Source organism: Hyla sarda, chromosome 4, assembly GCF_029499605.1.
Source record: "Hyla sarda isolate aHylSar1 chromosome 4, aHylSar1.hap1, whole genome shotgun sequence".
In the NCBI taxonomy this organism is placed as follows: Eukaryota; Metazoa; Chordata; class Amphibia; order Anura; family Hylidae; genus Hyla; species Hyla sarda.
In genome coordinates this window covers 323310075-323454253 of record NC_079192.1, presented here as the reverse complement: position 1 = coordinate 323454253, position 144179 = coordinate 323310075, and the positions used below count along the sequence as shown (strand labels likewise).

The 144179-nt window shown below is 44.6% G+C and overlaps 1 protein-coding gene across 8 annotated transcripts; it reads left to right on the top strand.

The window, feature by feature from the left end:
• The first annotated feature begins 69098 nt into the window (after positions 1–69098).
• Positions 69099–111299, top strand: LOC130367054 (uncharacterized). 8 transcript variants are annotated; one of them, XM_056569430.1, is made up of 11 exons: positions 81808–81846; positions 85504–85671; positions 96262–96326; positions 96703–96768; positions 97366–97428; positions 99795–99848; positions 101705–101761; positions 103871–103945; positions 108057–108122; positions 108534–109240; positions 111128–111299. In XM_056569430.1, exons 2-10 carry the CDS (start codon positions 85599–85601, stop codon positions 109215–109217), a joined length of 1203 nt encoding a protein of 400 aa, XP_056425405.1. In that variant the 5' UTR covers positions 81808–81846; positions 85504–85598; the 3' UTR covers positions 109218–109240; positions 111128–111299. The 8 variants fall into 8 exon arrangements, with proteins under 8 accessions (XP_056425407.1, XP_056425405.1, XP_056425408.1 ...); XM_056569429.1 differs by lacking the exon at positions 81808–81846 and adding an exon at positions 85098–85204; XM_056569432.1 differs by lacking the exons at positions 81808–81846; positions 85504–85671 and adding an exon at positions 69099–69159.
• Positions 111300–144179: the final 32880 nt, after the last annotated feature.

Genomic DNA, 144179 nt, shown 5'->3' with positions numbered 1-144179 from the left:
TTCTATCCTGCCGCAATGCACGAAACTTCTTCCTAAGGAAACTCATTCTGAACAACAGCAGATGGCAGGACAATCACACGTGTTTGCAGTAAGCCTTATTACTAGTATATATTGTACCACTAACACATACAAACAGGCTACACTGGGGTATCTCGCACAAGCGTGTATGCCCTCTCACACAAGTGAATATAGTGGAGAGTTATAGCACACACAACTAAAGTACAATCACAATCTTGTAACATGTACAACAGGAGACTTTCTTTATGCTTTACAATCTGTGTCTAAATAACTATCCTGTATGCAATACAACCAACCATTACCTAGGAAGCAATGCTATTAATTACCAGTGACAATCACTAAATAACTATCATGTATGCAATTCAAGTTACCTTTAAAACAAGGAAAAAGAAAGCAACAGTCTATTAGAATCCTGTATAACTAGTCCAGTGCTACACGAGATAACCACAAACAGATTAACCTATTGTATAAGAGTACAACAAAACATGCCCCTCCCCCGACCGTGTGCTTTCTTTGTCCCCAAAATGGACACCAGACTATATAACAAAACGGAAGCAGGAAGTACAGACCAACATACAAATCACCCTTTTAGTTAAGAAGCCCCTTGAAGACTACAAAGTTAATCATCAGAAAAATATTCCTTAATATAGAAGTTTCATAAATAAATTATAATTGCTAGGAAAATTTTGTTAATTTGGTCGATTGGATACTAATATTCATAACTCCTGCAAAATCCCATCCTCGTCGCCATTTGTTGTGGTTCGTGGCTTAGGGCTGAATTGGATTTGGCTCCAACGGTTTTACGATCAGTTAAAATCTGCAGACCATGCATCTGAGATACAAAATGGCTGAGACCATGCGGGCTAGTGAATATAATATATTCACACAGACCTCAGATATTTAACTAGCTTTATCCCCAGAGACCAAATGCATTCATAAACACCCCACAGACCAACCTATTTAGAAATTTTGGAAGAGTTATATCCTAACATCCAATGCACAAATTAACACTACACACCCAAATACTGGCAGAAATAAAGATGTTTTAATATACAGCTAACTAAAACACACTCTAACTAAAAGAGAGAAAAGAGAAAAATATTTTACAAATAGCTAGAAACTTAAATCTGCACTGTAAGTAGACACATACACAACGATTATAGTAGAAAACACTATCCGTTGGATATTTAGGTGGATTTTCCTTAAAAGATACAACTATACTAAATGAAACACACAGAGAATATAATACTGAAATACTTAGCTTCGGGGACCCTTAACAGCAAGTATGAGCAACAAAGACAGGCATGGGAGTAGGCTGAAGTCCTTTGTTTCAGGATTCAGGCCCAAACAGGAAGTTGAATGGCCAGGTATGTTGGTATACAGCCCCGCAAGAGAAAGAGAGCTTGGTCCCCTTTGAATGGCCTTTTTATTAGATGTTCTCCGCCCCTAGCCAGCCCATAGTGGTCTGTCTAATGTTACAAGAGCCCAACTATTGGCCCCTTTTAACATGACTAGTAGACCCCAGGTAAGAGACTCCATTTTGCCATTGTTCAAACTCCATGCGGCTTTCTGGCTTTAGGAACACAAAATATAGCAAATAAAATGTATGTCATTTTCATGTCCATAACAATATACCATATATGTTTATTTTAATTTCATATTTCATATTTTTTAAATGGGAAATGGGAAAAGGGGGTGCTAGGCGAAAAAAAAAAACACCTTAAATGCCAGGTTATAGTAACCACTTAGCTGAGACTGGTCTGAACTTGAATTGGACAGACTGACTTGCAGATTTGACTTGACTTGGTGAACTTGACTAGACTTTAGACTTGATTGAAGAAAGCTTAGAAGTTACAGACTTAGAAACAAAAGAGACTCTGCCATTGGCCTAGACTTTCTAAACACGGGGTTTCCAGGATAAGGGCTTTCTCCCATGTTATCCTTTAGAACTTGACTTGCCTGAACTTAACTTGGACAGTGCAACCTACAAAATACACGTAACTTGGCCTTAGATGGCTATTTCGCATTCAGTCTCAGCGCTCTTAATGCATATTTATGTTAAAGCCAGATACAAATACTCTTTGTTGGATTTAACCTAGAAACTACACTTAAAGGGTTACTCCGGTGGTTAAGATTTTTGGCTATATTGCATCTTCTTTTAATGTTCATGTTTTTTGCAATTGACATGTATTATATGTTTTTTGTAGCATGCGTCTTTTTTTTCTTACCTGTTTGTGGGCCAGGAAGTTCTGTAGTTCTGTGTTGGATCTCTTACTGTTGTCCACAGCGTCGGCCATGTTAGGATTAGGCTGTGGACAACACGTCAGTGCTTTTTTTTCTCTGTTCTTTCAGAACTGCATGAGAGAAAGAAGCCATGCCCCCTCATCTCCCCCTTCTGGAGGACGGAGGTCTGCATGAGAGAAAGAAACCAGAGCAGGGGGAGAGAGAGGACACACAGAGCTCCTCATCTCCCCTCCCCCTGCTCTGTTTTCTGAGGATGCAGGTCTGCACTGAAAGAAGACAGAGAAGATAAGAGTGTTATCTGAAGGGGAGGATAACAAAGTGCATGGGCTGAGGATGTATAGACTGCAGGGGGATAAATTTCGGACTGGGGATGATTTCTTTGACACATGCTGGGAGTTTTAGTCCCCGTTATGTGTGTGTATTCTAGTGCTTACAAACCAGTGTGCCTCCAGCTGTTGCAAAAGTACAACTCCCAGCATGCCCTGACAGACTTTGGGCATGCTGGGAGTTGTAGATTTGCAACAGCTGGAGGCACACTGGTTGGGAATCACTGTTCTAGCCTATTCAGCATACACATCATGTTACACCAGTGTTTCCAAATCAGTGTGCCTCCAGCTGTTTTAAAACTACAACTCCCAGCATGCCCTGACAGCCTTCTAACCAATTCAGTATATTACAAACAAAGTGCATTGTTTCCTAACCAGGGTGTCTTCAGCTGTATCAAAACTACAACTCCCAGCATGCCCGGACAGATTTTGGCTGTCCGTGCATGCTGGTAGTAGTAGTTTTGCAACACCTGGAGGCACCCTGGCTGGGAAACACTGGTGTATGCCCTATAGGGTTGTGGTGTACTACAACCCCCAGGAGCCTACAGAGGCAGCATGCTGGTGTTATACCACAGACTGAAGATTCCTGAATGACACCTGCTGGGAGTTGTAGTCCCTTTTGTGTGTGTATGCCAGTTTATCCCAACCAGGGCTGATTATATTAGTGTGCTGTGTATAAGGGGGCTGACCCAGGAAAATAGTAGGGTAAGTAAAGGGTGGAACAAAAAAAAAAAAAAAAATAAGGAGCTGCCCCAAACCAGCAAGGCTTGTGGCATGCTGAGATTTGTAGTTTTCAGCACAGCAAGAAACAGGAAATAGAAGCAAAAATAGGAAAACAAAGTGGGGGATAAAAAGACAACAAAGAATGGAAATAGAGTCGCCTAAACAACAAGAATAGAAATGAAATAAAACAAATAGGGTAAGTCAAAAATGGAAAAACACGTTGACCACCGGAGTACCCCTTTAACTTGGCCTTAGCTATTCTGTGTTCACACTCAACACTTTTGTATTTTTGTTAAACACAGGCAGAAATACTTTTTGATTTATCACAGAAAATAAAGGTAACTTGGCCTAAACTGTGTATTCCACATCGACTCTCAATGCTTTCTACCCGCATTTCTGTTTACCCCAATAGAAATGCTATATGTTTGATTAAACTAAAAAATATACAAGTACGGTAACAGCCTAAAATGTGTACTTATGTTCATATATAGGTAAGCCAGGGGCGGATCCAAAGTGGAGTCTCGGGAGGGGCACTATTAGAGTATTTTGTGTTGGCGGACAGAAAATAAGATGTTGCTTACAGAACTTACAATATTATTAAATGTATCATACAGTCCTAACCTTGTTCAAGACTCTTAGGCCATGTTCACATGTCAGAATAATAATCAAATATACCAATTGCCACAGAATGGGAAAGTGCTAAAGAAGTTTTTACCATTTAAAACTACAGCTTCCAGTATGACCTAAGTAGTGGTGAGGGGATGCTGGGAGTTGTTGTTTCACCCATCATTAATGCAGAACTTACAAGTGACTCCAGCTCTGATGGGACACACACAGGAGGATACTGAATGATATCAGTGACTACAGGTGACGTCTTCTCTATAGTCTTTCCTTATCTAATTCAAATGTACATACCACCGGGGCTTGTTCAAGCTAAATCTTCTCTCTGCAGAACTTGACGCCCAGATAGCTCCTCACTATGTCAGCGGATTCTGATCCTCTATATGAAAACAATAATTATTATAAACCTGCCAGACACTGTATTCTTCGAATATAATACTGGCACATACCTTCTGAATATAATTCTGACACACTGTATCCACTGAATAAACAACACACTGTACCCTCAGAATATAATACCGCGACACACCGTACCCTCTGAATATAATACTATCATACACTGCACCCTCTGAATATAATACTACCACACACTGTGCCCTCTGAATATTATACTACCACACTGTGCCCTCTAAATGTAATACTACCAAACACTGCACTCTCTGAATATAATACTACCACACACTGCACTCTCTGAATATAATACTACCACACACTGTGCCCTCTGAATATAATACTACCACACTGTGCCCTCTAAATTTAATACTTCCAAACACTGTACTCTCTGAACATAATACTACCACACACTGCACTCTCTGAATATAACTTGCTGTGCAGTGCACCCTCTGAATAAAATACCCAAATGTATTGTTGCCCATAAAAAAACGTACCACCCCAGAAATTCCTCATAATCTACAATATACTTCTGAAATGCAGAACACTCTGTGCCTTCACATATATATGCCCCACACATATAATGCCCCCTGTGCTGTGCCCTTCACATATAATGCCCCCATTCTTTGCCCCTCACATATAATGCCCTGATCATGCGCCCCTCATATATAATGCCCCCATCATGCACCCCTCACATATAATGCCCCCATCATGAACCCCTCACATATAATGCCCCGTGCTGTGCCCTTCACATATAATGCCCCGTGCTGTGCCCTTCACATATAATGCCCCCATTCTTTTCCCCTGACATATAATGCCCCATCATGTGCCCCTCACATATAATGCCCCCTGTCTTGTCCCCTCAGGGGGCATTATATGTGAGGGGCACAGCACAGGGGGCATTATATGTTTGGGGCACATGACAGGAGCATTATATGTGAGGGGCCCAGCACAGGGGGCATTATATGTGAGGGGCACAGCACAGGGGGCATTATATGTTAGGGGCGCATGATGGCACATTATATATGAGGGACACAGGATGGGGGCATTATATATGAGGAGTGCATGATGGGGGCATTATATGTGTGGGGCACAGCACAGGGGGAATTATATCATATAATGCCCCCTGTGCTGTGCCCCATACATATAATGCCCCCTGTGCTGTGCCCCTCACATATAATGCCCCCTGTGCTGTGCCCCTCACATATAATGCCCCCTGTGCTGTGACCCACACATATAATACCCCCTGTGCTGTGCCCCCCACACATATAATTTATATGTGTGGGCACAGCACAGGGGGCATTATATGTGAGGGGCACAGCACAGGGGGCCCCCCTTTCATGTGCTCTTCACATATAGTGCCCCCAGTGCTTTGCCCTGCAGCCCCTTACATTAAAAATTCCCCTTTCTCTTTCCCCCCCCCCTAAGTTTTTTAATCCCCCTCCCCCTCCTCATGTACGATATAGTGCCCTTAACAGTGGCACATATTCTGTTCCCCAAATCCCTTGGGCCCTGAGCATACTCTTAGTACTTACTGTATGCTGGCCGCGGGGACGGGATTTCCGGGCGCCGGCGCGATGATGTGACGTCATCGCGCCGGCCTGCAGTGGATCGCGACCCCGCAGCTCACACGCTGTGTACTCACAGCGTGTGACTGCCAAGGTTAGTGAATGGTGGAGCGGAAACTTACAGCTTCGGCTCCACCATTCTAGGGGGCGGGGGGGGCAGCAATCTCGGGGGGGGGGGGGGGGCAATTGCCCCCTTGCCCCCCCCCCCCCCCTGGATCCGCCACTGAGGTAAGCTCACTGATTTGATTAGTTTGCTAGGTATTGTAATGTGATAGATTTTAAGGGCTTGTTCTGCAGTCAGATTGTTGGGATTTGTAGTGCACCCACTGGACAACGTAATTCAGGTGATAGGTCACTGTCTGAGATTAGCCCACTACACATTTTTTTTTTTTATCTGCTTGTAATAGGTTAGCTTTGATGGGCTTGTTAACTGCTGGATGGGATTTGTAGTGCACAAACTGGAGACGGTAATGCAGGGAACAGGATGTGACCATCTGAGGTCAACCCATTGCTCAGTACTATGCTCAGCTTGTAATGTGATAGCTTTAATGGTCTCGTTCTGCAGTGACACTGCTGGCCTGGGTGGAATTTATAGTGCACCCAATGGACACAGTAATGCAGGTGACACAGACCACTGTCCAAGGTCAGCCCACAATCAGGTGCCAAAACTCCATGGGGGAGATTCATCAAAACCTGTCCATAGGAAAAGTTGCTGAGTTCCCCTTGGCAACCAATCAGATCGCTTCTTTCATTTAAAAAAAAAAAAAAAAAAAGGCCTCTTAAAAATGAAAGAAGCAATATGATTGGTTACTATGGGCAACTCAGCAATTTTTTCTCTGGAAAGGTTTTGATAAATCTCCCCCATGTGTTCCATATGCCTTCCACTATTTTACCGCTGTAGCCAGGCTCGTACGAGCTGAACTTGGCAACGATTAAAAGTTTTGCAATCCGATGTCACCCCAAAGTTTTAAGCAAGACTAGGTTCACCGGACTTGACTCCCTCATCTGTAGTATGACATTTTATGGGCTTTTCTAAATTAGTTTGGTCAGTGGTCAGTGCTTAGAAATCCCAAAACTCTATGGCCATGTTCAGAGAGTAAGAAGTCAGTGACTCAAAAGCAGCCCCAGACAACCTGAAAAATATTAACATTACAGCTCTGCCTCTTCCCATGGTGGTCGTCACATCCACATAGTACTTCCAGCACTGCAGCTCTGTCTCTTTCCTATACTAGTGATCACATCCACATAGTGCTTCCAGCACTGCAGCTCTGTCTCTTTCCTATATCAGTCACCACATCCACATAGTGCCCCCAGCACTGCATCTCTGCCTCTTTCCTATACTAGTCACCACATTCACACAGTACTTCCAGCACTGCTGCTCTGCCTCTTTCTTATGCTAGTCATCACATCCACATAGTGCCCCCAGCATTGCATCTACCTCTTTCCTATGCTAGTTGTATTTCACATAAAAAGTAATAATTCACAAATTTATGTTACTTTTTTGCAAACATTTTAGTTTCAAGGCAGCATCCAGCACTGATTTATGACTTAATATTTTACATGCCAATAATATGTTCAAAGATAGAAAGTTTATTTGAGGATGGCATATTAATGGATGATAATCTCTTAGGAAAATATCACTAAATAATTTACTCCACTTCAGCCAACTGCCTGTACTGAAATTGTAACTTGGCTTTTGTCAAATGTTTGTTTTGTTACTTTGGAAAATTTAGACATCCCCCTCTTATGTATGTTCTGCCAATTTAAATAATTGTCTTCTTAATTTTTTTTATGAGAACATTAAAAATGAACACAAGGGAAAGTCACCAGATCTCAAGCGCCATTCAAATGTACTAAACCCAATACACTAGGTTATAGTGCAGGTGAACCTGAGTAAAATGATGTATTGTTTCTGAGTTACAGGCTCTGTTGCTAGCATGGAAATATGTCCCTGTGAGCAATGTAGGTGGGAGCTGGCTTTCTGAGCTTCTCGGCCTCCTTCCTCTGTGCTCTCATATGCACCCTCCATCTTGTGCATATGCATACATTTTCACTTTCTCGTCCTAAAGACTAGAATAGCAGAGCGCTAAAGAGGGCATAGGCTCCACATCACTAGAACATAAGGAGCCATGAGGAGGAAGCTGCGTCATCGCTCTGCTATTCTAGTCATAGAGCATATAAGAGCACAGAGAAAGGAAGCAGGGAAGCTTGGACAGCCAACTGATACCTTGAAATCTTAGGGAGAATGAGTTACACTGTTCACTATGCAGTATAACTGACATGTTTATTCTGAGGGTAAGTACAGTTACAGTGATATCTACTTGATATCTTTTTTCTGTTAACTTCTTTTAACCCCTTCCCGACCCATGACATACATGTACGTCATGACCGGGAAGGTTTTCCCGACCTATGACGTATATGTACATCATGCAGATACTGGCCACAACTGGCAGCATCCCGCCGCACCCGGTAAGATGGTGGCTATCACTGATAGCCAGTCATCTTGCCTCGGGACCTAGGGGTGTTTGCCCCCCCCTCGCAGCGATCACTCCTATCAGCTAGTCAAATCAGACTAGCTGATGGCAGCGTTTCGCACAGAAATATTCTGAGCAGCGCAGTGTGTGTGTCCCCATCACAGGGATCGGGACACGCACACTACTGTGCTAGGAGACCCCAGTGTCCCTTATCTGTCCCCCTTCCCCGGTGTCCCTTACCCATCCCGAGCTGCTGAAGCTGTGCCCGCCGGCATGCTTTAGTTTCACTTTCACTTTTTTCTGTAAATTTGCTGTTTAGTTGTACTAATAAAACAAATATATATATATATATATATATATATATATATATATATATATACACACATATATTAAAAATTTTATTCCCCCCCCCCCCCAAAAAATGTGATTTTGAACTTTTGTCGAAAATTAGAAAAAATGCTCATAATAATATAAGCCTTCTAATGTCGTAAAAAAGTTAAAGAATGTTTATCAAATGATGCCAGCATAAAGTAAATGTTGTGGATGTGAATTAATAACTAAATTAATTTACCATTACTATTTATCTTACAAGTAGAGAGTTTCAAACATAGAGGAAGGAAATTTTTCCAATTTTTCAATATATTTTAGAGTTTTTCACAAAAATCGCTTTATGTATCAACAAAAATTTACCACTTATATAAAGTGCAATATGTCTCGAAAAAACTCTCTCTGAATCACTTTGCCAGGTAAAAGCCTTTATTACCACTTAGAGAGACACATGTCAAATTTTAAAAAAAGGACTGGGTCATGATGGCCAAAACTAGCTGGGTCATGAAGGGGTTAAAAAGCCAAAGAAAAAAGATATAAGAGAAAGTACGAAAAGAGAAATTACTAAATCTGACATAGACTACAAACTAAAGAAAAAAGTGAAAAATACTACCAAAAAGTGCATTAGTGAATTTCAATTCAGACATCTCTGCAAGCGATGATACCAAATATGTTCATCTATTTTTTTTTTTTTTTTAAGTAAAGAAGGGTTGTTTTGAATTTCTATTTTGGGATTACTGGATTGACCGGTTTGTAACTAACCACTTAGATGCCATTTTCACCATTGACCTTGACATCTAGGGGGTTAAATGACTGGGATTGAAGCTAGCTCAAATACCGGTGAGTGATTGTGGCTGTCATCTGCTGTTAGCAACTGGCAGCTTTCAGTTATTGAGTTGCCTCAGCTCCTAAGCCCAAATTGGTAGTCATATTGAGTTTATATTCAATGGAAAATTCAGATTCAGATTTACGATCGCCAATTCGGAGTTCCCACCCCAGCAAGTGTACTTTTTAGTGTAAGTGGCAATGCATAGAGCATTACCACTTACCCTTGGGCTGGTGTACAGGAGCAGGGACTCCTGTCAAAGACAAGACTCCCTACTACTGTATGTACAGAGCAACAAGGCGTACATTGAATGCCTTTACTGTGTAGCCGCGCATACACATTAGCACCACACAAAGTAAAGCTGGACAAAAATTGTTAAATTCCCCCAATAACTTTGCATTGTGTAGGTTAATGAAGATTGTCTCGTATACACTTCCCCAGCACATGATATGGGCATGTCTGCAAGGGCTAAATCTATCTCCACTGACTATGTCTTGTACTCATCTTTCACTTAGGTTTCAAACTAAATATTAGTTACACCCAACACAGTCCACACACTCTAGATACTTGATGCCACCACTTATCAAACAAGGTCTATAAAGGTGGCCATACATCTTCAATAGCCAGTGGCCAATTAAACAGCTATCTCTCCCGAACCAAAATTATCTCCTGAACCAGCTTTCTCTCCCGAACTTCAGATCCTTCAGAAGATACTTATAACAGTAATAATAACAATAATTATATTCTCTTCTGTGCCCTTTAACCCCTTAAGGACTGAGCCCATTTGGGCCTTAAGGACTCAGACAATTTTATTTTTACGTTTTTGTTTTTTCCTCCTCGCCTTCAAAAAATCATAACTCTTTTATATTTTCATCCACAGACTAATATGAGGGCTTGTTTTTTGCATGACCAGTTGTCCGATGTAATGCCATCACTCACTTTACCATAAAATATAAGACGCAACCAAAAAAATACTATTTGTGTCTACCAAAAATTTACCAAAACCCCAAATCTCCTATTTGAAATTAAAAAGAAAACTGCAATTTTGCAAATTTTGGAAGGTTTCCTTTTCACGCCATACGGTAAAAATGACGTGTTCTTTATTCTTTGGGTCAATGCGATTCAAATGATAGCCATAATTACATACTTTTCTATTACTGTTGCGCTTAAAAAAAATCACAAACTTTTAAACCAAATTAGTGCGTTTAAAATCCCCCTATTTTGAAGACCTATAACTTTTTTCATTTTTCCGTGTAAGCGGCAGTATGTGGACTAATTTTTTGCGAAGTGATCTGTAATTTTTATTGATACCATATTTGCTTATATACAACTTTTATAAATTTTTTATAAATTTTTTTTAATAAAAATAAAAAAGCAGCTATTTTGGACTTGTTTTTAGCAATCATTATATTTATAGCTATCATTCAATTGCTAATACTGTTCAGTGCTATGCATAGGACATAGCACTGATCAGTATTATTGGTCATCTTCTGCTCTGGTCTGCTCGATCGCAGACCAAAGCAGAAGACCCATGGAAGGCAGCGGAGGCAGGTGAGAGGACCTCCGTCTGCCGTTCTGGATGATCGGATCGGCGCGGCAGTGCTGTGGGCGATCCAATCATCCATTTTAGTGACGGCAATGCTGCAGATGCCGTGATCTGTATTGATCACGACATCTGAGGGGTTAAGGTGGACATCCGCACGATCGTGGATGTCCACCATTGCCGATGGGTCCCTGTCTGTTATCAGCAGCCGGGACCTGCCGCGCATGACCCGAGCATCGCTCTGATGCTCGCAGTTATGTATAGGACATAAATGTATGTCCTGGTGCATTATGTACCAGCTCACCAGGACGTACATTTACGTTAAGGGGTTAAGGTGGGGGAACAGTGGGTGCCCAGAAATCTGATCCGGCCTCCTCCATGTCAATGACCAAATCATGGTCTAAAACTATTTTTAGATTTCCATTTTCTGACTCTTCATTGTGTTATAATTGTCCTCATTTTAGGTGGTGAGGATCTTAAGTTTACTTTTCACCAAGAGGTAACTCTCTCTCTTCCCTTTTACCTCAGATATACCAACCTACAATAAATGTTCTTTTATAGTTCTAAGGATTGTATTTTCATTACAAAGTTATCTGTGAGGATGCCACATATATATACAGGCATATTACCTTTTTCAGTAGAAAAACGTGTAACAAAAATGTGATGGCTGTGCTACTATACTTAGTACGCTTTCAAGATTTTTTTTTTTTTTTTTTAATCTGCAGGTAATGTCTGGGTTCAGCCAAGGGTGTTCTAAAGGCATCTGTTGCTGCCATGTTAGCTCTACTAGTGCAGCTCGCCACTACTACTTGTAGACCACAGATTAAACAATACACTGCAGTATGATAGCATTACAGTGTACTTGTACAAGTGATCATTTGTTTGATCCTCCCTAGGAATCCCCCCTCATAAAAAAAATAGCATCACCCACTATCCTTTTCCTATTTTTTTAAGTGAATAACTCTTAAAGAAGATGTCGAGCGAAACAAGAGGAGGCGGAGCTTGACGTCACATGGGTGCGGAGCCGTGACGTCAAAATACTCCGGCCCCGTGATTGACAGTCATCAGACCCGGAGCAAACGTGCTCCGGGGGCTGATAGTAACAGGGTGCTGCGTAAAAGATCATGGGGGTCCCCAGCGGTGGGACCCCCATGATCAAGCATCTTATCCCCTTTAAGGACAAACATTAAAGCCAATTACTGCAACAATGAGGATCGCCATTAGAGATGAGCGAACTTTTCAAAAATTTGATTCAGCCGATTCGCCGAATTTTCCCGAAAAGTTTGTTTCGATCCGAATTTGTTCGCGGCGAATCGATATTAAAAAAGGCTATTTCTAGCATACATACAACCTCTATAGGGGTATAGAACACTTTGCTGTGTCATTAAACGCATATGGAGTGTGCTGGGGTAGTGAAATAATACTGTTATTCAGAATAGCATGCAGATTACCGGCATTGCTCTTAGAATCACAGCCGCACAGCAGCACAATGACAGAGCCTGGTGGTGGCATAAGTGTCAGGAGACCATATAGTGACTGAATGACATAGCGTGGAGGTGTTGGCAGCATGAGGACACCATATAGTGGTTGAATGGCACAGCGTGGAGGGGTTGGCAGCATGAGGACACCATATAGTGGCTGAATGGCACAGCGTGGAGGTGTTGGCAGCATGAGGACACCATATAGTGGCTGAATGACACAGCGTGGAGTTGGCTCATGCACTAGTATACTACACACCAGGGCTTCAAAATCCCCCCCAAAAAAACAACACAATATATGACATTTTTGACAAAGATTTCTCATAGGTAGCACCCGCTATCCAAAAATTAGAAATTTTCAGACCCAGGCCCCACCTCTTCGGCATCAGGAATCCATATATTGCCTGAAGGACACAGCCTGGAGTTGGCTGATGCACCAGTACACACCCCCCTTCACAATCCCCTCCAAAAAACAACAACATTTTAGAAATGTATTAAAGAAATACCTTTGTGTAAGAACAAGCGCATATCCAACAGTTTACAAGATAATGCAGGATGGTGGACCACCCAAAGACATTCTTCTCAAAAATAATAAACCACACAATGTTTGAAATTTTTTTACAAAAACTAATTCAATATGTGTGTAAGCACATCTGTCTCCAAAAGATCAGATCACCAAAGGACTTTTTTCGCCCCAAATCATGAAGCAGAGTTAATTCCTGTCCGTATATTTTTTTTTTCATCAAAAAATCACACGCAACAAGTGTTCCGTTGTGTAACGATTAGCATTCTGGAAAATTAAATTTTATTACCGAGAAAATTATCAGTAAATTAGAGCAGTCAGGAGTAGGCCTCAGCAGTACCCAAGAGGCTTTAATAACCCCCTACCTTTGCACGATCAATTGCGAGATCGAGCAATACCAGGTGTGTTATGCACTCAAATTTCCGGGGCCGCAGGCGCGCTCCACTGAACGGATTAGCGTGTCTCTATCTTTCATCGACCGGTGCTGGTAACTCCCGGAAAGGTAAGCTGCCGCGAAGCAGGTGGTCTCCGCCGGGCACGTTTGGCTCCAGAATTTCCACTACTGCCACACCACGCTGACTGCCAACCGTGCTACCGCCTTGCTGACTCAAGGGCAACCTGCAACTCTCTTCTCCCGATGATGAACCCCCCTTCTCCTGAGATCGAGCAATAACAGGTGTGTTATGCCCTCAGATGTCCGGGGCCGCAGGCGCGCTCCATTGAACGGATTAGGGTGTGTCCATCTTTTTTGGTAGCACCCGCAATCCAAAAATGTTAAATTCCCAGACCCAGACCCCACCTCTGCGGCATCAGGAACCCATGGATTGCCTGAAAGACACAGCCTGGAGTTGGCTGATGCACGAGTACAAACCCGGGCTTCACAATCCACCCCAAAAAAACACAACATTTTATTGAAATTGTCTGACAAAATACCTGTTTTTTTAAAAACAAGTGCATATACAGCAGTTCAGAAGACTCTATAATGCAGGACGGTGGACCACCAAAAGACATTCTTCTCAAAAATAATAAACCACACAATGTTTGAAATTTGGTTAAAAAAATTATTACGTGTGTAAGCGCATCTGTCTCCAAAAGATCAGATCACAAAGGATTCTAATCGCCAAAAATGATTAAGCAGAGTTAATCCCTCTCCATAGATATATATATTTTTTTTTCATTAAAAAATCACACGCAACAAGCGTTCCGTTGTGTAACGGTTAGCATTCTGCAAAATTCTATACTGATAAAATGATCAGTAAATTTAACAATAACACTACCCAAGAGTGTTTAATTACCCCATACATTGCACCAGGAGCAGTCAGGTGTAGGCCACAGCAGTACTCAAGAGGCTTTAATAACCCCTTACCTTGCCCGATCAATTGCGAGATCGAGCAATAAGAGGTGCGTTATATCCTCAGATGTCCTGGGCCGCACTAGCGCTCCACTGAACGGATTAGCGTGTCTCTATCTTTCAAGGACAGGTGCGTGTTGCATGCTGAAACCAGTTCGTGATAGGGATCTGGGATTGCAATTATTTAACCTTAAAACGAGGAATTACCAGTAAGTGAGGGTCATAAGCTGGCATTGATTAAGTCCCTGCCCTTTGTGCACACCGCCCGTCGCTATAAGCGATTGGATTAGTTAGTGAGTTGGTTAGTGAGATCCTCGGATCGGCCTGGGGGGGTAGAAGAAGGCCCTGGCAGAGCGCCGAGACTTTAACGATCATTGTTGAAATTTGCATTAAGCATGTATTTAGCTACTGCTAAACATCCAAAAATGTAAGGCCCAAGGCCAGAGGCACCAGGGAGGCAAGTAGTTCCTGAAAGACACAGAATGAGTCTGGAGCATGCATTTGCAGTACCCAAGAGGTTTTCATAACCCCTTAAATTTAAAGATCAATGTTTCCATTTGCATTAAAGGAGTAGTCCAGTGGTGACTCAGTGGTGAGCAACTTATCCCCTATCCTAAGGATAGGGGATAAGTTGCAGATCGCGGGGGGTCCGACCGCTGGGGCCCCCTGCGATCTCCTGTACGGAGTCCCGACAGCCCGCGGGAAGGGGGCATGTCTACCTCCGCACGAGGCGGCGGCCGACACGCCCCCTCAATACAACTCTATGGCAGAGCCGAAGCGCTGCCTTCGGCAATCTCCGGCTCTGCCATAGAGATGTATTGAGGGGGCGTGCGGGGGTCGACACCCGCTATCTGGGCCGAGAGCCGGGGCCCCGAACAGAGAGATCGCAGGGGGCCCCAGCGGTCGGACCCCCCACTATCTCAAACTTATCCCCTATCCTTAGGATAGGGGATAAGTTTTTCACTACTGGACTACCCCTTTAAGCATGTATTTAGCTACTGCTAAACTTCAAAAAATTATAGGCCCAAGGCTTGAGGCACAAGGGAGGCAAGTAGTTTGTGAAAGACACAGAATGAGTCTGGAGCAGTCATAGATAGATGTCCCCAAGATTAGGAGCATAGTTGTCCCCCAGATTAGGCAGCATAGATTTCACCCAGATTAGGCAGCATAGATGTCCCCCAGATTAGGCAGCATAGATGTCCCCCAGATTAGGCAGCATAGATGTCCCCCAGATTAGGCAGCATAGATGTCCCCCAGATTAGGAGCATAGTTGTCCCCGAGATTAGGCAGCATAGATGTCACAAAGATTAGGCAGCATAGATGTCCCCCAGATTAGGAGCATACTTGTCCCCCAGATTAGGCAGCATAGATGTCCCCCAGATTAGGAGCATAGTTGTCCCCCAGATTAGGCAGCATAGATGTCACCCAGATTATAAGCATACTTGTCCCCCAGAGTAGGCAGCATAGATATCCCCCAGATTAGGAGCATACTTGTTCCCCAGATTAGGCAGCATAGATGTCCCCCGGATTAGGCAGCATAGATGTCACCCAGATTAGGCAGCATAAATGTCCCCCAGATTAGGCAGCATAGATGTCCCCCAGATTAGGAGCATAGTTGTCCCCCAGATTAGGCAGCATAGATGTCCCCCAGATTAGGCAGCATAGATGTCCCCCAGATTAGGAGCATACTTGTCCCCCAGATTAGGCAGCATAGATGTCCCCCAGATTAGGAGCATAGTTGTCCCCCAGATTAGGCAGCATAGATGTCACCCAGATTATAAGCATACTTGTCCCCCAGAGTAGGCAGCATAGATGTCCCCCAGATTAGGAGCATAGTTGTCCCCCAGATTAGGCAGCATAGATGTCACCCAGATTATAAGCATACTTGTCCCCCAGATTAGGCAGCATAGATGTCCCCCGGATTAGGCAGCATAGATGTCACCCAGATTAGGCAGCATAGATGTCCCCCAGATTAGGCAGCATAGATGTCCCCCAGATTAGGAGCATAGTTGTCCCCCAGATTAGGCAGCATAGATGTCACCCAGATTAGGCAGCATAGATGTCCCCCAGATTAGGAGCATACTTGTCCCCAGATTAGGCAGCATAGATGTCCTCCAGATTAGGAGCATAGTTGTCCCCCAGATTAGGCAGCATAGATGTCACCCAGATTAGGCAACATAGATGTCCCCCAGATTAGGAGCATACTTGTCTCCCAGAGTAGGCAGCATAGATGTCCCCCAGATTAGGAGCATACTTGTTCCCGAGAGTAGGCAGCATAGATGTCCCCCGGATTAGGAGCATACTTGTCCCCCAGATTAGGCAGCATAGATGTCCCCCAGATTATGCAGCATAGAAGTCACCCAGATTAGGCAGCATAGATGTCCCCCAGATCAGGCAGCATAGATGTCCCCCAGATTAGGAGCATAGTTGTCCCCCAGAGTAGGCAGCATAGATGTCCCCCGGATTAGGAGCATACTTGTCCCCCAGATTAGGCAGCATAGATGTCCCCCAGTTTAGGAGCATACTTGTCACCCAGAGTAGGCAGCATAGATGTCCCCCGGATTAGGAGCATACTTGTCCCCCAGATTAGGCTGCATAGATGTCCCCCAGATCAGGCAGCATAGATGTCACCCAGATTAGGCAGCATAGATGTCCCCTAGATTAGGCAGAATAGATGTCCCCCAGATTAGGAGCATAGTTGTCCCCCAGATTAGGCTGCATAGATATCCCCCAGATTAGGAAGCATAGATGTAACCCAGATTAGGCAGCATAGATGTCACCCAGATTAGGAGCATAATTGTCCCCCAGAGTAGGCAGCATAGATGTCCCCCAGATTAGGAGCATACTTGTCCCCCAGAGTAGGCAGCATAGATGTCCCCCGCATTAGGAGCATACTTGTCCCCCGAATTAGGAGCATACTTGTCCCCCAGATTAGGCAGCATAGATGTCCCCCAGATTAGGCCGCATAGATGTCACCCAGAATAGGCAGTATAGATGTCCCCCAGATTAGGCAGCATAGATGTCCCCCAGATTAGGAGCATAGTTGTCCCCCAGATTAGGCAGCATAGATGTCACACAGATTAGGCAGCATAGATGTCCCCCAGATTAGGAGCATACTTGTCCCCCAGAGTAGGCAGCATAGATGTCCCCCGGATTAGGAACATACTTGTCCCCCGGATTTGGAGCATACTTGTCCCCCAGAGTAGGCAGCATAGATGTCCCCTGGATTAGGAGCATACTTGTCCCCCAGAGTAGGCAGCATAGATGTCCCCCGGATTAGGAGCATACTTGTCCCCCAGAGTAGGCAGCATAGATGTCCCCCGGATTAGGAACATACTTGTCCCCCAGATTAGGCAGCATAGATGTCCCCCAGTTTAGGAGCATACTTGTCACCCAGAGTAGGCAGCATAGATGTCCCCCGGATTAGGAGCATACTTGTCCCCCAGATTAGGCTGCATAGATGTCCCCCAGATCAGGCAGCATAGATGTCACCCAGATTAGGCAGCATAGATGTCCCCTAGATCAGGCAGCATAGATGTCCCCCAGATTAGGAGCATAGTTGTCCCCATGATTAGGCTGCATAGATATCCCCCAGATTAGGAAGCATAGATGTAACCCAGATTAGGCAGCATAGATGTCACCCAGATTAGGAGCATAATTGTCCCCCAGAGTAGGCAGCATAGATGTCCCCCAGATTAGGAGCATACTTGTCCCCCAGAGTAGGCAGCATAGATGTCCCCCGGATTAGGAGCATACTTGTCCCCCGAATTAGGAGCATACTTGTCCCCCAGATTAGGCAGCATAGATGTCCCCCAGATTAGGCAGCATATATGTCACCCAGAATAGGCAGTATAGATGTCCCCCAGATTAGGCAGCATAGATATCCCCCAGATTAGGAGCATAGTTGTCCCCCAGATTAGGCAGCATAGATGTCACACAGATTAGGCAGCATAGATGTCCCCCAGATTAGGAACATACTTGTCTCCCAGAGTAGGCAGCATAGATGTCCCCCAGATTAGGAGCATACTTGTCCCCCAGATTAGGCAGCATAGATGTCCACCAGATTAGGAGTTTAGTTGTCCCCCAGATTAGGAGCATAGTTGTCCCCCAGATAAGGAGCATAGTTGTCCCCCAGATTAGGCAGCATAGATGTCCCCCAGATTAGGCAGCATAGATGTCACCCAGATTAGGAGCATACTTGTCCCCCAGAGTAGGCAGCATAGATGTCCACCAGATTAGGCGCATACTTTTCCCCCAGATTAGGCAGCATAGATGTCCCCCAGATTAGGAGCTTAGTTGTCCCTCAGATTAGGAGCATAGTTGTCCCCCAGATAAGGAGCATAGTTGTCCCCCACAGTAGGCAGCATAGATGTCCCCAAGATTAGGAGCATACTTGTCCCCCAGAGTAGGCAGCATAGATGTGCCCCGGATTAGGAGCATACTTGTCCCCGAAATTAGGCAGCATAGATGTCCCCCAGATTAGGCAACATAGATGTCACCCAGATTAGGCAGCATAGATGTTCCCCAGATTAGGAGCATACTTGTCCCCCAGATTAGGCAGCATAGATGTCCACCAGATTATGAGTTTAGTTGTCCCCCAGATTAGGAGCATAGTTGTCCCCCAGATAAGGAGCATAGTTGTCCCCCAGATTAGGCAGCATAGATGTCACCCAGATTAGGCAGCATAGATGTCCCCCAGATTAGGCATCATAGATGTCCCCCAGATTAGGAGCATAGTTGTCCCCCGGATTAGGCAGCATAGTTGTCCCCCAATCAGCGCGGGCCGGTCAGAGCCAATCAAACAGCCGTATGTGGCAAGCGGGCGTACAATGCCCATGTCTAACCACAATAGAGAAAATGTTGTTGTAGGAGCATGGTCAATCTACTCAGACCCATCTGTCATTGGTGGCTGGAAATCCTGACTGATCCATCACTGATTCATCTTGACAAACGTCAGTTTCTCCATATTTTTAGTGGACAGACAAGTTCGCCTTGGGGTAAGTATGGCCCCGGCCGCACTAAACACCCGCTCTGATGGCACACTACTGGCCGGGCAGGACAGCTTTTCCAGGGCAAACTCCGCTAGGTGCGGCCATAAATCGAGTTTGGCTGCCCAGAAGTCCAGCGGATCTTCAACGGTTGTTGGCAGGGTCATGTCGAGGTAAGCCACCACCTGCTGGTTCAGGTCCTGCTCCATGTCCACCTGCTGCTGATGAGTAGCTTCACTATGCGGCTGAAGGAAGCTACTCATCAGCGACTGTAGACTAAGGCTGCTGCTGATTAAACCGGTACTGCTCCTGCCAACCCTCCCCTCCCCAGCAGCCGTGGCAGTGGAAGATGAGCGCAGAGGGCCCCCCGTGTCAGACCTGTGAGTGGATGGACAATGTGGCCGATAGGCATCGGCCAAACGACTACGTAGAAGCTCCCTGAAGTAGGTCAGTTTGTCTTCCCTCTCAGTGGGTGTAAAAAAGGCCCCCTATTCTGGGCCGGTAGCGAGGGTTTAATAAGGTGGAGATCCAGAAGTCATCGCGCTGACAAATTTTGACAATTCGGGGGTCACTACGCAAGCAACTCAGCATGCATCGTGCCATTTGTGACAGTGACTCGCTGGGACTACCTGCCTCCATCTCCACTGCATGCTGCCACGGTGTGTCTGGGTCCTCTGTCTCGCCTCCCTCGTAATAACCCTCCAGCTCCTCTGGCCGTTCCTGCTCCTCCTCTCCTGTCCAATGACCAGAAACACCGGCCATCTCATCCACCGTAAACTGTGCTCCGCTCTGCCCCTCATCATCCTCCTCCAGTTAATCCCCCACAGGACTCATGTAGCCTTCTGATGTAGGCGCAACGTCTCCATTGCCGTGACCAGCCATGTTTTCAATCATTTTTTGGAGTAAATGTAGGAGTGGAATTACGTCGCTCATGGCGTAATTCGAGCGACTAACAAAAAATGTGGCTTCCTCAAAGGGTCTCAGCAAATGGCAGGTGTCACGTATGAGCTGCCACTCGTTCACAATGAAGTTAAACAGGGGAGTACTCCTTTCTGCTTGTATCATCAAAAAATCCGTGATGGCTTTTCTTTGTTCGTATAGTCTGTCCAACATATGGAGGGTGGAATTCCAACGTGTGGCAACGTCACAAATGAGACTATGTTTAGGGATACCGTTCTGACGCTGCAGCTCAAGCAAAGTGTGCTTGGCGGTTTACGAGTGTCTGAAGTGCATGCACAGTTTCCTTGCCATTGCCAGGACATCTTGCAAATGGGGTGAAGACTTGATGAACTTTTTGACAACCAGATTCAACACGTGTTCCATGCAGGGTGAATGGTTCACACTTCCTTGTGGCAGCACGGCCACAATCTTCTTCCCATTGTCGGTCACCATGGTTCCCATTTCCAGATTTCGTGGAAAAAGCCATACTCGGATTTCTTCCCTAGTGAACTTCAGCAGTTCCTCCCATGTGTGACTCCGTTCGCCAAGGCAAACCATGTGAAGGACGGCTTGACACCGCTATGCCCTACACACGTGGTACGATGAAGGGCCACCGAGATTTGGACGTGCAATGGAGGCCGAGGACACGGGGGGAGGAGGAGGAGGAGGCGCACACTGTATAAGGACCAACTGCCTGGGAGCGAGAGCATGGAGGAGGAAGCGGTGTGACCTGTCCAAGTTGCTGTTGTGGCTGTGCAGGAACAACATTTACCCAGTGAGCCATAAAAGACATGTATTGTCCCTGCCCATAGTTACAGCTCCACACGTTGGTGCTGCTATGCAATTTTGAACATACCGACAGGCTCAAGGACCGGCCCATCTTCTCTTTTACAAACTTATTCAGGGCTGGTACTGCCTCCTTCGCAAAGAAATGATGGCTTGGGACTCTCCACCTCGGCTCGGCACAAGCCATCAATTCCCTGAAAGCTGCAGAGTCCACCAGTTGGAAAGGGAGGGACTGCAACACCAGCAACTTGGACAGTAGCACATTCAACTTCTGCACCTTTGGATGAGTGGGCGCATACTGTTGTCTCTTGGACATAGCTTCGCCGATTGATTGTTGGCGGAATTGCTGACAAAAAGCGGAAGAAGCAGAAGCGCCAGAAGGAGGGTTTGACACAATGCTTCCTTCGGCTGAGGTGGTGGAGCCTTGGCTGGATGACGGAGGGAGCCAATGGCCACTGGTTGATGCGGCAGGCTCGACCACTACATCGGAGCCACGGTTATCCCAGACCACTTTATGGTGGCGAATCATGTGTTGACGCATGGCCGTGGTGACGACATTGGGACCCTGGCCACGCTTCACTTTCTGCCGACAGATTTTGCATGTGACTACACTAAGGTCCTCCGGATTCTTTGTGAAGAACAACCACACCGCAGAGTAGCTTATTTTCCCACCCGCAGTCCTCACTATTTCACTGCTATTGGCGCCGTCTCCAGGAACCCCTGTTCCACTTCCTCCCTGAATGGTAGCTTGCCGCGAAGCAGGTGGTCTGCCCCTGGCATGTTTGGCTACTGAATTTCCACTACTGCCACCACCACGCTGATTGCCAACCATGCTACCGCCTTGCTGCCTCATAAACAAAGAGCAAATCTCTTCTCCTGATGATGATGAAGCCCCGGCTTCTGCTGCCGGCTCCCCATTGCGATCGGCTTCATCATCATCAAAAGATGTGTGCACGTCACTGATGTCCTCCTCGTGTTCCACAACAGTGTCTGCCTCATGACCCTGAACAATTGAAACACCACCTCCCACGTCACTCTCCGCATCACTACTTGGCCGACCTTGCGGAGCAAGCGAAGCATGTCTCCTCACATTCTTGGCAGCCCATTAGCTGCTGACTTTCCTCTACTACATCGTCCTCACTAAATAGTGGAGCTGAACCCAAAGCATGAGATACTTCTTTGGGAGAGGGAACAGCATAGAACAAAGGCAATGGGATTACGGGGACTGCTCCCGGGCCATGCCAACTGAGGGTTATGTCTGAGGAACCCACCGACTCTTGACTGGGGTTGTGAGATGTCGCTTGTGATGATGGGGATGAGTGTGCAAACCAATTGACGAGGAGAGATGGGTCGACGACACGACCGCTGGGTGTTAATGGGAGCTCAGGCCTATTGCTGCGACTCCTGCTGCCACTCGCCCCAAGTCTGCTGCCAACTCTGCCTGACGTATGTAGGCCTCTGCCCCTTCTCTGTGCACGTCCTGGCACTTTCCTGCCTGACATACTTAGTGATTTTATGAGGGTATAGAACAGCAGCGGGCTATTACTTACGGCTGTCCTTTCAAAGTATATAGGCCCTAGACAGAATAACAGTTACTAAATAGTACACTCCTTTGTTGTATGTATGCCCTTTGCAATGATGAGCGCACTGTTAAGCATATTTATACACAGAAAAAAAACTCTTTTTTTGTTGTATACACCAGCCGGTGTATACTAATGTGTGGAATAGCACTGAATTTAGCACAGAGACAGAAATAAAGGTACTAAATAATACACTACTTGGTTGTATGTATGCCCTTTGCAATGATGAGCGCACTGTTAAGCGTATTTGTTTTTTTCTTTAATACACCGGCAGGTGTATAACGTGTGGTATGACACTGAATTTGGCACAGAGACAGAAAAAAAGGTAGTATATGGCACGCTATTTGCTTGCATGTAGGCCCTTTGCAATGATAAGGCCACTGAAAAAGCGTATTTGTACGCAGGAAAAACTTTTTTTTTTCTTTCATACACCGGCAGGTGTATAACGTGTGGTATAACACTGAATTTAGCACAGAGACAGAGTAAAAGGTGAAAAATGGTAAAAAGGCACTAAAGTCCACACTAATATGACTTATTTCTGAACAGCAGCAGGACCCAACTGGGCTGCACCACCGAAATTTTTTTTTTACAGGGATTAAACCCTAAATTGTGAGAATCAGATTTCTGGAGCAACAGAAAAGACTCAATTGGGCTGAAAAAAGAGGAGATTAGATGCTCCATACAGGTAAAACAGCTGTTAGATCTATGACGCAGGTGACTGCTATGCAGCACCTCTTTGCCTGCTATATTGAGTAAGGAGAATATGAGGTTTTGCTAGAATTGTTCTCGGTCAGAACTGCAGCAACACTGTGCCCTGTGTCTTTCCCTAATGCTGATGTCACCGCTACATATTTGCTGTATAAGGCCGTTGTATGAGATCAGCACACAGACGTGCAGTCACTTCCTTTCCCTATCTCGTGCATAGGAGAAATGACCAGAGGGAAGATGGCCGCCAAATATATAGGGCTGTTACATCACAGGGGTCAGTGAACACTGATAGGCTGCATCTCACATGTGATTCAGGGTCAGCCCGCCTACCTTCATTCCCGCCGCTGTTTCCCGCCCTCCCATAATCCCCTGCCCCATGTACTCACATGTGGATCCACCATCTTAGGTCTCCAATAGCCTGGAACCCTGTAAAATGGAGTTTAATGAAGCGATTCGTGCGATAGAATCGCGGCGATATTCATATTCGTTGCGAATCGAATTTTCCATGAAATTTGTAACGAATTTCGGGTTCGTCAACTTCGATTCACTCATCTCTAATCGCCATCTTCTTGCTTGTGGATTTTAGCAGCTGCTTTTGTAAGATACCTTCCCTATTTTACAATCGTATATATGACTATAGATGAGCGAATCAAATCGGACGAATCCGAATTCGTTACGAATTTTCTGGAAAATTTGATTTGCAACGAATCCGAATAATAAATGGAACTCTGGAATGTGGCTAGGAGGGATCACCCTAAATCACATGGTGGCATGCACCCTATCAGCAGTCAGCCAGCCCTGTGATGTCACAGCCCTATATATTCGGCAGCCATTGCTGAACACAGGCATTTCTGGGACTTGTAGCTCAGAGAGCAGACTGTGGCCCTCATTTACTATTGCAAACCCAACATGTTTTGTCGGGTTGTGCGCCAGATTCTGTCGCATTGCGCCAGAAATTCTGTCTACGCCAGAATTTGCACCAGAATTTGCGCCAGAATTGAAAAAACCCTGACTACCTCTCCATTTTGTTAAGAAAACTCGAAAAAGGGGTGTGGTCACATGTGGAAGGGGGCGTGGTTTCAGAGAAGGGGTGTGTTCCCGACATTTTCACCCAAAAAAATATTTACTAAGGTTTCCACATAAAATGGGGTGGATTTGAGCTGAGGAAAACCCTACAGATGAGAGCATGTGTAAAAAAAAAAAGCAAAGTGTAGAGAAAGTGGAAAATGTAGGGAAACCTTAGTAAATACCGTGGAAAATAAATTGGAGGGAATTAAAACCCACAAAGAAACCTTCACTCCATTCTTAGTAAATAAGTGCCTGTGTGTTACTGACAATCACAATACAGATCTTATTCTTCACAGCAGCGAATCCATTCACCTCAAGCCTGCATCACTGCAGACAGGGAGGGACAGTGCAGAGTGTGAGAGAGTACACTGATTGCTGGTGCAACCTTTTTGGGGCATATTATCCACAAATAAGTGAAATTTATACGCACTCAGCTGTTTCAAATGTATTCTGGTTAAAGGTCATAGTTTGCAGTTAGCGTAAAAGCACTAAATGGCAGGAGGAAATACATTCTTTGTACGAAACGGAGCTTTGTCGCCCTGATTCCCCCCCACTGTTTGTCTCCCTTCCTTTTTATGTGAGTATTAAGCATGCAATAAAGCCAGAAGACTCGAAGTACCGGTGAGTGCTGTTTTTCCTTTTGCCTTCTATCAACTGTCGTAAAAGCACTAAAACCCGCACTAAATAGTTACGCTTATTTCTGGTGCAACCTTTTTGGGGTATATTATCCGCAAATAAGTGAAACATATACCCACTCAGCAGTGCTACAAGTATGTCAGGAGCACAGAGGAGTGGCAGAGGCCTTAATTCATCAAGCGCAGGCAGAGGTTGCAGCAGATTAGGGGCATGTGCCAGCTCCTGGTATCAGCTAGTGGTCATGTCTCAACCAGCAACCCATCTGTCGTCATTGATTGGTTAACTCGGTCATCCACTTCATCACAAGTGACTTCTGACACCCCCAGTCAACAGACGGTGGGTTCCTCAGACTAAACCCTCAGTTGGCATATCCCGGGAGCAGTCCCTGTCTTTCAACTTCCACTGTCCTATGCTGTTCCCTCCTCCAGAGAAGTAGTGTATGCTCTGGGCTCAGCTCCACTATACAGCGAGGAAGATCATCTAGAGGACAGTCAGCAGCTAATGCCCAGCCAAGAATTGGAGGAGACATCCACCGCTTCCTCCGCTAGGTGGGCAAGTAGTGATGAGGAGAGTGGCGTGGGAGGTCGTGTTGTGAGCGTTTAGGCTCCTGAAACAGACACCGTTGAGGAGGACATCAATGACGTGCAGACACAACTCGATTGATGAATCCGATTGCACTTGGTAGCTGGGTTCAGAAGGGGCTTCATCATCAGAAGAAGAAGAGGGTTGCAGGTTGCCCATGAGGCAGCAGCTGAGCTAGCAAGGTAGTAGCATGGTTAGGAGTCAGCAGGGTGGCAGCAGTGGGAAGTCTCGACCCAAACAAGCCCAAAGTAGACCACCTGCTTTGTGGCAGCCTACCTGGAGCAGGGGTTTCTGGAGTTGACGGCAGTAGCAGTCAGTCAGTGCGAACTGTTGGGGGGGGGGGGAAATCGGCTACTCGACAGCGTGGCAGTTTTTTTATTATCAAGAATCTGGAGAATATTAACAAGATCTGTCAGCAGAATCTGTAACAAGATCTGACAGCCCAATTGCAGCAATCGCTGCATCACCTATTGGCACGCAGCTCCCTGTTTCAGTCAGCCAAGGCTCCACCATCTCAGCCGAAGGGAGCTGTCAGTCATTCCAGCAACAATCCATCACCGAAGCGATGTCCAAGAGACAGCAGTATGCGCCCACTCATCCAACTGCACAGAAGCTGAATGGGCTCCTGTCCAAGTTGCTGGTGCTACAGTACCTCCCTTTTCAAGACTCTGCACCTTTCAGAGAACTGATGGCTTGTGCCAAGCCAAGGTGGAGAGTCCCAAGCCTTCAAAGGCAGCACCAGCCCTGCACAAACATGTAGAAATGGAGGTGGTCCAGTCCTTGAGCCTGTTGGTGTGTACCAAAGTGCACTGCAGCGCCGACATCTGGAGCTGTAACTACAGTCAGGGACAATACATGTCCTTTACGGCCCACCGGGTGAATGTGGTTCTTGCACAGCCACAACAGCAAATTGGACAGGTCATGCCGCTTCTCCCTCCACGATTTCACGCTGTTGGTCCTGCGACAATGTCTGACTCTGCCTCCTCATCCTCCATCATGTCTCCAGCCTCCAATGCACGGGCAAGTCACAGTGCCCCTCTAGCATGCCAAATGTGCAGGGCACGGTGGTGACACGCTGTTCTTCACCTGGTTTGCCTTGGCAAATGGAATAACACAAGGGAGAAACTGCTGAAAGTGATTCATCAAGAAATCGAATCATGGCTTTCTCCGCGACAACTGGAAATGAGAACCATGGTGACCGTCAAAGGGAAGAACATCTTGTCGGCGCTGTATCCAGGAAGCCTGAGCCATGTGCCCTGCATGGTACACGTGTTCAATCTGGTTGTCAAGCGTTTCCTAAAGTCTTCCACCCAATTGTAAGACAACCTAACAATAGCAAGGAAACTTTGCATGCACTTCAGCCACTCGTACACCGCAAGGCACACCCTCCTTGAGCTGCAGCATCAGAACGGCATTCCCCAACATAGTCAGATATGCAACGTTTCCACCCGTTGGAATTTCACCCTCCATATGTTGGACCAACTATACGAGAAAGAGAAAGACCATGAATGATTTCTTGATGATCCAAGCGGATAGGGGGACTCCCCTGTATAACTTCGATGTCAACCAGTGGCAGCTCATTAGAGATGTCGCGAATTGTTCGCCGGTGAACAGTTCCCGCTGAATTTAGCATGTTCGCGTTCGCATCGTCGGGCAAACATATGTAAAGTTCAATTCGCCCCCTATACTTTAACATTGCGGTAAACTTTGACCCTGTGAGTCAGAGTCAGCAGACACATTACAGCCAATCAGCAGCAGTCCCTCCCTTCCAGACCCTCGTACCTCCTGCACAGATGCCATTTTACCTTCATTCGGCATGCTGCAGGCTTAGAAAGTGGAGGGACAGAGAAGCTGCTCCTGCTGTATAGGGAAAGCGATAGCTAGGGTGCTGCTAGGTGGTGTATTCAGGGTCCACTTTACTCCTAAAGCACTAGTCTAACATCTGCTTTAAGGACAGCACCCAAAAAAAGCCCTTTTTAGGGCTCAAATATCAGTCCATGTGTCTTGCAACAGCTGGAGGCACCCTGGTTGGGAGGGAACCGCTGGTTAAATGGGGTACTACAGTGTAAAACTTAATTTCCTTCAAGCAACTAACTACAGTATTAAAAGGGTTATAAGTTCAGTCTGTGTGTCTTGCAACAGCTGGAGGCACCCTGGTTGGGTACTTCTGCTTAAAAGGGTAACTCCGCTGGCTTGTTTGCTTATTGTCACACTAGTGCAAATCACATTTGGTGTGACAGATGTTCAAATAAAAAAAAAAAATACCTTTTTTGTCTGTGAAATAAAACCAGTGCTGCCTAAAGGGGGGCTCTAACTATGTGCTGCCTAATATGGGGGAATCTATGCGCTGCCTAAAGGGGGGCTCTATTTGCTGCCTAAAGAGGGGCTCTAACTATGTGCTGTCTAACATGTGGGAATCTATGTGCTGCCTAAATGGGGGGATCTAACTATGTGATGCCTAAAGGGGGATCTAACTATGTGCTGCCTAAAGGGGGCTCTCTGTGTGCTGCCTAAAGGGAGGCTCTACCTATGTGCTGCCTAAAGGGGGGGCTCTTACTATGTGCTGCCTAATATGGGGGAATCTATGTGCTGCATAAAGGCGGGATCTAACTATGTGATGCCTAAAGGGGGGCTCTATGTGCTGCCTAAAGGGGGCTAAAGCACTTTATTCCAAAGAATTTAGTAATAATAGGTGATTTATGCCCTTTATGGATTAAAACCAGACTCTGCATCAACTATGTCATTTTCCATGGGAGTTTTGCCATGGATCCCACTCCGGCACGCCACAGTCCAGGTATTAGTCCCCTTGAAACAACGTCCCCGCTATTGTGGCCAGAAAGAGTCCCTGTTGGTTTTAAAATTCACCTGCCCATTGAAGTCAATTGCGGTTCGCCCGGTTCACTGGTTCGCGAACATTTGCAGAAGTTCGCGTTCGCCGTTCGCGACATCACTACAGCTCATACGTGACTCCTGCTGTTTGCATAGGCCCTTGAGGAACCCACATTATTAGTCAGTCGCTAGGATTACTGGATCAATGACATCATTCCAATGCTTCATTTCCTACAACAGATGGTGGAAACAATAGCTGGTCAGGGCATTGGACACATGGTGCCTCCATCTCACGGCCACATGAGACCTGTGGGGGCTAAACTGGAAAAGGAGGAGGGGGAGGTGGACAGTGCAGCACAGGCAATATGTAGCGGAATGGGTTGTTTTTACACTCAACTGACAGGAGAGGAGGAGCAGGAGCAGCCAGAGGAGCTACAGAGTGAGGAGGAAGATGAGACAGAGGACCCAGACACACCATGGCAGTATGCAGTGGAGATGGAGGCAGGGAGTCCCTCCGAGTCCCTTGCACAAATGGCACTATGCATGCTCACTTGCTTGTGTAGCAACTGCCGAATTGTCACCATTTGGCAGCAGGATGATTTCTGGCTGTCCGCCTTGTTGGACCCATCGCTACCGGCACAAAATGAGGGCCTTTTTCACACCCACTGAGAGGGAGGACAAACTGACCTACTACAGAGACATCCTATTGGTCAGTTGACCAATGCCTATCTGTGTCATCGTCCATCCTCTCACATTCCACTGCCATGGCTGCTGGGGAGGGGTGGGGTGGCAGGAGCAGTAGCAGCTCCATCAGCAGCAGCCTACAGTCGCTGATGAGTAGCTTTCATCACCCGCATAGTGAAGTTACTCATCAGCAGCAGGTAGACCTGGAGCAGGACCTGAACCAGCAGGTGGTGACATACCTTGACATGACCATGCCAACACACCTTGAAGATCTGCTGGACTTTTGGGCAGCCAAAATTGATTTGTGGCCACAACTAGCAGAGTTTGCTCTGGAAAAGCTGTCCTGCCCGGCCAGTAGTGTGCCATTAGAGTGGGTGTTTAGTGCAGCGGGGGCCATAGTAACCCCAAGGAGAACTCGTCTGTCCATGAAAAATGTGGAGAGACTGACCTTTGTGAAGATGAATCAGGCATGGATCAGCCAGGATTTCTCCCTACCAATACCTGATGCATCAGATTAGATTGACCACAGTGCCACACCAACACTTTACAAATATGGATACAGCAAAAAATATTTAAGGTGCTGCTCCCCAGTTACAGAAATTCCTCTGCATCGGACCACAAGTAAGTATTGAGGATATGCATTAGCTGAAATGCAACTTTTCTTAGGATAAAATATATGGACTTATGTCCATATACATATATATGATTTTTTTTAAATCAAACAAAAGGAAAGGTGTGCAAAAAACACCATGTGCCACCTACACCACCAAGTATTGATGTGCTGCAAAAACCTCTAAAAGGTGGAAGGGAACAACGTATGGTCCATTGTAACCGATGGGGGTAAAAACTGACAGACACTAGGATGCAATGCTCTGCACATACCCCCATGTGTATAGCAGTGTGTGTGTGCTACATATATACTGGTATCCAAATGGTAGTATGTGCAGAGCATTGCATCCTAGTGTCTGTACTACAGACACAAGGGTGCAAAGCTCTGCATATACCTCTATGTGTATAGCAGCATATGCAGAGAATTGTACCCTTGTGTCTGTAATGCATTACATAAAACATAACTTTTAATAATATTCTTAGGATAAAACATATGTACCTTCATTTTTTTTTAAAATCAAACAAAAGGAAAGGTGTGCAAAAAACACCATGTGCCACCTACACGACCAAGTATTGATGTGATGCAAAGACCTCTAAAAGGTGGAAGGGAACAACGTATGGTTCATTGTAACCGGTGGGTATAATAACTTTCCCTGTAAGGCCCTACTCTCGCATTATTAATTCCTTTCTTGGCAAGTGTAACCCGCCTTAAAAAGGGCAGCCCCACACAGGAACCTCTCCCTATTTCCCCCTACAAACACTGCCATTTCCCAGGGTTTTTAGGTGGAAACAGAGAGAGTTTCCTGTGTTGGGCCGCACTTTTTAGGGAGAGTAACACTTGTCAAAAAGGGAATTAATAGGACAAGAGTAGGGCCTTACAGGGTACGTTTTTGCCCTCATCTGTTACAATGGAAAGTGTTACTCGTCTTAAAAAGGGCGGCCCCACACATTAACTAATCCCTATTTCCACCTTAAAAACCCTGGAAAATGGCAGTGTTTGTAGGTGAAAATAGGGAGAGTTTCCTGTGTGGGGGAGCCCTTTTTAGGGCAAGTAACACTTGCCCAAAAGGGAATTAATAATGCGAGAGGGGAAGTTTTTACCCCACCTGTTACAATGGACCATACGTTGTTCCCTTCCACCTTTTAGAGGTCTTTGCATCACATTAATACTTGGTGGTGTAGGTGGCACATGGCGTTTTTTGCACACCTTTCCTTTTCTTTGATAAAAAAATAATAATATTTGGGTCCATATATTTTATCCTAAGCATATTAATAAACATTAAGTTTTATGTAATGCATATCCTCAATATTTACATGTGCACACTAACACTTTTACAAAAGAGACTGTTTTCTTCTGCCTATCTGCTTCAGCTACTATTCTGATCCTGCCACCCGCCTGATGCCACACATCTAATGCCAAGTTCTCCTTTTCTCACCCACCTTCGTCACTAGGTACTGATATTGCCACCCACTGCACCACTGCACCGGGTCCCTTTCAGGATTCCTTGATGCTGCTGCTGCCACCTCTAACTTGTCTCATTCTTTCACCATATGTTTTCCTCGTGCTGATGCTACCTTCAGGCTGTCTCATTCTGCCACCATATGTTCTCTTCATGCTGATGCCAGCTCCAGGCTGTCTCATTCTGCAACCATATTTTCTCCTCATGCTGATGCCAGCTCCAAGCTGTCTCATACTGCCGCAAACTCCAGGCTGTGTAATTCAGCAACTATATGCTGCCTCCAACTCCAGGCAGCATAGTGAATAGTGTCATTCAGTCACTATGTGGTCTCCTAATGCTGCCACCAACTCCACACTGTGTAAATTCAGCCACTATATTTTCTCCTCATGCTGCCGCCACCACCACGTTGTGTCATTCAGGCACTATATGGTCTCATCATGCTTCTGCCACCTCCAGGCTGTGTCATTCAGCCACTATATTATCTCCTCATGCTGCCGCCAACTCCAAGCTGTATCATTCAGCCACTATATGTTCTCCTTATGCTTCCGCCACCTCCACATTTTGTCATTCAGCCATAATATGTCTCCTCATGCTGCTGCCACCTGCACGCTGTGTAATTCAGCCACTATATGGTCTCTTCATACTGATGCCACCTCCAGGCTCTGTCAGTGTGCCATTCTGCAACAGTGATTCTAATAGCAAAGCCTCTGATCTCCATGTCATACTGAATAACAGTATTATTTCACTAATCCAGCACACACCCTATGCGTGTTACAGCAAGGCAAAGTGTTCTACACCCCTATTGAGGCTCTCTGTAGGACAGAAATAGCCATTTTTAATGCAAATTTGCGAATTTGCTGCAAATAAATTCAGACCGAAACAATTTTTTGGGAAAATTTGGTGAATTGGCCGAATCAATCATCACCTGTAGGGTGTTAAGGCTCACGATACCCCTTGTAACATTCCTTTAGGGGTGTAGTTTCCCTTATAGTGTGCCATGTGTTAATTTTTTTTTTTGCTGTTCTGGCACCATGGGGGCTTACTAAATGTGACATGCCCTCCAAATACCATTTCAGCAAAATTCTCTCCCCAAAAGCCCAATGGCGGTCCTTCTGTTGTGAGACCTGTAGTGCACCAGCTGAGCACTTTAAGTCCATATATGGGGTATTTCCTTACTCGGGAGAAATTGGGTTTCAAATTTTGGGGTCCATTTTTTCCTATTACCCCATGTGAAAATGCAAAAATTTGTAGTAACACCATCATTTTAGTGTTAAAAATCACATATTTAATTTTCATGTCCAACTTCAATGCAAACCTGTCATACACCTGTGAGGTGTTAAGGCTCACTATACCCCTTGTTATGTTCCTTGAGGGGTGTAATTTCCCAAATAGTTTGCCATGTGGAGTCTTTTTTTTTTTTTGCTCTTCTGACACATGGAGGCTTCCTAAATGCAACATGCCTCCTAAAAACCATGACAGCAAAATTCGGCCTCCAAAATCCAACAGTTGCTCTTTCACTCTTGAGTCATGCGGCGAGCCCGCCGAGCACTCTACGTCAACATATGAGGTACTGCCAGAGAAATTGGGTTGCAAGTTTTGGGGGGATTTTTCTCCCTATACCCCTTGTAAAAATGAAAAAAAAATGGGCTACATGAACATGTTAGTGTAAAAAATGGAGATTTTGATTTTTATCCTCCATTTTGCTGCTGTTCCTGTAAAACACATTAAGGGTTAACAAACTTTCTGAATATCATTTTGAATACTTTGAGGGGTGCAGTTTCTATAATGGGGTCATTTGTGTGGTATTTCTCAGAGAAATGCCCTCAGATCCACTTCAAATTCCGATTTTGAATTTCTCATGAACATTTTGAAAATTGCTGCTATAATTTGAAGCCCTCTAAAGTCTTCAAAAAGTAAAAACATGTCAGCTTTAAGATGCAATTATAAAGTAGACATATTGTATATGTGAATCAATTTATAATTTATTTGGTAGGTCTATTTTCCTTACGAGCAGAGAGTTTAAAATTTAGAACAAGGCTAAATTTTCTAAATTTTCATGAAATTTTGGATTTTTCACCGAGAAAGGGTGCAAGTAATGATGAAAATGTACCACTATGTTAAAGTAGAATATGTCACAAAAAACATTCTCGGAATCAGAATAAAAGGTAAAAGCATCCCAGAGTTATTAATGCATAAAAGAACACTGGTCAAAATTGCAAAAAAAGGTTCCTAAGGGGTTAAGAAAATACATAGAGAAGGAGGAACTGCTTGCATAGCTTGGGTGTAAAATGCAATATTTTAATTTGATAAGTAAATATTTGGTACTTCAGGTGGCTCTTCTGTGAAATATATTTGTACTTCAGCCAGTAAGATGTTGAAGATTTCAATAACTTTAATTAAAATATGTAATTGTTTGGCTAAAGAACGAAAACTTTAGAGAGACATTATTTGCAGAAGTTGAGGTTGTACTACTCATACAGAACTAGCGCATTTTTGGTTTAGTCCGTTTTACCATACTAACTCTTATGTTATTATTCCTAATCTCCCGATCCCTGCAAATATGTAACCTAGGGTACATTCCTTAGAATTGTCTGTATTAGCACACTGATTAAATGACAACACTCTGTGTGGGTTATACTCTAAATAATAAAAATAATATTAACCACTTAGACCATGGACTTTTAACATCTAGGTGGTCGGCAAACAGCCATGCAGAGTGATGCATCGGCACGGAGATCGCACAGCTTCTAGAGCTGAGAGATGGCTGTCAGTGACAGCTGGGCTCTCCAAAGAAAAGGCATGGATGGTGTGTATATAGATCAGTAGAAAGCAATACTGCTTCCCACTTCCTGGTCAAATGATCATGCCATCGCCAGTGCCATGTAAAAGAGGAACATCAGCTGTGCAATGTCAGGGGCCCTTCATGGTGCCCTCGGTGAACTTTAGCTCCCCAGAACTTTAACTCCCACCACCATGCTTGACTGTAGGCAAGATACACTTGACTTTGTACTTTTCACCTGGCTGCTGCCTCACACGCTTGACACCATCTGAACCAAATAAGTTTATCTTGGTCTCATTGGACCACAGGAGATAGATCAAGTGCTTTATGTCCTTAGTCTGCTTGTCTTCAGCAAACATTTTGCAGGCTTTCTTGTGCTTCATCTTTAGAAGAGGCTTCCTTCTGGGATGAGAGCTATGTAGACCAATTTGTTGCAGTGAAAAGCTTACAGTCTGAGCTCTGACAGGCTGACCCCCCACCCCCACTCCTTTAAAGGACACCTGCAGCAAAAGACAACTTATCCCTATCCACAGGATAAGGGATAAGTGTCTGATCATGGGGGGTCTGACCGCTGGGACCCCCCGCCATCCCCTGCACGGGGCCCCTGCATTGCTGCTCTATGTGAGCAGCTAATGCGCATAGCGTTGACCTCTCTGAGGTGCTTGGTATGCCACTCCATGCCCCCTTCCCATACAGTTCTATGAGAGAGGCGGGGAGGCACAAACACTGCTTTATCGCCTCTCCCATACATTATCTGTACTCATAGAGTTATCACTGTGTTATCTGTGGTTTTACATAGGAATGCAGGTCACATCTACTCCATTATCTGTACTCAGATAATGTAATTATTTGTGAAAATGAATTTTTTTTCTTTTTTATTTGCACAGCCCACTGTTCCAAAGATCTGTCAGACCCCTGTGGGGTATTAAGGCTCACTGTACCCCTTGTAACATTTCTCAAGGGGTCTAGTTTCCAAAATGGTATGCCATGTGGGCTTTATTTTTTGCGTTCCTGGCACCATAAGGGCTTCCAAAATGCGACATGCCCCCCCAAGCAAAATTTTCTCTCCAAAGCACTGTTATCTTTGGTGTTAGATAGGACTGCAGGTCACATCTACTACATTATCTGTACTCATAGAGTTATCACTGTGTTATCTGTGGTGTTACATAGGACTGCAGGTCACATCTACTCCATTATCTGTACTCAGTTATCACTGTGCTATCGGTGGTGTTACATAGGACTGCAGGTCACATCTACTCCATTATCTGTACTCAGTTATCACTGTGTTATCGGTGGTATTACATAGGACTGCAGGTCACATCTACTACATAATCTTTACTCAGGGAGTTATCACTGTGTTATCGCCTTGTTAATCACTGACAGGGGTCACATGACAGATTTTAGAACAGACAATTACGTCATATGTCCATAAGGGCTTAAACAAAAGTGTGACAATTTACTTGTTTCTTCATGTTGCAGCGTTTCCTTGAAAAAGGTTATGACCAGACCCGCTCCCAGATTGTCAAGAAGGACATTGTCCGCTCCCTAATGCGGGAGCTGAGGAAAGATCATGGCGACAGACATGACCACATGGCGGTCTTAAAAAAATGGTCGGACCTAAAGAGGCTGCACATGGACCGGGTCTGACAAATACGGGACCAGTATCACCCAGGTAAGGTATTGGTGACAGTTATGTAAGGGCAGATGTAATTAATCTTAGGGCAGATGTTGTTAACCCTATTTGTTTGTGAGTCTGACTCCAGATTCTTGTAACATATGTGGTGACCGGGTGTCAGCTGTGGGTCGCCAGCTCTGGGGGGTGTTGGTAGGCCAGAGGCCTAGGTTCTGGACTAGATGGTACCATCCATGGACCCAGATGGTATGAGTGCCCGGTGTCGCGACGCCAGGAAGGTTTGGTGGCTCTGGTGACGTTCCGACTGGGTGTCCCAGGAGATCCCCTGCGAGGTGTTGTGTAGCAATAAGAGCCAGAGTCCCAAATAAGGATCAACAGAACTTTTACTGGCAGTCCAGATGGTACAGTACAGATCCAGGGCTCAGGAGCAATCCTGTGATGCGTGAGACTAGAGGACTTCCTGAGACTTATAGTGCCGGATCGGCTAAGTTGCTTACTTGCAATCCTGAAGACAGGTTCTGCGACTTGGGAGATTAGAGATGAATTCTGTATGGAAGACTTTGATAGCATAGCCCTCTGCACAGGTGCAGTATTCTGGCCACTTTCTCCATACTAGCCACTAGAGACTTGCACAGCAGCCACACTAGATCTTGCCTTGGCAAAGGGTAGACCTAGATTAAACTAGAATATACAGTGTAGGGGGTTGTCTTAATGCTCAGCAATCCTGATAGGCTCACCACATGTCACATGATCCTACCAGTAACCCATGGTAACAAGAGAAGTTTCATGCTTTATGCATGTGTGGTAGCCCTTGGGGGGGTGTATGGTAGTGGTGGTATGGTATCGGTATGTGAGGGGTTAATGTTAACCCAATAGTTCGCGATGCCAGGCTGAGGGCTGGTATGCTGAATCAGTGTTCCGGCCTATCGCCGCCCTTCCCAGTAACGATAGGTGCATAGAATAACTGAAGGTCCACAAGGAGATTTGAACTTGAACTTGAATAACTTGTACTGAAGTGTGTGCAATATCCACGGCACAGTAATAGTCTCATACAAACAGTCCTTAGGTTGCTTAGTGACTGGCAGTAGTTGCGGACCTTGAGCTAGACAATAAGTCTCGTAATTTAGGAAGAGATTTGCAGATCCGTCCGGATTTAGGGGAGTTATCAGGTCCGGTGATGCTGCAGAGTGTTTGGGAGGTGATACACTCTATAATTATAATTGTTCAGCCGTTGCCGCAAGACTCAGGCCTAAGTCACTACGATTACTGCTGTACATGTCTTTCCACGTCAGGGGTACAGGAGCAAGAGAGAGAAACATGGCCGCTGCTCCCTTATATGGGCAGGGGGCGTGGCGAATCTGATTGGTCCAAACGTCTGCCATTCACCATTACATGGTGTGATGGGATTGCTTACGTCACAGGGCCTCCAAAGGTCCTTAAGCTAAATACCATAGAGTTCACCTCATCACATGACCCGCAGGTCCTGCAATGCTAATGGAAACAAGTAATTAACCATTTATTTACACATCTTATTCTATTTACATTAACCTCTGTATAAATTAGTGATTTATACACTAGAATAGAGGCGACTAGGGGTAGACTGGCTAACAGGGATTCCTAAGTCCTAGGGACTTTGGCTATGGGGACCCATAAATAAATAGGTACCGTATAGAATGCGGTACTGGGATACCACACATGCATTAACTCCTTAAGTGCAAAACATATGAATATGCATATTAAACAGAGTATTATGCACAAACAGGATTACTACTGGAATCAATATAAGTGCTATAGTAACAAAATATATTCTAACCCACATGTTATCTATACAATACAAGGATAGGGCATAAAAGACAATAACTTAGGACCCCAAAGGCACATGTTCAGCCGAAGGTCAAAGGCTCATCAGCAGGACAGTATTGCAGACACTGTTCGGGGACATTACACATATATCACCACCCAAGGTATTCATAGTATGGCTGAAAAAAGACATGCGTCCATCAAGTTAAACCATAGAATTTAAGTGAAGTGGTGTGGTGGGTTAAAGGGGAAGGGTTGGTATTTTATAACTGCATAGGTTATAAGAACTGATTTTTAACTTTATAAACATTGTGTTATTATAGGAGCTACTCTAGCCACGGTCCGTCCAAAGCGGACCAGGGGACAGGCCGAGGCAGAGGAGGAGGAGGAAGAGGAGGGGATCATCCCGGAGGAGGAAGAGGAGGGGATCATCCCCGAGGAGGAGGAGGACACACAGGAGCAGGAGGAGGAACAGCCAGGGCCCTCCCACATGGCCCAAGCCATACCACCACCACCCTCACCACCAGCACCACAGGAGAGAGAGGAGGGGGATTCCTCCCCACTCTCCAGTCAAGATGTGGCCTACACTCCAAATCAGGAGAGTAAGTATATGCAAACATCCTTAGAATTTTGTATGCATAAGATGTACAGAATAAAGAGGGCAACATTCAAGGTGAAACAAAACAATACAGTAATTTTATACAGTAACATTAGACAGTAATTCATGTAAATAAATTCATGTATATATATATATATATATATATATATATATATATATATATATATATATATATATATATATATGTATGTGTGTGTGTGTGTTCTATATTTTTTTTATAATACCTCAGTCATGCACCGGTATCTATGGTGAGGTCCTGAAGGTTTATGATTATAGTTTTATTTTTCTTACATAATGGTATGGATTTCAGGAGAATTTACTCACTGGTGATAAGATATTATTTGTAAATTAAAATAAAAAAGTTATTAGGACAAATATATGATATATCAAAGTTATAAATTAGTTTAATATATTGTTATGTTATGTATTGTAAGTGCTTTTACATACCGTATATACTCGAGTATAAGCCGACCCGAGTATAAGCCGAGACCCCTAATTTCAACCCAAAATCCCAGGAAAAGTTATTGACTCGAGTATAAGCCTAGGGTGGGAAATACATCATCCCCCCTGTCATCATCCAGACCCGTCATTAACATCCTCATCATCATCACCGCCTGTCATCATCCAGACCCTCATCATCATCACCTGTCATCATCCCCTTGTCATCATCCCACATACCCCCCTTTATCATCCCCTTGTCATCATCCCCACCCCCCTTCATCATCCCCTTGTCATCATCCCCACCCCCCTTCATCATCCCCTTGTCATCATCCCCACCCCCCTTCATCATCCCCTTGTCATCATCCCCACCCCCCTTCATCATCCCCTTGTCATCATCCCCACCCCCCTTCATCATCCCCTTGTAATCATCCCACACACCCCCTTCATCATCCCCTTGTCATCATCCCCACCCCTCTTCATCATCCCACACCCCCCCTTCATCATCCTCTTGTCATCATCCCACACCCCCCCTTCATCATCCTCTTCTCATCATCCGTCCTCAGTGGTCTTCAACCTGCGGACCTCCAGAGGTTCCAAAACTACATCTCCCAGCAAGCCCGGGCAGCCATCGGCTGTCTGGGCTTGCTGGGAGTTGTAGTTTTGAAACCTCCGGAGGTCCGCAGGTTGAAGACCACTGCGGCCTTCGACATCATCCAGCCCCCTCTCACCCGCTTTAGTTCTGTACAGTACTCACCTCCGCTCGGCGCTGGTCCGGTGCTGCAGGGCTGTCCAGAGAGGAGGTGGTCCGGTGGGATAGTGGTTCCGGGCTGCTATCTTCACCTGGGGCGCCTCTTCTCCGCGCTTCCGGCCCGGAATAGAGGCGTTGCCTTGACAATGACGCAGAAGTACGTTGGCAATGAACGTACCTCTGCGTCGTTGTCAAGGCAACGTGACTATTCTGGGGCCAGGCCCGAAGCACTTAGAAGAGGCCTCCCCGGTGAAGATAGCAGCCCGGAACCACTATCCCACCGGACCACCTCCTCTCCGGACAGTCCTGCAGCACCGGACCAGCGCAGAGCGGAGGTGAGTACTGTACAGAACTAAAGGGGGGTGAGAGGGGGCTGGATGATGTCGAAGGCCGCAGTGGTCTTCAACCTGCGGACCTCCGGAGGTTTCAAAACTACAACTCCCAGCAAGCCCGGACAGCCGATGGCTGCCCGGGCTTGCTGGGAGTTGTAGTTTTGAAACCTCTGGAGGTCCGCAGGTTGAAGACCACTGCGGGTGGAGAGTTCACTCGAGTATAAGCCGAGGGGGGTGTTTTCAGCACAAAAAATCGTGCTGAAAAACTCGGCTTATACTCGAGTATATACGGTATGCTATACAAACATACATGTTACTCTTCATTACAATTAATTCTATGTTGTTTTTTTATCAGTTGCCCAACAATTAAAAAAATAAATAAATAAATAAAGACCATGAAAAAATGATCAGATAATATAGTGGCAGAATGACTCAGATTTTATGTGACAGTAGCATCATCAGACAATATAGTGGCAGAATGAATCAGGTTTTATGTGACCGTAGCATGATCAGACAATATAGTGGCAGAATGACTCAGGTTTTATGTGACCGTAGCATGATCAGACAATATAGTGGCAGAATGACTCAGGTTTTATGTGACAGTAGCATGATCAGATAATATAGTAGCAGAATGACTCAGGTTTTACGTGATCGTAGCATGAGTAGACAATATCGTGGCAAATTGACTTGGGTTTTTACGTGACAGCAGCATGAACAGACAATATAGTGGCAGAATGACTCAGGTTTTACAAGATCGCAGCATGAATAGTCAATATCGTGGAAAATTGACTTGGGTTTTTACGTGACAGCAGCATTAACAGACAATATAGTGGCAGAATGACTCAGTTTTTACAAAACCGCAGCATGAGTAGACAATATCGTGGCAAAAAAATCAGCATGATGGCAGAAGCAGTAGTAATAGTAATATATAATGTCATAATCACTCAGGCAAGGGTTACAAGCAGCAGCAGTAGTGGTTATAGTACTAGATAGTGTAAAAACACTCGGGGAAGAGGTGACAACAGCAGTAGTGGTAATAGTAGTATAGTAGTATATAGTGACAAATCACTCATGCAAGAGGTGCCATGAGCAGCAGCAGTAGTAGTAATAGTAGACAATATAGTGTCAAATCACTCGGGCAACAGGTGCCATGAGCAGCAGCAGCAGTGTTAATAGTAGTATATAGTGGCAAATCGCTCTGGCAAGAAGTTCCATCAGTAGCAGCAGCAGTTGTAATAGTAATAGATAGTGGAAAATCATTCTGGCAAGAGGTGCCATCAGCAGCAGCAGTAGTAATAGTAATAGATAGTGGCAAATCACTCTGGCAAGAGGTGCCATCATCAGCAGCAGTAGTAATAGATAGTGGCACATCACTCTGGCAAGAGGTGCCATCAGCAGCAGTGGTAATAGTAATAAAAAAAATGGCAAAGCACTCGGGCAAGAGGTGCCATCATCAGCAGCAGTAGTAATAGCAATAGATAGTGGCAAATCACTCTGGCAAGAGGTGCCATCAGCAGCAGTGGTAATAGTAATAAAAAAATGTCAAATCACTCGGGCAAGAGGTGCCATCATCAGCAGCAGTATTAATAGTAATAGATAGTGGCAAATCACTCTGGCAAGAGGTGCCATCAGCAGCAGCAGTAGTAATAGTAATAGATAGTGGCAAATCACTCTGCCAAGAGGTGCCATCAGCGGCAGCAGTAGTAATAGAGTGTGGCAAATCACTCTGGCAAGAGGTGCCATCAGCAGCAGCAGCAGTAGTAATAGATAGTGGTATATCACTCTGGCAAGAGGTGCCATCAGCAGCAGTGGTAATAGTAATTAAAAAAAATGGCAAAGCACTCGGGCAAGAGGTGCCATCATCAGCAGCAGTAGTAATAGTAATAGATAGTGGCAAATCACTCTGGCAAGAGGTGCCATCAGCAGCAGCAGTAGTAATAGTAATAGATAGTGGCGAATCTCTCTGCCAAGAGGTGCCATCAGCAGCAGCAGTAGTAATAGTAATAGATAGTGGCAAATCACTCTGGCAAGAGGTGCAATCAGCAGCAGTGGTAATAGTAATAAAAAAATGGCAAATCACTCTGGCAAGAGGTGCCATTAGCAGCAGTGGTAATAGTAATAAAAAAAATAGTAATAGATAGTGGCAAATCCCTCTGGCAAGAGGTGCCATCAGCAGCAGCAGTAGTAATAGTGATAGATAGTGGCAAATCACTCTGCCAAGAGGTGCCATCAGCAGCAGCAGTAGTAATAGTAATAGATAGTGGCAAATCACTCTGGCAAGAGGTGCCATCAGCAGCAGTGGTAAAAGTAATAAAAAAAAATGGCAAAGCACTCGGGCAAGAGGTGCCATCATCAGCAGCAGTAGTAATAGCAATAGATAGTGGCAAATCACTCTGGCAAGAGGTGCCATCAGCAGCAGCAGTAGTAATAGATAGTGGCACATCACTCTGGCAAGAGGTGCCATCAGCAGCAGTGGCAAATCACTCTGGCAAGAGGTGCCATCAGCAGCAGTGGTAATAGTAATAAAAAAATGGCAAATCACTCTGGCAAGAGGTGCCATCATCAGCAGCAGTAGTAATAGATAGTGGCACATCACTCTGGCAAGAGGTGCCATCAGCAGCAGTGGTAATAGTAATAAAAAAAATGGCAAAGCACTCGGGCAAGAGGTGCCATCATCAGCAGCAGTAGTAATAGCAATAGATAGTGGCAAATCACTCTGGCAAGAGGTGCCATCAGCAGCAGTGGTAATAGTAATAAAAAAATGTCAAATCACTCGGGCAAGAGGTGCCATCATCAGCAGCAGTATTAATAGTAATAGATAGTGGCAAATCACTCTGCCAAGAGGTGCCATCAGCGGCAGCAGTAGTAATAGAGTGTGGCAAATCACTCTGGCAAGAGGTGCCATCAGCGGCAGCAGTAGTAATAGAGTGTGGCAAATCACTCTGGCAAGAGGTGCCATCAGCAGCAGCAGCAGTAGTAATAGATAGTGGTATATCACTCTGGCAAGAGGTGCCATCAGCAGCAGTGGTAATAGTAATTAAAAAAAATGGCAAAGCACTCGGGCAAGAGGTGCCATCATCAGCAGCAGTAGTAATAGTAATAGATAGTGGCAAATCACTCTGGCAAGAGGTGCCATCAGCAGCAGCAGTAGTAATAGTAATAGATAGTGGCGAATCTCTCTGCCAAGAGGTGCCATCAGCAGCAGCAGTAGTAATAGTAATAGATAGTGGAAAATCACTCTGGCAAGAGGTGCAATCAGCAGCAGTGGTAATAGTAATAAAAAAATGGCAAATCACTCTGGCAAGAGGTGCCATTAGCAGCAGTGGTAATAGTAATAAAAAAAATAGTAATAGATAGTGGCAAATCCCTCTGGCAAGAGGTGCCATCAGCAGCAGCAGTAGTAATAGTGATAGATAGTGGCAAATCACTCTGCCAAGAGGTGCCATCAGCAGCAGCAGTAGTAATAGTAATAGATAGTGGCAAATCACTCTGGCAAGAGGTGCCATCAGCAGCAGTGGTAAAAGTAATAAAAAAAAATGGCAAAGCACTCGGGCAAGAGGTGCCATCATCAGCAGCAGTAGTAATAGCAATAGATAGTGGCAAATCACTCTGGCAAGAGGTGCCATCAGCAGCAGCAGTAGTAATAGATAGTGGCACATCACTCTGGCAAGAGGTGCCATCAGCAGCAGTGGCAAATCACTCTGGCAAGAGGTGCCATCAGCAGCAGTGGTAATAGTAATAAAAAAATGGCAAATCACTCTGGCAAGAGGTGCCATTAGCACCAGTGGTAATAGTAATAAAAAAAATAGTAATAGATAGTGGCAAATCCCTCTGGCAAGAGGTGCCATCAGCAGCAGCAGTAGTAATAGTGATAGATAGTGGCAAATCACTCCGGCAAGAGGTGCCATCAGCAGCAGCAGTAGTAATAGATAGTGGCACATCACTCTGGCAAGAGGTGCCATCAGCAGCAGTGGTAATAGTAATAAAAAAAATGGCAAAGCACTCGGGCAAGAGGTGCCATCATCAGCAGCAGTAGTAATAGCAATAGATAGTGGCAAATCACTCTGGCAAGAGGTGCTATCAGCAGCAGTGGTAATAGTAATAAAAAAATGTCAAATCACTCGGGCAAGAGGTGCCATCATCAGCAGCAGTATTAATAGTAATAGATAGTGGCAAATCACTCTGGCAAGAGGTGCCATCAGCAGCAGCAGTAGTAATAGTAATAGATAGTGGCAAATCACTCTGCCAAGAGGTGCCATCAGCGGCAGCAGTAGTAATAGAGTGTGGCAAATCACTCTGGCAAGAGGTGCCATCAGCAGCAGCAGCAGTAGTAATAGATAGTGGTATATCACTCTGGCAAGAGGTGCCATCAGCAGCAGTGTTAAAAGTAATAAAAAAATGGCAAAGCACTCGGGCAAGAGGTGCCATCAGCAGCAGCAGTAGTAATAGATAGTGGCAAATCACTCTGGCAAGAGGTGCCATCAGCAGCAGCAGTAGTAATAGATAGTGGCAAATCGCTCTGCCAAGAGGTGCCATCAGAAGCAGCAGTAGTAATAGTAATAGATAGTGGCAAATCAATCTGCCAAGAGGTGCCATCAGAAGCAGCAGTAATAATAGAAAGTGGCAAATCACTTGGGCAAAGAGTGACAGCAGCAGTATGAGTACTATATAGGTACATAATCACTCAGCCTTTTGGCATCAGCAGTAGGAGACCATATAGTGGCAAATTGACAAAGGCTTGAAGTTGCAGCAGCATGGGGAGTGCATTGGAAAAGCAGAATGACACAGGCCTGGGTTGCTGTAGCCTGACTAGACCATATGGCCTCAAAATTTTAAAGATTAAATAATTTTTTTTCTATGCAATACATTACTTTTTAAATAGATGAGCACTTACATTTTAAACTAATGTTCCAGCAGCATGAGGACAGCATATAGTGGCTTAATGACACAGCCTGGAAATATGTATGCCCTTTAACACTAACTGTCCACTATGAGTTTAAAAGGAAAATAATTTAAAGTCCAATGTGCAAATTATAACACTTTCTTGGAATGCAAACAAAAAATAAATAAATATCAAAAACATCACCGGTGTTACTGGTGCATGACTTTGCTTTGTAATAAAATATATAATTCATATAACAATATGAGGAAAATCTAAAAAATTTAGAATATCATTTGGAAAAAAAATAAGAATACGCACAATTACTACAATGGAAATGTCTATTATGGTTGAAAGTATGTTGCTATCGGCCTTTAAACTTCTCACTCAAAGACACAAAACAGAAGTCTAAATAATGTTAGATAGAAGTAGGTAAGTTGTGTAGGTCCTGCATATGGTCAGCTCTAACAGGGGAGGAAGGTGGGCACCATTTTGCGACGGGCCATATGATGGATTGAAAAACACAGTCTCCACTGTCCCACTCCGCTTTGGTTTGTTGCTCCAGTCGGCAAGACCAGAGCTCCAGCGGAGTGGCGTCTGACATCAGGATAAGTTGAAGTTAGTGTAATTGAATGTATATTCTGGTAAAAATTCTGTGCATAGGGTCAGCTCTAACAGGGGAGGACGGTGTGCACCGTTCTGCGGAAGGCCATATGATGGATTGAAAAACACCGTCTCCACTGTCCCACTCCGTTTTGTTTTTTTGTTCCAGTCGGCAAGACCAGAGCTCCAGCGAAGTGGCGTCTGACACCATGATAAGGTCAAAAGAGAGTGAGATGTTGGTAGCAAAGGTCGACTGTTTGAAAGTGCATTAACGGGATTGTACGATTCAGTGTGGATCAAAGAAAAATAGCTTTCCTGATAATGGAAAATTCATTGCAGTAGTAATGTGTATTCTAAAATCGACAATGTAATCCCTTTTAATGAAAAAAAAATCCTCATAATATATATATATATATATATATATATATATATATATATATATATATATATGTTATATATTTTATTATAATACCTCAGTCATGCACCAGTATCTATGGTGAGGTCCTGAAAGGTTTATGATTATAGTTTCATTTTTCTTACATAATGGTGTGGATTTCAGGGGAATTTATTCACCGCTGATAATATCTTTTTTTGTGAATTATTTAAAAAAAAAAATATTAGGACAATTAGTTTCGCTCATCTATTTCAAGAAAAAAAATTGTTAATGTTATTTATAAAGCATTTATACTTGATAAGTAAGTTATTACTTAGTTTAATATATTGTTATATTATGTATTGTAAGTGCTTTTACATATACTATACAAAAATCCTTTTGACTCTTCATTACAAGTAATTCAAATTTTTATTTCATATCTCTTGCAAAACAACTTTAAAAAAATGAGACACCTGAAAAAACTTCAGGAGAAGATGCGAAAGCATATGGAGACATATAGGCGCATGGAGCGTGAAAACCATAGGAGATAATCATTAATTTATCTTAGATTTTAAATTTTTTTTGCTTTTTGTTGTAGTTGATTTTATGATTTATTAAAAAGTTATTCTTTAGAAAAAACGTGTGGTCTCCTTTTTAATTATTATTTTTGTTGTTTATAACTGCTGAATAAAAATTTCCATGTGGGCTTTTCGTAGGGAGGAGTTAACAACAATGGTCTAATTGGTCTGCCTGAGTCACTTGACCTTGATAGACTTAAAGAACACTTGACTTATAAATTAAACATCATTTTAAAAGTAGAACACTACTTTTGCACATAAGTTAAGGTATTAAAAGACAAATTAAAAACCTGAGAAACATAACATGGGGCCCTGGGGTCACTCTGCCAGAGAGGACCCTAAGGACAGATACATACATAAATAAATAACTAAATAGCTAAATCAATAATTGAAATCAAATGTACAGATTTATTTACATAATTTCATGATTATAAATAATATATAAATTAAACCATGATTAAAAAATGAATAAATTCATCATCAAATTACTATATCAAGCCATCCTACCATGATTATAAAATAAATAAATTCATATATATATTTAAAAAACAACAGATTTAATGGAGGGAGAGCAAAGGAGAGGGAATGAATGACAAAGGACCCTTCAGTGCCCTGAACCGACGGCAGGTGCCACAAAGTCGCCACCGATCCGGGACTCATTCATCTTGATGAATGTGAGTCTGTCCACGGAGTCTGTGGACAGACGGGTCCTCTTGTCTGTGACCACTCCACCTGCCTCGCTGAATGTCCGCTCAGATAGTACGCTGGAGGGGGGGGCAAGACAATAACTCCAGCGCATACTGAGCGATCTCGCGGCAGGTGTCCAATCTGGCAACCCAGTACTCTATAGGCTCATCAGTGCTCATACTGTCAGAAGCACCAACGGACCCCATGTAGTCTGCCACCATGCGGGCCAGCCGCTGGTGGTGACTGCTGCTGCTGCTACTGGGTCGCTCAGATTGGAAGAACATCCTTATCTCACCCATTAGGTCCCCTGCTCGGCTGCTGCTGCTGCTTGGTGCAGCCACCTGCTGGGTGAGATGGGTGGGGACAACCGGAGGCCGGGGAGTTGCCTGCTCCAACCGGCTGACCATGCGGGCCTGCAGTTCCTCCATCCGGTGCTGCCTCCGGCTGGCTGGGAGGGACTGCTCCAGTTTCCCCTTGCACCGTGGATCTAAAAGGGTGGCCATCCAAAAATCATCCCTCTCCTTGATAGTCTTGATCCGGGGGTCCCTCCTGAGGCATCGCAGCATGTGGGCAGCCATGGGGAAGAGCACAGCCCGCTGTGACTCCTCTTGGCTGCCCGGGTCCTCAACCTCTTGCTCCTCATGTTGCAGGCGCTGCTGCTCACGCTCCGAGATGCCCCACCCCCGGACTATCGGTGGTGGGACGTCCAGGACGTCAGCAGTAACCTCCTCCTCGTCCTGGGCCTGGTCTTGGTGGAGCAGTGTTGCCTCCTCCTGCTCAACCAAGGCACTCTCCCCAGCACCGAGCAGGTGATCTAGTGCCCTGTCCAGCAGGCACACTATGGGGAGCACGTAATTGAGGTCGACATGCTCCCTGCTGACCATCTTGGTCGCCTGCTCGAAAGGGGCCAACACATGGCAGACCTGCTGTATCTGCCCCCACTCCACATTGGTGCTGTACGGGAGGGTTTGTGTTGGCCCGGAAGTGCCTTGCTCCAGCAGGTATTCTCTCACCGCCCTTCGCTGCTCCCACAACCTCTCCAGCATGTGGACGGTGGAGTTCCACCGCATCACACTGTCCACAATAAGCCTGTGAGGGGGCAGGCTGTTGTCCTGCTGCAACTTGGACAGGGACACGGCAGCGGTTGGGGAGCGCCTGAAGTGTCTGGCAATCCTTTGTACCCTTAGCACAATGTCACTCAACCCGGGATAGGTGTGCAGGAACTTCTGCACCACAAGGTTGAGGATATGTGCCAGACAGGGCACGTGGGTCAGACTGCCAGCATGGAGGGCGGAGAGTAGGTTGCTGCCGTTGTCACAGACAACCATACCTGCCTGGAGCATTCGGGGTGTCAGCCACTTCTGGACTTGAGCTTGTCCAGTGTGTCTCCGGCCCTAAGCTAACAAGCTGGAGCACGGCCTGACAGCGCACGTGACCCACATTTGAGTTGCTACGGGGACGCTTGCTGGGAGGCTCAGCAGCTGTGGAGACAGTGGCTTGAGGGAGACCAGCAGTTCTCCCCTGGACCCCCCGGGGCGGCACCACAAAATCTGATGCCGCCGATCCCTCCCCGGCGCCTCGGAGGGAAACCCAATGGGCCATGAAGCTGATGTATCGCCCCTGCCCATGCTTGCTGGTCCAGCCATCCATTGTGAGATGCACCCTGTCGCTGACAGCGTGATCCAGCGACATGGATACATTCTCCACAATGTGCTGGTGTAGGGCAGGGACACCAGTCCTGGCAAAAAAAAATGGCGGCTGGGGACACGCCATCTGGGTTGGGCCTGCTCCAACATCTGCCTGAAGGGGTTGCTGTCCACGATGTTGAAGGGCAGCAGATATTGGGCGATAACCCTTTCCAGGAGCCCATTGAGGGAACGAACACGTCGGTCTCCAGGGGGGGAAGGGAGTGGTGCGGTCAAACGCGTCAGTGACAGACGGCTGGCGCCGGACCGCAGCGCAGGACACTGAAGAGGAGGGTGCAACAATGGAGGAAGAGGTCTGGCTGCCAGTACCAGTACCTCCACCAGAGGGAGCAGGGGAGCATGAACTAATGGGAACAGATGAGGGTGAGGCAGGGGCTGCTGTACCCTGCACACTGGTGGTGGTGCTGCTACCATCACCCCTCATCCGCTCATAATCCCACCAGTGGTTGACTCGGAGATGCTGGGTCAGAGCTGTGGTACCCAGCTGAGCCAAACACTTCCCTCTCCTCACCCTGGCACGACAAAGCTGGCAGATGGCTATGGAAGGATTGTCTGCTGCCAGGGTGAAGTAAGCCCAGACAGGTGACTTCAGCACCCCCCTCCTATCAGATGGGGTGATGCTGACTTGCACCTGCTCGGGCTCGGTGCGCACAGGTGGAGCTGGCTGCTGCTGCTGACACCTCCTGCTGCCATCACCAGGGGAGACCCTGACACTTGTCTCCCTGGTGACCTGGTGCACCGTTTCCCCAGGGTGCCTACCTTCCTTGTCACTGCTGCTATGAACTGACAAGGGAGGTGGCACCCATGTTGGGTCACCCTCCTCTTCGCCCCCAGATATGTCAGACCCAGGGCTAAACTGTGGTGGACTGAGGGAAACAGCTGACATGGAGCCGCTAACCTGGCTCCGCTGTCCCCTCACTGACGCCTGGGTCTGACTAGATACGGGTGTTTCTTGCCCAAAAACACCCGCACCAGTTGGAAGGGATGTCTCAGGAACTGACAGCAGGTACCCCTTCCTCCTCCTCCATCATCCCTTCCAAAAGGTCCTGAGCATCAGGACAGAACTGGATGTCTGCCTGATGCAGGGCCTCCGCCAAGATATCCCTCTCACTGTCGCTGTCAAACAGTAAGAGGCTTGATTCTTGGGGGCTGGGGCCGGGTCCTAAAGGCACCACCGGTATACTGGTGGTGCTGCTGTGGGGGCTGCTGGGAGTCGGGACTGAGGACTCCGTGGCACTGCTATGCCCCATAAACTCCACCACTATCGGAGCCTGAGAAACTAATATCGGGCGGCTGCCCGAGGAAAAAAAAATCGCAGATCAGGCGGACTCCCCTTCCACCTGATCCACTTGTAGGGGCGCGAGAGCTACCCCGTGCTGGCAGCGACCCAGCACTGGGAGTAACTCCCTACCCCTGCTTCCACGGCCACGGCCACGTATGTTGCTCATACTTGCTGATGGGGGGGTGAAACTTTATTGGGGGGGATGTGAGATGTTTTTTTTAAAACAAAGACAAGCACGCAGACAAAGACGCAGACAAAGACTACTCAACTACAATAATTTTTTTTTTTCACAAGGACAAAGACATAGACAAGGACACAGACAGCTACTAAACTTGAAGAACTTAACTACTACAGCTAAAACTTTTGTATTTTTATTTTTTTTTACACTAACTGACGCAGACACGGACGATGACAACAAATACTAAACTATATGTAAACTACAACTAACTTTTTTTTTTTTTCACAAAGACAAAGACAAGGACACAGACAACAACTACTTAACTGGAACTAAAACTAAACTAACAGCTAAAACAAAACTTTTATTTATTTTATTTTATTTATTTTTTAAGCTAACAGACAGACGCTGACACGGACGATGAAAACAAATACTAAACTAATATAAACTAAACAGTAACTCTACTTACACAAACCAATATATGACTAAACAAAACTAAACCTAATTTTTTTTTCTTTTTTTTTTTTTTTTACACAAAACATACAAACTAAATACACACTAAATTAACCTACCTCAACCCCTTAAGGACGACGGACGAAGATCCACTTACCGATCCGGGAGGGCGACGGAGGCTGCGGGCGACGGAGATCGGCGTGCGGCGATGACATGCGGCTGGATCCGACGGAAGCCGGTGAGTTGCCTAGCAACATCCGGAGGGTACAGTTTGAGACCATTATACAGTGGTCTCTAACTGTAGCCCTCCAGATGTTGCAAAACTACAACTCCCAGCATGCCCAGACAGCTGTTTGGGCATGCTGAGAGTTGTAGTTTTGCAGCATCTGGAGGGCCACAGTTTTCAGTGGTCTCTATACTGTAGCTCTCCAGATGTTGCAAACCTGCAAATCCCAGCATGCTGGGAGTTGTAGTTGCGATCCCTCCAGCTGTTGCATAAATACATCTCCCAGCATGCACTTCGGTGATCAGTACATGCTGGGAGTTGTAGTTTTGCAACAGCTGGAGGCACACTGGTTGGAAAATATTGAGTTAGATAACAGAACCTAACTGAAGGTTTTCCAACCAGTGTGCCTCCAGCTGTAACTCCCAGACTGCATGGTCTGTCAGTACATGCTGGGAGTTGTAGTTTTGAAACAGCTGGAGGTTTGCCCCCCCATGTGAACATACAGGGTACATTCACACGGGCAGGCTTACAGTAAGTTTTCTGCTTCAAGTATGAGCTGCGGCAAATTTTTCGCCGCAGTGCAAACTCCTAGCAGGGAACTCACTGTAAACCTCCACCAGTGTGAATGTACCCTAAAAACACCACACTACACTAACACATAATAAAGGGTAAAGCACTACATATACACCCCCTTACACTGTCCCCCCCCCCAAAAAAAAAAACATTAAAAATGTATTGTACGGCAGTGTTTCCAAAACGGAGCCTCCAGCTGTTGCAAAACAACAACTCCCAGCATTTCTGGACAGCCTCTGACTGTCCAGGCATGCTGGGAGTTTAGCAACAGCTGGAGGCACCCTGTTTGGGAATCACTGGCGTACAATACCCATATGTCCACCCCTATGCAATCCCTAATTTAGTCCTCAAATGTGCATGGCGCTCTCCCTTTGGAGCCCTGTCGTATTTCAAGGCAACAGTTTAGGGCCACATATGGGGTATCTCCGTAGTTGGGAGAACTTACATTACAAATTTTGGGGGGCTTTTTTCCCTTTTACCTCTTATCAAAATGAAAAGTATAGGGCAACACCAGCATGTTAGTGTAAAAAAATAAATTTTTTACACTAACATGCTGGTGTTGCCCTATACTTTTGCACAGGGGTGGCTAATTGTTACAGCGGTTTTGACAAACACAAAAAAAAAAAAAACACATGTGACCCCATTTTGGAAAATACACCCCTCACGGAATGTAATGAGGGGTGCAGTGAGCATTTACACCCCACTGGTGTCTGACAGATCTTTGGAACGGTGGGCTGTGCAAATAAAATTTTTTGTACAGCCCACTGTTCCAAAGATCTGACAGACACCAGTGGGGGGTAAATGCTCACTGTACCCCTTGTTACGTTCCTCAAGGGGTCTAGTTTCCAAAATGGTATGCCATGTGGGGGTTATTTTGCTGTCCTGGCACCATAGGGGCTTCCTAAATGCGACATGCCCCCCCGAGCAAAATTTGCTCTCCAAAAGCTAAATGTGACTCCTTCTCTTCTGAGCATTGTAGTTCGCCCGTAGTGCACTTCAAGTCCACTTATGGGGTACCTTCATACTCAGAAGAGATGGGGTTACAAATTTTGTGGGGTATTTTCTGCTATTAACCCTTGCAAAAATGTTACATTTGGGGGGAAACACACATTTTAGTGAAAAAATAATATTTTTTTTTACATATGCAAAAGTCGTGAAACCCCTGTGGGGTATTAAGGCTCACTTTATTCCTTGTTACATTCCTCAAGGGGTCTAGTTTCCAAAATGGTATGAGATGTGTTTTTTTTTGTTGTCCTGGCACCATAGGGGCTTCCTAAATGCGACATGCCCCCCCCCCCCCCCCCCCCCCAGCAAAATTTGCTCTCCAAAAGCTAAATGTGACTCCTTCTCTTCTGAGCATTGTAGTTCGCCCGTAGTGACCTTCAGGTCCACTTATGGGGTACCTTCATACTCAGAAGAGATGGGGTTACAAATTTTAGGGGGTATTTTCTGCTATTAACCCTTGCAAAAATGTGAAATTTGGTGGGAAACACACATTTTAGTGAAAAAAAAATAATGTTTTTTTTACATATGCAAAAGTCGTGAAACACCTGTGGGGTATTAAGGCTCACTTAATTCCTTGTTACGTTCCTCAAGGGGTCTTGTTTCCAAAATGGTATAGCATGAGTTTTTTTTTTTTGCTGTTCTGGCACCATAGGGGCTTCCTAAATGCAACATGCCCCCCAAAAACCATTTCAGAAAAACGTACTCTCCAAAATCCTACTGCGCCCCGCCGAACACTTTACATAGACATATGAGGTATGTGCTTACTAGAGAGAAATTGGGCTACAAACATAAGTATACATTTTCTCCTTTTACCCCTTGCAAAAATTCAAAAATTGGGTCTACAAGAACATGCGAGTGTAAAAAATGAAGATTGTGAATTTTCTCCTTCATTTTGCTGCTATTCCTGTGAAACACCTAAAGGGTTAAAACACTGACTGAATGTCATTTTGAATACTTTAAGGGGTGCAGTTTTTATAATGGGGTCATTTGTGGGGAATTTCTAAGATGAAGACCCTTTAAATCCATTTCAAACCTGAACTGGCCCCTGAAAAATAGTGAGTTTGAAAATTTTGTGAAAAATTGGAAAATTGCTGCTGAACTTTGAAGCCCTCTGGTTACTTCCAAAACTAAAAACACGTCACTTTTATGATGCAAACATAAAGTAGACATATTATATATGTTAATAAAAAAAAATTTTTGGGGAATATCCATTTTCCTTACAAGCAGAGAGCTTCAAAGTTAGAAAAATTCAAAATTTTCTAATTTTTCATCAATTTTTCACCAAGAAATGATACAAGTTACCACAAAATTTTAACACTATGTTAAAGTAGAATATGCCACGAAAAAACTATCTCGGAATCAGGATGATAACTAAAAGCATTCCAGAGTTATTAATGTTTAAAGTGACAGTGGTCAGATGTGCAAAAAAGCTCTGGTCCTAAGGTGTAAAATGGCCTGGTCCTTAAGGGGTTAAAGAAATTTACACATAAACTAACTACACAGAAATCTAACAATAATCTACACTAACCTAGAGAAAAAAACAAAGATATATGCTTTGAAAAAAGCAGTTGGGTCTTTTGCTTTGAAAAAAGCAGTTGGGTCTAAGGTAGTACTATGAAGCACAAAGCTCAAAGGACGCTGGAAAAATGACAGAAGCACTCCACTCTCAAAACCACCATGTGAATCTGCAAGCAAATACTGCTAGTAGTGATCTTATATACTGGTCACGCCAGCAAGTTTCTATTGATTGCTAGGGAGGTTGCTAACCTCTGACAACTGTGGTTGCAGAACTATCATTGGCTCAGAGGCATAAGAAGGGCGTGGAAAATATTTGCAAATATTCGCAATACGAATATTTGCAATACAAATTTTCGCATGCACAAACTAATTGCCTCAGATTCTCCCCCATGGTCTCTAATCATAAAAGCAATGCATTTATCTGTCGATGGAGATCACTATAATGTGATCTGTGTTTAGCCCCTTAAGGACGCAGGACGTACTCAAACGGCCCCTTTTCCGAGTCCTTAACCTCTTAAGGACCAATGACATTGTGGAACGTCATGGCACCCTGGGCTTTAAGGACCAATGACGTTCCACAACGTCATGGCATTTTCCGGTCTCTGCCGCTCGCCGGGCAGAGATCGGAACTGGATGCCTGCTGAAATCCTTCAGCAGGCATCCAGGGCAAACGCCGAGGGGGGCCATGTAGGCCCCCCATGTCGGCGATCGCCGCAAATCGCAAGGGAAATCGCCCTTGCGATCTGCGGCGATACCGGGCTGATCGGGTCTCTGGGACCCGACCGCCCGGTAATTTCGCATGATCCCGGCTGTCACAGACAGCCAGGACCATGCTGAAGTATCGGAGTGAGGTGGCAAGCCTGCCACCTCCTCCGATCCCCTGCGATCCGTCGGTTAGTTAACCGACCAATCGCAGGAGGGGGGGGCGGTTACTTCCTCCCGTCCTGCCCGGCCCCTTGAAGTCCGGAGAGGACGGGAGGAAGACCGGAGGACGCGGCGGACGCGGCGGGGGACGGGGGAGTGCTGGGGACCGGCCCCGGTACTTACCTCGTCCCTGAAGACCCGGATCCTGGCGGCGGAGACGGCGGCGGCGGCGACAGGTGAGTAGATCTTCAGCCGCGGTCGGGCCCTTTACAGCAATGCACGTCCCGTAAAGCGACATGCATTGCTGTAAAGGGACCCTGTAAACTACAACTCCCAGCATGCCCAGACAGCCCTTGGCGTCTGGGCATGCTGGGAGTTGCAGTTTTGCAACATCTGGAGGTCCACAGTTTGGAGACCACTGTGCCCTTCCAGATGTTGCAAAACTACACATCCTCAGCATGCCCTTACTGTCCAGGCATGCTGGGAGTTGTAGTTCTGTAACATCTGGCCCTTCAGATGTTGCAGAACTACAACTCCCAGCATGTCTGGACAGTTTTGGCATACTGGGAGTTGTAGTTTTGCAACATCTGGAAGGGCACAGATTGGGAACCACTGTATTAGTGGTCTGCAAACTGTAGTCCTCCAGATGTTGCAAAACTACAACTCCAAGCATGCTGGAAGTTGTAGTTCGGCAACATCTAGCTCTAAAGATGTTGCCGAACTACTACTCCCAGCATGCCTGAGAATGCTGGGAGTTGTGGTTTTGCAACAACAGGAGGCACACTGGTTGGGAAACATTGTCTGTTTCCTAACTCAGTGTTTCCCAACCCGTGTGCCTCCAGCTGTTGCAAAACTATAACTACCAGCATGCACTGATGGACTGTGCATGCTGGGAGTTGTAGTTTTGCAACAGCTGGAGGTCCCCCCCCCCCCCCACTGTGAATGTACAGGATACATTCACATGGGCAGGGGGCTTACAGTGAGTATCAGGCTGCAAGTTTGCGATGCAGCAAATTTTGCGCGGCAGCTCAAACTCGCTGTAACCCTCCGCCCATGTGACTGTACCCTAAAAACACTACACTACACTAACACAAAATAAAATAAAAAGTAAAAAACACTACATATACACATACCCCTACACAGCCCCCCTCCCCAATAAAAATGAAAACGTCTGGTACGCCACTGTTTCCAAAATGGAGCCTCCAGCTGTTGCAAAACAACAACTCCCAGTATTGCCGGACAGCCGTTGACTGTCCAGGCATGCTGGGAGTTTTGCAACAGCTGGAGGCACCCTGTTTGGGAATCACTGGCGTAGAATACCCCTATGTCCACCCTATGCAAGTCCCTAATTTAGGCCTCAAATGCACATGGCGCTCTCACTTTGGAGCCCTGTCGTATTTCAAGGCAACAGTTTAGGGCCACATATGGGGTATCGCCGTACTCGGGAGAAATTTCTTAACAAATTTTGGGGGGTATTTTCTCCTTTCACCCCTCATGAAAAGGTGAAGTTGGGGGTCTACACCAGCATGTTAGTGTAAAAAAAAATTTTTTTTACACTAACATGCTGGTGTTGCCCCATACTTTTCATTTTGACAAGAGGTAAAAGGGAAAAACGCCCCCCAAAATTTGTAATGCAATTTCTCCCGAGTACGGAGATACCCCATATGTGGGCGCAAAGTGCTCTGGGGGCGCACAACAAGGCCCAGAAGGGAGAGTGCACCATGTACATTTGAGGTGATTTGCACAGGGCTGGCTGATTGTTACAGCGGTTTTGACAAACGCAAAAAAAACAAAACCTCACATGTGACCCCATTTCGGAAACTACACCCCTCACGGAATGTAATGAGGGGTGCAGTGAGAATTTACCCCCCACTGGTGTCTGACAGATCTTTGGAACAGTGGGCTGCGCAAATTTAAAATTTTGTACAGCCCACTGTTCCAAAGATCTGACAGACACCAGTGGGGGGTAAATGCTCACTGTACCCCTTGTTACGTTCCTCAAGGGGTTTAGTTTCCAAAATGATATGCCATGTGGGGGTTATTTTGCTGTTCTGGCACCATAGGGGCTTCCTAAATGCGACATGCCCCCCGAGCAAAATTTGCTCTCAAAAAGCCAAATATGACTCCCTCTCTTCTGAGCATTGTAGTTTGCCCGTAGTGCGCTTCAGGTCAATTTATGGGGTACCTTCATACTCATAAGAGATGGGGTTACAAATTTTGGGGGGTATTTTCTGCTATTAACCCTTGCAAAAATGTGAAATTTGGGGGGGAAACACACATTTTAGTGAAATTTTTTTTTTTTTTTTACGTATGCAAAAATCGTGAAACCCCTGTGGGGTATTAAGGCTCACTTTATTTCTTGTTACGTTCCTCAAGGGGTCTAGTTTCCAAAATGGTATGCCATGTGGGTATTTTTTGCTGTTCTGGCACCATAGGGGCTTCCTAAATGCGACATGCCCCCGAGCAAAATTTGCTCTCAAAAAGCCAAATATGACTCCTTCTCTTCTGAGCATTGTAGTTCGCCCGTAGTACACTTCAGGTCAACTTATGGGGTACCTCCATACTCAGATGAGATGGGGTTACAAATTTTGGGGGGTATTTTCTGCTATTAACCCTTGCATACATGTGAAATTTGGGTGGAAACACACATTTTAGCGACATTTTTAAAACATTTTTTTACATATGCAAAAGTCGTGAAACACCTGTGGGGTATTAAGGCTCACTTTATTCCTTGTTACGTTCCTCAAGGGGTCTAGTTTCCAAAATGGTATGCCATGTGGGTATTTTTTCCTGTTCTGGCACCATAGGGGCTTCCTAAATGCAACATGCCCCCCAAAAACCATTTCAGAAAAACGTACTCTCCAAAATCCCCTCGTCGCTCCTTCGCTTCTGAGCCCTCTACTTTGCCCGCCGAAAACTTTACATAGACATATGAGGTATGTGCTTACTCGAGAGAAATTGGGCTACAAATTTAAGTATACATTTTCTCCTTTTACCCCTTGTAAAAATTCAAAAATTGGGTCTACAAGAACATGCAAGTGTAAAAAATGAAGATTGTGAATTTTTGCTGCTATTCCTGTGAAACACCTAAAGGGTTAAAACGCTGACTGAATGTCATTTTGAATACTTTGGGGGGTGCAGTTTTTATAATGGGGTCATTTATGGGGTATTTCTAATATGAAGACCCTTCAAATCCACTTCAAACCTGAACTGGTCCCTGAAAAATTGTGATTTTGGAAATTTTGTGAAAAATTGGAAAATTGCTGCTGAACTTTGAAGCCCTCTGGTGTCTTCCAAAAGTAAAAAATCGTAAATTTTATGATGCAAACATAAAGTGGACATATTGTATATGTGAATAAAAAAAAAATTTATTTGGAATATCCATTTTCCTTACAAGCAGAGAGCTTCAAAGTTAGAAAAATGCAAAATTTTTAATTTTTTCATCAAATTTTGGAATTTTTCACTAAGAAACGATGCAAGTATCGACAAAATTTTACCAATAACATAAAGTAGAATACGTCACGAAAAAACAATCTTGGAATCAGAATGATAGGTAAAAGCGTCTTAGAGTTATTAATGCTTAAAGTGACAGTGGTCAGATGTTCAAAAAACGCTCTGGTCCTAAGGTGTAAAATGGCCTGGTCCTTAAGGGGTTAAGGACTCAGGACGTTTGAGTATGTCCTGTCAAATCCCGAACCCCCGCCGCTAGCTGGAGGGGAGCCGGTGCCCGATGCCTGCTGAAATCGTTCAGCAGGCATCGCGTCATATCGCCTAGGGGGGTCATGATGACCCCCCATGTCGGCGATGGCCGCAGATCGCTGGACAATTCAGTCCAGCGATCTGCGGCAGATTCCGGGTCAATCGGGTCTCCAGTGACCAGGCGACCCGGAATTACAGGCTGTTCGGGGCCGTCTCTGACGGCCCCGAACAGCCATAGCCAGCAGGGGTGAGGTGGCACTGGTGCCACCTCACGATCGCCCTGATTCGTCGGCCGGTTTCCCGGCCGACCAATCAGGGCGCCTGCTGCGGGTGTCACTCCCGCAACCTGCCCCGCCCCTCTTCCGGAGGAAGTGAGCGGGTGCGGGAAGAAGACCCCGGGAGCTGGGGACCCCGATCCCCAGCGTCAATGTTGGGATCGGGGCCCCAGGAGCGGCGGCGGCGGGACTGACCTTTGCCCGGAGCAGCAGCAGGAGGTGAGTGACAGCCTCCTGCTGTTGCTTAGCAACAGCTCCCAGCATGCAAAAATGGCATGCTGGGAGCTGTAGTTATGCACCAGAAGGAGGCAGACCAACACAACTCCCAGCATGCCCTTATGGGCATGCTGGGACTTATAATTTTGCAACAGCTGGAGTCACATTTTTTCTATGAAGAAGTGTACCTTCTGCTGTTGTATAACTACAACTCCCAGCTTGCACAAACAGTTAAAATGCATGCTGGGAGTTGTAGTGGTGCATCTGCTGGTTGCATAACTACAACTCCCAGCATGCCCGTTGGCTGTCGGTGACTTCTTAGAGTTGTAGTTTTACAACAGCTGAAGGCACACTGAGTAAAGTAGCAAACCAGTGTGTCTCCAGCTGTTGCATAACTACAAGACCCAGCATGCCCTTCCGCTGTCCGTACATGCTGGGGGTTGTAGCTTTTGCAACAGCTGAAGGCACACTGGTTGCTGAAGGCACACAGTTTGTAGTTTTGCAACAGCTGGATGTTCCCCTCCCCAATGTGAACGTACAGGGTACACTCACATGGGCAGAGGTTTACAGTAAGTATCCGGCTGCAAGTTTGAGCTATGGCAAATTTTCTGCCGCAGCTCAAACTGCCAGCGAGAAACTACTGTGAACCCCCACCCGTGTGACTGTACCCTGAAAACACTACACTAACACACAATAAAATAAAAGTAAAAAGCACTACATATACAAATAACCCTACACAGCCCCCCTCCCCTCCGTAATAAAAATGAAAAACGTCTGGTATGCCACGGTTTCCAAAACGGAGCCTCCAGCTGTTGCAAAACAACTACTCCCAGTATTACCAGACAGCCACTGACTTTCCAAGCATGCTGGGAGTTTTACAACAGCTGGAGGCACCCTGTTTGGGAATCACTGGCGTAGAATACCCCTATGTCCACCCCTATGCAAGTCCCTAATTTAGTGAGAGCATGGCGCTCTCACTTTGGAGCCCTGTCATATTTCAAGGCAACAGTTTAGGGTCACATATTTACCCTTTTTAAAAATGTTAAATTTTTGGGAAAAGAAGCATTTTAGGTAAAAAAAAAAATTTTTTTTTTTTTACATATGCAAAAGTCGTGAAACACCTGTGAGGTATTAAGGTTGACTTAACCACTTGTTACGTTCCCCGAGAAGTCTAGTTTCCAAAATAGTGTGCCATGTGTTTTTTTTTTGCTGTTCTGGCACCATAGGGGCTTCCTAAATGCGGCATGCCTCCAGAGAAAATTTGCTTTCAAAAAGCCAAATGTGACTCCTTCTCTTCTGAGACCTGTAGTGCGCCAGCAGAGCACTTTTCACCCCCATATGGGGTGTTTTCTGAATCGGGAGAAATTGGGCTTCAAATTTTGGGGGCTATTTCCTGCTTTAACATTTTGTAAAAATGAAAAATTTTTGGGAAACCAAGCATTTTAGGTAAACATTTTTTTTACATATGCAAAAGTTGTGAAACCCGCGTGGGGTATTAAGGTTGACTTTACCCCTTGTTACGTTCCCCAAGGGGTCTGGTTTCCAAAACGGTATGCCATGTGTTTTTTTTTTTTGCTGTCCTGGCACCATATGGGCTTCCTAAATGCGACATGCCCCCAGAGCAAAATTTCCTTAAAAAAAGCCAAATGTGACTCCTTCTCTTCTGAGACCTGTAGTGCGCCAGCAGAGCACTTTTCACCCCCATGTGGGGTGTTTTCTGAATCGGGAGAAATTGGGCTTCACATTTTGGAGGGTATTTTCTGCTATTACCCTTTTTAAAAATGTAAAACTTTTGGGAAACCAAGCATTTTCGGGATTTTTTTTTTTTTAAAGCAAAAGTCGTGAATCACCTGTGGGGTATTAAGGTTCACTTTACCCCTTGTTATGTTCCCCTAGGGGTCTAGTTTCCAAAATGGTATGCCATGTGTTTTTTTTTTGCTGTTCTGGCACCTAAAGGTGACATGCCCCCCAAAAACCATTTGTCGCTCCTTCCCTTCTGAGCCCTCTACTGCGCCCGCCGAACAATTAGCATAGACATATGAGGTATGTGCTTACTTGAGAAAAATTGGGTTTGAAATACAAGTAAAAATTTTTTCCTTTTTACCCCTTGCAAAAATTCAAAAATTGGGTCTACAAGAATATGCGAGTGTAAAAAATGAAGATTGTGAATTTTCTCCTTCACTTTGCTGCTATTCCTGTGAAACACCTAAAGGGTTAAAACGCTGACTGAATGTCATTTTGAATACTTTGGGGGGTGCAGTTTTTATAATGGGGTCATTTTTTGGAGTATTTCTAATATGAAGACCCTTCAAATCCACTTCAAACCTGAACTGGTCCCTGAAAAAAAGCGAGTTTCAAAATTTTTTGAAAAATTGGAAAATTGCTGCTGAACTTTGAAGCCCTCTGGTGTCTTCCAAAAGTAAAAACCCGTCAATTTTATGATGCAAACATAAAGTAGACATATTGTATATGTGAATAAAAACTTTTTTGGGGGGAATATCCATTTTCCTTACAAGCAGAGAGCTTCAAAGTTATCTCGGAATCAGAATGATAACTAAAAGCATTCCAGAGTTATTAATGTTTAAAGTGACAGTGGTCAGAATTGCAAAAAATAGCCTTAAGGTCATTAAAGTCCTTAAGGTGAAAAAGGGCTCAGTCCTTAAAGGGTTAAACAAGTTTGGGGAAAAAACGAATATTCGTAATCGCGAATATTATTTGCGATATTCTAAATAATCGTGAATTTGCGAATATTCTATATTCGTGATGAATATTCGCATTGCGAATATTCGTGAGCAACACTAATAATTGCTGCAGATTACTGGTGTACGCGAAGAGCAGCCTTAAGGTGGCATAAGGAACTAACATTTGTCTAACAGGCTTAGGCTCCTTTCACACTATGAGCATTCATCCGTTATTAAACGTCCGTTTTCTGTGTAAAAACGGATGTATAATTACGGATGAAATAACGGGTGCTAACGGCTGATTAAATATTCCTCCGTTAAGACCCGTTATAACATCCCTCATGTATGGCCGTAAAACTCTGCCTACAGATTCCCACATCCCGGAACCACTACTACTCCCATAATGGAACAGACTTGTTTCCATGATGGGAGTAGTAATTCCCTGCCTGCGGGAGTCTGCAGAAAGCTGGGGAGACTACATTAGTGTTTGTACTACTACCCCCATTATGAAACAGAGTCTGTTCCATGATGGGGGTTGCAGTACAGGGGCTGAGGGATTGATCGCACCTGATTTCACTTCTGAGACCCAATGTGATCAGAAGTTATTTAGCAGGGGAGCGGGCGGCGTGGTCCGCTCCCCTGCGATGCATGGTGTGTTTTAACTTTAATTTTTGAATCCCCCGTGTGGAGCCCTGAATGGCCGATACTGAGGAGCCAATCAGTGCTCTCAGTGGGAGATTTAAAAATGAACATTGTGAGAAGCACGGGGCTATATATAGATATATATATATATAAATATATTAAAAGCTCTGTGGGGGGAAAGATATATAGCGCTGCAGGAGGGGCAGACATATAGCTCATATATCTAGCCGCCCAGCGCATTTAAATATATACCCCCCGCAGCGTATGTATAAATATATACCCCCCGCAGTGCATGTTTAAATATATACCCCCCGCAGTGCATGTATAATGTGCCCCCCTCAGCGCAAGTATAATGTACCCTCGCAGCGCAGCCATCTATATACATATGTCACCGCAGCGCTATATGTGAAAAGCATTCTAGCAGCAGCATCGGCCGGCCCGATGCTGCTGATAGAAATACTTTTCATACATAGCGCTGCAGCGGCATATGTATATAGATGCGCTGTGGGGGGCAAATAATGCTATATGTCTGCCCCTGCAGCGCATCAATATACATATACCCCTGCAGCGCTATGAATTAAAAGTATTTCTACTAGCAGCGCATAGTGCCAGAAGCCGGTTGCTAATAGATATACTGTCTGCAGACTCCTGCAGCCGGGGAATTACTACTTCCATCATGAAAACAAGTCTGTTCCATGATGGGAGTAGTAGTAGTCCCTCAGCACTGCAGGAGTCTGCTGAGGTCACCTCTTCTAAGCATGCTCAGAAGTAATAATGGATATTATAAACCAGGTTCAAACGGATGACGTAAAGGCTCATACGTTTGCCACAGACTTCAATGTTTAAAATAACGGCTGTTAATTTATCCGTTTCTTGTGACGGGAGAAAAATTAGTGCATGTGCCGTTAATTCTTCCATCGCAACTAACGTCCGCTAGTGATGACAGACTATAGCGGGTCATAACGGATAATCAAAAAATCCCATAGACTTTAATGGGATTTTGTAACGGACGTTTAATATCCTTCTTTAAAGCTTTTCTAACAGTCTTTTATAACGGATGAATTTTTATTGTGTGAAAGCAGACTTAGCAAATAGTGCTGGAGATATTATGTAATGTGCAGTAATCTAATAGGTTTTCCAACAAATGTGCTATGGTTGTCACTGATATTATCTCCCCCCCTCCAGTACCTTAAAAAACGAATACCTAGCCCATGGGGTCTGCAACCTTTAAGACAAAAAGAGCCACTTGGACCCGTTTCCGAAGGGAAAAAAAACTGGGAGCCGCAAAACCATTGCGACATTTAAAACAAATATAACACTGCATATATTGTTTCTTACCTTAATGCTATATATACAGGATCATGCAGTCAGCTGTCAATCTGAAGAAAAAAAGGACTTTCACTTAACAATATGAAATTCAGAAATTTTTCTTTTCTTGCCTTTATCCATGGCTGGCCTACAGGGGTCCAAAACAGGGACGTAATTAGAAATCAGAGGGCCCCATAGCAAAATTTGTTCTGCCCAATAATCAATGCCCCAAAATGCCATAGAAAATTAATCAGGGCCCCAGTGTACCATAAATCATAATCATAATTTTTTTGGGCCCAGCCCTGGGGTGGGCTTTTTTGGGGCCCAGGCCTGGGGTGGGCTTTTTTGGGGCCCAAGCCTGGGGTGGGCTTTTTTGGGGCCCAAGCCTGGGGTGGGCTTTTTTGGGGCCCAGGCCTAGGGTGGACTGGGGAGAGGGGGGGTTAATGCTGCCGAGGGGTTAATGCTACCACTGCCATGGGGTGAGGGGTAACTTAACCCCTCACCTCATGGCAGCGGTAGCATTAACCTCTCACCCCGCGGCAGCGATAACGCTGCCACTGCCATGGGGTGAGGGGTTAAGTTACCCCTCACCCCATGGCAGCGGTAGCGTTAACCCCTCACTCCGCGGCAGATTAACGCTGCCGCGGGGTGAGGGGTTAGTGCCCCGCTGTCAAGTGAGTAATGTACTTTACATACTCACCAGCTCCTCTCGTGGCGTCTTCCTCTCCCGGCGGACTGAGGCGCAGGCCGGCGACGTCACTGTCATGTGACGTTACATTGTCACATGACAGTGAGGATCCGCGCGGCCCCAGAAGAAGAGACTCCGCTCCGATGGCACCAGGACAGGTAAGTAAACCGACGACGCCGTGACGGCGGCTCACGGGCTCAGATGATTACGGGACACTGCATTGTCCCGGAATGAGGGTGACCGGGACCCGGGACAGACTCGCGGAGCCGCGGCAAAGGAGTAAAAGAGCCGCATGCGGCTCCGGAGCCACGGGTTGCAGACCCCTGACCTAGCCACAGGATAGGTCATAAGTGTCTGATCATGAGGGGTCCACCACTGGGACCCCCAACGATCTCCATAATGGGGTACTGAGTCTCTCTGCAGCATGAATTAGTGTGTCAGCATGCGCTCCATGTATTGTCTAGAGAGACACTGGAGGTACCTCAGCGCTGTACTCGGATATTCCTGAAGACCTTTTTCTTTCCAGACTCCTGGTTCACCTACCAACACTCCCTTTAGGTAGAGTAATTCAGGATGGGAAAGAAAGTCTCATTAAAGGGATATTTTCATCTTTAGCAAATAGTTATAATTATCTTTAAAGTATCCTTTCAGAAGGGAGTAGGAAGGGTGGGATGTTGAGGGTAACCCCTTTTGGCATTTAATGGTATAGCAAGGGGCCTTGTGCTGACCACCACACTGTAGGAGACAGAACAAGTACAGTGGCCTTTCTTCATCCAAATTTCCTGTATTACAATTTTCTGTGTGTTTTTGGTTTAAAATCTTCACTGCAAATCTAAAACAAATCTGGATAATCCCACATTAAGGAGTTTATTATGAGCCTTTTCATACCCAGCTGACGTCATGCACAGACAGGTGCAATGAGCTTAAGAAAACACATAGAGAAGGAGGAACTGCTTGCCTAGCTTGGCTGTAAAATGTAATATTTTAATATGATAAGTAAATATTTCGTACTTAAGGTGGCTCTTCTGTAAAAAAAAATATTTGTCCCTCAGCCAGTAAGATGTTTTAGATTTCAATAACTTTAATTAAAATGTGTAATTGGTTTCTACAGAACAGAAACTTTAGAGAGACATTATTTGCAGGAGTTGAGGTTGTACCACCTGTTGAGAACTAGTGCATTTTTGGTTTAGTCCGTGTTACCATACTAACTCTTATTTCATTATTCCTAATCTCCCGATCCCTGCAAATATGTAACCTAGGGTACATTCCTTAGAATTGTCTGTATTTTTATTTCACACAGATGAAATGGGTTGCAGAAAACACTCTGTGTGGGTTTTACTCTAAATAATAAAAATAATATTAACCACTTAGACCATAAACTTTTAACATCTAGGTGGTCGGCAAACAGCCATGCAGAGTGATGCATCGGCACGGAGATCGAACAGCTTCTAGAGCTGAGAGATTACAGTCAGTGACAGCAGGGCTCTCCAAAGAAAAGGCATGGATGGTGTGTATATAGATCAGTAGAAAGCAATACTGCTTCCCACTTCCTGGTCAAATGATCATGCCATCACCAGTGCCATGTAGAAGACCAACATCAGCTGTGCAGACAATGTCGGGGGCCCTTAATGGTGCCCTCAGTGCCAGCAGCACTTATGCAGCCCCAAACCATGACAATCCCACCACCATGCTTGACAGTAGGCAAGACACACTTGTCTTTGTACACCTCACCTGGTTGCTACCACATACGCCTGACACCATAAGAACTAAATAGGCTTATCTTGGTTTCATTGGACCACATGAGATAGTTCAAGTGCTTTATGCCCTTATTCTGCTTGTCTTCAGCAAACATTTTGAAGGCTTTCTTGTGCATTATCTTTAGAAGAGGCTTCCTTCTGGTACAAATGATATGCAAAGCATTTTGATGCAGTGTGAAGCATACAGTTTGAGCACTGACAGGCTGACCCCCCCCCCCCCCCCCCACCTCCACTCTTTTAACCCCTTAAGGATTCAGGGTTTTCAGTTTTTGCACTTTCGTTTTTTCCTCCTTACTTTTAAAAATCATACCCTTTCAATTTTCCACCTAAAAATCTATAATATGGCTTATTTTTTGCGTCACCAATTCTACTTTGCAGTGACATTAGTCATTTTACCCAAAAATTCATGGCCAAAACGGGAAAAAAGTCATTGTGCGACAAAATCAAAGAAAAAACTCCATTTTGTAACTTTTGGGGGCTTCCGTTTCTACGCAGTGCATATTTCGGTAAAAATGACACCTTATCATTATTCTGTCTATAATACGTTTAAAAATGTCATCTTCTGACCCCTATAACTTAACTTTTTTATTTTTCCATTTACAGGGCGGTATGAGGACTAATTTTTTGCGCTGTGATCTGAAGTTTTTACCGGTTTGATTTTTGTTTTGATCAGACTTTTTGATCACTTTTTATTCATTTTTTAAGGGTATAAAAAGTGACCAAAAATACGCTTTTTTGGACTTTGGAATTTTTTTGCGCGTACACCATTGACCATGCAGTTTAATTAATGATATATGTTTATAGTTCAGACATTTATGCACGCGGCGATACCAAATATGTTTATTTTTATTTACACTGTTTTATTTTTTTTATGGGAAAAGGAGGGTGATTCAAACTTTTATTAGGGAAGGGGTTAAATGACCTTTATTAACACTTTTTTTAACTTTTTTTTTTGCAGTGTTATAGCGCCCATAGGGACCTATAACACTGCACACACTGATCTCTCATGCTGATCACTGGCGTGTATTAACACGCCTGTGATCAGTGTTATCGGCGCTTGACTGCTCCTGCTTCGATCTCAGGCACGGAGAAGTCATTCGTCGATCGGACGCCAAGGAGGCAGGTAAGGGCCCTCCCGGTGTCCTGTAAGCTGTTGAGGACGCCGCGATTTAACCGCGGCGGTCCAGAACAGCTCGACTGACTAGCCGGGATAGTTTCACTTTCACTTTAGAAGCGGCTGTCAGCTTTGACCACCGCTTCTAAAGGGTTAATGCCACACATTGCCGCGATCGGCGATGTGTGGTATTAGCCGCGGGTCCCGGCCGTTGATGAGCGCCGGGACCGACGCGATGTGATGCGACCCCGCTTTATATCGCGGGAGCCGGCGCAGGACGTAAATATACGTCCTGCGTTGTTAAGGGGTTAAGCTCTGCAGCAATGCTGGCAGCACTCATACATCTATTTCCTAAAGTCAACCCCTGAATAAAACCATGGCAAGGCCTGTTCTGAGTGGAACCTGTCCTGTCTAATTGCTTTACGGTTTTGCTCATCGTGCTGCAATTCAGTTTTAGGGTCTTGGAAATCTTCTTAGAGCCTATGTCTTTATTATGTAGAATAGCCTATCTTTTTTACAGATCCTAAGAGAGTTCTTTACCATCAGGTACCCTGTTGAACTTCCAGTGACCAGTATTAGAGAGTGTGAGAGTGATAACACTATATCTAACCGCTTGTCACAGTACACCATCTTTATAAGCACTTCTTTAGACCATCTAAATGTTTTGGGATATGACGCATTGTGATTTTTATGTACAGTAACCCCCCCGACCTACGACGGCCCCGACATACGATAATTTCAACATACAATGGCCTCTCAGAGGCCATCGCATGTTGAAGGCAGCATCAACATACGATGCTTTTGTATGTCGGGGCCATCGTCGGGGCCCTAGCATAAACGGCTATCCGGCAGCGCAGACTGCTTCAGCTGCCGCCGGATAGCCGTTTAAGGTGCACGCGTGGTCCGGTGACGATCACTTACATGTCCCAGGATCGCCATCGCTCTCCATCGTCGTAATCATGACGCCGCACATGCCGTGCCGTCATTCAATTGCAGCGGCGTGCATAGCGATGTGATGACGATGATAAGGAACGACGATCCCGGGCAAAGGAGACTGTCTGGAGTGGCGGGGACACAACAGGGACACGGCAACAGCGATGGACAGCGACATCCAGGGCAGCGGTGAAGGTCCGGAGCGGCGGGAACAGGTGATTATACCTTCCAATATTTAACATTGCACGGATCCCTCAACATACGATGGTTTCAACAAATGATGGTTCATTTGGAACGAATTACGATCATATGTTGAGGGACCACTGTATTTCTCTGTTATTATTTATACTAATTTATAATACTCCAGCCTAATGCTAACTCAGGTTTTCCTCTCTCTGTACAGTTAGAAAAAGATTTTTAGTTTTTATGTTGTCCACTTCCTGTAGCCTTTAGCCTTATCTGTGCAGATCACAATTTGGCAGTCATTTCACTTTAAAGCATACGTGTCAGATCCCACACACAAAAAAAAAATGTATATAATAATATGTCACTCAGTAGTTTGTGTATACATAAAATAAAGTTACAGTTAAATACTGGACATAATAGAATACAATTGTATGTAAGCATGATTCATTTTAGTGGTTTTAATAGGTATGGTTTCACATTTCAAATTGTGTTGTACTTTTTATGTATTTATTTGTAAAAGAAATAAAACGTGTTTTACAGTAAACACGGTGTGTGCTGCATTGCTTTTGTGATATCCATGGCATTCTGTGATCAGATAGGTCTCTGCTATGTAGCTATTGTTGTCATATGAACTTTTTTACGTAATATGCTGATTGTCACGTGTGCAATGGCGGTCGATAATACGTGGTCCCACAACTCTGTAGTTCTATTCAGAGACTAAGAATTCAAAAGGGAATTATTTGTCCACAGCAACCAATCACAGCTCAGCTTTCACTTTACCAGAGCTTACTGAGAAATTAAAGCTGTGCTGTTATTGGTTGTTGTGGGCAAATCAGACAGGTTTGTCTCTGACAGTTTTTATTTATTCCCCTAAAATATTTCTGATTCAGCCCCAGACGACCTGGGACCAGTACGGCAGTACCCGTCTCTTCCTTATTCTGGTTGTCGCATCCACATTGTGCTTCTGTGACTCCAATAGAAGTAAGATAAATGAAGAAGAAGCACAAGTGGCATCAGTCTGTAGCACATGAATAGTAGTTTGTCGCTTTCAGTGTCACAATGGCCAGACACACTACAGTTTTTTCAGAAGGTAGATTCATTAAAGGTAAGTAAATCTTAATTTTGGTTGTTATATACAATCTAAACAGTATAAAGAGGGGCACTAACTACAGGGTGGGTCATTTATAAGGATACACCTTAATAAAATGGGAATGGTTGGTGATATTAACTTTCTGTTTGTGGCACATTAGTATATGTGAGGGGGGAAACTTTTCAAGATGGGTGGTGACCATGGCGGCTGTTTTAAATCCAACTTTTGTTTTTGCAATAGGAAGAGGGTCATGTGACACATCAAACTTATTGGGAATTTCACAAGAAAAACAATGATGTGCTTGGTTTTAGTGTAACTTTATTCTTTCATGAGTTATTTACAAGTTTCTGACCACTTATAAAATGTGGTTCAATGTGCCACCCATTGTGTTGGATTGTCAATGCAACCCTCTTCTCCCACTCTTCACACACTGATAGCAACACCGCAGGAGAAATGCTAGCACAGACTTCCAGTATCCGTAGTTTCAGGTGCTGCACATCATGTATCTTCACAGCCTAGACAATTGCCTTCAGATGACCCCAAAGATAAAAGTCTAAGGGGGTCAGATCTGGAGACCTTGGGGGCCATTCAGCTGGCCCACAACGACCAATCCACTTTCCACGAAACTGTTCATCTAGGAATGCTCGGACCTGACACCCATAATGTGGTGGTGCACCATCTTGCTGGAAAAACTCAGGGAATGTGCCAGCTTCAGTACATAAAGAGGGAAACACATCATCATGTAGCAATTTTGCATATCCAGGTGCCTTGAGGTTTCCATTGATGAAGAATGGCCCCACTATCTTTGTACCCCATATACCACACTATACCATCATTTTTGTGTTCCAACAGTCTTGGAGGGATCTATCCAATGTGGGTTAGTGTCAGACCAATAGCCGTGATTTTGTTTGTTAACTTCACCATTCACATAAAAGTTTGCCTCATCACTGAAAAAAAATCTTTTGCGTAAACTGATGGTCCTGTTCCCACTTTTGTTTTGTCCATTCTGCAAATTCAGTGCGCCGATCTGGGCGTGAGTTTGTAAGGGTGCCATTTGTCAGCAGCTAATATCCGCCGAGGGGATGTTCGACTAATGCCACTCTCCAGTGAAATGCGGCGAGTGCTACGCTGTGGGCTCTTGCTGAATGGAGCTAGGACAGCCACTGATGTTTCTTCATTAGTGACAGATTTCATGCGTCCACATTTTGGCAAATCAAACACTTAACCAGTTTCACGAAACTTAGCAAGAAGTTTGCTAACTGTAGCATGGGAGATGAGTGGTCTTGTTGGGTGTCTTGCATTATAATCTGCTGCAATGACCCAGTTACTGCGTTCACCAGACATCAACACATTTCTGTCTGCTCCTCACGTGTTAACCTCGACGACATGTCAATGGCTGTAAACAAAGAGAAACTTCTAAATAACTCATGAAAGAATAAAGTTACGTTAAAACCAAGCACATCATTTTTTTTCTTGTGAAATTCTCAATAAGTTTGATGTGTCACATGACCCTCTTCCTATTGAGAAAACAAAAGTTGGATTCAAAATGGCCGACTTCAAAATGGCCGCCATGGTCACCACCCATCTTGAAAAGTTTCCCCCCTCACATATGCTAATGTGCCACAAACAGGAAGGTAATATCACCAACCATTCCCATTTTATTAAGGTGTATCCATATAAATGGCCCACCCTGTATATATATATTTATATATATATATATATATATATATATATATATATATATATCTGAGTGTTAGGCTCAGAATGTGTGTTAGGGTCCCATCCTAAATGAGGCCACCTCCTCGTGGTGGATGGGGGACACGTTTTTGATCAAAAAAGTGCGCTGAGAGCCTCAATTTTTTGACCAATGTGTGCTGCTGCAATCTTCTTTTTTGTATACTCTGTATCTGCCACAGCAGTGTGCACCCGTGTATTAGGTTGCTGTGCTGGCTATTTTTCTTTTTGCTTGTATTTACTACACAGGGGGAATGGCACCCTCTTTAGCTGTGCACCCCTTCCCCTTTTCTCCCAGGTGGTGTTTTAAATTGTATATGGATCCAGCATGTCACCCAGTCAGAGGCTATATGCCCAGCAGAGGTGAGTCTGTATCTGAGTGTTAGGCTCAGAATGTGTGTTAGGGTCCCATCCTAAATGAGGTTACCTCTCCGTGGTGGATGGGGGACACCTTTTTGATCAAAAAAGTGCGCTGAGAGACTCAATTTTTTGACCAATGTGTGCTGCTGCAATCTTCTTTTTTGTATACTCTGTATCTGCCACAGCAGTGTGCACCCGTGTATTAGGTTGTTGTGCTGGCTATTTTTCTTTTTGCTTATATATATATATATATATATATATATATATATATATATATATATATATGAAGTAGTAAGAAAGGGAGCTGGAGGAGAGAAGACATGGGTAGGAAAGCATTATATCCATTATAAAATAAAATTTATGATATGTCTATTACATTTTATTTTGTTTAAAAAAGATGAAAAAACGGTCATCCTGTTCACCCACACTAAACCCAATACACTGGGTTATAATGCGGTTGAACAGGAGACCAATGCGGGGTCTTTGACTAAGATACGTACCTTCAGCCCGGAGCAGTGTCAGTCTGAAGGTCTGCTTCTTTCTTCTGTGAATTGCGCACAGGAGGCGGGCCCGCCAGGGGAATTTGAACATTCATCCGGTGAGTGCACCTACAGTGCACAATTCACCGAAGAAAGAAGGGGACCTTCAGAGGGACACTGATTGGGCTGAAGGTACATGTCTTAGCCCCTGCATCCGTCTCCTGTTCACCGGCACTATAACTCAGTGTATTGGGTTTAGTGTGGTTGAACAAGATGACTGTTTTTCTTTAAGTATAGTACTTATTTATTTCAAAAGTCATAAGACTTTACTTAACAATAGCGCATTCACACTTAGGAAGATCGTATCGAAAAAGGAAATTAGTGGATTACTAAGATCTTAGGAAAACATCACTAAATGGTTTACACAACGCCAGCCAACTGACTGTACAGAAAGCGTAACTTCTGGCTTATGTTCAAATGCTTGCTATGATACTTCTGAAAATTGAGACATTTTCTGCAGCCAATTTAAATAAGTGTCTTAGTCTTATTACACGTATGAGAGCGTTGAAAATGAACAGTCACCAGCCCTTAATTCCATAAAATGTGGCCTTTTCAGTGGAATTTTAACTTTTTTTTAAATCTTCAGGTAATATACGACAATCCTACATACACCACTTTTTGTTACAGTGTTTTTATATGTGTTTTAAAATTCCAACAGCAATGGTATGGGGAGAAGTCTGTATGGAAGAGAAACAATAGAAACGCAACTCTAGTACATATAGCACAAGATGTTGAAGTGTGTGTGTGTCTGTGTGAAAGTTTTTGGGAAACATACTCATCAATACTTACATTTTTAAACTATAGTCACTGACAGTCCTTGATGCTTGAATATTCAGGAGAAATTCTGATCACAGTTCCTTTTAAAATTCTCTGCAAGCAGTCAGACTGACAGAAAGTCTCCAGATAAATGCCGCATAGTTCAGCGTTGGCTGTGAAGATGCTTTCACAGTCCAAATAGAAATGTGTTTATTGAGGAGGGCCTACACAGATTCACATGTGAGTATGGTGAAGATACTTGAAAAGACTTATCACAGAGCTTAATTAAAGGAGATATGCAGAGGAAAACTTTTATATCCCCTGTGCCCGGGCTGAAAAAACTAAAAATCAAACTCTAACTCACCTTGCTACGTTCCCCCATTGCTCCGGTATCAGTGTACTGTTCCTCTGCTGCTGCTCAGCTCCATGCTTCTTAGGTTCGAAACATCACGCTGCGGTCAGCGTATTGCCGTCCGCAGCGATGTCCCGCCTCGCCCGGTGATAGGCTGAGAGCACTGTCATGTAAGGAGCTGGCCCCTGCTCCTTACATGACAGTTCGCTCAACCTATCACCAGCCGAGGCGGGACATCACTGCGGCCGGCAATATGCTGACCGCAGCATGATGTTTAGAGCCTAAGAAGCATGGAGCTGAGCAGCAGCAGAGGAACGGTACACTGATACCGGAGCAACGGGGGAACGTAGGAAGGTGAGTTAAAAGTTTTCCACTGCATATCTCCTTTAACCCCTTAACGACCACTTATGTAAATGTACGTCCTGGTGCGGAGGTACTTTAAGCACCAGGATGTACATTTACGTCCTGTACATGACCGAGAGCATTGGAGCAGGGGTAGCATCATGCACTGCAGGTCCTGGCATCTGTCAACAGCCGGGGACCCGCCGGTAATGGCGGACATCAGCGATCATGCCAATGTCCGCCATTAACCCCTCCAGATGCCATGATCAATACAGATCACTGTATCTGCAATGTGCACGTTGAAATAGATGATCGGATTTTCCGCGGCGCTGCCGTGGGGATGCAATCATCTAAAATGGCAGCTGGAGGTCCCCTCACCTGCCTCCGGCCGTCTCCCGGGGTCTTCTGCTCTGGTCTGAGATCGAGCAGACCAATGCAGAAGATAGCCGATAACACTGATCAGTGCTATGCCCTATGCATAGCACTGAACAGTATTAGCAATCAAATCATTGCTATAGATAGTCCCCTATAGGGACATAAAAAGTGTAAAACAAAAGTTAAAAAATGTAAAAAAAAAAATACAAAATGAAAAATCTCCTCCCCCAATAAAAATATTAATTGTCCTTTTTTTCCATTTTACCCCCCCAAAAACTTTAAAAATAAAATATTATAAACATATATGTTATTGCCACGTGCATAAATGTCCAAACTATCAAAATATAATGTTAATGATCCCATACGGTGAACAAAGTAAACGTAAAAAATTCCAAAATTGCTGCTTTTTTGTCACCTTTTATTCCCAAAAAAATTATAAAAAAGTGATTTAAAAGTTATATATATATATATATATATATATATATATATATATATATATATAAGAAAATGTGGTTTAAAAAAGTACAGATCACGGCACAAAAAATTGAGCCCTCATATCAACTCATACACGGAAAAATGAAAAAGTTATAGGAGGTCAAAATAGGGAGATTTTAAACATACCACCTGTACTGATTTTGTACAAAAAGTTTGAGATTTTTTAAAGTGGTACAATAATAGAAAAATATGTAACCAAGAGTATCATTTTAATTGTATTGACCCACAGAATAAAGAAAACGTCATTTTTTCCGTAAGGGGACAGCGTAAAAACAAAACCCTCCAAAATTTGCAAAATTGTGGTTTTCATTAAAAGGAGTACTCTGGTAGAGAATTCCTGCTCTGTCCTGCCCGGGCTGCAAAAAAAATAAATAAAAAAAAAACATCTCTCACCTTCCTGGGTTCCTGTGAAGCGCCACTACAGCTGATCGGTCCTCCGGTTCATACTTGGTTACTTGTAGTAAGAGGCAGTGGCTGTGCTGTGTATCGGGCAGGCGGCCAGCTGATCCTCCGACACGGCCAGCGCTGCTTCTCACGTAGTCTGCGGAACGTATTGTGTATTCACACAGCTGGAGACTGTACTATAAGTGGATGGACCTGAATGTAACTGTGCTGTAAAGCTGGGGCTCCTGAGCCTGGACTACAATCTACAGGACAGCACATCGGTCAGCTGTGACAGGACTACAACTCCCACTGTCCTTTATGAAGCAATAAAGACTGAATTCTTTATCACACCTGAAGTCTCTTACCTGATTGACCACTAACACGGATCCTGCGAGCGCCAGAGAAGTATACGATTTTTCCAATCTGTGACCTCTGCCATGGGCACAGAACTCGCATCTTGCCTCCTGAAACTGAGATACTGTACAAATTCAGACACTTAGAGAAGTTTTGCCTCAGTCTGAAAGGGGTACTCCACTTGAAAACATTTTTTGTTTTTTAAATCAACTGGTGCCAGAAAGTTAAACAGATTTGTAAATTACTCCTATTAAAATTTTTAATCCTTCCAGTACGTATCAGTTGTTGTATGATTCACAGGAAGTTCTTTTCTTTTTGAGTTTCTTTTCTGTCTGACCACAATGCTCTCTGCTGACACTTCTGTCCATTTTAGAAACTGTCCAGAGTAGGAGCAAATCCCCATAGGAAACCTCTCCTGCTCTGGTCAGTTCCTAAAATGGAGAGAGGTGTCAGCAAAGAGCAATGTGGTCAGACAGAAAGGAAATTCAAAAAGAAAAGAGCTTCCTGTAGATCATATAGCAGCTGATAAGTACTGGAAGGATTAAGTAAGGACTACAAATCTGTTTAACTTTCTGGCATCAGTTGATTTAAAAAAAAAATGTTTTCCAGTTGAGTACCCTTCTTGCAAAAAAGAGGGTAAAGGGTCCTAAAACTAGAAAGCCAACAAACCCCAGGGCTGAAGCCCAGTGTCAAAAAACACCCCTATTATACTCCCACCCATAGAATATCACTTTTATTCACTTAATTAAATACTATAGTCATTGAAAGTGTGCTTAAAAGAACAATGCTGTTCCGGCAGGGCATCAGTCTTAATTTTGCGCAGGCGCAGGAACATCCAGGGCTGCACATCGGCTACCCGCACTCGCCAACGGCCCTGCTGCAAGGTACAAGGTACGGGGGGGGGGGGAGGCTTGGGTGGTACTCACTGAGCGGCAGGAAGAGGCTCCCCTGCACCCGTCCCTCCCGCATCGGCTCCCGGCTCACTCCTTCCCCAATGAAGCTCCTGTCCTGGGCGGCAGCAGCCAGCAAAGCCCCGGGCGGGGGGTGGGCCTGGTGCAGGGAGAAGCGCAGCTGGAAGGGGCTCCACATGTTCTTCTTCAGCAGTCACCTGAGGGGAGTCCGGGGCTCCAGAGACCACAGGGGCCCCTCCGGCTCCACTGCGGTGTAGCTGCCGCCTTCCATGGCCGGGCTCCGGCTCAGCTCCAGCTCCCAGCCGCTGTCCGCCTGGTACAGTGCCACGGAGGTTGCCTTCCAATACAGGGTGCTTCCAGTTGTTTTACCACTACAACTCCCAGCATGCCCTGACAGCCAATAGATGTCAGGGCATGCTGGGAGTTGTAGTGGTGAAACAGCTGGAGGCACCTTGTTAGGAGAACTAAGGGCGGAAGTTGGCCCCCCCAGCAGGCATCAGTGACGTGGTGCCTGCTGGGGAAGTCTGCCTGGTAGTGAGCACACTACCAGGAGGACTAAATGCCATTTTTAAAATAGTAAAAAAAATAAAAATAAAGGCAGGGAGGGTGTTAGGGATAGAGGGGCAATAGGCAGGGACAGAAAGAAAAAAACATGATGGTGGGAGCTACCCTTTAAGGACTGAGCATTTTTTCGCAATTCTGATGACCGTCGCTTTACGCATTAATACAGTATATGCCGGCGTATATGACAACTTGGCGTATAAGATGACCCCCAACTTTTAAAGTTAAAATATAGAGTTTGGGATATACTCGCCATATAAGACTACCCCTCCTACCAGGATGTATGGTACCTTGTAGTTCCTCCCACATTAGGTAGGCATCATGTTCCCCCACATTAGGTAGGCAGTATAGTTCCCCCCACATTAAGTTGCCAGTTCCCCCACATTAGGTTGCCAGTTCCCCCGACATTAGGTTGCCACATTAGGTTGCCAGTTCCCCCCCATTTGTAGGCAGCTCCCCCCACATTAGGTCAGCAGTTCCCCCACAATAGTAGACAGCTCCCCCCAACAGACATACAGCTTCCAGCCATATACAGTGTATGGCTGCAGGCTGTATGGCTGTACTGGTCTGCCCCCACAGTGTTCCGATCACCGCTCCTCCGGCCCGGGTCACCATCTACTGCTATGGCCTATGGACCATAGCAGTAGGTGCCGGGACCGGGGAGTGGTGACCGGATCACTTAAGATAGCACGGCCGGTCACTCACCAGGCCCCCGGTCGGCGCGCGTCCTCCTGCGGTCCTCCTGGTCCTGCGCTCCTCTGCCTCTATGGTTGTAGGCTCCTCAGGAGGACCGAAGGAGGATCAAAGGAGGACACGCGCCACAGGGGAATGGTAAGTGACCGGCGGACATCCTTATGTCCCAAAAAGATTTTTCGGGACACAGGGATGTCCGGCATAGGAATACCTATGATTATCTGCCCGGGTCGGCTCCCGTGTGTGGGTGCAGGCGGGGGCCGGCCAGAGCAGGTAAAAACTAATACTGTATACTAAAAACCAGGGGGCCTTCAGCTGTTGTAAAACTACAACTCCCAGCATGCCCGGAGTTTTCCTATCCCGGACCCCAATACCCGGCGTATAAGATGACCCCCGACTTTTCAGAAGAAAATTCGGGGTTAAAAAGTCGTCTTATATGCCGGGATATACAGTAACTCTAAAACGCTTTTACCGAATATTCTGATTCTGAGATTGTTTTTTCGTGACATATTCTACTTTATTTTGGTGGTAAATTTTCGTGGTTACTTGCATCCTTTTTGGTGAAAAATCCCAAAATTTCATGAAAATTTAGAAAATTTTGCATATTTCTAACTTTGAAGCTCTCTGCTTGTAAGGAAAATGGATATTCCAAATAAATTTTATTTTCATTCACAAATACAATATGTTCACTTTATGTTGGCATCAAAAAATGGACATATTTTTACTTTTTGAAAAAATTAGAGGGCTTCAAAGTAGAGCAGCAATTTTAAAAATGTCATGAAAATTGCTTAATCTGAAAGGACAGATGTTGCAGAACTACAACTCCCAGCATGCCTGGGCAGTCTAGGCATGCTGAGAGTTGTAGTTTGGCAACATTTGGAGGGCTACCATTTGATCACCACTGTAACAGTGGTCTCCAAACTGTGACCCTCGAGATGTTGCAAAACTACAACTCCCAGCATGCCAAAAGCGGTACAATTTTTTGCACTGAATTTCACATCTCCCCCCCGCCCATTTCACATCTCCCCCATCACATTCCCCCTCCCTTGTCACATTCCCCCTCTCCCTTGTCACATCCCCCCATCACATTCTCCCCCCTCCTTGTCACATTATTCCCCCCTTGTCACATTCCCCCCCTTGTCACATCCCCCCCTTGTCACATTCCCCCCCTTGTCACATTCCCCCCCTTGTCACATTCCCCCCTTGTCACATTCCCCCCCTTCATGTTACATTCCCCTCCCCCTGTCACATCCCCCCCTTCATGTCACATACCCCCTCCCCTTGTCACATTCCCCCCCTTGTCACATTCTCCCCCTTCATGTTACATTCCCCTCCCCCTGTCACATCCCCCCCTTGTCACATCCCCCCCCCTTCATGTCACATTCCCCTTCCCCTGTCACATTCCCCTCTCTTGTCACATTTCCCCCCCCCCTTCATGTCACATTCCCCCCCCTTGTCACATCCCCCCCTCTGTCACATTCCCCCCTCTGTCACATTCCCCCCTCTGTCACATTCCCCCCTTTGTCACATTCTTCCCCCCCCCCTTGTCACATCCCCCCCTTTGTCACATTTCCAACCCCCCCTTGTCACCTTCGTGTTCTGCAGCAGAATACACTAGGTTTGCCGGGCAGATTTCAAACCTAGTGTATTTGCTGCAGAACAAGTCCTTTCCCCTTCAGCCAATCACAGGCTTTACACCACTGCGGCCTGTGATTGGCTGAAAAGTGAAAGGTCCTGTAAGATAAATAGAGCAGGGACCAGAGCGCACGGAGGGGAACGACATCTTCAGGGACCGGGACTAGGTGAGCAAAAGGATTTTTTATTTTACTACTTTTTCCTTTTACACTTAGCTCAGTGTTTTTCTAACAGGGGGCCTCCAGCTGTTGTGAAACTACTACTCCCAGCATGCCCAGACAGCCTTTGGCTGTTCGGGCATGCTGAGAGTTGTAGTTTTGCAACAGCTGGAGGCCCCTTGGTAGGGAAACACTGACTTTTAGTATTTTTCTTTACCTGCTCTGGCTGGCCCCCACAACGGGGGCCGACCAGAGCAGATAATCGCATGTTTTCCCGGGGGCCGCATCACTATATCGCATTGCTTTTGCGATATAACGTGCAGCCCAGCCGGGAACTCTGTAATTCTACCCCGAGCGTGACTCGGGGTTACCGATCCTGGCAGGGAAAATTAACCCTGAGTCACGCTCGGGAATACCGCTCAGGAGGTTAACCCCCCCACCGTCGTTTCCCTACCTGCGCCTGTCTCCAGCGACGATTTGCGGTCCCCACACCATCTTCTTCTAAGTTATCAGCCTCCATCTTCTCCCCCCATTCTGCCTGACATCCAGGGGTGGGCAGAACGGAGGGTTGCCATGGCAACCCACTGTCCTGTGCGACAACTGGTCAGAATCAGTTCTGTCCAATGGCAGGGGATAGGAGGAGATCGCAGCACTGCGACCTCGCTCCTATCCCTCAGGATGATCGGGGCTGTCACTGACAGCTCCGATCATTCCTATTTTCCGGGTGATCGGGTCACTAGAGACCCGATCAGCCCGGAATAGCAGAAAATCGCATGTCTGAATTGACATGCGATTTTCTGCGATCGCCGACACGGGAGGGTCTCAGGACCCCCTCAGCGATGTGCCGGGATGCCTGCTGAATGATTTCAGCAGGCATCCCAGTCCGGTCCCCAACCGGCTAGCGGCAGTGACCGGAATTCCCACGGGCGTATGCATACGCCCCACATCCTTAAGGACTCGGGGTGCAGGGTGTATGCATACGCCCGGCATCTTGAAGTGGTTAAAGGAATATAGTATTTTAAGTTTCGAGTGAATAAAAGTGATATTTTAGGGGTGGATCTATACACTTCAGCATAGATATGACCCTTGGTGCATGAATATTCAGTAAAAATCCCAATTTTTATTACTTTTCAGTTTGCTATAACTCTCATGTGGATGAACACTCTGCTTCACACATTTTTAACTAGAGTTCAACAAACAGTTTCTCCACAAATTGGCAACAAAATAAGTCTAAAGTGGCTAAGAGCGCTAAAGCTCTGTATAACACTGCTAGGGTTACCTTGAAATGTATTCAAGTAGTTTTAAAGTTGTTTCAAGGATATAATTTAATGGCAAAGTTACAGCGACATTCACTTGCCCATGGTCATTAACAGGTTTGTTTAAAATCTAAGGACACAGAGCGCCCTGCGCCCGCTCACAAGCTGACCCTGCGTCATAGTGGCATGGTCCCTGCAGCTATGAACGGCTGGGACCTATGTCTAATGCTGGACATCACAGATCATGGTGATGACCGCCATTAGCTCATTAGAATGAGAATGTAAGCCAGGGTGCTATTGTGTGGGAGAGGCCAGCAAAATTTACCTTAGTTTTCAGTTTTTGAGCCTAATTTTGGTGCTAATTTTTGCCTGTGCTTTTGGCTAAGCCTAGGAGTGGAACTGACACAGAAAAATTATAATAGCTGTATATAAATATAATGACCTAAGATAGCAAAAAAATAAGGACCAAATACTGACAAAAATTTGAACCTAGCCTAACAAATTGTTCCAGTTTAATTGTTTAATGATAGTAACAATTAAAGTGTCCAAGTTATTTAAAAAAAACGAAAAAAAAAGAAAGAAAAACTTTTGACATGTCATAAATAGTGTTGCTCGCGAATATCCGCAATGCGAATTTTATTCGCGAATATCGCGTTTTCGCGAATATTCGCGAATATAGCACTATATATTGATAATTACAAATTTTTTTTTTTTCACAGTACACATCACAGTGATCATCCCTCTCTGCTTCCAGCTTGTGTGGTGTAAAGAAGGCTCTAATACTACTGTGTGAGACTGACGTGCGAATTTTCGCATATGCAAATTTTCGCTTATGCTAATTTCTTATTTGCTAATTTTCACATATGCTAATTTTCGCATAAGCGAATTTTCGCATATGCGAAAATAAAAGGTGAATATTACGAATATGCGAATTTAGCGAATATATGACAAAGATTCGTCCATATATTCGCGAAATATCGCAAATTCGAATATGGCCTATGCTGCTCAACACTAGTCATAAACACCAGTGTAAATTTTTGATAGGTTGGGTTTAGGAGTTCACCACCGATCATTAAATCAAGCTGTAAGAAGCAGGCAGCTAAGCAATTTGTTCCCTAGCTTGCTGCTTTTTTCTGTATTGTTGCAGGAGACAATCTACATTGTAAGTCTATAGACCTATTCTAGCAAAATAGAGATCACAGCAAGCCAGCCTCTATAGTTTGTTTTTCCCAGCTCTATCCAGGCCCGGCACTTGCATTAAGCAGACCATGCGGTCGCTTAGGGGTGCACGGAGCAGGGGGCGGAAAATTCAAGGACTTTTTCTTTTTTTAAACTTTGCGTCTTCAAGTCTGTGCAGTGGTGTAGCTCCGCAAACCCCCCCCCCCCCGTCATGGGCGTAGGCACTAGGGGGGACACATCCCCCCCAGATAATCATACGGGTAGGACAGATTATGGGAGAATCCCCCACAGGTCTGCCCGCAGACTGCGGTGCGCAGGGATGTGCACACATAGGAGTGAAAGGGGGCTGGAGCCCCTCTAGTGCCCTCACAAAAGGAGCTACAGACTCGGAGTGACAGGAGCAGTAAAATGATCTTTTGCTAAGGAGTTGTATGTGGTTTGATGCAGGGTGCTGTGCTCTGCAGGAAGGGGGCGCCACTTACCCTGTCATAATCTGCCATTTCTCTTCTTCTCTCCACACAGAGGAGACAGGAGCAGAGGAGGCAGAGAGAAGCCCCGCCCACTGTCTGTCCCTGCCAAGAATCTCTAGCCTGCGCAGAGAGGCATGGGGCCCTTACTGTAAGTGATTGTGTATTTATGTGAGTGATTGTATGTCAGTTTGTGTGTCTGTATGATGTGTCTATATGGGTGTTTGTGTGTGTATATGTGTCTGTCTGTATGATGTGTCTATGTGTGTGTGTGTGTGCACCTCTATGTATGTGCCTGTGCAGAGGGGAATTGGGCCTTACTGTTAGCATGTAAGCAATTTTGTGTATATATGTGAGCAAATGTATGTCAGTGTGCATGTCTGTGTGTGAGCAAGTGAATCTATGTATGTGTATATATGTGAGCAAGCGAATCTATGTATGTGTATATATGTGAGCAAGTGAATCTATGTATGTGTATATATGTGAGCAAGAGAATCTATGTATGTGTATATATGTGAGCAAGGGAATCTATGTATATGTGTATATATGTGAGCAAGGGAATTTATGTATGTATATATGTGACCAAGGAAATCTATGTATGTGTATATATGTGAGCAAGGGAATCTATGTATGTGTATATATGTGAGCAAGGGAATCTATGTATGTGTATATATGTGAGCAAGGGAATTTATGTATGTGTATATATGTGACCAAGGAAATCTATGTATGTGTATATATGTGAGCAAGGGAATCTATGTATGTGTTTATATGTGAGCAAGGGAATCTATGTATGTGTATATATGTGAGCAAGTGAATCTATGTATGTGTATATATGTGATGCAAGGGAATCTATGTATGTGTATATATGTGACCAAGGAAATCTATGTATGTGTATATATGTGAGCAAGGGAATCTATGTATGTGTATATATGTGAGCAAGAGAATCTATGTATGTGTATATATGTGAGCAAGGGAATCTATGTATATGTGTATATATGTGAGCAAGGGAATCTATGTATGTGTATATATGTGAGCAAGGGAATCTATGTATGTGTATATATGTGAGCAAGGGAATTTATGTATGTGTATATATGTGACCAAGGAAATCTATGTATGTGTATATATGTGAGCAAGGGAATCTATGTATGTGTATATATGTGAGCAAGGGAATTTATGTATGTGTATATATGTGACCAAGGAAATCTATGTATGTGTATATATGTGAGCAAGGGAATCTATGTATGTGTATATATGTGAGCAAGTGAATCTATGTATGTGTATATATTTGAGCAAGGGAATCTATGTGTGTGTATATATGTGAGCAAGTGAATCTATGTATGTGTATATATGTGAGCAAGTGAATCTATGTGTGTGTATATATGTGAGCAAGTGAATCTATGTATGTGTATATATGTGAGCAAGGGAATCTATGTGTGTATATATGTGAGAAAGTTAATCTATGTAAGTGTATATATGTGAGCAAGGGAATCTATGTATGTGTATATATGTGAGCAAGTTAATCTATGTGTGTGTATATATGTGAGCAAGGGAATCTATGTATGTGTAGATATGTGAGCAAGGGAATCTATGTATGTGTATATATGTGAGCAAGGGAATCTATGTATGTGTATATGTGAGCAAGGGAATCTATGTATGTGTATATATGTGAGCAAGGGAATTTATGTATGTGTATATATGTGAGCAAGGTAATCTATGTATGTGTATATATGTGAGCAAGGGAATCTATGTGTGTATATATGTGAGCAAGGGAATCTATGTATGTGTATATATGTGAGCAAGGGAATCTATGTATGTGTATATATGTGAGCAAGGGAATCTATGTGTGTATATATGTGAGCAAGGGAATCTATGTATGTGTATATATGTGAGCAAGGGAATTTATGTATGTGTATATATGTGAGCAAGTGAATCTATGTATGTGTGTATATATCTGTTAGTACCTGTATGTATGATGTGCCTGTTGGCTATATCTGTTTGTATATTTTCCATATTATATGTGTGTCTGTGTATTTATGTTTCTGAGGGTACGTTCCCACACAGCGTATTTGCTGCTGCGTATTTTATTTTCCCTGTTGAAGTCAATGGGTAGGAAAATACGCAGCACCAAATACGCAGCAAATACGCAGCAAAATACGCCACGTGGGAATGCACCCTTAATGTATATTTGTACCTGTATATATGTGTCAATGTGTCTCTTTGTATGTGTGTATATTACCTATGTACTGTATGTGTCTTTATGTTATGTGCTTGTATGTAATGTATGAAGCACATTATTAGGGAATTATTAGAGAAATGGAAGCACAATTATATAGGGAATTAATAGAGGAATGGAAGCACATTATATAGGGAATTAAAGGACAACTGCAGTGCTAATGAAGTAGTACTCTAATGTCATTAAATAAGAAGTTATGCAACTTATTAATTATGCTCCATTACCTTTTCTGCACAGTTTAGCTGCTTTACTGTCACAGGAAGTTGCTGCCTGGGGCTCTAATGTGAGTAGCGTCTACCTGTTATTCCCTATGGGGCTGTCAGCTAGATGGACGCTATGTCACAAACTCCCAGGATCCTTCACTCCCCCTGCAGCTCCTCCAACCTCATACATATTCATTAGGCTGTTATGTGCTCTGCTCTAATTGGCTGAGTGCACAGTAGGGGAGTTTCAGGGCTGTGAGCAGAGCCGTTTGGATGTGAGCAGAAACAGAGCCTGTGTCTGCAATCAGCTTCAGCATGGCCGGCACCCCCCTCCTCCCCCCTTGGTCTCCGTGGTGACATCTGCCCGGGTGCTAAAGTGTGCTGCTGTCAGTGAAGGCAGTAACCCTTTATGTGCCTACCTCTCACAACCATGTTAGCTACTGTACTGTGTGTCCCTTTGCTCACTGGCCTCTTGGAATAAAGTTTACAGCAGTGTGCTGCTGAGAGAAAGTATAGCATTCTTGTGGGTCACTGCTGCTGAGAGGTCCATACGTCCACATTGTCCCCCTGTCCTCAGTCCCTAAATGTTGCACCATAATCTATACCAGTGTTTCCTAACCAGAGCATCTCCAGCTGTTGCAAAACTACAGCTCCCAGCATGCCCTGACAGCCGTTGGCTGTCCAGACATGCTGAAAATGGTAGTTTTGCAACAGCTGGAGGCACCCCTGCAACTCCACACTGTACATTATAGCTATGTAAGCTGTTTTCCAGGCAGCCGCAGCCGGCTCTCCTATTGGACAGGGGAGAACATGTGGTGGGGATGGGAGGGGATAACCACAAGGGAATGAGCTGTGGGTATCACTTTAATATAATTTATTATAATTTCCTTGGGGGGAGAGGAGGTGGGAGGAGAGTAGCAGCTCACAGGAAGCAGGTGCAGGGGGTCATGGGAAATGTAGTGTTTATGACATGGCTGCTTACTACTTTGGGTGGCAATTACCACAGAAAGGCTGGACCGTTTTGGACAAATGAGGTATCTTTGGAAAGGTCTTTTAATGAGCTATCAGATGAGGTAACTTTTTTTTTACGTACCAGCTCTGCAGATGTAATTTAATAGAGAAATAAAAGCATAGTATATAGGGAATTATTAGAGAAATGAAAGCATAGTATATAGGGAATTAATAGAGAAATGAAAGCATAGTATATAGGGAATTTATGGAAGCACAGTATCTGTCTGTGCACGTCCCTGGCGGTGCGGACCGCATCAGGTTACACCATAACCCATGTGAGCCCGTGCATGACAAACTCCCCGCCGCCCGTGCATCTGTCTAACATAGATTCTTTTTTAAATTATCCTCTGGCGCCGCATAGAGGACCCGCAGAGGCTTGCTGGGAGATGACCCGACGTCACGCCCCAGTGATGTCAGACGTGAAGTGTAGCGCGCATAGCAGAAGGGACTGCTGTAATGGCTGCCGCCTGTCTGCTGCCTGCAGGACTGGCCTGCAGACCACCGGACGTCCTTGTTCCTTCTGAGGCTGGTAAGGCACCCATCCACTTAACTTTACACCCCTACCTAACACCTGATCCTGGTAAGCCCATGCCTGGGAGAAACAGGGTGCTGGGGGGGGGGGGGGAGGCTCTAGGCTTTGGGGAGGGGGGCTCTAGGCTTTAAGGGAGTTTTTTTTTTTGTAGAGCTAAAAGATGATCAGGGCTCTTTTTGGGCCTTGCTGCCAGGAGGATGGTGCTGCCAAGGGATGATGGGGTTGCTAATGCGGAGGGGTGGGGGGTCAGTAGCACCCTCATCAACCGTCAGCAACACCCTCCCCCCAACAGTAGCACCACCGTCAGCAGGTTACCACATGGGAGTATCTCTTTTGTTACATAGGACTGCAGGTGACAGCTACTACATTATCTGTTCTTAGAGAGTTATCACTGTATTATCTATGGTGTTACATAGGACTGCAGGACACATCTACTACATTATCTGTACTTAGAGAGTTATCACTGTGTTATCTGTGGTCTTACATAGGACTGCAGGACACATCTACTTTATCTGTATTCAGAGAATTATCACTGCGTTATCTGTGGTGTTACATAGGACTGCAGGTCACATCTACTACATCATCTGTACTCAGAGAGTTATCACTGTGTTATCTGTGGTGTTACATTGGACTGCAGGTCACATCTACTACATTATCTGTACTCTGACAGTTATCACTGTGTTATCTGTAGTGTTACATAGGACTGCAGGTGACATCTGCTACATTATCTGTACTCAGAGTTATTTCTGTGTTATCTGTGGTGTTACATGGGGGGGGGGGGGGGCGCCAAAATGGAGTTTCGCCAGAAATCCTTGAACCGGCCCTGGATCTATCTAACGACTGATGGGGGTCTAAACATTCAGATCTAACCGATTAAAACTTTTTACATGTCTGTGTGTAGTGCAAAGTGACGGGGATACTTCAAAGAGTTACTATCATAAAAAAAAATCACAAATCTCTTGACATGTAATGAGAAAATCACCACTAAAGAAATGCAAAAAAAACTAAAAAATGATTTTAGAAAAAATCTAAATAAAACTGCAACATGCTTCATGTGACTCGTGGGAGTTGTAGTATCCAGCGGACAGCAAGCAGTGGTGGACTAGCTGGAGTTGTAGTAGCCAGCAGGAATGACAGCATGCAGTTGTGGATTGGTGGGAGTTGTAGTAGCCAATGGACAGCAGGAAGTCGTGGACTGTGGGAATTATAGTAGCCAGTGGACAGCAGGCAGTGGCATACTGGAGGGAGTTGTAGTAGTCAGTGGAAAGGACAGCAGGCAATGATGGACTGGTGAAAGTTGCAGTGGACAGCAGTGGCAGAGTGATGGGAGTTGTAGTATCCAGCCGAAAGCACACATTGGTGGATTGGTGAGAGTTGTAGTAGCCAGCGGACAGGACAGCAGGCAGTGGTAGACTGGTGGGAGTTGCACTAGCAAGCAGAAAGGACAGCAAGCAGTGATAGACTGGTTGGAGTTGTAGTAGCCAATGTACAGGAGGCAGTGAGAAACTGGTAGGAGTTATAGTAGGCAGCAGACAGCAGAGGGTGGTAGTAGTACTGTCTAATCAGTGATATATAAAACAGGTTTAAATTTCTCACTGCTACATGCCTGATTTATTTATTTATTTGCTTAGGGGTGACAAAGGGGTGAACACTCTCTCTGATGTTACACTGAGGGGGGGATAAAATATCACTGGTTGTTGGCAGATGCCTCCCAGTGTTAAATTGCACACAAAGGTATCAGAAGACACAATGGGTTTTTACAAAAGTGGATTGGTGATGATCTGTCAAAATAGTGAAGAACCCATCGAACATGAAAAAAAATCACAATTTAGAAAATTTAGATAAATTATAAAAGAAATGTTCCTTTTGGGACTTGCAACAGAATTTTAAGGGTGAACAACATGTGCACAGTTGAAATCTTTTTTTTTTAATTATAATGCAAAATTCTACAAACTTCTCCTGCCTCTTCCATGGGAAGAGAGAGAGAGAGAGAGAGAGAGAGAGTAGAGCATTGAATCATCAGGGAGTGGACAGGTGTTAGGTGTTAGGCTGGGTCCACACTACGTTTTGTCCCATACGGGAGCGCATACGGCAGGGGGGAGCTAAAAGCTCGCGCTCCCGTATGTTACCGTATGCGCTCCCGTATGTCATTCATTTCAATGAGCCAACCGGAGTGAAACGTTCGGTCCGGTCGGCTCATTTTTGCGCCGTATGCACTTTTACAGCCGGACCTAAAACCGTGGTTGACCACAGTTTTAGGTCCGGTTGTAAAAGCGCATACGGCGCAAAAATGAGCCGACCGGACCGAACGTTTCACTCCGGTCGGCTCATTGAAATGAATGACATACGGGAGCGCATACGGTAACATACGGGAGCGCAAGCTTTTAGCTCCCCCCTGCCGTATGCGCTCCCGTATGGGACAAAAGTAGTGTGGACCCAGCCTTAGACAGCTGTGGCAAGCTGGCTGTGCAGCTTGTCCCTTTAAAAACCCAATTTTACCTCCTTCTCAAAATGTATAAAAAAAAAATCCTATTCAGGCTTAAAGGGGTTCTCCGGTGGAAAACATTTTTTTTCAAGTCAACTGGTGCCAGAAAGTTAAACAGATTTTTTAATAGTAGTAATTTAAAAATCTGTTTAACTTTCTGGCACCAGTTGACTTGAAAAAAAATGTTTTCCACCAGTACTTATCAGCTGCTGTATGCTCCACAGGAAGTTGAATTGTTCTTTTCTGTCTGACTATACTGCTCTCTGCTGACACTTGTGTCCACTTCAATAACTGTTTGGAGTAGGAGAGGTGTGCTATAGGGATTTGTTCCTACTCTGGACAGTTCTTCACATGGACAGAGGTGTCAACAGAAAGCACTGTGGTCAGGCAGAAAAGAACAACTCAACTTCCTCTGTAGTATACAGCAGCTGATAAGTACTGGAAGGATTAAGATGTTTTAATAGAAGTAATTTACAAATCTGTTTAACTTTCTGAAGCCAGTTAATATGAAAAAAATTATGTTTTCCACCCCACCCCTTTAATACCAAGGGTGTGGCTATCCAATACTCACCTCTTTCTGCACACAATACGCTTGTCAGTGTTAGCAGGCATTGTTTGACCTAGTGGTGGTAGCTGTAGCAGGCATTAGTAGACTAGTGAAAGTTGTAGCCAGCGGACAGTAGGCAGTGTTGAACTAGTGTTAGCTGTAGCCAGCAGGCATTGGTGGACTAGTGATACTTGTAGCAAGGCCTTGTGATGCCCCTCTATGTGCCCATGTAGAGCCGTAATTCCTCAACTTAGACTGTGGCAATGCCTTACTTTTTTTACTATCCTTTCTGGCAGAGGACTTGGCAGGGATGCTTTGTTCTCTATATAGTCCAACAATTACTTTAGTAGACTTTTTTTATTGAAAAAAAAAATGGATTTTTTTATGGTTTTGGTGTGGTTTGTCACTCACCTACTAGTCAACTTTCAGTTTCAACTCTTTTAAAGGGGTATTCCAAGCAAAAACTTTTTTTTAGATATCAACTTGCTCCGGAAAGTTAAACAGATTTGTAAATTATTTCTATTAAAAAATCTTAATCCTTCCAATAGTTATTAGCTTCTTAAGTTTTCTGTCTAACTGCTCAATGATGATGTCACGTCCAGGGAGCTGTGCATGATGAGAGAATATCCCCATAGGAGCTGGACAGCTCTCGGGACGTGAGCCATCAGAAAGCAGTTAGACAGAAAACAACAACTCAACTTCAGAAGCTGATAACTATTGGAAGGATTAATATTTTTTAATAGAAGTAATTTACAAATCTGTTTAACTTTCCGGAGCCAGTTGATATATAACTGGCCTGGAATACCCCTTTAACTGCGTAATGTTAAACCCACATAGAAACACTATGTTTGTTTAAACCTAGAAAATGCACATTACTTATCCTTAGAAAGCTTTTCTGTGTTCAATATTAAGGCTTATAACTGCGGAAAATATATATAACTTGTCCATAGATGGCTATGCCAAGTTCACTCTTAACACTTTTAAATGCGTAGTTATGCATATTAAAACCAGATAGAAATATTATGTTTAATTAAACCTAGAAAATACACATTACTGAGCATTAGATGGCTATTCAACATTCACAATGCTTCTATGAATTTATGCTAAAATGCAGCCCACTCCTTTGCTCAGTTTGCTAGTTATAAGTAATGTGACAGCTTTTATGGGCTCATTCACTGCTGGCTGGGATTTTTAGTTCACCAACTGTATGCAGTAGTTCAGTTGACCAGAGGTCACTGTTTGATGTCAGCTGCATGCAATGCATAGGCCTTTATAAGCTTCTTAAACCCATCCCATGTGTTGTACTGGAAGTTGTATGACACATAAATATAAGCAATGATTGGATAACCTAGGGTCATGCGAACCTGCTGAATACTGCAAGGTATGTGAGGCTATCCTGACATCATCTTAGTGTTCCCAGTACTTCCTCATGTAACTAAGAGCTAAAAACCCATGTGTTCTTCATCCATTTTGCTAGCATTACTGCTATTGCCAGGTTTGCATAGGTCGAATCTGGCAATGTTTGAAATTTGGAGAGCCGCTGTCACCTCAAAGTTCTGAGCGAAACCAGTTTCACCCTCAGTGTCTTTTCAAGTGAGAAAGCTTGAGTTTTTCTGTATCATGGAAGAAAACATATCCTTTGGATAGGGGATAAGTTTTAGATTGTGGGGTCAGAGCGCTGGGGCCCCCTGTGATCTCCTGTTTGGAGCCCCGGCTCTCCTTCACAGTGGTGTGTCACAACCCACGCCCGAAACAGGGGCCACCACGTCTCCTCCATATAGCTCTATGGGAGAGCCGTTTGGCAATCTTCAGCTCTCCCATCTATATTTAAAACTCAATGGGGGACATTTATCAAAACCTGTCCAGAGGAAAATTTGCTGAGTTGCCCATAGTAACCAATCAGATCGCTTCTTTCATTTTTGAAAAGGACTGTGAAAAATGAAAAAAGTGATCTGATTGGTTGCTATGGGCAACTCAGCAACTTTTCCTCTGGACTGGTTTTGATAAATCTCCCCCAATGTGTGTGTGTATGTATGTGTATATGTTCCAGAATCAAACAGCTAAAGATATTAACATGAAACTTGGTACACATGTTACTAATATGTCAACAAGAAACATAGAATAGGTAACTCTTACTCACCCCCATTTACCAGGGTGAGGGTTATTTGTTTAAAGTCCCATACAAGTCTATGGGTAATATAAGTTACTGCATAACTTCCAAATGGCTAGAGATATTTCTATAATACTTGGTCACATGTTATATGCTCACTAAAAGATTAGATCGTTAATTTAACCTTTCACTACCCCCATTTGTGAGGGTTGGGGTTTGTTTAAAGTACCATGCAAATCTATGGGAAATGTATGTTCCAACATAACATCTGTACAGCTGGAGATATTTCAATAATACCTGCTACACATGTTACTTGTATGTCAAATAAAAAATATATGATAGTTATGTGGTGTCCCGGTACCGCATCTTATACAGTACCTATGTATGTGTGGGTCCCCATTGCCAGAGTCCCTAGGACGTAGGGATCCCTGTTGTGTAGCCTACCCCTTGTCACCTCTATTCCAACTAATAGCCTAGTAATTTATGTAAGGGTGATGTCAATATAGTAATATATGTAAATAAATGATTAATTACCGGTCCCATAGCGTTGCAGGACCTGCGGGTCACGTGACTAGGTAAACTCTATGGTATTCTGCTTAAGGACCTTTGGAGGCCCGGTGACTTATGCAATCCCATTACTCTGTGTAATGGTGAATGACAGATGTTCGGACCAATCGGATTCACCCCGCCCCTGCCCATATAAGGGAGCAGCGGACATCTTTTCTCTCTCTTGTTCCTGGGCTGTCAAACGAGAAGGATCTGCGCAGCAGCTATCGCAGTGAGTTAGACCCGAGCCTTGCGGCAACGGCTGAGTAATTCAGAATATAGAGTGTATCAATTACCAGACACTCTGCAGCATCACCGGACCTTATATAACCCCTAAATCCGGACGGATCTGCAAATATCTACCCTAAATTCAGAGACTTTCTAAATAGCTCATGGTCCGCAACAACTGTCAGTCACTGATCGATATAAGGACTGTTTGTACGAGACTGTTACTGTGCCTTGGATGTATCGCAAGCACTTAAGTAAAGTTGTTCAAGTTCAAGTTCAATCTCCTTGTGGACCTTCAGTCATTTCATGCACCTATCGTTACTGGGAAGGGCGGCGATAGGCCGGAGTATTACCTCAGCATACCAGCCCTCAGCCTGGCGTCACGAACTATAGGGTTAACATTAACCCCTCATATACCGATACCATACCACCACTACCATACACCCCCCAAGGGCTACCACAGTTAAATTAACCCTTACCTACACCCTTATATAAAAGATGTGTTTTTTTTTCAAGTCCCATGCAAGTATATGGGACTTCCAGTACCTTGCTCCACAAGCTCTGCTCTGCATCTCCTGGTGAATGTGTCAGTCCTGCTTGCAAGCCACATATAGGGTGACATTTATCAAGGCATTTAGAGCTCTCTTTTTGCTTACAAAAGTCACACAAAAAGTCGCATTAGCACCTAAGCAAATTTTTGTGTGACTTTTGGCTGTAAGTAAAAAACTACAAAAGAGGTTATGAAAGTAAATTTAATTTTTCACTTTGCAGTGGTCAGGGATTTATCAAGTGTGAACGTAGCACAAAAAGTCACAAGCCCTCCAAAACAGCGTAAATGTAAGCCAGCCTGGAGCTGGCTTACAAAACGGCTTTGGAGGGCAGATTTCTCCAGCGGGAAATATGATATAACAACTGGACAAAGGAGCTCCCCGTCATTAATTTAGGGTACCGGGGTTAGAATCAGACGGAGCCCATTGGCTGCAGAGTGATGCCAGCCCGGTCTCCTTTTAAAATACCTTGGTGCCGTGGAGTTTCTATATCCCTTACTGTAATTTTATATTTCCCGCTGGGTCCCGTGATCGGCTGGGACCGAGCAGCCAATGACGGGACCCAGCAGGAAATTTGATCTTACAGTAAGGACTAAAAACTCCACAGCTCCATTATATGTTAAAAGTAGTCCAGGCTGCCATCACTCTGCAACTACCCCCCCCCCCCCCCCCGGCTCCGACATATATTATCCCTGTGGTGCCGTGGTAAGGAACCCAGGCTGGCCTCACTGCAGCCACTCGGGACTCCATCATATATTATCCCCGCGGCGCCGTGGCAAGGAGCCCGGGCTTACATGACACTGCAGCTGCCGGAACTCCCGCAGCCGGGCGGGGAGATGTGTAGGAGCCATCCCTGCCATCCCTCAGCACTGTGGTACATGCTGAGAAATGCCAGGAATGGCTCCTGCACATCTCATGGCCCGGCTGCGGGAATCTCGGGCGGCCGCAGTGTTATGTCAGCCCGGGATCCTTACCATGGCGCCGTGGACTTTACTGTAATCTCAAATTTCCTGATGGCCAGGGAGCGGAGCCCATTACCGCTCTCTTCCCTGGCTGGTACGACTACATGCTGGGAGTAGTAGTTGTGGGGCGGGTGACAAGCTTGTCACCTGCCCTCTGCTGCACAACTTCAATTCCCAGAATGCCCTTACTGTAAGAGCATGCTGGGATCTGGAGTTGTGCTGTGGGTGACAAGCTTGTCACCTGCCCCCTCCCGCACAATTACAACTCCTAGCATGCCCTTACTGTAAGAGCATGCTGGGAGCTGTAGTTGGGCAGAGGGTGACAAGCTTGTCACCTGCCCCCTGCTGCACTACTACAACTCCCAGCAGGCTCTTACTGTAAGGACATGCTGTGAGTTGTAATAATGGGGTGGGTGACAAGCTTGCCCCCTGCTGCACAACTACAGCTCCCAGCATGTCCTTACTGTAAGGGCATTCTGGGAATTGTAGTTGTGCATCAGAGGGCAGGTGACAAGCTTGTCACCCGCCCCACAACTACAACTCCCAGCATGCCCTTACTGTAGGGGCATGCTGGGAGTTGTAGTCATGCAGTGGGGGGACAAGTAGGGGACAAGCTTGTCCCTTGCCCGCACATCTCCCACATCACCTCACTACAACTCCCAGCATGTCCTTACTTTTCTGGTTCTGGCTCGTCACGGCACCCCTGTGGCCCCCCTTGGGGCTAAGCCTGTCAATTAAATAAAAAAATAAAAAAAACACATCACATTTAAAAAAAATAATTATAAAAAAAACACTCCCCAAATGCCCTCATTAACCATTTTATTAACATTAAACAAAAAAAATGCTGGTCACTGTACTCCTCCGAATCTAAAGTAATCCACAGGATACATGGATCTGAAAGGAGAAAAAAAAAAGGTTAGTACAGTACATTTAGGGGAAAAAAGTGGTAAAGAAAATGTAATAAACACACACATATATATATATATATCACACATTTTTTTTTCAAAGCTGCAAATCTAAAAAAAATAAAATAAAAAAAAAGGTATTCAAAAGTGACTTATTGGTTTTTGCTTATGTAAGCCAAACTTTTCAACCCCCTGTGATAGTATAATAAATGTGTCACACATAATCAAAACCAAAAGAGAGAAAAAATGCCTACAGAACTCGCTTACCAAAGCAACGATGATAAATGTCCCAGATAGAGAGAAACATATGCCTTTCCTTGACTGTTTAAACTACTGTATACAGATCAATAAGAGCATACAAATGTTCCTGACTGTATTAGTAAACTAGCACATGAATTTTATGCCTAGACTGTGGGCAAGCTTGTCTTTAGATGTTTGATGAAGAAGTGAACACACATGATGTTAGTTGCAAACTGAACATAAGTCAGTCCAAACACCCAAGAAGATGCACAATGGCACCACTTATGAGTACTTGAAGGGGTATTTCCAACTCCAAAAGTAATCTACCCACAGGATATAGAATAACAAGCCAATCAGTAAAAGTCTGACTGCCCGAATCATTGCAGCACTCCATTAATTTAGGGGACCCAGTGGCAGGACCCTCAATGTTCAGCCTGTTATCCCCTATTATTAGGGAGACGGATAATATTTGGAGTGGGAAATGCCCCTTTAAGTTCATGCCATACACATTGCTTTCCAGCAATCAAAGGGTTAGACACTTTATTAAAAAAAAGGCTGCATACAAAGACTAAGCTTATTAAAGTTTTAAGGCTACAATAGAAAATAGATAATCAGATAAAAAGAATAACAGATAATTTAACAAGTACAATTCTGGCCATAACCATGTAAATTCCAAAAACGTGGTTTAAATTGTTTTCATTCTCATTAGTTTTGTGGTGTTTTTGACTGAGCAATGGAGAACAGGGAAGTAAAAAGTGGAGGAAGTGGCAGAGGACTGTTCATTGTCCTTTAAAGGGGTTGTCTGAGCAGCTTTTTTGTTTTATAATCATATTTAGTCTCAAAGGTGGTAAATAAAGAAAAAAATTAAAATTACATGTACTTACCTTACTTGCTCCTCTGCCACTACTGTTATCCTGAAGCTCCAATTGCTGATGCACAACACTTCCTGGTTTGGGGATTTAATTATACACGCTTGCTCAGCCAATCACTGGTTGAGACGGAACACCACTGCAGCTACTGATCGGCTGAGCAGGCCTGTGATGTCACTTCCTGGACTCCTGGAGCACTATGCAGCAGAGGTTTAAGCTCCAGAATATCGGTGGCAGGGGGACAAGGAAGGTAAGTATATGTTGTTTTTCTCTTTCATTTATTATCTACATGAATATAATTATAAAATAAAAATAAATAAATAAATAAATGAAATAAAGCCAGGAAAACCACTTTAATTTTCCTCACTTTGAAAAATGAGGAATGTCCAGTTCGCATAAACAGGTGTCCATTTGCCTGTGGTTTGAAGCCTGTTCAGACCAGCCCCAATGTCTTCAAATATGATACTCTTTTTCTTTTACATAGTTCAAAGTATTTTCTTTTCTTTAAACATGATCTTATTTGATGCCAAATATGTACAATCGTTACCTTTTTCAATACGAAGACATATAACAAAAATGGATGGATGATTTTCTTTCTTATTTTAAATTCTTTAAAAAATTGCTTTTTTGTAGTTCTAAAATGTAGCAAAATGTACAATTAGTCATGAAACAAATCCATTAATTAAAAGTAGGACATTGTTATTATTAAATGTTCAGCTTAATTTGCAGGTGTGCGAAAAACAAATAGACAGTAACGGAATGTTTTGGCAACTATTTTTTATAAATAAGGATTAAATAAGTGTGGATAATTTTTGGAGGATTAAGATGAAAACGATGATGACTTTGTTCTATAACAAATGTCAACAATGACGTTTAAGTCAACATTCCCCAAAGCTATCTCCTCACCATATAAATGAGGTGGCTTCACTCAGTGTTAGTTATCTGTGGTTGGTACCCTAAGTAAAAATCTTAAAACCAATTACTGCAACTATGAAGATCGCCATCTTCTTCCTGCTCGTGGGTGTAAGCAGCTGCTTCGGTAAGATATCTCTCCTATTTTATTTATTATATGAATACATTGTGGATCAGTGCTAGTGCATGTATATAGGATAAAAATTATGTAATGGGTTTTGTGTTTTTTTCTTAGTTGCTGCTGATCATGTACCTGGTCATGTTAGTGGTGGCCTAGAGTCATGCCCTGGAAAGCTCACAGTAAGAATCCTTTTTTTTTTTTTTTTCAATAAACTTTTTTGTTTGTAACTTGCTTCTAGTAAATATAAAACTCTTAATACAGGTTGTAAACTTACTCAAAATGTAAATGTTTTTCTGTTTAAAAAATTCCAAAGCAAAATGAAAAGTGCCTTTTAAGAGTAAAAGTTTAATAAGATTTTTGCTTACAAGAACAATTTAGAATTTTTGAATTGAGGTATTATTAGGTCATGGCTGCATTATGAAGGGTTACTTGCCCATGTCAAATGCCAGACAACCCATCTTAAGGGTAAAAAAAAAAAAAGCATAAAAGCAATTGTCATATATTGAAATATAAAATTTACTCATCTATTATATATGATACTTATTTTTGTTTCAGCTTGATCAAGGTCGAACTTTGGCCACAATGGTTGTTATATTGATTCACAAATATGAATATTTGAAGGTAATTTCAGCTTTTTATTATTTATTTATTATTATTTTTATTATTTAACTTGTTTTACTGTACCTTGACCAGCACCAGGAATCGGCCTCCGTGCAGATGATTCCCCAGGCTGCCAGCCCAGGACCAAATGTGGAAATGTCCAGAAATCACAGCACCAGTCAGGCCACAGATCGTGTAGAAAGCTAATGTTTTACTGACCCCTTCACAAATGCAATATTTCAGCAACAACAGCCTTTATCATGCTTGATAAAGGCTATTGTTGCCGAAACATTGCATTTGTGAAGAGGACAATAAAACTTCAGCTTTCTACACGATCCGTGGCCTGACTGGTGCTGTGATTTCTGGACATATCTATCTACCAAATATCTATCTGAAATCTGTCAATCTAATCATCATCGGTCTTCTATCTATTAATAATCACACTGGAAACCTTTTACTATAAAGACATTTCTACACAATTGTGTAACTTCTAGAAATTAAAATGTACAAAGTTAAAACCTTTTCTGATGTTTTGTATGTTCCATCTAGCTCTCACAGCTATGTTCTATTTTTGTCTTTAAAGCTCCTTATTTATTATTTTCTCCTAATTTTTTTTAGCAAAGAAACCTGCAAAATTCCCCTGAAAAGATATGTCTTTTGGATACCGCCTTCTTAATTGTGGTAAAGTGAATTCAAACTTTTAACGTACTAGACCATGTTGCTTTATTTATTTCTAGTGCAAATTCCTTTATTTATGAACCTTTGTATATCACAATGTATATAAGGTGAACAATATATTCATTAAAGGGGTACTCTGGTGCAAAACATCTTATCCCCTATCAAAAGCATAGGGGTTAAGATGTTAGATTTGGGGGATCCCACCGCAGGGGACCCTGTGATCGCCAGTGTGGCACCCCGGTCATCCGTGCACGGAGCAAACTTAGCTCAGTGCCGTTTGACTGGCGACTACAGCCCCTCTATTCAGGTCTATGGGAGGAGGAGTGAAGGCTACATACTAGCTCCACGCTCCCATGTTCCGGACACCGCTGCTGCTTTCAGTAATGGTTATTTAAAGGGGTACTCCGGTGCAAAACATCTTATCCCCTATCAAAAGGATAGGTGATAAGATGTTAGATTGCGGGGGTCCCGCGATAAGATGTTTTACACTGGAGTACCCCTTTAAATAACCAATACTGGAAGCAGAGTTGTAGTAAGTTTCACAACTATATGATGATGTTTTTACATTTAGCATTGTTGTAATGTGTTCAAGAAACTAAAAATGCTCGTAAAAATGCATTTGTTTTCCAAGTAATAAAAGTATCATTGAACAAACCTAAAAATCTTTATGCATTTTCAAATCCCTTTTATTTAAAATTCATTATTGATTTGCTTTTTAATCTATTACAAATATGCGTGATAGCTTCCTGAGAGGGATGTATTTTACACTATTATTAAAAATTATGTTAAAACGGTACTCTGGTGGAAAAAAAAATTTTTTTATTCAACTGGTGCCAGAAAGCTGAACAGATTTCTAAATGACTTTGATTTAAAAATCTTAACCCTTCCAGTACTTATCAGCTGCTGCATGCTCCATAGGAAGTTCTTTTCTTTTTTATTTCTTTTCTGTCTGACCACAGTGCTCTCTGCTGACACTTCTGTCCATGTCAGGAACTGTCCAGAGCAGGAGCAAATCCCCATAGTAAACCTCTCCTGCTCTGGACAGTTCCTGACATGGACAGAGGTGTCAGCAGAGAGCACTATGGTTAGACAGAAAATAAATTAAAAAAGAAAAGAACTTCCTCTGTAGTATACAGAAGCTGATAAGTACTGGAAGGATTAAGATTTTTAAGTAGAAGTAATTTACAAATTTGTTTAACTTCCTGGCACCAGTTGAATAAAAAAAAAATGTTTTCCACTGGAGTACTTCTATAAACTATTTTAAAAACTATTCCTCATACAATATTTCTAGTTTTTCTTTTGACCATAGAATGGTCAGTTGAACTCAGATCATAAGGACCTGGTGACTAAATGTGCCCATATTTATTAAACAAAACTTGGTCCAGTTTGATCTTATGTCTATGATCTTTATTCTCCTTAGCAAAAATATGTCATGGGAAATGTCGGGTTTCATCGATCCTGATCCTTGGTTAAAGGGGTACCCCCGTGGAAAACTTTTTTTTTTTTTTAAATCAACTGGTGCCAGAAAGTTAAACAGATTTGTAAATCACTTCTATTAAAAAATCTTAATCCTTCCAGTACTTTTTAGGGGCTGTATACTAAAGCGAAATACAAAAAAGAAATGCGTTTCCTATGATGACATGACCACAGTGCTCTCTGCTGACCTCTGCTGTCCATTTTAGAAACTGTCCAGAGCAGCATATGTTTGCTATGGGGATTTTTTCCTGCTCTGGACAGTTCATGAAATGGACAGCAGAGGTCAGCAGAGAACACTGTGGTCATGACATCAGAGGAACTGCATTTATTTTTTGGATTTATCTTTAGTATACAACCCCTAAAAAGTACTGAAAGATTAAGATTTTTTAATAGAAGTGATTTACAAATCTGTTTAACTTTCTAGCACCAGTTGATTTAAAAAGAAAAGTTTTCTACGGGAGTACCCCTTTAAGCCATTACCAGATAAACTCGATGGAGGCTTATTCCTCTCAGCCCTTTAAAATATATGTAAGCATGAGCATTCAGCCAACAGTCCTAGTATGTTCGCATGATCACCTTAAAAAACAACATATAAAACTCAATAGCTTCTATTAGTGATTGTTAAAACTTTATTGCTTTTTGGATTTAGCTAAAAGAGTAGAATGGACAATATAAAATGAATATTACTGGTTTATATGGGAAGCAAAACATAGAACAGAGGGATAGAACAGAAAAGATTCCCATCAGATGGATTTATTGAGCCTTTTTGTTTTGCAATTGGTGATGACTATTATAATAACATATGTGCTCTTATCCCATTTACACAATACTAGAAATTTTTGAAGAAATATATGTTTATGTCATTCACTAAAAGTATTATTTTTCCTTTGTAGAGACTGGTGGCAAGCTACAAGCAATGTGATATCAACATTATTGTTCAAGTAGTGGTAAAGTATTGTTTAATGCTTCATTGTAATATCATTTGTGCTGTGGCTCTGAAGTATTTGTGTCATGACTCGGGGTGGACAGGAAGAGTGAGCCCTAAGCTGTCACTAGAAACATTTTCCCTTCCTACTTGCCCATCCGCCCTAAATGGCGGATTGACAACTTGGAGCCGGTTCCTCCCTGCGCTAAAGTGCATTGGGCAAAAAGGTACACAAATAATAAGTACATAGTCGGGGACAGGTCAGAAACATAACGGGGGGAAAACCAAACAACCAGATAGACCAGACAGGATATAAATATACAAACAGGGCAGGATATATCGTACTAACATACAGTTCAGAAACCGGAATCAAGATAAACGGTAGATATGAATAAATGAACACAAAACAGGTCAGAAAACACAGAACACTATTCACACTGGACACTGAACAATAGAAATATATTACATGGAACACAAGACTGAGAACCAGATGAGTCTTAACAGACTCCAGAGAAAATTTCAAAAGCCAAACTCCAAAACATGGAGGAATATGGATCAAGATAACAATCAGGAATATTACAAAACCAAACTTCTTCATAAAATGGAGAAATACGGGTCAGGACTCTAAACAGGAATACTAAATACAGAGCACGGGTACAAGCAAGACTCACAGTGTGAACACAGACTAATATATGAAAAAAGTACTAAAAGCCAACAGATGTACCTAAAACCAAGCAGACTAAAATCAATATCATAAACAGGAATCAACCATGGATAAAACTCAGACAAACAGACATAGCAAAGGTAAAACAAATAACCAGCACTGAGTTCAGCAGAGCTCGGGTTTAAAAAACCCCACCCAAGTTCCGATTGGCTAATAACATTAACTATTCCATAGCCAGGGAGAATAGCACAGAAAACAGTTCATACATAAAAACAAAGTCTGAACAGGGCCTAAACGGAAAAATGCAAAAACACAACAACAACGGACATTACAATGTAGAAGTGAACTAACACACTTCCCCCTAGGTTCCTTTGCCCCTAGGCTCCCCCTAGGTTCCTTAGTGTAGATAAAGTCCACTCACCTTTTAATAATCTTCTTAATCCCTTACTGACATCTGCTGTTTTTATATGACTCTGTCCAGAAGCACTTTCCACTGCAAACATATACATGGTGATGACACAGGCTAAAAATCTTTAAATCACATTCAATTCCCTGCTACAATGGCTAGAACCAAAGATAATTCCAAGCCCTACCTTTCGATGCTATAGACAATATAAACTGCAGCAAGTATTTGTAGCAGTCATATCACAGAAAAAACAAATGCTTGTATATGTTATGCACTAGGTCATGCAGATGATTTACATGTCTTTTTTATGTGTCTAGATTCTGTATTCCGTTCACAAATCCTTCTGTATTATTGCTCATCTACTACTCAGGAATGGGCATGTCTGAGGCTGGGGACTCTCACGATCAGGCATCTTATCCCCTATCCTTTGGATAGGGGAAAAGACGTGTAAGCACCGGAGAACCCCTGTAATTCATTCACTGTAGGCTGTTATGTAACTCCCTCTTCTCTGTTTGTCCCAGCAGAAGCAAAGTACTGTACTGACTCTAGAAAATGTGAACATGACTTTTATGCTGTAACCCCCCCCCCTCCAAAAAAAAAGCAAAACTGCAGTTTTACCACTGCCTTTCAAAAAAAAAATAATACATTGTTTTTAAACAATTATAAGCATCCTAAAATTGGACCATTGAACAATCTAATCCCATACAGTTACTGTTATTAAAAAAAAAAAAAGGCTAGTGTGAAATGTTTTTTTTTCCAAAAAAGTTGCTTTCTCTAAGACAAAAATGTGGTTTTATTTTCCTTATAGTTGAATTGCCTGGATGTTGACATTCAGAATAAAGAAATATTCAAAGAAGCTTTATTGGTAATGTAGTTTTCCTCCTTCATTTCTTTTACTATTATTTAGCTTCATAAGGCAGTTAGTGACATCGCCTTTTATGTGACCCAAGACATATTGGGTATGAAAAGACTGGTTGTTAGGCACAGTGTCCCAAACAACCAGACTGTCAGATATGACTAAATAGTGTTGCTCGTGAATATTCGCAATTAAAATTTTATTCGCAAATATCGCATATTTGCGAATATTGCGAATATAGCACTATATATTTGTAATTACGAATATTCATTTTTTTCGCATATGCGAAAATGTTTGCGCATATTCTCGAATATTAAGTCCTCCCTTCTTTAATAGTATAGGGAACTGTGACTAGTGAATTAACTCTGTGATTTTGTGCCCATTGAAACCAATAGGCCCATTGTGGTCTATGGGGATCTGCCAAGACAGTCCAGGTTAGCTTACTGTTTTACATGCCGTGAGATCCCCATAGACCACCTATGGTTTCAATGGGCAAAAAATCACCGAGTTAATGCACCAGTCACAGTTCCCTATACCATTAAAGAAGGGAGGGCTCAATATTCGCAAATATGCGCACATGCGGAAAACCAGTGTAGAGGAAGAGTTGTGCAGTTGACCATAGCAACCAATCAGATAGCTTACTTCATTTTTGAAAAGGCCTCTAAAAATGAAAGAAGCAATCTGATTGGTTGCTGTGGGCAACTCAGAAACTTTTCCTCTGGACAGGTTTTGATAAATCTCCCTCTATGGGGGAGATTCATCAAAACCAGTGTAGAGGAAGAGTTGTGCAGTTGCCCATAGCAGCCAATCAGATTGGTTGCTATGGGCAACTCAGCAGCATTTCCAGAAAAGTAAAGTTAAACCACAACACTGTAAAACTCTGGCCTAATCCGGGACTCGAACCCATGGTGGTGTCCCATCCACTGTGCTGCCAAGATGGTCCTGCGTAGCTTACTGTTTTACATGCAGTGAGATCCCCATAGACCACAATGGGCCTATTGGTTTCAATGGGTGAAAAATCACAGAGTTAATGCACTAGTCACAGTTCCCTATACCATTAAAGAAGGGAGGGCTCAATATTCGCGAATATGCGCACATGCGCGAATATATTTTCGCATATGCGAAAAAACCTATATAACGAATATGCGAATTTTGCAAATATATGACAAATATTCGTCCATATATTCGCGAAATATCGCGAATTCGAATATGGCCTATGCCGCTCATCACTATGATTAAATTAAGATTCTATTTGGAACTGTTAAAGGGGTTGTCCAGTGAAAGAAACAACCTGTGTATGGTGTCAAAAAGTATAATAAAGCAACTTTCTTATATAATATTATTAGCCATACTGCAGAGATAATTTATAATTAGCTGAGCTGTCTGGCTTGTAGCTGTGATATCCACTCACATCCGTGCCCAGCTTCCTCCCTTCATGCCTCTTGCCTCCTGTATGCTGAGAACCATCCCATATTTGTGAAGAGGGGGAGCTCATATTATTGCTCATTAGATTTTAAGGCAGCAGGAAGTCTTTCTCAGATAAGATAGCAGTGAGCATTTTCTGATGGAAACTACTATGACTGAGAAAGGCTTATAAAAGGCCATATAAAAGATGCATCAAATTACAGTTCGACAATACAATCCTTTGGAGGGGGATGGGGAAAGAGGTAGATGGGAGGGTGAGTGCAGCACGGCACAGAGAGAGAGAGACAGACAAAGATAATTTCACACATCATAGACCTGTCTGTAAGTAAGAGACCTCTCCTAGGGCTTTATACACAGTTTAGACTGCTCACTGTTGTTTTTTCATGCATTCCAGGCTTTATAGTCTGGTATCGAGACATGTGTATGGACATTAGGCTCCACCCAGCAGTTCTTACAGAACTTCAAATTATATATAAACCATGCAGAGCTGAAATCTGCTAAAATTTCCATATACAAGTTATATAATGGCCAGAAACAGTGCTGTTCCTTATGTACGCACACAGGACTGCTTATCCTAAAATCTCACCTGAAATGACAGGTACACTTAAATATATAATTTCCAATTAATATTTTTGCTGCTACATTGCTTGTTTGTCCTCTGGTATACTATAATAAAATATTTATCTATTACAGAGAAATCAGCCTGAGTTAGCTGCATCATTCAACGCAGATATGAGTGTACTTATCAAGGCCGTATGTTGCTCAGCGGTAATTTACATATATGTTTTTTAATTCTACTCTAGCTAGTATTATATAGGTGGAAAACAAATTTTGTATAAGTGCATCAGAATAAGTGTATAAGAGCTGAGAGGGTGCAGATAAAGAGAGATAGGGGCAGGTGCTTCTAAATGTTGATAATGATCTGCTTAGCGCTCTGTAGTATGGGGAAACATCACAACAAGAAAGCGACCGCTTCCCTCCTTTGTGGCGACTGACAAGATGCTTAATTTTGCTTCTAAAAAGTACAACTAAACGATCCTGAATCTCGGAAAAATGTTTTATATGAAAACTAGGTTATGGTTCATTTACCCTAACATTGAACAGTCATAAGGGCCTAATGACCAGGAAAAGGTTGGAGGTACACTGTAACTTATAAAATACTACTAAGGAAATATTTATTATGCAACAAAATCGAAAGATTTTGATCATCTGAAAAAAATTTACTTATACTTTTCTAAGAATATGAATAATCCTAAAATTCTGGTATAATGCATGTAAAAGAATGATCCTTAAAGCACTATTGTATTACATACAGCATGAATTCCATGAAAGATAGATATATAGATAGATGATAGATAGATAGATAGATAGGAGATAGATGATAACATATATACTCGAGTAAAAGCCGTCCCGAATGTAAGCAGAGGCACCTAATTTCACCCCCATGTCATCATCCAGACCCCCGTCATTAACACTCCCTGTCATTCACACCCCCTGTCATCCCCCCCCCCCCCCCCATCACTGCCTGTCAATCCCTTCAGTGGTCTTCAACCATCGGCTGTCCGGGCATGCTGGGAGTTGTAGTTTTGAAACATCTGGAGGTCCGCAGGTTGAAGAACACTTCCGGGCCTTTGTCATCATCCAGACCCCCCTTTTGTCTTCTACTCACCTACCCAGTTTCTCGGTGGGAAGGAAGGGTGAGCTGGTCCGGGCCGTCCATATTCGACCACCTATGCTGCAGGGACCGTCCGGTGGGGAGGGTTAGTTGTTCCAAGCTGTCCATCTTCACCGGGATGCCCTCTTCTCTGCTCCAGGCCGGCTCCAGACAAGTGACGTTGCCTTGACGATGACGCACAGTGAAGTCCCTGCGCATGAACGTCCCTGTGCTCCGTTGTCAAGGCAACGTCACTAGGTGCAGTATAGTTCCCCCACATTAGGTACAGTATAGTTCCCCCCATTAGGTTGTAGTTCCCCACATTAGGTGCAGTATAGTTCCTCTACATTAGGTGCAGTATAGTTCCTCCACATTAGGTGCAGTATAGTTCCCCCACATTAGGTGCAGTATAGTTCCTCCACATTAGGTGCCGTATAGTTCCCCCACATTAGGTGCAGTACAGTTCTCCCACATTAGGTGCAGTACAGTTTCCCCAGATTAGGTGCAGAACAGTTCCCCCGCATTAGGTTGTAGTTCCCCATATTTGGTGCAGTATAGTTTCCCCACATTAGGTGCAGTACAGTTCCCCCACATTAGGTTGTAGTTCCCCACATTAGGTGCAGTAAAGTTCCTCCACATTAGGTGCCGCATAGTTCCCCCACATTAGGTCCAGGATAGTTCCCCCACATTTGGTGCAGTATAGTTCCTCCACATTAGGTGCCGTATAGTTCCCACACATTAGGTTGTAGTTCCCCACATTAGGTTCAGTATAGTTCCCCCACATTAGGTGAGCAGTACAGTTCCCCCACATTAGGGGTGCAGTACAGTTCCCCCACATTAGGTGCAGTACAGTTCCCCCACATTAGGTGCAGTACAGTTTGCCTACATTAGGTGCAGTATATTTCCCCCACATTAGGTGCAGTACAGTTTCCCCACATTAGGTGCAGTACTGTTCCCCCACATTAGATGCAGTGCAGTTCCCAAACATTAGGTTGTAGTTCCCCACATTAGGTGCGGTATAGTTCCCCCACATTAGGTGCAGTATTATTCCTGCCATTAGGTTGTAGTTCCCCACATTAGGTGCAGTATAGTTCCTCCACATTAGGTGCAGTATAGTTAACCCACATTAGGTGCAGTATAGTTCCCCCACAGTAGGTGCAGTATAGTTCCTCCACATTAGGTGCCGTATAGTTCCTCCACATTAGGTGCGGTATAGTTCCCCCACATTAGGTTGTATTTCCCCACATTAGGTGCAGTATAGTTCCTTCACATTAGGTGCAGTATAGTTCCTCCACATTAGGTGCGGTATAGTTCCCCCACATTAGGTGCAGTATTGTACCCCCACATAAGGTGCAGTACAGTTCCCCCACATTAGGTGCAGTACAGTTCCCCACATTAGGTGCAGTACAGTTCCCTCACATTAGGTGGAGCATAGTTCCCCCACATTAGGTTGTAGTTCCCCACATTAGGTGCAGTATAGTTCCCCCACATTAGGTGCAGTATAATTCCCCCACATTAGGTGCAGTATAGTTCCCCCACATTAGGTTGTAGTTCCTCACATTAGGTGCAGTATAGTCCCCCCACATTAGGTGCAGTAAAGTTCCTCCATATTAGGTGCAGTATAGTTCCCCCCATTAGGTGCAGTATTGTTCCTACACATTAGGTTCAAGTTCCCCACATTAAGTGCAGTATTCAACCCCCACAGACATACAGCCTCCAGCCTTATACAGTTTATGGCTGGAGTCTGCATGTCTGTGTACTGCCCCACTTCAGTGTTTCGACCACCGCTCCTCCGATCCTGGGACCGGGGTCACGATATACTGCTATGGTCTTTAGGCCATAGCACTATGTCCCGGGAACTAGAGTAGCGGTGGTCGGATCACTGAAGATTACGTTCAACTTGCCATGCGCGTTGTCCTCCTCTGTTCATATGGGCGCACGCACGGGACGTCACTGACGTCCCTGTGTGCACTACCTCGCGGTGGTGAATGTGACGGGGGTGATAAGGGTGTGCCCAGGCATACACAGCACACCTCGTGCGCATGCCTATGTAGATAGATATGAGATAGGTAGATATGAGATAGATAGATAGATATGATATATAGATAGATGTGAGATTGATATCTATCTATCTCATATATCTCATATCTATCTAATAGATAGATACCGTAGATTAAAAAAAATATATATATAACTGCAGCACACAAGGTGTCTCAGTGCAAAAAAAATGGTTTTATTCCATCTTCAGCAAAAAAAATACACAGTGCAACGTTTCAGTAGGCTCACAATACCATCTTCAGGCAGAATGAATGAACACACACTGACTCTTAAATAGCCACCGAATCAATAATCTCATCAAACAATTAGTGTAAACATCATTAGAAAATATAAGGTGCCAATACATTAAAAAAAAAGTGCTTGTATGTAATATGTAATTACATACAATAAAGTGCATAATACATAAATGTGCAAAAAGGCAGATGTAAGGGATTTGCTGACTTTAACCTCTTTCACACAGCAGATCCAAGTGCTAGTGCAGTTAAAAACAAAGATTAGGACATGAAATAATGGGCGGGGCACTCACCCATTTACTGTATGTAAACAAATTGCCTATAATAGATACAGTAAATAGGTGAGTGTTCTGCCCCTTATTTCATGTCCTAATCTTTGTTTTTAACTGCACTAGCACTTGGATCTGCTGTTTGAATGAGGTTAAAGTCAGCAAATCCCTTACATCTGCCTTTTTGCACATTAATGTATTATGCACTTTATTGTATGTAATTAGGATTATGCACAAGCACTTTTCTTTTTATGTATTGGCACCTTATATTTTCTAATGATGTTTACACTAATTGTTTGATGAGATCATTGAGTCAGTGTGTGTTCATTCATTCTGCCTGAAGATGGTAGTGTGAGCCTACTGAAACGTTGCACTGTGTTTTTTTTTTTTTTTTGCTGAAGATGGAATAAAACCACTGAGACACCTTGTGTGCTGTAGTTATATTTTTTATCTTGAAGTTGGAGTTCTTAACCAAGTCTCCTATGGCTGCGTGCACCTAAAGTTACTGCTGCTTTTCTGTGGATGTGCTGCTTTTCTACATGATCGATAGATTTTGAAAACAAAGTACATTCTGAAATTAGGGATAATGGTTAATAGGTAAAATGAATTTTCTAAAAAAAAAAAGTAATTTTAGAATTGTATGTGGTTTTCTTTTTGTCTTCCAGGATAAGCTTATTAGTACAGATGGCTTGTCCCTTATTTCCCTATTACAGGAAGTGCTTCCTTCTTTGGTAACTGTTCTTTTATATTACAAACTCATTCTTAATGCTATATATATATATATATATATATATATATATATATATACACGCGCACACACACACACATGCGTGTCCTGTATGGATTGTAAATCTTTGTAAAAGGAAAAGGAACATCATGACATCATACAAACACAAAAAGACAACAACAGTATGTGTAGTAACATTAGAAATTCATTTTAGGAATGACTTGTCACCCTCAGAGTATGGAGGGCAGAACATATATATAATATAATATACATAAATAACTGATGGCAGATCTCATTAGTAAAGGTGATTAACACAGTTTATCTTCTAATGTCAAGGGATATTTTTGGAAGAAAACAAATGTACATTACAGTTACAAACACATTTTATTTATATATCTTTCTTTCTCTTTTACAGACTGGCTTACTCGGTTCTCTTGTGAATGCAGTTACAAATACTCTTGGCTCAGTCCTTAATGTAGTTTTTAGCCTTGTTAACAACGCTGGTAGATTAGTGTTTTCTGTCACCAATTTAGCTACTGGTCTTGTTGATAATCTTGTGGATGGTGTTCTGGGTGGCAGACTTCTTGGTGGTGTTCTGGGTGGTAGTGGTTCAGGTGGTGGTGCTCTGGGTGGTTTAACTGGAGGTGGTTCAGGTGGTGGACTTCTGGGTAGTTTAACTGGTGGTGGTTCAGGAGGTGGACTTCTAGGTAGTTTAACCGGTGGTGGTACAGGCGGTGGACTTCTGGGTAGTTTAACCGGTGGTGGTTCAGGCAGTGGACTTCTGGGTAGTTTAACCGGTGGTGGTTCAGGCGGTGGACTTCTGGGTAGTTTAACCGGTGGTGGTTCAGGCGGTGGACTTCTGGGTAGTGTAACCGGTGGTGGTGGTTCAGGCGGTGGACTTCTGGGTAGTTTAACCGGTGGTGGTTCAGGCGGTGGACTTCTGGGTAGTTTAACCGGTGGTGGTGGTTCAGGCGGTGGACTTCTGGGTAGTGTAACCGGTGGTGGTGGTTCAGGCGGTGGACTTCTGGGTAGTTTAACCGGTGGTGGTGGTTCAGGCGGTGGACCTGTTAACAACCTTCTTGGTGGCCTCACCAGTTAAATCATCATTCCTTCTGATTACAGGTAAAATATTTTTTCTTCTTTAGTCATTTTAAATGCTTGAAACATGTATACAAATAAACAATATTAGCCAGCCATGTTTTTATTTTTTATTTTTATATTCTCTCTCTACCTCCTTTTACTTCATATAAAATCAAATAACAAATATGTTAAACTAATATTTTAAACTATACAAAAATGTCTCACATATTTAACTAGAATAGGCCTCAAATTTTTAGTAAGTAAAAGAGGCACACTCCACATTTGAGGTCTAAATGCATGTGCTGTAAACAGGCGCATATGATGTGTGATTGATCACCCACAAAGGAGGAAAAGCTTTTCCCAAGGAATGACATATTAAAATATTACATACACACATGCATATATATATATATATATATATATATATATATATATATCTTACCTAGTATCTCCTCAACACAGCCAGACTAGGCTGCACTATGTAAGAATGATTAACCCTTCTGTTGATTGTTTTATATATTAGTGATGTCTAGTTGATATTGATATTACACATTTTAAAGGGGTACTCCACAGGAACATGTTTTTTTTTTGTTTTTGTTTTTTAAATCAACTGGTGCCCGAAAGTTAAACAGATTTGTTAATTACTTCTATTAAAAAATCTCAATCCTTCCAGTACTTATCAGCTGCTGTTATGATCCACAGCAGCTGATGAGAACTTCTAAGTAAATTTTTGAATTTCCTTTCTGTCTGTCCACAGTGCTCTCTGCTGACACCTCATTCATTTTAGGAACTGTTCAGAGCAGGATAGGTTTTCTATGGGGATTGGCTCCTACTCTGAACAGTTCCTAAAATGGACAGAGGTGTCAGCAGAGATCCCTGTGGTTAGGCAGAAAGGAAATAAAAAAAAAATGCTGTGGATCACACAGCAGCTGATAAGAACTGGAAGGATTAAGATTTTTAATAGAAGTCATTTACAAATCTGTTTAACTTTCTGGCACCAGTTGATAAAAAAAAGGGTGTTTGTGTTGTTCTGATTCCTGACAGTCCACCTGTTGGGTAGGTTGCCAGCATAATATTATATGTGGAAATGCTTTCAGGGAGGATAAGTAAACTGAATGGTCTGTAGTGCCACCCACTATCCAAAACCATTGAATTAAATGGTGACATTCTGTATTCAATCATTACTAGAGAAATGTGCTACATACATGCCAATTTGTGCAGCTATTTTCATTTTATAGGGCTGTTATTAAGTAGCATATTGCTCAACAGGCACACACAACCCTAAAATTACACACTGTAATGTACACTTTAAGACCAAAATATCCTTTGTAGGGAAGGCATTGGAAATGAATAATTTGACTATTATCTCATTGGCGACTCATAAATGTATGGTATGTGTGCCATCAGGGACTATGAAGCAAGCTGAGGAGCCCAGCTTGCTTTTAAGGTGGTGGGAGTCGGCTGCTAACAGCAGCTAACACTTACTGTTGATGACCAATATGAGGGACCACACTGATGTTGGTCATTTAACCCTTTACATGCTGTCATAAATAGCAATTTCCCAGTGGCCATCATGGGGTGCTGATCAGTAAATATGGCAGGCAAAATAGCTCTGCTAGTAGAGCCTCTACTAGCAGAGTACATTTCTAACTAAATAATGCAATGCCATAACATTGCATTGATCAGTATAAGCAAACCAGTAATTGCTCATAAAAGTCCTCTATGATGACTTAAGTGTAAAAAACGTTTATAGAAATATAAATAAACCTCTTCCCTAATAAATGTTAACATTACCGTTTTTTCCCCAACATGACTTTGCATCCAATCTGCAAAACACATATTTTTGAATCAAATATTATCATTTGTCTATAAAAATGCAATGTTTATCAATATTGAAGAAGAAAAACTGAAAATATGTATATTTTTCAGGCACTTCAGTGATTCTCTTCACCAAGAAAAAGAAGTGAACAACAAAGAGTCTGTCCTCTAATATCCAGATGATTTTTTCTTCTTTTCAAATTATAATACTGTTTCTTCTATAGAACTGTGAATGGTTTGCTTTCTCTAAACTTGAATCTAATCAAATAAATAAAATAGATAAGCATAACTTCTACTGACTATAAGTGTTTATTGAATCTACCATCATATTCTTACATAGAAGCAAAGAATGTGTCACAAATAAGAACCATTTCACCCATCTAGACTGCCCAATATTCAAAAGTCCCTGGTCTTATCTTATATGAAAAATAGTCTTATTCCAACCCTATCTATAATTAAACTCCTTCACTGCATTTGCAGCTACCGCTTCTGCACGAAGGCTATTCCATGCATCCACTACTCTCTCAGTAAAGTAGTACTTCATGATATTATTGCATAACTCTTTGCCCCTCTATCTTAGAACAATGTCATCTTGTGGTAGTTCTTCTTACTTTAAAGTGTACCACAAAAAAGAAGTAATATGTTATTCAGTACCTAATCCTGACCATGTGCATCTATTTTTCATGCCTCTAACACCTATACATATTTTAAAAATACCTCTTCTATTAGCTCACAGTGTTAGAATCCTCTAAGTGGAAGGGGGCATGTCCCTCCCATGAGATGGTGGGAGGTGATTGGTGTGTTTGCTTATGCAGTCATGTCCATGAGTCATCTCTTGTCCATTACTCCTGGACAAGCCTGATGTTGCTGCAGGACTGGTTAGTGTCCCAATACATATAGGGACCCATAGAGCAGGATTTTCAAATAAGCTCAATATTTTTTTCATATCAACCGGCTCCAGAAAGCTAAACAGATTTGTAAATTACTTTTATTAAAAAATCTTAATCTATCCAATAATTATGAGCTGCTGAAGTTGAGTTGTTCTTTTCTGTCTGGCAACAGTGCTCTCTGCTGACATCTCTGCTTGTCTCAGGAACTGCACAGAGTAGAAGAGGTTTGCTATGGGGATTTGCTTCTACTCTGGACAGTTCCCGAGACAGGTGTCATCAGAGAGCACTTAGACAGAAAAGAACAACTCAACTTCACCAGCTCATAAGCACAGAAAGGATTAAGATTTTTTAATATAAGTAATTTAAGAATCTGTTTAACTTTTGAGCCAGTTGATATATATATGTATATATATATATATATATATATATATATATATATATACATATATACATATATATATACATATATATATATATATATATATATATATATGTTATTTCCTGGATATTCCCTTTAAGTTATGTGTTATGGTGTGAATTGACCCATGAAAAAAGTATTGAACACGTGAAGAAAGGGAGGTGCAAAAAGGCATGGAAATTTGTATTTATCTGTATACCTTGTTCAATGCATCAACCCAGTCGATAAAGTAAGACTCATGCGTAATCGCTTCACCTGTCTAAGTAACTCTCATCAGTCTCTATGCTTAGAGCAGCTCATATTTCCATATAGCATATATATAATGTTAGGTCAATTTCTGAGAAAATATTTAAAAAAAAATTAAAAAGGGAATCTCACACATTTTTATTCTTAAGCCATCCAGGACACAGGGCGTACAGGTAGGCCCTCGCGTCCTAGGACTTAGGGACCGGGGGCGTACCTGTATGCCCTGAATGGTTCCATTCACTGACGGTAACTGAGCGGTGAACTGAATGGATGCCTGCTGAAATCGTTTAGTAATCACCCCATGCCAATGCCTGGGGGGTCCTGAGACGATTCTGGGTCAATTGGGTCTCTGGTGACCTGGAAAAAAAAGGGGGATTGATGCTGTCCAAGACAGCGCCTATCACACTTTACCTGCAGGAGTGAGGTGGCACTGGTGCCACCTCACGATTGTCCCAACTTGTCTGCCAGTACCGGCCAACGAATCAGGACTCCTGCTGGACGGTGTCACTAATGGCACCTGCTACGGCCCTAGACCGGAGGGCAAGAGCAGGTGCCGGTAGTGGACACTGGCAGCAGGGGCCCCTGATCCCTGGTGTCGGTGGCGGGATGGGGGCCCCAGGACTGGCAGCAGAGCAGCAGCACAGCGCAGCAGCAAGAGGTAAGTGATATGCCTCCTGCTGTTGCTTAGCTACAACTACCAGCATGCACAGCCAAAGGACATGCTGGGAGTTGTAGTTATGCAACAGCAGAAGGCACACCTCTACAACTCCCAGCATGACCTTTGTCTGTCTGTGCAGGCTGTGAGTTGTAGTTATGCAACAGCTGGAGGCACATTTTTCTATGAAAAAGTGTGCCTCCAGCTGTTGCACAACTACAACTCCCAGCATGCACAGACAGACAAAGGTCATGCTGTGAGTTGTAGTTGTGCCTCCAGTTATTGCATAACTACCACTACCATGCTGGGAGTGGTAGTTTTGCAACAGCTAGAGGTACACTGGTGCTGAAACACTATGTTAGTCTTTTACCTAACTCAGTTTTTCCCAAATAGTGTGCCTCTAGCTGTTACAGCTGGAGGTTTGCACCTCCCCTCCCAATGTGAATGTACAGGGTGCATTCACACGGACGGGTGTTTCCAGCGAGTTTCCTGCTTCAAGTTTGAGCTGTGGCAAATTTTCTTCTGCAGCTCAAACTCCCTGTGAACCCCCACCAGTGCGAATGTACCCTAAAAATACTACATTATACTACACCTACACAAAAAAGTAAAACACTACATATACACACACACACACACACCCTTACACAGTTACCCCCTCCCCCATAAAAATTTAAAACATCTCATACGGCAGTGTTTCCAAAACGGAGCCTCTAGCTGTTGCAAAACAACAACTCCCAGCATTGCCGGAGAGTTATTGACTGCCCAGGAATGCTGGAAGTTCTGCAACAGCTGGAGGCACGCTGTTTGGGAAACACTGCTATAGGGTAATTTTGGTGGTGAAGGCAAACGCCATTCTTGCATCCAGGTCTGTCCCTAAGCAATTCCCTAATTTCTGACACTGGGCTGTACAGTATGACCCAAAATCTGTTGGTAATCCTCAGATTTCATGATGCCTTGCACACATTCAAGGCACCCAGTGCCAGAGGCAGCAAAACAACTCCAAAACATAATTGAACCTCCACCATATTTCACTGTAGGTACTGTGTTCTTTTCTTTGTAGGATTTTTTTTTTGTTTGTTTAGTTCCAATACACACACAGGGAATAAACAGGTGTATAGCAAAACGTGTTGCTGCAATCCTTTTCTGTGAGAACTACTTAATTGTCTAGAAAAATTTCAGGGGTGCCAACATTAAAGGCCATGACTTTACACAACCCTATTTCTGGCATCACAAACTTGACATTTGTGTAACCAGAATGTGAAAGCCAATCATCCATCCCAACCACAGTGAGGAGAACCAAAGACAAGTGTACTGAGTGCTAGAGAAGCTGTGTACTAGCCAAAGATGGACAGAATGTCTTGAGTGTTATGTAAACTGTGGACTGTGGCTCGATTCAAACCTATCCTATTATTTCAGGTTAGACTTTATTGATGCACCAACCATCTTAACCTGGAGGATAGAATTTACTATGAGCTACTAACCTGTGGGACTGTTACACATGTATAGTAACATAATTGAAATAATAACAACACAACATTAATAACACTATTTGAAATGTATCAAGAGAAGGGAATACATTTTTTTCAGGAGTCACTGACTGGCTTGGCACTACAAATTACCGTAGACAATGAGTAAAATAATAAATAGGTCATATACTTTAGTCGGACAACGCATTTTGGGAGAACTCTACTCCCTTTGTCAGGTTCATACAAGGAATTAGCAAACAATAAAATCACAAGGACAATGGCAGGAGTGGTACTGGTCGCTGGGACATAGTGTCGGATGGTAAACACATCAGATGCATTTTCTGTGAAAACCATTCATAAAAAACACATGCTTAGAAAACATGAGGTTTTTCATCTTTGATAAAAACTAAAAATATACAAAAAAGCTTAAACATATAGCAATCCGCACTATTTGTAATATGAGGATTAGCTGCAAGCAGGTTTACATAAGCTGTTACATTAGATGCAGATTGGTACATTGGTATAGGGTTAGGTAGTAGTATTAGCACAGAACATGTTGTATCTCCATGTACTGTAGGGAGGAGCAACCAGATCAGTCAGTGCATGCACTACAGTAATACAGGTGTTTTACCAGTGGAATGCCCATTCTGATTGGTCAGTTCTTCGAGCCATGGAAACATTTTGGAGATCTGGACTGTCTGTAGTATTGTATGGTTTCAAGTTACAAGAAAAGACCATCGATGTTGAAAATATTATAACCTGGGCCCATTGTAATGTGACTAATCACTATATTCTATTGTCTTGTTGCTTCTACACGTGTTTAGCTATAACACACATTGGTGGTTTGGAAATTTTTTTTTTTTTATATTTATTATTTTTTTATTTGATATTTACATTCATTAGATTCATTTTCATTAGATGTTAACCTTTTGAGGTCATCATGATTTTCCCAAAAAAGAAGGACAATTGGATACAATGTTCAATGTCCAAAAACACCAAATGTGTTTAAACCAGTGGCGGCACCTATTCTCAATGGACACTAGGTGGAGCTCCCAGTTTATTGGATATAAATATACAGTTATCTTCACCCATGTAATTGTCATCCCTCCTCAGATACTCACATCTCATAGGGGAGATTTAGGGTTTATTCACACATACAGTATCCTATTTTGATGCAGAGGATTTGATGCTGTGTCCAGTCATTTAGGCTGTATTGAAATCTGCAGCATCAAATCTGCACATCAAACCTGCACAAGATACTAAACATGTGAATAGACCCTTAATGAAACGTGTGTAGAGGAAGAGTGGTGCAGTTGTCCAAAGCAACAAATCAGATTGCTTCTTTCATTTTTAAACAGGCCTGTGAAAAATAAAAGAAGTGATCTAGAGGAAATATATATATTATCCAAACATGGGTACAAATATAGGATTACATCTCAAAAATCCCCAAAAATTGGCTCAGTCCTAATATGATTGTTTAAATGCTTGGTCAATCCAGATTGTAAAGCAGACAGTAGTGAGTGTATATAATTATACATATAATTATTGTAAAGTTTTGTTTTAGACTGACATGCGTTTTGGACTGAAACGCTGCTGTTTTTACTACCTAGAGGGGGCTGCTGATTTTACTACATAAAGGGGACTGCTGCTATTTTTACTACCTAAAGGAGGGGGCTGCTGCTGCTATTACTATATAGAAGGGGCTGCTATTACTACATAGAGGGGGCTGCTCCTGTTTTCACTACATAAAGGTGGCTGCCACTGATTTTACTACCTAGAGGTGGCTGCTGCTGTTTTCACTACATAAAGAAGGCTGCTATTTTCACTACCTAAAGCGGGCTGCTCCTGCTTTTACTACATACAGGGCGATGCTGCTGCTTTTACTACAAAGAGGGGGCTGCTGCTACTTTTGCTACATAGATTGGGCTGCTGCTGCTTTTACTACATAGAGGGTCTGCTGCTGTTTTTACTACCTAAAGGGGGCTGCCGCCATTCTAAATACCTAAAGGTGGCACCTACCTACTCAGGCACCTGTGTTATGGGGGAAACAATGTTAAGGGACCTGTCTACCTTCTGAAATGACCAAACTACCTTATGTGGGGGGGAAATTTAGCGGATCCCTCCAGGGAACAAACCAGGATAGAGGCAGCGCACAGGACTTCAAAGGTAAAATGGTTTATTTACCCGGCATGCAACGCGTTTCGCTGGATAACCAGCTTCATCAGGCATGTGGGGGGGGGCCATCTACTCTTCCCCAACCCACTTATTTACCCACTCTACTATGTGATACATTAATACTGTTTGGAGCACTATAGGTGCTGAAAAAGTGCGCAGCCTAAAATGTTTGTCTGGCAGGTTCTGTGGAGATGAGTTGCGGATGCAATAAATAGTCATGACCATTTGGGCTGGATGGAGAAGAGAACAGAAAGTGAACGACTCCCATCAGAGAAGATGTCACATGCAACTGTATGGAATCACTTATATGGTCTGCAGAGCCTGTGTAGAGCTGGGGCTACCACTGTCTGTGTATAGTGGTTTTTATTCAATATCAGTATAGTGGTATTGTCCAGTCACTGTATGGTGGTAATGTGTAGTCATGGTGTAGCAGAATTATTTGTCCTTTTTATAGTCCTTTTTATGGTGTTATTGGTGATACTGGTCACTGTATAGTGGTTTTATTCAGTATGGTAGTATTATCCCTTTACTACATGATGGTAATGATGGTGGGCATGGTTTGGTGCAATTATTTATCCCTTTTATAGTGGTGTTTTTGGTCTATGTATTGTGTTTTTTATGTCATTACTAGGGATGAGCGAATCGAATCTGGCAAATCCAAATTTGTTACGAATTTCAGGAAAAATTTGATTTGCAACAAATCTGAATATCGTCTCCATTTAGTGCAGTCCAGGCTCCAGGGCATCTAAAATGGCAGATCCACATGAGGACATGGGGCAAGGAACTTTGGGAAGGTGGGTAGGCTATTTCCAGCCTACAGATAGCTTATCAGCAGCCAGCCAGCCCTGTGATGTCACAGCCCTATATAATCGTTAGCCATCTTGCGGCCAGTCATTCCAGCGTTTTATATGTCAGAGAGAGCGTTTTCTTGCAGAGACAGATAGAGCAGTGTGCAGGGCCGGTTTTAGATTAAGTGTGGCCCTGGGCAAAAATAAATATGAGGCCCATGACCAAAGATCATCATGTTGAATTGTGCTGCATCTTAGCTGAAGGCCATAACACAAATGCATCATAGGGTCCAAATCTAAGCTATATAGGGGAAGATTTATGAAAACCTGTGCAGAGACTCAGTGGTGGAGTTGCCCACAGCAATCGATCAGAGGCCTTTTTAAAAATGAGAGTAACATCCTCTACATAGGCTTACATAAATCTCCCCCATAGTGAATACTTTTTTGTTTAAAGCCTAACTGTCACATACAAATAGGTCAATAACCTGTCTGCACAGCACAAGCCGATCACTGGTATACTGCAGCCATACATTTGTTTTGGCACTCCTTGTCTTCTATTCTGTAAAAATGACATTTATCTACAGATGCCAAAAGTCAGAGAGGCGTAGCCAGGGATCTGCAATCTCTTTTCCGACATCACAGCACTGTCCCGGCACCGCTCACTGACTGAGAAAGAAACAGAGCTGCGTGCCAGTCAGACTGAGGCAGTGCTGTGATGCCAGAGAAGAGAGGCTTGAGAGAGAGGTATTGTAGATACCTGGCCACTCCTCTCTGACTTTTGGCAACTGTGGGTAAAAGTAATTTTTACAGCATAGAACACACAAAGTGCCAAAACAGAGAGATGGCTGCCATATACCAGTGATCAGCTCGTAGGCCGCAGTATACCAGTGATCAGTTCATAGGCTGCAGTATACCAGTGATCAGCTTGTAGGCCACAGTATACTAGTGATCAGTTCGTAGGCCGATATACCTGTGATCAGCCCGTAGGCTGCAGTATACCAGTGATCAGCCCGTAGGCTGCAGTATACTAGTGATCAGCTCATATGCTGCATTATACCAGTGATCAGCTAGTAGGCCGCAGTATACCAGTGATCAGCCCGTAGGCAGCAGTATACCAGTGATCAGGTCGTAGGCTGCAGTATACCAATGATCAGCTCGTAGGCTGCAGTATATCAGTGATCAGCTCGTAGGCCGCAGTATACCAGTGATCAGCTCGTAGGCTGCAGTATACCAGTGATCAGCTCATAGGCCGCAGTATACCAGTGATCAGCTCATAGGCCGCAGTATACCAGTGATCAGCTCATAGGCCGCAGTATACCAGTGATCAGCCCGTAGGCCGCAGTATACCTGTGATCAGGTCGTAGGCTGCAGTATACCAATGATCAGCTCGTAGGCTGCAGTATATCAGTGATCAGCTCGAAGGCTGCAGTATACCAGTGATCTGTTCGTAGGCCGCAGTATACCAGTGATCAGCTCGTAGGCCACAGTATACTAGTGATCAGTTTGTAGGCCGGTATACCTGTGACCAGCTCGTAGGCTGCAGTATACCAGTGATCAGCTCATAGGCTGCAGTATACCAGTGATCAGCTCGTAGGCTGCAGTATACCAGTGATCAGCTCGTAGGCTGCAGTATACCAGTGATCAGCTCGTAGCCTGCAGTATACCAGTGATCAGCTCATAGGCCACAGTATACCAGTGATCAGCTCGTAGGCTGCAGTATACCAGTGATCAGCTCGTAGGCTGCAGTATACCAGTGATCAGCTCGTAGGCTGCAGTATACCAGTGATCAGCTCGTAGGCTGCAGTATACCAGTGATCAGCTCGTAGCCTGCAGTATACCAGTGATCAGCTCATAGGCCACAGTATACCAGTGATCAGCTCGTAGGCTGCAGTATACCAGTGATCAGCTAGTAGGCTGCAATATACCAGTGATCAGCTCGTAGGCTGCAGTATACCAGTGATCAGCTCGTAGGCTGTGCTAATGGTTATGGACTTATTTTTATGCGACAGTTGCGCTTTAACCATTAATATAAATCAGACCCTAAAACATTCCTGTATTGTGGCCATGTTGGAGCAGTTCTCACCTGATCAGAAGCAGTCACAGCATACAGGACTATTAAATCCAGTGACCACAGGGGGCATCTTCTCTGATTGTATATACTCTCTTTCCCATCCAGCCCAGGCAAATATGATGATGTCTCCTGATGACTAAAGACTATACCAAGACATTTGTGGCCCCTTCTACAGCCTACCCAAAACTCTATAGTAACACAAACCCCATCCTTTACACGCACAACCTGCTGTGCTTGATGCTGCCCCATTACCATGTCTACAGCATACCTAGGGGACAGTGTAAAAATCTAATCGGTAGGATCCGACCTCTGGAACCCCTGGGTGATTAAAGCAACAGCACATGAACCCATGTCACTCCATTCATTCTCTATGGGGTCTCCATACATGTGAGTGTAGTGATCAGCAATGTTTATAAGTCCCATAGAGAACAAATGGAGCTGCAGGTGATCATGTGCTGCTGCTCCATTCATTTGGGGGACAAGGGACCTCTCTCCTCATGATCGGTGGTGGTCCCAGGGGTCAGGTCTCACCGATCAGATATTCTGTGTATTGGTGATGACCTTTGGTGTACAGACCCCAGACTGGACCAAAAGACCCTCCCCCCTCCACACATTGCTCCCCATGGCCCTCTCTCATACATACTTTTCTGTATGACCCCATATCTCACATATACTGCTCCGTATGTCCCCTATCTCCCATATACTGCTCCGTATGTCCCCTATCTCCTATATATTATTCTGTATGACCCCGTATTTCACATATATATTGCTACCTATGACCTCCTATCACATATATACTGCTCCCTATGACCTCCTATCTCACATATACTGCTCTGTATGACCCCATATCTCACATATACTGCTCCGTATGTCCCCTATCTCCCATATACTGCTCCGTATGTCCCTCTATTTCCCATATACTATTCTGTATGACCCCGTATTTCACATATATACTGCTCCCTATGACCTCCTATCACATATAAACTGCTCCCTATGACCTCCTATCTCACATATACTGCTCTGTATGACCCCGTATTTCACATATATACTGCTCCCTATGACCTTCTTTCACATATATACTGCTCCCTATGACCCCCTATCACATATTTACTGCTCCCTATGACCCCCTATCACATATCCTACTCCTTATGACCCCCTATCACATATACTGCTCCTCATGGCCCCCTTCTCCCATTATACACTGCTTCCTATGCTCCTCATATACTGCTATCTATACCCCCATATATTGCTAACTTTACCCCCTATATAAAGTTTATATGCCCCTCATCACATGTACTGGCCTCCCCACCTTCCTCACAGCCCCCTCCCCCCATACTTTTCCCTATTACCCCCTCCTCTTTGTACACTGTGTGGTAAAGGACCTGCGATGGCATCATCAGAAGGGTCCTTTACCATACAGTGTGAGTGTCAATTCTGCTCTTTGGGCTCTCTGAAGCCCGGGCTCCCACAGGGTCACTCTCACATTACTTTAGTCAGCTGCAATTTGCATAAAACCGCAGCATTTTTGCTGCAATTTTGCGCAAATCATGGTAAAATGCAGTAATGTTCCTAGAGTTCAGGGGGCCCTTTTGGACATGGGGGCCCTGGGCAATTGCCCAGGTTGCCCCCCCTAAAACCGGCCCTGGCAGTGTGTGTGTGTTGCACAGAAAAAACTCTTCAGAGCAGCGATTAAACACAAGCCCAAATACCTGCAGAAAAGCACTGACAGGGAAGGGAGAGAGAGAAAGAGAAAGTACACTTTTGGGTGTACTACACAGCGACTCTATACAGCAGCAGTGGGGTGTACAACAACTCTAAAGCTTATAGGGGCCAGTTAGGCGGAGCACTAAAAGCCATTGTCACCTGCTATTAGTGCATAATAATACTGTACTAGGCTGTACTACACAGTGACTCTGTGCTGCAGCACTAGTGTGTACTACAATTCTAAAGCTAACAGGAGCCAGTTAGGATGAGCACAAAAAGCCATAGTCACCTGATTTTATTGCCTAATACAGGTTGCATAGTGGAGTGTATTGTCCTCTCATAAGTGTAACCTGTGCGTACATAGGGGGTGTACGTTTTTTGTTTTTTTTCCTGTTAAACTAATTTGGCCCTACTTATTGTGAAAGGCCAGCCAAAGCTACACACTTGTTTTTTTAGCCTTATACAGTTTGTAGCGGAGCGTATTGTCCTCCTCTCATAAGTGTAAACTGTACATACACCTACGTGGTGTACAATTTTGTTCCTGTTAAAGTCATTAGGGCCTAGTAGCTGTGAAAGGCCAGCCAAGGTTACACACTTGTTTTTGAAGTCAAATACAGTTTTAAGCATACTGGAGGGTAATGTCCTCCTCTCATAAGTGTAACATATACTCACTCAGCTGGTGTATAAGTATTTTAGGCACACAAGTGCCAGGACATGCACAGAGGAGTGTCAGAGGCCTAAATTCATCAAGCACAGGCAGGGGTCAAAGCAGAGTAGGGGGCGTGTTGCAGCAGGAGTCACAGAAAGAGGTCTGAGCTCCAAGCTCAGTCAGCAATCCAGCAGATGTGATTTTTTGGTTCACTCGGTCATCCACTTCATTTCAAGTGACATCCGACATCCCCAGTCAACAGTCGGTGGGTTCCTCAGATTCAACCCTCAGTTGGCATGGCCCTCATGCTGCTGCTGCCAACTCCAGGCTTCTCATTGTGTCACAATATGGTCTCCTCATACTGATGCTGCCACCTTTAGGCTTGCTCATTATGCTGTCATATGGTCTCCTCATGCTGATGCAGCCACCTCCAGGCTCTGTCATAGTGCCGCTATATGGTCCCCTAATGCTGAGGCTGCCACTAGAGATGAGCGAACTTTTCAAAAATTCGGTTCGGCCGATTTGCCGAATTTTCCGAAAAAGTTTGTTTCGATCCGAATTTATTTGCGACGAATCTATGTTAAAAAAAGGCTATTTCTAGCCTACAGAGAGCCTCAATAGGGGTATAGAACACTTTGCTGTGTTCTGACACGCATATGGAGTGTGCTGGGGTAGTGAAATAAAACTGCTATTCAGAATAACATGCAGAGTACCGGCATTGCTTTTAGAATCACTGCCGCAGAGCGGCACAATGACAGAGCGTGGAGGTGGCATCAGTGTGAGGAGACCATATAGAGGCTGAATGACACAGCGTGGAGGTTTTGGCAGCCCGGAGTTGGCTGAAGCATGAGGTGACCATTGAAATGTCTGATTTTTTTATTTAAAATTTAAATCAAAGTTTGAGGGTCCCAGACCCCGTAGTGTTGGTACAAATGACCAAATCTAACAAGCCCTCACAGGGCTCAAGTGGCCATGAGATATAGGCTCAACGTCTCCATTGCCCTGACTGGCCATCATTTCCAAGAGTTTTCGCCAAGGCAAACCATGTGAAGAACAGCGTGACACCGCTGTGCCCTTCACACATGGTATGCTGAAGGGCCACTGAAACTTGTCTGGGCAGTGGAGGCTTAGGAAACAGTGGAGGATGTGGAATAGGAGTCGCACACTGTCACAGGACCAACGGGCTGACAGAGTGGAGCAGGAAGTACACAAGAGGGGTTCACAGCCCCTAAAATTAAAAGATGAACGTTGAAATCTCTATTGAAGATACATGTTAGGTAGTGCTACTATCCAAAAATGTAAGGCCCAAGCCCAGAAGCATCAGTAAGCCAAGTGATTCCTGAAACACACAGAAGCAGTCAGGAGCAGGCATCAGAAATACACCTGAGGGTTTCATAACCCCTTACATTTAAAGATCAATGTTGAAATTTGCATTAAGCATGTATTTAGCTACTGCTAAACATTCAACAATTAAAGGCCCAGGGCCCAAAGCATCAGTGAGACAGGTAGTTCCTGAAAGACACAGGATCAGTCAGGAGCAGGCATTCGCAGTACCCAAGAGGGTTTCATAACCCCTTACATTTAAAGATCAATGTTGAAATTTGCATTAAGCATTTATTTAGCTACTGCTAAACGTCCAAAAATTAAAGGCACAAGGCCAGAAGCATCAGTGAGGCAAGTAGTTCCTGAAAGACACAGGATGATTCAGGAGCAGGCATTCATAGTACCCAAGAGGGTTTCATAACCCTAATTGATAGCCCAAGATGGTTTCATAACCATAATTGTGAAGTGTTTGGTGTAGCAGCATGGTCAATCTACTCTGATTGCACACTACTGGCCAGGCAGGACAGCTTTTCCAGGGAAAACTCTGCTAGTTGTGGCCATAAATCAAGTTTGGCTGCCCAGAATTCCAGCGGATCTTCAAGGTTTGTTGGCATGGCCATGTCAAGTTGTGCCACCACCTGCTGGTTCAGGTCCTGCTCCATGTCTACCTGCTGATGATAAGTTGCTTCACTATGCGGGTGAAGAAAGCTACTCATCACCGACTGTAGACTTAGGCTGTTGATAATGGAGCTGCTACTGCTCGTGCCACCCCTCCCCATCAGCCATGGCAGTGGAAGGTGAGTGCAGAGGGCCCCCTGAGTCAGAAATGCGAGTGGATGGACCATGTCGCCGATAGGCATTGGCACACTGACTACATAGGATCTCTCTGTAGTTGTTCATTTTGTCCTCCCTCTCAGTGGGTGTAAAAAAAAAGGCCCCCATTTTGTGACGGTAGCGAGGGTCCAATAAGGTGGAGAGCCAGGAGTCATCCCGCTGACGAATTTTGACAATTCGGGGGTCACTACACAAGCAACTGAGCATGCATCGTGCCATTTGCGCCAGTGACGATGAGGGACTCCCTGCCTCAATCTCCACTGCATACTGCCATGGTGTTTCTGGGTCCTCTGTCTCGCCTTCTTCATAACCCTCTAGCTCCTCTGGCTGCTCCTGCTCCTCTCCTGTCCGATGACTAGAAACTCTGGCCATCTCATCCAACCTAAACTGTGCTCCACTCTGCCCCTCATCCTCCTCCTCCAGTTCAGCCCCCACAGGGCTCATGTAGCCTTGAGATGTAGGCACTACGTCTCCATTGCCGTGACCAGAAATCGTTTCAATCATTTGTTGTAGGAAATGTAGGAGTGGAATTACGTTGTTCATGCTGTAATCCAGGTGACTTACAAATAATGTGGCTTCCTCAAAGGGCCTCAGCAAACGGCAGGTGTCACGTATGAGCTGCCACTGGTTCACATTGAAGTTACACAGGGGAGTACTCCTATCTGCTTGGATCATCAAGAAATCGGTGATGGCTTTTCTTTGTTCATATAGTCTGTCCAACATATGGAGGGTGGAATTCCAAGGTGTGGCAACGTCACAAATAAGACTATGTTGTGGGATACCGTTCTGACGCTGCAGCTCAAGGAGGGTGTGCTTTGCGGTGTACGAGTGGCTAAAGTGCATGCACAGTTTCCTTGACATTTTCAGGATGTTTTGCAAATGGGGTGAAAACTTCAGGAAGTGCTTGACAACCAGATTCAACACGTGCCATGCAGGGCGCATGTTTCACACTTCCTTGTCGCGGCACGGACACGATGTTCTTCCCGTTGTCGGTCAACATGGTTCCCATTTCCAGATTTCGTGGAGTAAGCCATACTCGGATTTCTTGACAAATTAATTTTAGCAGTTCCTCCCCTGTGTGACTCCGATCGCCAAGGCAAACGATGTGAAGAACAGCTTGACACTGCCGTGCCCTACACATATGGTACAACGAGGGGCCACCGAGATTTGGACATGCAGTAGAGGCCGAGGACACGGTGGAGGATGAGGAGGCGGCGTCGCACACTGTCACAGAACCAACTGCCTGAGAGGGAGACCGTGAAGGAGGAAGCGGTGTGACCTGTCCAAGTTGCTGTTGTGGCTGTGCAGGAACCACATTTACCCAGTGGGCCGTAAAAGATAAGTATTGTCCCTGCCCATAGTTACAGCTCCACACGTCGGTGCTGCCGTGCACTTTTGAACACACCGACAGGTTCAAGGACTGGCCCACCTTCTCTTGTGCAAACTTATGCAGGGCTGGTACTGCCTTCTTCGCAAAGAAATGACGGCTTGGGACTCTCCACCTCGGCTCAGCAAAAGCCATCAATTCTCCAAAAGGTGCAGAGTCCACCACTTGAAAAGGGAGGGACTGCAGCACCAGCAACTTGGACAGGAGCACTTTCAACTTCTGCACCGTTGGATAAGTGGGCACATACTGTTGTCTCTTGGACATGGCTTCACCCATGGATTGTTGGCGGAATGGCTGACTAAAAGCTGGAGAAGCAGGGGCATCTGGAGTGACAGAAGGAGGGTTTGACACACATCTCCCTTCGGCTGAGGTGGTGGAGCCTTGGCTGAATGAAGGAGGGAGCGGATGGCTACTGGTTGATGCAGCAGGCTGGACCACTACATCGGAGCCATGGTTCTTCCAGGCCGCTTTATGGTGGCGAAGCATGTGTTGATGCAGGGCCGTGGTGCTGACATTGGGACCCTGGCCACGCTTCACCTTCTGCCGACATATCTTGCATGTGGCTACGTGAACCTCCTCCGGATGCCTGATGAAAAACTGTCACACCGCCGAGTAGCTGATTTTCCCACCTACAGTCCGCACTAATTGACTGCTACTGGCGCCGTCTCCAAGAACCCCTGTTCCACTACCTCCCAGAAAGGTAGGCTGCCGCGAAGCAGGTGGTCTCCCCAGTGCACGTTTGGCTCCAGAATTTCCACTTCTGCCACCATGCTGACTGCCAACCATGCTACCGCCTTGCTGCCTCAGCTGCTGCCTCAAGGGCAACCTGCAACTCTCTTCCTCTGATGATGATGAAACCCCTTCTGCACCCGGCTCCCAATTGCGATCGGCTTCATCATCATCAACAGGTGTGTGCACGTCACTAATGTCCTTCTCAGGTTCCACAACAGTGTCTGCTTTAGGACCCTGAAACCTTGCAACACCGCCTCCCATGTCACTCTCCGCATCACTACTTGCGCGCCTAGCCGAGCAAGCGGCGCATGTCTCCTCCCCTCCTTGGCTGGGCAGTAGCTGCTGACCTTCCTCTATTAGATAGTCCTCAGTGAATAGTGGAGCTGAACCCACAGTGACAGCATAAGATACTTCTCTAGGAGAGGGAACAGCATAGGACAAAGGCAATGGGAGGACAGGGACTGCTCCCGGGCCATGCCAACTGAGGGTTGTGTCTTAGGAACCCACCGACTGTTGACTGGGGGAGTCAGATGTCACTTGTGATAATGTGGATGAGCGTGTTAACCAATCGACAACGGCAGGTGGGTTGCTGGTCGAGACACGACCGCTAGCTGATAATGGGAGCTCAGGGCTCTCGCTGCGACTCCTGCTGCCACTTGCCCCTATTCTTCTGCGACCTCTGCCTGAAGTATTTAGGCCTCTGCCACTCCTCTGTGCACGTCCTGGCACTTCTCTACCTGACATACTTAGTGCGTTTATGAGGGTATTACAATACGCTACACTACTCTTTAAACAGTATTTGTCTAGAACAGCAGCAGGTGATTACTTATGGCTGATCTTTCAAAGTATGTAGGCCCTTGACAGATTAACAGGTACAAAATGGTACACTACTTAGATGTACGTATGTGGTATGCACATATGAGGGAAAAAATGCGCTACAGTACACTTGTATAACGTATTTTCGTAAAACACCAGCCGGTGATTACTTTTGTCTAGACTTTCCCAGTATCTAGACTGGTTACAGATTTACAGATACAAAATAGTAGACTGTTTTGATATAGGTATGTGGTATGCACTTATGAGGTCAGAAAAATGTGCTACAATGAGCCTAAAAACTCAGCATTTTTTTAAACACCAGCCGGTGAGTAATTTTGCTTGGACTTTCACAGTATGTAGGCCCTTGACAGATTAACAGGTACAAAATGGTACACTAATTAGATGCACGTATGCGGTATGCACTGATGAGGGCATAAAAATGTGCTACAATGAGCCTAAAAACTCTAATTTTTGTAAAACACCAGCCGGTGAGTACTATTGTTTGGACTTTCACAGTATGTAGGCTCTTGACAGATTAACAGGTACAAAATGGTACACTTATTAGATGTATATATGTGGTATGCAAGTATGAGGGCAATAAAATGTGCAACAATACGCAAAAAACTAATTATTTTTGTAAAACAACAGCCGGTGATTACTTTTGCCAGGACTTTCCCTGTATCTAGATTTGTTACAGATACAAAATAGTAGACTGCTTTTATGTAGGCATGTGGAATGAACGTATGAGGGCAGACAAATGCCCTACAGTCCGCTGAAAAAACATATTTTTTCACAGCAGCAGGACACAACAGTGCAGCAACACAAAAAAAAAAAAAACAGGGATTAAACCCTAAATTGCACTCTGTCACAGAATGTTAAGAATGGTGTGCACTGGTTTTTATACCGTCTACACACAATTATAAGAAGCAGATGATTTCTGTTGGGAAAAATAGCACAGAATTGCACTGAAAAATAAGGTGATAAGGTGGTTCCTAAAGTTCAGGCAGCTTGTTAATATTTGTGTTCAGGCTCCATACATGTATTAGTGACGGGAAAGATTGCCTACATGCCTAAACAAGATCTTACCCTAGCATAGCGATCTGATTTGTGCCATAACCGCGTAATGAGGGCACGCCTATAGAGGGTAAGCCCTATAGTGAAGGAATAAAATAAGGGAGGGTTGGGAGGGTTCCACAAATGACACGTGCTCCGCCCCTGTAGTAGATGGGGGAGTTATATACACACGCCCCCACCTGTTCCCAGTAAGCCCCACCTGGAAGTGCAGGGAGCGATAATTACTTCCGCCCCTCTCACAAATACAGCCCTGCGGGCTTTATACTTGTGTTCAGGTTCCATACGTGTACTGGTGACAGGAAAGATTGCCTACATACCTATACAAGATCTTACCCTAGCATAACGGTTTGAGTTGTGCCATAACCGTGTATTGAGGGCTCGCCTATAGAGGGCAAAAAGCAACCATGCTAGGATAAATACAATTCCTGAAATAACACATCATACACCCAGCATCACTCTTCACATACCCGAAGTAGACTATACCTTGTGTGCTGAAAGAGTAGCCCCGACCAACTAGTGACTACTAGAGGTGGTAACCATACCTTGGAAACTGTGGTAGTAACATCCATCTGTAAAGAAATGACCTGAGAATGATAACATTCCCTGCCAAATATACTAACTGAACTATACCTATTACCATCCCTACTTGTGACATTACTTCATATGGACACGGAAAGGCTAACTTCATGGCAGGTCCGACAAGCACCAATCCCCTGCTATCTAAGAGGCAAAAACTAAACTGACAGGTAAATGACAAGAAATACCTATCTACCTGATAGATCGTGTGGGTCATGTCGCCTGACAAGGTTCACGAAGGCACCTTACCTTATTGAGACTGTAACAACAGACATACCTAACTTGCCAATGTACTGACCCAACTGGATTTGGGAGTGATGACCCATTGCAGATGACAGCTCCCTGCGTGAGCAACTTACCTGTAGACGTGACCAGTGTTTAGGTGAACCCTCATGCCTGTAGACCATACAGGTCTTTGTGACACCGTTGTGCCTGAACCCGTCACAGGTCCCCGCAAAACCATCGAGCCTGTAGACATGACAGGTTTTTTCACACTTACGTTTTTTTAATACGTAAGTGTGAAATGCCATAGAGAGATTGTATGCCATCTGAAATGTTTCATATTACCTCCACGCCAAAATCAATTGCTCTGAAATAAAACAGCAGCAACCACGATTCAATCTCCGATCCTAAAGAAATTAGTCATGTAACTGTGTATTAAATACACAATATATCTGCAACTAAATGCCAGCCCTCCTTAAAAGAGAATGTGCAACTAAGCCGGATAGTTGAATCTGTGTACTATAACAAAATGATAACGTAATCGAGAAATACAACAGACGAGGTTGTATCTGACCAGAACACGTGTCAGGTCATAACAAATATAACAAACGACAAAATTGCTCTGAAAACGAATCAGTAGCAACTGACATTACTTTTACCCTGAAGAGGAGGCAGGCAACAGAGTAACATCATGAGTTTTCCTGACAAGAAACCTGAATGAAGCTGGCGTGTTGCTCTGAAGGCGTGTCAGTAACAAATGACCAATTGTGTCCAATACCCTAACTGTTACGCCGAGCGCTCCGGGTCCCCGCTCCTCCCCGGAGCGCTCGCAACATCCTCGCATTTGCAGCGCCCCGGTCAGACCTGCTGACCGGGTGCGCTGCAATACCTCTCTCAGCCGGGATGCGATTCGCGATGCGGGAGGCGCCCGCTCGCGATGCGCATCCCGGCTCCCGTACCTGACTCGCTCTCCGTCGGTCTTGTCCCGGCGCGCGCGGCCCCGCTCCTTAGGGCGCACGCGCGCCGGGTCTCTGCAATTTAAAGGGCCACTGCGCCACTGATTGGCGCCGCTGGCTTAATTAGTGTGTTCACCTGTGCACTCCCTATTTATACCTCACTTCCCCTGCACTCCCTCGCCGGATCTTGTTGCCATTGTGCCAGTGAAAGCGTTTCCTTGTGTGTTCCTAGCCTGTGTTCCAGACCTCCTGCCGTTGCCCCTGACTACGATCCTTGCTGCCTGCCCTGACCTTCTGCTACGTCCGACCTTGCTCTTGCCTACTCCCTTGTACCGCGCCTATCTTCAGCAGTCAGAGAGGTTGAGCCGTTGCTGGTGGATACGACCTGGTTGCTACCGCCGCTGCAAGACCATCCCGCTTTGCGGCGGGCTCTGGTGAATACCAGTAGCAACTTAGAGCCGGTCCACCAGCAGGGTCCACGCCAATCCCTCTCTGGCACAGAGGATCCACCTCCAGCCAGCCGAATCGTGACACTAACCAAATGACCTACATCCACTGTATGCACCGCAAGAAACATGTTAACCGTATGTACGGCATAACCTGCTAGCAGTATACCCAACTACAAGTCGCTACTCAATATGTTATTGCTCTGTGACATGTCTCTAACAATAACCTATGTGGTGCATCCCCCCCTGCAGACGTGGGAGGTTTAAGAATATGTGCTTGATATATCTGCTATGAATGTAAGCACAATATGAATACTGTAAACGTGAATTGGAAATATACGTACAGCCAGAGATGCAACTGCTATTCAACACTAGGAACGAATGCACATAATAATAACATACCCGCATACAACTATGGTAGTACACAACAAATGCTGTGTACTGTTGCATGTATCATACACAAGCTGGGAGCGTAAGTACCATGAAAATGTAAGGAACGTTATGAATTTCTGATCTAACACCATTATGAGTGCAGCATACATGCCTAGAAAATAAAGTGTAATCAATATATATCTAAAAAGATAAAAGACAACATGCAACTATGCCGGATAGTTGAATTTGTCTACTACAGTATAAGTAACTGATAACGTGGTTGTGAAAAACCACGGAGGAGGCTGTATCTGTCCTGAGAACGTGTCAGGACATGACAATAAACCACAATGTAATTGCTCTGAAAATTCGTCGGTAGCAACCGACATTAACCCCTTAAGCTGAAGGAGTCAGGCGAATAGGGCAACATCCTAACAAAGCTGTATAAGCTTTCCGTATAAACACTATGCACGAATATGCAGTATGAAAGCTATGAGCATGAGTACAGTAAAGCTACGGGAGCATATGTGTAGTGTAGACTCTAAGGATGGAAATGCAGAAAAAATTATTACCCATGTGCAGTACAACAAAATAAAGCTATGCACGTAACCGGACTACCAGACTATGAGCGTAACGTGCAACTATGCTGGATAGTTGAATCTGTGTACTACAATGAAATGATAACATAATTGAGAAATACAACAGACGAGGTTGAATCTGACCTGAAAACGTGTCAGGTCATAACAAATACACAAACGACAAAATTGCTCTGAAAACGAATCAGTAGCAACCGACATTACCCCTTAACTTGAAGAGGAGCAAGGCAACAGAGTAACAGTGTGAGTATTCCTGAAATTGGTTGCTCTGAATGTTAGTCAGTAACAACCGCGATTCAACCCCTAATCCTGAAGGAACGAGTCAGGTGACCGGGTATTGAACAGCCGATTAGCGCCACTAAAATGATGACCACCCTTTGAACGAGCACCTGTGCCGGATAGTTGAATATGTGTACTATAACTAACTGATAACATAGTTAGTACGGTCTAAAAGATATATGTCCATCAATACGTAGTCATGAAATACAACAGAGGAGGTTGTATCTGACCTGAGAACGTGTCAGGTCATGACGATAAACAACAATGAGATTGCTCTGAATGAGTCAGTAGCAACCGACATTGACCCCTTAACCTGAAGAGGATTCTGACAAACCTGAGTGAAACTTTCCGTATAAAGACTATGCACGAATACACAGAATAAATGCTATGAACATATGTACAGTAAAAGCTACGGGAGCATGTGTGTAGTGTAGACGCTACGGATGAACATGCAGAATAAATACCATTACCCATGTGCAGTAAAACACTATGGATGTTAGAGCAGAGGACATAACAGAATGAATGCTACATGTACGCAGAATAAGTACTACAATGTGTCAGCATAATAATTACTACCATCATATGTACAGAATGAATGCTACGAATGTCCATGTAGTGTACTGCTACAATTATATGTGCAATCTACATGACGTGAGCATGTCTGTGTTATAAATACAACGAGCGTATATGTGGTATAAATGCTATGAGCGTATAGTGGTATGATACTATGAGCAGTATAATGCTATGAGTATACGGGCGGTATCAATGCTAAGAGCGTATGTGTCTGATGTAGGCCATGTGTATGTGCAGTATAAACGCTACAAGTACATGTGCAGTATAACCATCAAGCATATGTGCGGCATGAGTGCTATTAATTAATATGTGGTATGACGTTATGAGGTATGAGTGCTATGAGTAGTATAATGCTGTATACATGCTATGAGGGCGTGACACTATGTGTGAGAACCGTATGAAACCTGCGTGTATGAATACGGTAAACATGTGAACAACTTAAGAACCGTGAGCGTGTGACCACTATAACTGCCATGAGTGTATGAACCGTATAATTGCCATAGGCAGTATACTGCCCTAACCAGTATGAAATACCATTAACATATGAACCGAATGACACTTTGAGCGTATGAACCAGTGATAAGTATGAGGTGTTTGACTGCCATGAACGTAACATGGATAGAAAGAACGTAAGACCATGAACATGTCAAGAATATATAAACAGCATAAATGCCAAGTTTGTGGACTGTGTAAAACACCAGCGAGTGAGAGAATAACCATGAGGTGAACAGCATAAACGAGTTTGCACAGTATAAATGTATCGTCAGTGAGTATATGTACCGTATTATGATATTAGCACGTGAAACTGTATACATACTATGCGCGTACGAGCATGAGTGTGCCATAAGTGTATGAATTAACCATAAGAGTACGGACGATAAGAAACTCATGGAATTATCAAACTGTCAAGATGCTCTACTCATGTGCACCTTGTACCAGTAATGCATGTATGCCCATTATAAGCCAAGCATATGAACCGTATGGATACCATGATCGTGCAAATAACGAGTATTACACTGTGTATACTATGATTTAATTAGATGTAGCCTATGTTATATCTCTACAGAGCATTGCACCCTACTTTATACAGTATGCTATATTGAAACAAGACACTCTGCAGAGCATTGCACAACCACACACAGCATATGCTACCCTGCAAACGAGATCCTCTGCAGAGTATTGCACCAAACCAAACACAGTACATGCCACCCTGTGTTGCAACGAGACCCTTCGCAGAGGACTGCCACACTGCACATGCTAACTGTAACGACCCTATGCAGAACATTACACTATATCCTATATAGTATATGTTATATTGAAAGCATCCCATCTGCAGAGCATTGCACTAACTGTATAAAGTTTGTTTGTAATGAGACCATCTGCAGAGTATTGCGCTATACTGTATATAGTATATGTTATATCGTAACGAGACCATCTGCAGAGCATTGCACCATAGCTGTAAATCATGTATACTATATTGTAACGACACCATCTGCAGTGCATTGCACCATAACTATATATCATGTGTACTATATTGTAATGAGACCATCTGCAGAGTATTGCACTATACTGTATATAGTATATATTATATTGTAACGAGACCATCTGCAGAACATTGCACCATAACTGTATATCATGTATACTATATTGTAACGAGACCATCTGCAGAGAACTGCACTATACCGTTATACAGTACATGTTATATTGTAACGAGACCCTTTGCAGAGCATTACACTGAACCGTATACTGCAAGGGCACCATATACCCCGCAGAGCACCGCAGCACACAGCCAAAGATATATTGAAACGACTCTTTGCAGAGCATTGCACCACACTGTATACAGCAAACCTTATATTGAAACAACCCTCCGCAGAGCATTGCACTATACTTTAGATCAGTGTTTCCCAACCTTTTTCGGGTCGGGGCACACCTCGGAAATTTTTTTTTCCACGGGGCACCGCTACCGAGGTTGACGAGCAAGAAAAGAAAAAAAAGGAAAAAAACGGTAAAAAACGCAATGCACTATATCTATTTATCAGTGGGTATGTAGTTTAAAGTGCTGCTTCATACAGCAACTCACCAATGACGTCTTCTCTAATTTGCATTGTTTCCTTCTCTTCTCCATCTGGTCTGGGCCATCATCACGATTTCTTCCACACACAATTCTTCACCGTTAAACCTGCAAAACAAACCTATTAGGCGCCAAACTTTTTTTTCTTTTTTTTTACATGGGTGACAGAGGGGTGTAGAAGAGTGGACATGGGTGACAGAGGGGTTTAGAGGGGTGTAGAGGAGTGTACAGAGGGGTGTAGAGGAGCGTACATGGGTGACAGGGGTATAGAGGAGCGTACATGGGTGACAGGGGTGTAGAAGAATGTACATGGGTGACAGGGGTGTAGAGGAGCATACATGGGTGACAGGGGTGTAGAGGAGCATACATGGGTGACAGGGGTGTAGAGGAGCATACATGGGTGACAGGGGTGTAGAGGAGCATACATGGGTGACAGGGGTGTAGAGGAGCATACATGGGTGACAGGGGTGTAGAGGAGCATACATGGGTGACAGGGGTGTAGAGGAGCATAAATGGGTGACAGGGGTGTAGAGGAGCATACATGGGTGACAGGGGTGTAGAGGAGCATACATGGGTGACAGGGGCGTAGAGGAGCATACGTGGGTGACAGGGGTGTAGAGGAGCGTACATGGGTGACAGGGGTGTAGAGGAGCGTACATGAGTGACAAGGGTGTAGAGGAGCGTACATGGGTGACAGGGGTGTAGAGGAGCGTACATGGGTGACAGGGGTGTAGAGGACTGTACAGAGGGGTTTAAAGGAGTGTACATGAGTGACAGATGGGTGTACATGGGTGACAGAGGGGTGTAGAGGAGTGTACATGGGTGAGGGGTGTGGAGGAGTGTACATTGATGAAAGAGGGGTATAAAGGAGTGTACATGGGTTACAGAGGGGTGTTGAGAAGTGTACATGGGTGACAGTGGGGTGTACATGGGTGACAGAGGGGTGTAGAGGAGTGTACAGAGGGGTGTAGAGGGGTGTACATGGGTGACAGGGGTGTAGAGGAGTGTACATGGGTGACAGAGGGGTGTAGAGGAGTGTACATGGGTGACAGAGGGGTATAGAGGAGTGTGCATGGGTGACAGATGGGTGTACATGGGTGACAGAGGGGTGTAGAGGAGTGTACATGGGTGACAGAGACGTGTAGACGAGTGTACATGGGTGATAGAGGAGTGTACATGTGTGATAGATGGGTGTACATGGGTGACAAAGGGGTGTAGAGAAGTGTACATGGGTGACAAAGGGGTGTAGAGGAGTGTACATGGGTGACAGAGGGGTGTAGAGGAGTGTACATGGGCGACAGAGGGGTATAGAGGAGTGTACATGGGTGACAGAGGGGTGTACATGGGTGACAGAGGTGTGTAGAGGAGTGTACATGGGTGACAGAGGGGTGTAGAGGAGTGTATATGGGTGACAGAGGGGTACAGAGAAGTGTACATGGGTGGCAGAGGGGTACAGAGGAGTGCACATGGGTGACAGAGGGGTACAGAGGAGTGTACATGGGTGACAGAGGGGTGTAGAGGAGTGTACATGGGTGACAGAGGGGTAGAGAGGAGTGTACATGGGTGACAGATGGGTGTACATGGGTGACAGAGGGTTGTAGAGAAGTGTACATGGGTGACAGAGGGGTGTAGAGGAGTGTACAGAGGGGTGTAGAGAGGTGTACAAGGGTGATAGATGGGTGTAGAAGAGTGAACATGGGTGACGGGGGCATAGGGGTGACAGAAGGGTGGACATGGGTGACAGGAGGGTGGACAGGGGAGACAGGGGGTCAGAGGGATGGACAAGGGGGTAAAAGAGGGACAGGAGTGACAGAGAGGGGTGGACTGGGGTAACAAAGGGACAGATGGGTGAACAGGAGGGTGGACATGGGTGACAGAGTAGACTACGGGGGTAGACAGGGGGGTAAACATGAGTGACAGGGATGGACAGGGGAGTGGACAAGGCAGACATGGATGACAGGAGGGTGGACATGGGTGACGGGGATGATAGGTGGGGGGACATGTGTGAGTGCGGGTGGACATGAGTGATGGAGGGTGGACATGGGTGACAGGAAGGTGAACATGGGTGACAGGAAGGTGAACATGGGTGACAGGCAAGGGTGGACATGGGTGACAGGGGGGGTGGACATGGGTGACAGGAGGGGTGGACATGGGTGACAGGGAGGGTGGACATGGGTGACAGGGAGGGTGGACATGGGTGACAGGGTAGGTGGACATGGGTGACAGGGTAGGTGGACATGGGTGACAGGGTAGGTGGACATGGGTGACAGGGAGGGTGGACATGGGTGACAGGGAGGGTGGACATGGGTGACAGGGAGGGTGGACATGGGTGACAGGGAGCGTGGACATGGGTGACAGGGAGGGTGGACATGGGTGACTGGGGGGATTACACATGGGTGACTGGGGGGGTGGACATGGGTGACTGGGGGGTGGACATGGGTAACTGGGGGGTGGACATGGGTGACAGGGTAGGTGGACATGGGTGACAGGGTAGGTGGACATGGGTGACAGGGAGGGTGGACATGGGTGACAGGGAGGGTGGACATGGGTGACAGGGAGGGTGGACATGGGTGACTGGGGGGGTGGACATGGGTGACTGGGGGGTGGACATGGGTGACTGGGGGGGGTGGACATGGGTGACTGGGGGGATGGACATGGGTGACAGGGGGGGGTGGACATGGGTGACAGGGGGGGTGGACATGGGTGACAGGGGGGGTGGACATGGGTGACTGGGGGGGTGGACATGGGTGACTGGGGGGGTGGACATGGGTGACAGGGAGAGATTACATGGGTGAGAGAGATGGACAGGGAGGTGGACAAGGCAAGCATGGCTGACAGGAGGGGTGGACATGGGTGACAGGGGGGGTGGACATGGGTGACGGGGGGAGGGTGGACATGGGTGACGGGGGGAGGGTGGACATGGGTGACGGGGGGAGGGTGGACATGGGTGACGGGGGGAGGGTGGACATGGGTGACAGGGAGGGTAGACATGGGTGACAGGGGGGTGGACATGGGTGACAGGGAGGGATTACATGGGTGACAAGGAGGGATTACATGGGTGACAGGGAGGGATTACATGGGTGACAGGGAGGGATTACATGGGTGACAGGGAGGGATTACATGGGTGATAGAGATGGACAGGGAGGTGGACAAGGCAAGCATGGCTGACAGGGGGGGGGTGGACATGGGTGACTGAGGGGGTGGACATGGGTGACTGAGGGGGAGGGTGGACATGGGTGACAGGGGGAGGGTGGACATGGGTGACGGGGGGAGGGTGGACATGGGTGACGGGGGGAGGGTGGACATGGGTGACGGGGGGAGGGTGGACATGGGTGACGGGGGGAGGGTGGACATGGGTGACGGGGGAGGGTGGACATGGGTGACGGGGGAGGGTGGACATGGGTGACAGGGAGGGTGGACATGGGTGACGGGGGGGAGGACATGGGTGACAGGGGGGGATTACATGGGTGACAGGGGGGATTACATGGGTGACAGGGAGGGATTACATGGGTGACAGGGAGGGATTACATGGGTGACAGGGGCGGTGGACATGAGTGATAGAGATGGACAGGGAGGTGGACAAGGCGGACAGGGGGGTGGACATGGGTGACTGGGGGGGTGGACATGGCTGACAGGGAGGGTGGACATGGGTGACAGGGGGGGGTGGACATGGGTGACAGGGAGGGATTACATGGGTGACAGGGAGGGATTACATGGGTGATAGAGATGGACAGGGAGGTGGACAAGGCAAGCATGGCTGACAGGGGGGGTGGACATGGGTGACAGGGGGGGTGGACATGGGTGACTGAGGGGTTGGACATGGGTGACGGGGGGAGGGTGGACATGGGTGACGGGGGGAGGGTGGACATGGGTGATGGGGGAGGGTGGACATGGGTGATGGGGGGGTGGACATGGGTGACAGGGAGGGTGGACATGGGTGACAGGGAGGGATTACATGGGTGACAGGGAGGGGTTACATGGGTGACAGGGAGGGATTACATGGGTGACAGGGGGGTGGACATGGGTGATAGAGATGGACAGGGAGGTGGACAAGGCAAGCATGGCTGACAGGGGGGGTGGACATGGGTGACAGGGGGGGGGGGTGGACATGGGTGACGGGAGGAGGGTGGACATGGGTGACGGGGGGAGGGTGGATATGGGTGACGGGGGGAGGGTGGACATGGGTGACGGGGGGAGGGTGGACATGGGTGACGGGGGGGAGGGTGGACATGGGTGACAGGGAGGGTGGACATGGGTGACAGGGAGGGTGGACATGGGTGACAGAGGGGGAGGACATGGGTGACAGGGGGGGAGGACATGGGTGACAGGGGGGGAGGACATGGGTGACAGGGGGGGATTACATTGGGGACAGGGGGGGATTACATGGGTGACAGGGGGGGATTACATGGGTGACAGGGAGGGATTACATGGGTGACAGGGAGGGATTGCATGGGTGACAGGGAGGGATTACATGGGTGACAGGGGGGGTGGACATGGGTGATAGAGATGGACAGGGAGGTGTACAAGGCGGACATGGCTGACAGGGGGGGTGGACATGGGTGACAGGGGGGGGTGGACATGGGTGGCAGGGGAGGTTGACATGGGTGACAGGGAGGGATTACATGGGTGACAGGGAGGGATTACATGGGTGACAGGGAGGGATTACATGGGTGACAGGGAGGGATTACATGGGTGATAGAGATGGACAGGGAGGTAGACAAGGCAGACATGGCTGACAGGGGGGGGTGGACATGAGTGACGGGGGTGGGGGGGGTAGAGGGTGTATCTGGGTGACGGTGGGGGGGGGGGATTTAGACAGGGTTGAGAAGGTGAACAGAGGGGTGGAAAGGGTACGGTACCTTAAGCAAGCCGGCCCGCGCAGCTTGCAGTTCCACAGGATCCACGGGAGTTCGGCGCAGGTGCAGCTCGTTCGGCCCAAGGGCACCATTTCCGGCTCACTGTGCCGCAAGGGAGAGGGGGACGCAGGAGACGGAGAGTGAAGGAGGGGGACGCGGGGGATACAGGGAACAGAGGGGGAAGGAGGGGAACACGGGTCACGCGGCAGACGCAGGGGACGCTGTGTGCGCAGTGCGCACGCAGACTTCTCCCCCCCTCTGCGCCGTCAGGCCGGGGCGGGACATTTAAAAAAAAAAATAATAGTAAAAAATAAAAAAAATCTGCTAAATCCCGCGGCACCACGGGCAGTGCTGAACGGCACACACGTGTGCTGCGGCACCGCGTTTGGGAATCACTGCTTTAGATTAACAATAGCAGACAAGCTGACTGGACCACCTAACAAGCGGTCATGCAGAGAACTGGGCAGCTGCCGCAACCTGTCCCAAGGGCACAGACAATTGTAGCTGTGTGGGTTGCAGGTGGTCCACATGCTGCCATGCGCAAGATGCTGAGGCCGCGCCACCCCCAGCACCGATTTAACTCACCTGCTTTCCGCTCCTTGACCCCACTACCGCTGCGGGTAGAGCCAGCCAGCACCATACCTGCCCTATATTACCTTATAATCAGAGTGAGACACAGCATCCCCAGATAAGACAGCCAGCGGAGCTGCCAGGGATGCCGCGCCTGCATCCCCCAAGCCAGACTCATGATCAGCGAGGCCTCGGCACCGTGAGCAGCAGCTCTGAAGATTTTTGCGTGAGATTCAAACACCAGACTGCCACAGGAAGCAGAGGCTTCCACAAACGACACGTGCTCCGCCCCTGTAGGAGAGGGGGGAGTTATATACAAACGCCCCCACCTGTTCTCAATAAGCTCCACCAGGAAGTGCAAGGAGCGATAATTACTTCCGCCCCTCGCACAAATACTGCTTTATACGTATGAGGCAACGAAATGCTATCTGCCCCTCTCTGAGGAAATGCACAATAACGTGAATAGGAAGTTTATGGCGTAAAATCCTTCTCAGTGAGAACAAGCAAAGCACTGCACTTCTGTCTGTCCACAATGCTGATGTGATTAGCAGTTGCCAGTGTAACGCTGTGGTATAAGCAATTCACACACAGACACGCTGTCCGTCCTCTCTCTCTCTCTGAGTGCATGGATGAAATAAACAGCTGCAAGATGGCTGCCGATTATATAGGGCTGTGACATCAAAGGGGTCAATGAAGGCTGCATCTCGCATGTGATTCAGGGTCATCCCACCTACCTCCCTTACCGCCATACTTTGTACTCACATGTGGATCCGCCATTTTAGGTCTCCTTTAGCCAGTAACGCTGTAAAATGGAATTTAATGAAGCGATTAGCGTGATAGAATCGCGGTAATATTCGCATTCGTTGCAAATCGAATATTTCATGAAATTCATAACTAATTAGGGTTCGATTCGCTCATCTCTAGCTGCCACCTCCAGGCTCTCTCATCGGGCCACCATATGGTCTTCTCATGCTGAGACAAAAGGGAGAAAGGCTTGAGAAAGACCTCATGGTGAGGTTGAAACGTTGCACTTGACTTGATGGGTGAATAAAAGACACCACTATTTCAACTTTGAATTGGAGTGCCGCTTCCCTTTTTTGAACATGGTCTTCTCATGCTGATGCTGCCACCTCCAGGCTCTGTCTTTTTGCTGCCATATGGTCTCCTCATGCTGATGCTGCCACCTCCAGTCTCTCTCAGGATGCCGCCATTTGGTCTCATGCTGATGCTGTCACCTCCAGGCTCTCTCATTGTGCCGCCACATGGTCTACTCATGCTGATGCTGCCACCTCCGGCTCTCTCATTGTGCTGCCATATGGTCTCCTCATGCTGATGCTGCTACCTCCAGGCTCTGTCATTGTGCCACCATATGGTCTCCTCATGCTGATGCTACCACCTCCAGGCTCTTTCATTGTGCCGCCATATAGTCTCCTCATGCTGATGCTGCCACCTCCAGGCTCTCTCATTGTGCTTTCATGGATACTGCCAAATATAATTAAAGTGCTGCTCCCTAGTTACAGAAATTCCTCTGCTTAAGACCACAAGTAAGTATTGAGGATATGCATTAGCTAAAACTTTTTAAAAATCTAACAAAAGGAAAGGTGTGCAAAAAACACCATGTGCCACCTACACCACCAAGTATTGATGTGCTGCAAAGACCTCTAAAAGGTGGAAGGGAACAATGTATGGTCCATTGTGACAGGTGGGGATAAAAACTTCCCCTGTAAGGCCCTATGGTCTTGTCGGGCTGCTGCCACCTCTAGGCTCTGTCATTGTGCCGCCATGTGACTCCTTGTTATATTGAGTTTTGTAGACATACAGTATTAGTTCAATGTAAACGCTTTGGGCACCCGGGACATTAACCTGTTGGGGACCACGGGCGTATGGATACGCCCTTGCGTCCTGGTACTTAACCCCTTAAGGACCCAGGTTTTTCCGTTTTTGCATTTTCATTTTTTCCCCCTTGCCTTTAAAATAATCATAACAAAAAATGTTGCACCTAAAAATCCATATAATGGCTTATTTTTTGCGCCACCAATTCAACTTTGTAATGACGTCAGTCATTTTACCCAAAAATCTACGGTGAAACAGAAAAAAAATCATTGTGAGACAAAATTGAAAAAAAAGCAGTTTTGTAAATTTTGGGGGCTTCCGTTTCTACGTAGTAAATTTTTCGGTAAAAATGACACCTTATCTTTATTCTGTAGGTCTATATGATTAAAATGATACCCTATTTATATAGGTTTGATTTTGTCGTACTTCTGGAAAAAATCATAACTACATGCAGGAAAATGAATACGTTTAAAATTGTCATCTTCTGACCCCTATAACTTTTTTATTTTTCCGCATATGGGGCGGTATGAAGGCTAATTTTTTGCGCTGTGATCTGAAATTTTTAGCGTTACCATTTTTGCATTGATAGGACTTATTTATCGCTTTTTATTCCTTTTTTCATGATATAAAATGACCAAAAATGCACGATTTTGGATTTTGGAATTTTTTTGCGCGTTGACTATGCGGTTTAATTAACGATATATTTTTATAATTCGGACATTTCCGAACGCGGCGATACCATATATGTTTATTTTTATTTTTATTTACACTGTGTTTTTTTTTTATGGGAAAAGGGGGGTGATTCAAACTTTTAATAGGGAGGTGTTAAATGATCTTTATTCACTTTTTTTTTTTACTTTTTTTTGCAGTGTTATAGCTCCCATATGGACCTATACCACTGCACACACTGATCTTTTACATTGATGAGTGGTTTCTCATAAGAAACCACTGATCGATGATTCTGCCGCTTGACTGCTCATGCCTGGATCTCAGGCATTGAGCAGTCATTCGGCGATCGAACAGCGAGGAGGCAGGTAGGGATCCTCCAGCTGTCTTGTAAGCTGTTCGGGATGCCGCGATTTTGTCGTGACGATCCCGAACGACTCCCTGAGCTAACCGGCATGCTTTCACTTTCATTTTAGACGCGGCGTTCAACTTTGAACGCCGCGTCTAAAGGGTTAATAGCGCGTGGCACCACGATCAATGCCACGCGCTATTGGCCACGGCCGGGCCTGACGCTCTATGACGCGGGGCCACAGACTCATGACGTCCAGTTGTTGCAGTATTGCAACTCATGACGTCCAGTTGTTGCAGTATTGCAACAACTGGACGCACACTGGTTGGGAAACATTGTCTGTTTACTAACTTAGTGTTTCCCAACCTGTGTGCCTCCTGCTGTTTCAAAACTATACCTCCCAGCATGCACTGACAGACCATGCATGCTGGGAGTTGTAGTTTTGCAACAGCTGGAGGCACATGGGTTGGGAAACACTGAGTTAGGAAACAGAGAGTGGTGCGGAAACACTGCAGTAGTCTGTTACCTAACTCAATGTTTCCCAATCCCAACCAGTGTGCCTCTTGCTGCTGCATAGCTACAACTCCCAGCATGCATGGTCTGTCAGGGCATGCTGGGAGTTGTAGTTTTGCCCCCCACTCCCTCCCCCACGTGAATGTACAGGGTACATTCACAAGGGCGGGGGTTTACAGCAAGTTTCCTGCTTCAAGTTTGAGATGCGGCAAATTTTCTGCTGCAGCCGGAAACTCACTGTAAACCTCCATCCATGTGAATGTACCCTAAAAACACTACACTACACTAACCCTAAATAAAGAGTAAAACACTACATATACACTACACCCTTACACTGTCGCCCCCCCCCCAATTAAAATAAAAAACGTATTGTACATCAGTTTTTCCAAAACGGAGCTGTAACGGGACGCCGCGAGTGCTCCGGGGAGGCAGCGGGACTCTGTCACCAGAGGGGACGCGATCCATGGGATGGGACGTGCCCGCTCACGGATCGCGTCCCATATCACTTACCACACGCCTGCTGCTGCTTCTTCCCGGCGCACGCGGCCCTGCTCCCTAGGGCGCGCACCACCTTACTAAGATTTAAAGGGCCAGTGCACCACTAATTGGTGCCTGGCCCAATCTGTGTAAAACACATAAAAACCCACTCCCCCTTCCTGTCCTTGCCGGATCTTGTTGCCTTGTGTCCTGTGAAAGCGTTTCTGTGTGTATCCCTAGCCTGTGTATCCAGACCCCTTGCCGTTGCCCCTGACTACAAACCTTGCCGCCTGCCTTGACCTTCTGCTATGTCTGACCTCGCCTTGCCTTCCTTGTGTACCGCGCCTGTCTCAGCTGTCAGTGAGGTTGAGTCGCTATCGGGTGGAACGACCTGGGGGTTACCTGCCGCAGCAAGTCCATCCCGCTTTGCGGCGGGCTCTGGTGAAAACCAGTAACCCCTTCGATTCCGTTCCCCTGGTACGGCCCACGCCATCGCCTCACTGACACAGAGGATCCACTCCCGTGTCCTCCCTGCATACCAGTCCGGACCCTGACAGGAGCCTCCAGCTGTTGCAAAATAACT

Bases quoted from the DNA above. Each gene is read 5' to 3' on its own strand.
- LOC130367054 (XM_056569430.1), top strand. From the start codon at position 85,599: ATGGCTGCCGCCTGTCTGCTGCCTGCAGGACTGGCCTGCAGACCACCG. The intron at 96,327-96,702 runs GTAAGAATCCTT...TTTTTGTTTCAG, and splicing joins CATGCCCTGGAAAGCTCACA to CTTGATCAAGGTCGAACTTT. The intron at 103,946-108,056 runs GTAATTTACATA...TTTGTCTTCCAG, and splicing joins AGGCCGTATGTTGCTCAGCG to GATAAGCTTATTAGTACAGA.